Consider the following 141,971-nt stretch of genomic DNA (forward strand, 5'->3'; position numbering starts at 1 on the left):
AATTTATTTTCTAATAAAAATTTCAAAAAGCTTACTAGTTGAAAAGTTTAAAAAGTAAAATAAAAATAATTTAAGAGTACATTTGATAGTAATATGAGAATTGTTTTTAGTCATTTTTTAATACTTGAAAAATAAAATTTTTTAAAAGTTAAAAGGACTAAAATCATTTTTTAAAATTATTGATAAACGTGCTCTTAAATAAATCCATGCTAGTCATCAAATATTTATTATTTTTTTGAAAATAATTCAATGATTCCTTTTAAAAATAAAATAACCTAAATTATAAACAGTACGAATTTTTTGAGGACAAAGAAGATGATATAATTTTTATATGATGATGATATATGTATAAGAAATTTATAGTTATTTTTTTTATGTGAATGTATCAATAGTTGGGGGATCAACATATTTATGAGTGTAAGTTGCCCTGATTGCCCCTCATATTTTTGTGCTTTAAAAATCCCCCAAAATATCCTCAATATTTCCAAAGAATGGCATATATATATATTTGTCTTTTTTTTCTTTGACATAATTTAACTCTGGATGATACAAATTTTTTTGGTGTCCACCATTGTCTTCCATGTCTGAAGTGAAATCTATTGTGACAGATGCAAAGAGGACCTGCAAAACAAAAGAAAAAAGGCTCCGATGCCTAAGTCAGCAAAAGAATAACAAATGCCAAGGCTAGGTTTGGTTCCAAAAAAATATTTAGAAATGAAAAAATGGTTTATGTTTTATTATATTATGAAAAATAATATAATTAAAATTGGTTTTAAATATATTTTTTATTATTTAATCTTTTTGTAAAGTAGAATAAAAAAATATTGATTTTAATTTTTTTTATTTTTTTATTTTTTTGGAATCAAACATAACCTCACATAATTGTAGGAACACAAAATTATTAATGAGTAACTAATTGTAAGTAAGAAATACTTCTTAAATTTGTCAAAATCTTATGATATATCCATATAATTAATTGTTATATCTAAAAATCATTACAATTCAAATTCAAGTTGATAAATCTCAATTTCATCACTATAATCCCTTGAAAAAAATATAAATTTAGTAAAGTTCACTAAGAATTCAAAATCTATAAATCTATGTATCCAAATAATTATATAAATTAATAAGACCATCTTCAAATTCAATCAAAAATCTATCTCCAAATATTAATAGAAATCCAAATAATCATATAAACTATGACCATCCATCTTAATTTCTTCAAATTCAACTTGTGTAAATGCTAAATTTATAAAATCTCCAATCAATATTGTCCAAATTCGCTAAAATAAAAATCTTAAGTTTCTAAAAAAAAAAATTCATAATTGACCACAAATTCTGAATGTCTCCAAATAATTAATTAAATAAATCCTCAAAATAAAATGCTATCAATATCTACAAAAAGCATCTTCATATTTCCAAAAAATTAATTGTGTCTTCAAATACTCCCTTTAAGTCCAAGTTTTCACCCAAATAAATCTCAATTTTATCCTTTTCTTGTTGTAACACCAAGCAAATAAATTTTGTTGTCTCCCAATAATTCATATGCATATCCCAATTTCTCCATGAGGGAATTCAAAATCTATTTTCAACTATTAATAGAAATCCAAGTAATTATATAAACTACCATCCTAAATTTCTTCCTATTCATGCAAAATCATAAATAAGTCCAACCTAATCAAATCCTAACTTTATAAAAATACTAAAAGTCTCCCAATATATATCTTAAAATTCTCTTCAAATTTATGAAAATCTTACCCTAATCTGTCTCCAAATATCAACACAAATTCCAAATAATTATATAAACTAAGACTAAGACCATCCATTCCAAATTATTCCTAATTTCTTCCAAAATCACAAATAAATCCCAAATTTATAAAATACTAAGTTATCAATGTCTCCATCAAAATCTTCATATGTTGATGAATATCTTCCAATAATTTTATATTTAAGAATTATATTGCCTACTCCAAAACCGTCCAAATAAAAATTTCTCTCAATTCTCCCAAAAAACATAGGCATTTACAAAATAACTACCAAAATCCAAATTTACAATTATATAATTAAATGACCAAAATTTAATATCTATGTCTAGAACTCAAAATAGAAATCCTTGTTTTCTATCCTCAATAAACTCATAAAATAACATTAAATCCTAAAACTTTCACAATTGCAAGTAATTGGAACATTCAACACAATCAACCCCAAATTGCAAATAATATTATAATAAAAAAAAATTGACGTTACAATAGAAATTTAAGAAACCAAAATTAATTGAAAAAAAGGAAAAAAAAAAGACAAAGAAAAAGAAAAATTCGGACATATGCATGAAAAATTTGGAAAAGAAATAAGGAAAAACCTTTGTTTTTTCAAACTTAAAAGATAGATATTGTTTAAACATTTTTAAAGTAATTAAAAAAAAAAAAACAAACGGATAAAGAATAATAAAAAATTTTACACATGCATGAGAATTTCTGAACGAATATGAGTTGAAATGAGTGTTTTTTTTCTTCTACTTTAAAGGTATTATTTAAGCATGTACAAAGTTGTTTTTGTTTGCCCAATTTTATAATTTTTATTTTAAAGTAGAGAATAAAATCAATCTTTTGAGAAGGATTCATCTCATTGACATTCACTCATGGATTTGATTCTTTCAACATTCATCGAAATTCAAATAACCCAAAAATAAATTAAAACTTAAAGCTCAAAGTGTGAAATATTTAATAGCCTAATGTCTAAGACTAAGAAAGACCAAGCCTTATTTCCCAAGTAATAAACCGAATAATAATACAAATAAATACCACTAGATTTGATAGTAAGTATTAGCACAAGTTCTGTAAAGCCACATGACTATAGATATTGCCATGATCATCTAAAATTCACCAGATTTGATTCTTAGAAATGTGAATCCAAGACTTGTGTGTGGGGCTTTAATTATTTTCTGCTCCCTCTCAATTTTTCATTAATGCTCATTTCTTGCTCCCTTTTTTTTTTTTTCTTTTTTTTTCTTTATTGAGAAATGATGGCTTACACGCTTGGTTGATTCATTGCCCCCCAAGGTAGCCCTTTTCATCCTCGGGAGTGTTTCCTTCTCTTTGAGGAAAAGTGACGGCTTACACACCCAAATGATTCATTGCCACTCGAGGTAGCCCTTTTCACTTTTCGGAAACTTAATTTTTGTATGAGAGGGGAACATATTTTATATTAGTCTCCATGCACACTCATCATATGCTCACATTTTCCTTGAATCTAGACCCGATCATTGAAAATAATAACGAACAATTACCATAGTTATTTGTCTACACATTACAAGTGTCATATTACAAAAAGATGAGCAGTGTTTATGTGCATATTATTTCAACTTTATTGTGAGGAAATAAAACTTGGTCTCTCTTAAAACCTGAACATTTGACTTAATCTTTTACAATAATTCAAGCTAATTAAGTATTTAATCAATTTTTGAGGAATTTGAATTTAAATGAAAAACAAAAGTTTCATACCATGTGTAATTCTAAATTAAAAAATAACATCACTGAAAAAATTGGGATATTAAATATAACTTTGAAACATGCTTTATATAAATTTTTTAAAAAATTGTTTTATTATGGTATTAAAAAGAACAATAAAATGAAAAAAAAAAAAGTAACTGAAAAACAAAAAAAAATGCAACTCTAAGACATGCTTGGCATGTCTTTTTTTTTTTTTTTTTTTTAATATTCTATTAACAAAAAAAAAAAAAACATAAAAGACTCCAACAATACAAAATAATAATAATAATAATAAAACTAGCCTTTTATTTCCTTTTTTTGTAAAAATTATTTTATTTTATGAAAAGGTGGATGTAAACACAAAAGACCAAAACACAGCAGCAGACTCAAACAAAAAGAAGAGATATCAGCAAATATATATAGCAATTATTATGGTAGAATAAAAGCAAAAATAGCAGTTACATCAGCCATTTTACCACCCTTGTGTCGCTTTCCGGCTTGCCATGCAGCTTTCGAATAAGGAGTAAATCGATATTTATCGATCGATCTCTCAATTGCGTTTTTGGCAATTTCCGTTGCTATCATGTCGGGAGATGGAGCTGGGTCTTTTCGTATCTCCTTTATCACAAGATCTTTGATCTCATGAGTAAAAAGATTATTAAACAATCCTGCACTTCCTGCTATTATTATGTCTCCAGGTTCTAATTCCGTGAGTTTGATTTCCTAAAAGGATTGCAAATTGTTAGTTTGTAAAAATAAAATTTAAAAAAAAAACTCACATAAAAATTAAATTAACAAACCTCTGGAGAATCATTAGCATTCCCTAATTGATAAGGAGTTTTATAAGTGTGCTGTTGTACAGGAGATTCATATAAAATTTCCTCATTTCTCAGGAGAATGAAGCCATTATCTCCAATGTTTACAGCATGCAAGCACTGACCAAAGAAAAAAAAATGTGTCATGATTAGTGAATAAGTAAAAAAAAGAAAAAAATTAACAAATAATTAAGAGAATTTAACTACTTCACATACCCATTCATTCAATGTTATAATACATGCTGTAGATGATCCTGAAACCTTGGTCTCCAAATAGGCATGATTGAGAAGATCTATGGGATTGATAAATCCCTTGATCTTATTAGCTATGTGGGAACAATTGTCGGCTAGATCCCTCACAAATTGACAAGATCCATGTGCAATCACAAATGTTTGTCCAATTTTAACATGGACATCCTTTTTCGTCTTGGGATTCTTCCCATCTTTAGAGGATATGAATTTTGATCCCGATATCATCCTCATGCTGAAAAAAAAAAAAAAATCATTAGACATGATTATGTAAAACAAATAACAAAAAAGAAAAAGAAAAACTAAAAATAACAAGATGAACACAAAAGAACAAAAAGAAGAATATCCAACAAAATGAAAAAAAGGAAGAACCAGAAATCATTAGCTAAATATTAGTTTTTTTATATTTTCTATTTTTTCTACAAACAATCTATATTTAAATTGTTTCCATATTTCTTACGATATTTGAAAAGTTTTTTTTTTTTTTTAATTCACAATTTAAAATTTTTTTTCCAAATTAATTTTATTATGTGAAGATAATTTCTTTAATATTTTCATTTATATTTTTTAGAAAATAATTTTCCACATGATTTCCTTAGCATTTTCCGGGAACAAACATATATAGCCGATATATATAATTTTTCGATCGACGGAAAATTTCGGTGCCGATATTTCAGTATTTATCGGTATTTTTACCGATTTTTCTGGAAATTTCCCGATATTTCCTATCAGTCCAGCCCGCGCACAGGATACAAAATCTGCCCAATTTTTTTTTTTTTTTTTTAAACAAAAGATGTTATTTGGTAATCTGATCATGATTTGCAGGCAAAGGTTGTGTTTTTCAGCCTGCCTTCGTGAAATTCAAATCCAGTGGCATAAAAGCAAAGAGACCCCTAGAACAGATCCAGAAAACACAGGGAGCAAAAAAAAGCAATTTTTTTGGTTTTCCTTGGGGGTTTTGCATGGATTTTCTCGGAAATCAAACAAGGATGAATTTTCCCGGAAATCAAATGGGGGATGGATTTTCTTGGGAATCAAATGGGGGATGCAAAAAAATAAAAAATAACATGATTGGATTAGTACCTGCGAGGATTGAGAGTGGCAGGGGAAAATAGAGCCTTTTTAGGGATGCCTCGAGTGAGAGAAGTGGGTGAACGGCCTTTTGAGTTTTAGATTCTGGTGGTGTTTGCGTTTTTATTTAATTCTAAATAGTACCTTAATTTAAATTTAAATATTAGGTTGCTTATTTTTTATAATATTTTATTTTTATTAAATATTAAAAAGTAAAAAAGTAACCATCGGTTAGTTTTATTTTTTATTTTTTTGTATAGTTGATATCTTTTATGTTTTTTTTCCTTTTTTTGTTAATAGAATATAAATATAATTTTAAAAATTAAAATATAAATATTAATAATAATAATAAAGTTCTAATATTTTATAAATTAAAATTAATTTGATAAAATAAATAATAAATTATATATTAAGATCGATATATTCTTCCATATAAATATTTTTCATCATAACAATATCTATGTCAATTACATTTATAAAATAATTTTAAATTATAAATTTTTATTTATTTTATAAGTTTTTAGATTTTTTTTAAATATTTTTATAAAATTTAAATAATTTATACTTTATCGATATTTTGATAAAAATATCCATAGATATTTCTCTGATATTTCCAATATTTTCATATTTACGGGTATTTCAAATTTTGCTTTAATAAAGGTAGGTTAATATTAAAAAATAATGAAAACTATGCAAGAGATAATAGTAAAAAATATTAATATTAAAGAGGATATTTATAAATTCATCTAATTATTTTCTATTTAAAACTCTATTAAGATATATAAATCATAGTATAATCAAAATTACCATTTTATTTAAATCTTTTTATTTGACACGTCTCTAAAAAAAAGTTATAAATCAATTAAACACTTACCTAAAATTTTCTAAAAAGAATAAATTTTATATAAGGAATAAATCTATTTGTTAGAAAACTATTAAAAATGTTTATCTAAAATCTCATCCAAAGTAACAAAATTTGAAACCAATCTCAAGGGATATAAATAAAATTAACGATATATTTAATAAATAAGAAAAACAATATCTATATGAGGCATATTTAATATCATAAAAAAATGGAGGCAGATTTTGGACTGCTCACGGTAAAGATTGATCCGAATTAAAACTTGGGTCATTCAAAATATTCTTGGTTTTTAAAGCTACCACATTTATAACATTTTGTAGACCCCCCCGGTTGGTTGAGGACCCCAAGGCAAAGTGGATTTTTTATTTTTTTATGAGAGTGGGTGAGATGGGAAAGAATTGAGGCGGGAGTTGTTGGTGGCAGAAGGGTGGCAGAGAACAGAGGGCGGGAAGAAAAAAGAAAAGAAAAAGATGAGCTACAAGGGGGGGTCCGGAGCTTGAGCGGAAGGGGGGTTTTGGGAAGAAGTGACAAGAAAGGGATTTTGGGGGGAGAGGAGAGAGGGGCGTCTCAAGCTGAGTTGAGGAGAAGCTGCTACTGGAGAGAGGTATGTCCAGGTACGATTACTAAGGCTCCATGTTTTCCTATTTTCATATTGTTTCCTTTTGGTTTCTGCATATTATTTTGTTGGCTGAATCTGAATATCAGAAACCATCATGTTATTGTTGAGCTGAGATTGTTTTTATGCCTCCACTGTTTGGGTTATGCTCTGGTTTCTTTGTCTCTGTTTTATACCAGATTTGCAGCATTTAGATGTATTATTTACATTCCTATTTTGGACCCCATTTTGAGGTTTCTGTACATTGGCTCTCAAGTTCACTGGTAACTCATGAAGTAAAGATTCACTTATTGACCCAATGATTTATGTTTATGTCTTGTTTCTATGGTTGTTATTTTTGCTGTGATTTTCCTATGTTCTTGTTGACTGTCCATGGAGTGCATGAAGTGGTGTGCTTCCACCTAGGGCTGCTCTGATTTGTTGGATAACATACCATTAATTCGAGGAGCTATGAAAGAAAAGAAATTTGGATCAGTTACAAAATGCTTTGAAAAGGCTAGTTACAATTGGGTTGAAGTTCCAGGGCATGTAAGTTGCTCCATGTCTAGGAATTATTATATGGCAGGAGGACTTTTGGTGGGCCATCTTGGGGCATACATGCCCATTTTCCTTTTTTTAAGCCTTTATGCTCACACGTTTCCACCAATCTTTTTTTTAATAAAAAAAATCAACTTTCAAAATTCTTGATTTTCAATCACTTCAATCTTCAAATTAATTTTTCAAAAATTCAATCTTCAAATGACACTTCAAAATTCATTTTTTTTAACGTTTAATTCCAATTTTCGAATTCTCATATTCCCATTAATTTATTTGATTATTAGTATTTCATTTATTTATTTCAAAGCTCCATTCTAAATCAAATTTATTAAAATTTCTGATTACCGAATTAAATTCCAAAAATTCCAATATTCACATTAATTTATTTAATTATTATTATTATTCTATTTATTTATTCTAAAATTCCATTTTAAACAATTCATTAAAATTTCCGACTTCCGAATAAAATTTCTATTTCTGAAAATTCCAATATTCACGTTAATTTATTTAATTATTATTTTTATTTTATTTATTTATTCCAAAATTCCATTTTAAACTGTTCATTTAAAACTTTCAATTTCCGAATAAAATTTCTATTTCTTAAAATTCCAATATTCACATTAATTTGTTTAATTATTATTATTATTTTATTTATTTATTCCAAAGTTCCATTTTAAAACAATTTATTGAAATTTCCGACTTTTCGATTTTAATTTCTAATTCCAATATTTCCATTAATCTATTTAATTATTTTTATTCTATTTATTTATTCTAAAATTCCATTTTAAACAATTCATTAAAATTTTTGATTACCGAATTAAATTCCAAAAATTCCAATATTTCCATTAATCTATTTAATTATTTTATTTTATTTATTTATTCTAAAAATTCCATTTTAAACAATTCATTAAAACTTTCGATTTCCGAATTAAATTTCTATTTCTAAAAATTCCAATATTTCCATTAATCTATTTAATTATTATTATTTTAGTTATTTTGAAATTCCATTTTAAACAATTCTTCGAAATTCTAATTTCTTTTAGATTTAATTTCCAAAATTTCAATTATTAAATTTAATTCCTAATACTTCAATTTTCAAACGAATTTCAGAAATCCGGTCTCCACTCGAACAATTTTAATTCCATTCCGGTTTTCAAATAATCTTTTGTTCCTCTTGACTTTATATAAGCATGAATGTCATTTTCATAATTTCAGAATAATGGAATTTGTGAGATTAATTCGTGCAAGATCAATCGGGCTTTGGTGGGGGCCCCACATAAGTGAATTTATAATTGATTGATTTAATTGCCATGAATGATAGATTTTATTATGCCCTGTGATATATCTCGTGATTGTTATTGTGCACTAACCTCACTTCTTGATAGCGCTTTATGGATCACTGCCCAGGTACGCATCTACATCCGCCCGGGTCATTTTCTGTATGCATGTTTAAATTCTCACATGTGCATGATCACTCTGAGTATTCATTGATTTCCTCATCAATTGCCATGATTGCTTCATTTTATTAGTAGAGACCCGACTTTAGGGACTTAAAAGGGTGCTACGGTCTGTACCGTACCTTCCTGATAAGTAACCTGACCCCCGAACCCGATCCGGTTTCTCGTAGACCGCCTTTTCCAAAATAAGGAGTCACACTTAGGGTTTTTCTTTCTTATTTTGTTTACCCTTTTAAAAATAAAACAAAAATAAGTGGCGACTCCAAGTCATTTTTTTTAATCAAATAAATTCATTTTTCAAAAATAAAAATCGAGCTCGCCATCGAGTGGGAAACGCATGAGCCGAAATGCGGGGTCCACACATTTGTAAATATATATATACATGAGTATTTCTGTGATTGTTATAAATGAATCCAAAGAACAAAGAAAATTTTCCCTTTTTTAAAACTATATATATACATATATTTGTGTGCAACTCACTTTTTTTCTTTTTTTTTTACTTTTTTTTCTTGTTATTATTATTATTATTATTATTTTTTTTTTTTGTCGAACACACCCACACCCACAAATTACTCCACATGCTCTTCTCTCTGTCATGATGAGCAGTTAAAACTTGTGTTTCTGTTGAAATTTTTATGTGTGGACTTACATAATTAATTTGATAATATCATAAATCAGTGTTAATTTATTTTTTGCATTATGGTCCGGACTGGACACATATTGTTGCTTGATTTTTTATGGGCTCACCCTAATTCACTTGACTTGCTCATTAAGTCAAGTCGTCCAACTAAAGTGTGTAATGTGCAATATATATATATAATATATGTATTTATTTGTGTATATATATATATATATAGAGAAGTGTGTGCCTTTTTTTGTAGTAACTACTCTCTTTCTTCTTTTTGAAGAGCACTCCCGGCAACACACGCACACACTCCACTTTGGACTGAATTTTGGGAGATAAGGGAAGAGCTCATTGATCGTTCATCCTCGGAGCATCACGCACCCGGAAAGCAAATCATTGGACATCAAAGGGAGCAGAAATGGCTTCCCAAAGCACGAACCAAGGTATGAAGAACACTCCCGGCAACACACGCACACACTCCACTTTGGACTGAATTTTGGGAGACAAGGGAAGAGCTCATTGATTGTTCATCCTCGGAGTATCACGCACTCGGAAAGCAGATCATTGGACATCAAAGGGAGCAGAAATGGCTTCCCAAAGCACGAACCAAGGTAACGGACTGAATTTTGCTATTAAATGCATGCTTAATTATCAACATGTGATCCTATGCTATTTAAATTCTCATCAGTTTCTACTTGGTAAATTTTACAATCTTCATTTCAGTTTAGTGAATCTCTTATTTGGATGGAAGAAATCATGCACTCAATTTAGTCAATACCTCATGATATCAAACCATATCTCTTATTCTATCCAAATTTGCAAAGCATATCATTGTATCTACTAAAAACAATTATGTCTTTAAATTAAAAAAAAAATGAAGGTAAATTATGTTACTCTCAAGAGATGATTTCTCTTATGCATAAATTTTTGTTATAGTTCAAAATCTGACTTAAGCATAATAACTATAGTATTGGATAAATACCTGTCAAAAAATTGTCTTGAACACCAGAAAGCAAAGCAATCAGAAAGTACTTGATCAAGAGACTTAACCAACAAGACTATTATTTATAGGCAACTTTATTGGTAAAAGATAAAAATTTCAAACTGCATGGATAATTATCTCCATTTTGTTTTTAATCAATATAATTTAATAACAAAATTTGAATTTAATGAAATCTTATCTACTTATTTATCCTCTTTTTTATTTAACCGAATGATGAATTTTAAAAACATTTAAGATAATTTAGCTTATCTTCCTTATGAAATTTTAAGATATTAAAAAAAATTATCATATCTCCCTCATGAAATTTTTACATACACAAAAAAGAAAATAAATTATTCGTAATATATTTGATCTTCTGACACTGTTATTACTATTTTTATGGTTATTATTATTTAATTAATTAAACTCTACAATATTAATTCATTATATAAATTAGAATTTATAAGCTCTAATAGTATTATTACTTTAATGTGTGCAATTGATTTTAATTTTTATAAAACAAAAAATATAAATAATTTCATAAAGTAGAAGTAAATTAATAAGGGCTCACCAACCCCCTATTCATGTTCCAACAAAATTTTGATCTGATATATATATATATATATAATTAAAAAAAAATTATTTAAAATACCTTCCAATAAATTTTTAATTCCTTTGTGGTATCAAGAAGAATGATGTGAAATAGTTTTTTGATAATAAAAATATCCTTCAATCAATTTTTAATGACTTATCTCACATCAAATACTTTTGAAATTCTAAGAGTGTATTCTTAAGTTCCCCATCGATAATTCCCTTCTCTGAAAATAAATCTATTCCCTGAATTATGAGGATTAAATGAAATGAACAATACGTTTTCTATATGACAATTTTGGACTGCTCAATCCAACAACTCTAGCTATTAAGTGTTTCGACGTAAAAGAAGTTAAATTTCATTTAAAGGCCCAAAGTTTCAGGCCCAATTCAGTTTTGCCATAGTAACCGCTTGAGGAGTGATAAGGCCCAATGCTGGAAACCCAAACTGCAATGCGCCGCAAATGGGCTGAAATCTTCTAAACCAAACCCAGCTCTTACATGATACACCCATTTTGTTTATTCACCAATTGGAAATATATTAACTTAGGCTATGTTTTGGTACATCAGAATGAAGAATGGGAATAAAACTTTTATTTTCATTCCTATTTCTCCTCAAATAGGAATGAATTTGATGGTTTCAATTCTTGTGTTTGGATACATATAAGAATCTAGGTTTAGAACCATTATTTGTCTTTTATAATATTCTTGGTTATTTTACGATTGCCATAACTATCACATTTATAACATTTGTAAGTAGAACACATGAATCGAAAGAAGAAAATTTTCCCCATATATATATATATATATTTGTTTGCACACTTTTCTAAGGGCAATAAATCACCTGGGCTGGTGATCACAGCCAGCTCAACTCTTTTTATATATATATATAAATTATTATTATTATTTTTTGGAGTCCATAGATTGAAGTAGTATCGAATCTACAGATGGAGATATAGGATCTAGAGATGGGAGTGGAAGTAGGTGGAAGTTGGGGGGAGGGGGGACATGACCCTTAAAGCTCTGAGAGAGGCTTCCTCTGCTAGAGAAATAAAAGTGGGGGGTGGCGGACACTGTCCTACACTATCAAGTCACTCCACATGTTCTTCTCTCTCTTAATGAGCGGTTAAAACTTAAAACTTGTGCTTCTACTTGTAAAATTTCCGATCTTCATTTCAGTTTAGTGAATCACCTGTTTGGGTAAATTTAGTCAATGTCTCCTTATTCAATCCAAATTTGTAAAGCATATGTTATATTTTAAAACCATTTAAACGGGATATTATTTAAAAATATTTGAAGATAATTTAGCAAAAATATGGTAAACAATTGGGATTGTTTGGATGAAAAAATGAATCCACAGATTCCAGAAAATGTAGAAGAGGTTAGATCTAAACAGAAACCCACCTCACCACCCAAGAAGCTTCCATTCTAAAACGTAGGCACAAGAGTATTTGCTTCCGCAAGCAACATGTGTTTGGCTTCATGGAAAATTCCGTTCTCCTCACAGAAATCAATGCGTCCCGTTTGGACCCATCTTTCTGTGTACATCGTCTCACTTGATTCTACATTTCTACTCCTCAGTCCCTTTTGTCTTAATTGCTTCACTTCTTCACTTATTCACGCTCCACTCTCTGTTTAGGCGCGTGAAATTATTCAATTATTTCTACATTTAAAAGTTAAAAGTGTAATGGATTTTTAGATATTATAAGAATTTATTATAAACAGAAAAAGAAAAAAAAAAAAAACCCAAAGTGCATAACGGTTTGTTTAATAATTATTTAGAGAAATAATTTTTTTATATTTATGATTTAAAAATATAAAACCGTTTTCTAACCTTAAAACACAATCAACAAGTCTTCATATGAGAATAAGTTCTATAAATTTTTTTTAGGTGATTTATATAAAATGTTTTGATAAATAATTGAAAATATAAAAGTATGTTTGGTCGTATAATTTAAAAATATTTTTTTATTTTTAAAAATATAAAATTATTTTTAAAAAAATTATAACATTGTTAATCATTATTCTTTTAAAATAATTTTTAAAAATAAAATAAAATAAAATAGAGAACAATTATTAAAAAACAAATATGAGTTCTTTTTACTCATTTTTAAAAACAAAAGAAAAATATGACTTCATTTAGTCATATTTTTAAATTAAAAAAATAAAAAAAAATAATTTTTAGAAAACATGACTGGTCTCCTTAAATTTTTCCAATGGCTTCTATGAAATATTTTGAGAAATAATAAAAAATAAAAAAGTATCATAGACTAAAAAGTTATTAAACATATTTATCTAAACTTTTTTTTTTATCAAAAATCTCTCTTAAAAATAAATTTTATAAATGAAAAAAATATTTGTTAATAAATTATTAAATACACACACATACTTCAAATCCTTTTACTTCAAAATTTTCTAAAAATATAAATGGAATAAATTTGTTTGTTAGAAAAAGTGAAATCCACAGGGAAAGTAAAAAAAAAATTACTTCAATTTACTGTGGAGGCCATGACGGGATAATGAAAACAAAGCTTTCAACATCAATGGGCCCAATGCACAGGTGTATATCTGTGAGGGCTTCATTTTGGGCCATTGGGTCACTCTCCTATCACATCTCACCGTGTCGGCACGGCCCATTTCACTTAATCACGTGGACCATATCTAAAATTTTACCCTCGTTATTGAAAATTCCCCTTGATGTTTCAATCAATTGAATTTCTCATTAAATATGATTAATACCCAACAACAATAAATTTTTCGTTTTTCAACTAGTAGTTCATAAAACTATTTAAATTCTATATTCAGTTAAAATTTTGTTTTGAAGAATGGAGACATTTTTAACTAGATCTATAATTATTTTTATATAAATTTAGTTTTTTTTACATCTTAAAGAGACAAAATATATGGAAACCAAATGCACGGAAAAGTAGGTTAATTCTATGTTTGGTTCTTCAAAATTTTAAGAAAAAAATTGCCGGAGAAGGAAAAAAAATAAAGAAAATAAAATAAAAATTAAGTTAAAAGTAACAAATTATTTTTATATATTCAAACATATTTTAATTATTTTTTTATTTTTTACATAAATATTAAAAAATTTAGAATATATAAATTCTAAGTGATTTTAATTATATTTCATCTCTTTTAATATTTTATATTATTAGTAAAAACTAAGAAAATTATTTTTCGTAATATTTTTTTCTTTATTAGTGCTTTTGGAGCATTAAACAAAACAAAAACTTAAGTTACCATCCATGTATGAAAATTTTACATAAATTTTCCTATAATTGGTTTTGGTTTTTTTGGTATTTTTCTTGATAAAGCAAATAAGAAAAATTTATTTTATTTATCCTTTCTATAATTTTATTTTCTTCTATTTATACATTTTTTTTCCATCAAATGATTTATTTTTTATTTTTATTTTTTTTTTGAAAAAATGACTTGGAATTTTTTTAGGATTATTAATTATTGATGGGTTGAAAGGAAAAGGGTATTAGAGCAGTGGACTTGAAGGAGAGTGGAGTGGAGGGAGCAAAAGAGACAAGGCAGACAGAGGTGAGAGATATAGAAAGAGGGAGATGAGTGTCTCAGCCAAGGCCAAGAGCAGTAGCGAAGGCTGGGGTATGGGTTTTCTTCTGGTCTTCTTCCCTGAAGACGACCCCATTATCAACAAGAAGAAGAATCTCTTCTCTTCTTCTTCTTCCTCTTCTTCTTCCTCCTTGAAATCCACCACGAGAATCCACAGCTCCAACATCTTCACCAGGGCGCAATCCACCATCTCCATCTGCGCCTTGATCGTCTTCATCACCCTCCTCCTCTTCACCCTCTCCACATTCGAGCCCACCACCATTGCAGCCTCCTCACCCCATTCTATTGCCTCCCGGAGATGGCTATCAGAGAAATCTACGGCCAGCAAGCTCAGTGCCACACCCAAGACCTCCAAACCCACCCGCAATTCCTTGTTCTCCACTACCTGGTTTCGAAAAGAGTGGAGGAGCAATTCGCAGAAATCATCCTCTTTTGCGTTACAAGGAATGGGCTGTTTGTACAGAAGAGGCACTAGAGCGATGAATGATCTTGTTGTCGGTCATGTGACCGAGGATGTTACTCAGGACCAGTTTCGTATGTTCTTGAGGGCATTGTATCGATCCTCCATCTCTGCCAGAACAGATGTTGTTTTAATCTTTTCTTCATCGTCGGCGTCGTCGGACCTTGGGCCTGTAGTTCAGGAAGAGACCGAGTCGTTCTCGAGACTAGTTCGTCGCTACGGCGAGCTGAATAGCACGAGTGAGGAGTCCGGAGTGACGAGTTTCGATGTGACCCAGTTCTTGAAATTTGGAAAGAAGGAGAAGGAGAGGAGAGAGCCGTTATGGGGTCGAAGAATTCGAAGCAATTACAGCGACCCAAATAGTGAGGAAGGGGAGGAAGCAGAGCCGACTCGGTTGAGGTACGGATCGATGGTGGGGTTCGAGGCCGCCGAGCTTGACCCGGAGAACTCGCTCGCCGGTTTCTTAGACCACGTTCCGATGAGTCTCCGCCGATGGGCTTGTTACCCAATGATACTCGGCCGAGTCAGGCGAAATTTCAAGCACATGATGCTTGTCGACGTGAAGAGTTTTGTGCTTCTCGGTGACCCACTCGTCCGAGTAAGAAGCAAAAGCACAGAATCAGTGTTTCTGTGGACAAACCCAGAGACTCTTACACCCAAGGGGCGCAAGAACTCGGACAAAACTCAGAACCGTCAGAAGCTGGTTAACTCGGAGATTATAATGGGTGGAACTCGAGGCGTTAGACGATTATCAAACGCAATGTTGATCGAAATAGTACGAGCAGCGATGCAACGCAAGGGTAAGAGTCCATTCAGTGAGTCAGTCCTCTTGAACCAGCTCGTCAGCAATGGGGTTCTCTCCAAGGGCGTAGATTTGACCATATCAAACGAGTCGGTTCCTGACTCGAACTCACTCGCCGGTGTGAACTCAAACTCAACTTCCTCCTCGTCTTTATCAAAGTATAGCGTGGTTCAACGTGGCAATAGTAATCGTGATCTTAATCAAATTATCATGAAGGACATATGTTCATCTACACTAGATTCTTCTGTTTATAGTGACTGTTAGCAGAAAAATAAAAAAATAAAAAGGAAAAAAGTAAAAGTGAGATGTATAATTTATTTTTTTTTGTTTACCACAATTTTATGTGCTTAGAGAAAATTTTTGTATGATAATATCAGGTCAGGTCTATAATTTATATTGCCAAGAAACTCTTCTTATGGAGTATTCCTTCACATATGCCATCTGGTGCTTCCTTTTTGTTCTTTATAATAAAATAATGACCCGTTTGTAAAGTAGAGATTTTGGAGCGTGAACGGCCAAAGCAAAGGCTGTGGTCCTGATTGGGTGCCGAGAAAGTGAACGAAAATGAAAGAGAAGATTTCAGAAAGAAAAAATAAAAAACTAAAAAGGGGATCATGGAGGGAATGTGAGGCAACTACGCGCAGGGCGTCACGGCCGCATTGATTAAACCCATGTGCCGTGGCTCTGGGCTTTCCCCGGGTTTGGTTGTGTGAAATTAAAAGTGTGTAAGAAAGCAAAAAACGTGTTAATTACCAGCATCTGCTTTCACTTTTTTGCCAGCTCCAGACAACAACCAACCAGACCCCCCTTCATTTTTCTACCCAACCAAACAATTCACCCCGTGGTTCAAAAAGAAAATTAGTTTTGTAAGCCAAAAGGCCTGAGCTGTATTTATTTTGGGTTTATGAGGTTGGATAAAGTGCAGTGCAGGTTTTTTGTGACTCCCAATACTGATCTTTTATTCATTTATTTTCGATTTTCCCCTCATTTCAGAGGCTGACAGATCCATTAAAGAGTAGAGGCTCCTAGTTGACTTGTATTTCTGGGTCATTTGTGGAAGGATGTTCTGGTGAGCTTAGACCATTTTGTTAGGTGATGTACATAAAAAGGCAACTGAAAATGTTTTTGAAAATAAGTTTAAAAAATTGAGAACACTTCATAATTTCAGTCACTCTTAAAAATATATATTTTTTAAACTCAAAATTAAAGAGTGGTTTTCTCTTTATTCTCTACCAGCGTACATTATTCTTTTGTACAATATAAAAGTTAAATTATTCTCTATTTTTTAATTAATGCTTGAAACATTTTTAAGAAAGCAATTAATAATACTTTAAATCTATTGTAAAAAATAATAGATTCTTAAAAACCCATTTTTATAAAAAAAAAAATAAATAAATTGCTAAATATGCTTTCCAAGTTTAAAAGACCATTTTCTATTATAAAAAAAGAAAAATTTTGTTTTTAAAACTTTGAGGGTGTTTAGTAATATTTTCTAAAATTGTTCTCGGGGAATAAATTTTTATAATAATTTTTAAAAACAACTCTAATGATATTTTCTAAAATAAAAGTATTGTTTGAAAATTTGAAAATGTTTTCAACTTGTTTTTTATGTTTTTTAAAAAATTGATATATAATGTTTTATTTTCACTTATTTTTAAATAAAAATTTAAAAAATAAGTGAAAATAATTAAAATATATTCTAAAAAAAATATGCAATTTTTTGTTTTCTTGTTATTAAACATATTTTCCTATTTTTATTGTTATTAAAAAAACTGTTTTTTAGATAATCAACAAACAAGACCTTACATTTTTCCACCTTATGATTTTATTATTGAATCCATGAAATGTTACACCAATTTTAAATCATCTTGTAACCGATATGGGTTTCAAACAAGTTCATTTTTTTTTATTTAATATGAAATACAATTTATCTCATAATAACTAATAATAGAAGTGAGATTCAGTACCTAGCTTCATAAACTTCTGTCACCTAGTGAAAAAAGTAGAAACCCCAGCTGAATGATGTCCCATATATATAGACACAGAAAAAACAATTATATGTTGTACAAAGTATTATTAATAGTAACAAAATAAAATACATATTTAAGATGACAAAAAAATGTGCCAAAAAAAAAAAAAGGAACTTAGGATGCTGATGATTGAGAAGAAAGCATAGTAGAAGGCTAAAAGCCAAGTCCACCGACACCTATAATGGGTGCCACCGTGCCACAAGTAAATCTACAGAAGAAGTCATAAGAGAGAGCATTTTGTGATATTAGGTGGAGGGTGGCGGTGGCCCCTCCTAAGAGAGTGATGGTTGTAGATGCCCATCATACAAGTGGAAGTCTCTCCAGCTAGGAGATGGGCGTTCCGTAATCCAGATATAGGAGATAGGGTTCGAAAGGCTTTTTCAGTAGGCTGTTTTGTGGAAAGACTTGAAGCGGAAATTCCAAATTTGATGTGTGTGAAACCGAAAGTGAACGGTTGTGGGATGTTGTGGCCTTGGGGAGGGGGGGGGCGCTCCCACTTCCCTTTTTTGACACACACTCTGGGAGACTTTGTTTGTGGTAATGCTGTGGGAATCATCCCCTCTTAAGTTTCAGCTATGGCCTCAACTCAACTCAACCCCGTGCAACACAATTTCCTTTAGTGAAATATTTGAACACCCCACGTTAGGTTTCAAAAAATTATAATACAACGTTGACCCAACAAAAGAGAAAAATAAAGTTGTGGGTTAGGTGGTAAGAGTCTCCCCTCGTGAAAAATCTTGTTTGGAAATCGCTTTTAAAAAATAAATAAATAAATAAAATAAAATAAAATTCATTATAATGTTTCATTTAAAAGTTATCAATATTTATCAAATTTATTCATATTTAATGTAATACTATTGGATTGATTGACAAAATCATTGTTAAGAAAAAAATGATTATTTTCATATAAAATGAAAATTAGATTAATGTAATAGGAGAACTTAGCTCACTTTAGTATTAGTTTTGGTAATATAAGAGTACAGTATTTTTAAGAATTTTTTTTAATATATAAAATTTTGTTTGTAAAAGTCTAGGATGGTTTCCAAAAATTATATTTAAAAATATTCTATAAATAAATCCTAAAAACTGTTTTAGACTTTAGTATTGATCTTGGTGCGTCCTACAGTTAAAAAAAAAACCCTTTCACGTTACAAAAGGCATTTTAGGCTTTGATTGTTGTGTTTGACCCAACTTTTTAATGTGTCAAAAACTCTTTCTTTGACTTGTTAAAACCTAAAAGAGCTTCGCTTTCTACTTAATTAGTTATAATTAAAGACTAAAGTGGAAGATGTTTAAATAAAAACGTTTTCTTTCTAGAAATTAAAAAGAAAAACTTTATTAAAAGAAGGGTTTTTTTTTTTTTTCCACTTAGGTGCCATTTTGTAAAATCGAAACTTAAGGCTTAAGAATTTAAAAAGAGTTGATAATATCATGATAAAATACAAAGGTCTGTTTAACTACCTTTCCCGAACTAGCTTAGAAAAAACATTTATTAAATTTTTTTAAAAAAAAAAGAAGAAGAATATTTTACGGATCTTTTCAATTATTTTTTATAAGGTTTTCAAAATTTATTAAGAAAAAATTATTTTCAAATATAATTTTAATTTCAAAAAACATATCTTTTTTTGAAAAGTCACCAAATAAACTCGAATCTTGAATCTAGAAGAAGCTAACTTGGACCAAGATTTAGCTGTACAAAATAAACATGCGCCATAGTGTCGGTGGAAGTCTTAAGCATAGATGAATGGCCCCAACTAGGCTGAAATCTACTATCTAAATATATGTGGAGGGTCTATAGATGTACAGTACCTTGAGAATATATAATTGGGGCCACCATAAGATATCACACACAAATTTCTGAGACCCACATGCATAATATTGACTACTGTTGTCCTCTATATAATAATCGCTTTCTGTACGTGCTTCTCTGCTTTCTAAAGCGCCACCTACCCTTTCAACCTTACTTCTTTTTCCTTTTTTTTTTTTTTTTTTTTTTTCTCTTTTTTCTAATTTGATTCCTTCAATGAGTAATTTCATTTCCCATACGTCAAATTAGGGTTTGTGCCACATGTCCGGTAGAGTTTCATTGTTTTATATTTTGGGTCTTATTGTCTTGTATATTAATCATACTTCAATAGTCCAAAACACATGTCTATTACATTATTGAATTCGTATCATACCATTTTCGTTTAAATTATTATTTAGTCTATATTTGGTTATGGTATAAAAAGGAAAATAGAGAGACAAAAAACATATTTAAAATAAATAAACTGTTTTATATGTTATTTTAAATTCATTTTACTTATTTTTTTATTTTATATAAATATTAAATAATTTTAAAATATAATATTTAATTTTTTCTCTATTATCTATGTTGAAACCAAATATGAAAAAATTATTTTTTTTAATTTTTTTTTCTTAGTACTTTTTTAGAAACCAAACATACTCTTAATTTTGAACATATTATGTAATATAAAATGATTGAATGTATTTAAGACCCCTTTTACATAATTATTTGATTTTGATTTTAAGCAGAGGCTGAAGTCGAATTTGAAATGATTATATCAATGTTATATAAAGTTCTATCAAATATAAAATAACTTGATGTATAAGCTAAAATAAGACTTATGCGAGAATTAACATTCTCTTGTCTTTTATATTATTTTTAGAATATGATATTTTAATAAAATTATTTAAATAAGTATAGGTTTCCAATCAATAAATAAATAAACATAGGTTTTATTGTTAGATTTTATATTTGAAAAATAAAATTTTACAATATTTAATAATTTTCATATCTAAAAAATAAAAATAAAATAATAATATGCTATTTTATATTGACAAAGCAAGAGTTTTATATTTTTTTCCAAAATACAAATAAACTACATTAAAAAAATTTGAGATCTACGTTTAAAGAGCTCCCTTCAAACATTGATTTTAATATTCTAGCTCTTCTAAATATAGTAAGGTTAATAATATAAGTAATTTAAATAAAACCTTTCAAATTCTACAATTTTTTAAAAATATGATTTTTATTTTTCTAATCAATCAAGGGGCTTTTAAAGTTTTTAAACTTTTAGACATACAACTTGAATGAATACCTTCAAACATAGATTATAATTAGATAGCTTGTATCATTATAATTGCCAAGATATAATAATGGAATTTTTGTTTGATGATGAGATGGTGACACGTGATTGATTGATTAAATGGGCGGCACCTTTAGTGAAGAAAAGCCAAAAATTAAAGGATTAAAAAAAAAAAGGTGAAAAATTCTTCCGAATTCCATTTTCATTTGATCACAAACTTTGAAAGATGCCCACAAGGAACAGCAAGGCTTGTTTTTCTTTAATTTTATTAAAGTTGCCCACTTTGTCCTTTATTTTGTTTGGCTTTGTTGTATGATTGGGACGCCCTATCAACTCTTCACGAAAAAATAGGTTTTTTTTTTTTTTTTTTTTTTTTTAATGAAAAAAGACAGACAGCTTATCAAATTGCTGTGTCGTGTTGGTAGGAAGATAAATGAGGTGAGGTCGCCATCCATTCAGTTTTTTTCCGGGAAACTACATCAAGTTTATTACGAGTTAACTTCATTTGGCTTTAAAATAAATTTATTTATTTTAAGTTATATTCTTTTTCTGCTTTCTATCTTGTTGTCTAAGATATATAACAAATTTATCATCCTACCTATTTTTTCAACACCTGATGCTGTGTTTGGCAGTTTCTTTTCTTCTTAACTAGAAATTGAAATTGAAGTAAAAATTAATTTTAAAATTGCAGAGGAGGTCACGGGGATTCCTTAAACTAGGTCGATTCCCAACGGTTTTTATATGGCTCGGAGCCTAGAAATAGAAGGCTCAGCGGCACGATGTCGCCTCACGGTCACGGGTGGGTTATGTGGACTGATTTTTTCACAGGAGAGGAAATCGCTCTACATTATATATAGCGATTTGACACGATAACAGGGACTTGTGACGGTGAAATGTTGACTTCCACGCACAATGACCGCTTAATAAACAGATAGCAATGCAAATAAAAAAAGTAAATATCATTATCGTATCCTATTGCCTTCCGATCTTTGAGTCCGAGCCTATCTGAAGAATAAATTATTTAAGACAGGGATGGACCCAATAAATGGTCCTGCGGATGTGAAATTGCTTGAAGGGATTCAAAGCTTGTTTGCAACGTCTTTTAAGTCATGTTTGTTCCGAAAAATGCAGGGAAAAAATATACAAAAAAAAAAAAAAGTAAAAGAAAAAAATAGATTAAAAATAAATAAATTATTTTTATTTAATATTTTAAATTCATTTTATTAATTTTAAATCATCGATATAAAGATTAAATAATTTAAACATATATAAAATTTCAATTAATTTTAATTATAATTTATTTATTTTTATATTTTTCATAACATAACTAAACATAAATTTTTTTTATTTCCTTAATATTTTTCGGGAAAACACAACCTTAAAGTTATTTAATTTTTAATTATTTTTTAAAAAAAATTATAAAGTCAAATATCTAAAATAATTTCTTTTAATTTATTATCTATATAAATTATAACATAAATTTTTGTATATATTTTTCATATATTTAATTGTTTCTCACTCTACCTCAAAAAAATTAATAAATGAAAAACTGATGACTCAAATTATAACATTGTTGAAAATAGTTCTTAATCATTTTCAAAATATATTCTATTTGAGAACTTAAATATAAAAATAATTTTTTCCTATTTATTTCTATAAAGATATCATGTACTCCTTTATAATACAAAAGTTTTCAAGACATTTTTTATATTTTCAATTGATTCTCAAGATGCCTTACTCCTTAGCAAAAAGCATCTTAAATTTATTTTTAAAAACTGTTTTGAATCCAAAAATTCATCAAAACATAATTTTTTTTAAATACAAAAATTTTTAAAAATAATTATTAATTCTTAAATAGTCTATCAATCACTTCAAACTTGTATTAAAAATTTATCTTTATAGTACAAGTTCAACTTAGGTTGACGGTTAACCCTATTTGATAAATAACCAACTTGAGTTCAATCTAATTCAACTTCTAATATGAAATATTCAACTTAGACCCAATTCATTTATATCAAAATTTAAATAATAAATACCACAAAATTTCAAAATAATAAGAAAAACATAAAAATAAATTCATATATGTTTTATAAGAAAATGAAAAGATATATGATATAATATAATTATAGTTTGATATTTTTTATTAAAAAACTAAAAAAAAATTATTATATAGGATAATATATATTATAAATATTATAAAAATATTAAATTCAATTCGGAGGGTTAAGCTATCTTGTTCAAACCTTAGGTAATTGGGAAAATTATGTTTTGGGGGTAAATGGACCCCCAAATTAACAAAAGGTCCATGTAACTCTTCAAATTGAGCCCAAGACCCAATGAAAGTATGGAAATTGAGTTGAAGGATATCATCCTTCAGTATTTCCAAAAATGCTCTTTGTTGATTTTGAGAAAAAAAATAAATATTTTTGAAAAATACTTTTATTTAATTTAATATTTTAAAAAATACTTTTATGTAATTTAATATTTTTTAAAATAAATTTATTTAATTTAATATTTTTAAAAATAAATTTATTTAATTTAATATTTTTTAAAATATTTAATTTAATATTTTTTTAAATACTTTAATTTAATTTAATATTTTTGAAAAAAAAATTATTTAATTTAATATTTTTAAAACTACTTTTATTTAATTTAGTATTTTTGAAAAAAAAAATTATTGAAAAAAAATTATTTAACTTAATTTTATAAAATATTTTATATGTGTTCTTAAAGGGTATATTTGTCCGTTACTATTTCATATCCTTCAACTCAATTTGAAAAGTTATATAGACCTTTTGTTAATTTAGGGACCCATATACCCCCAAAAGATAATTCTCCCTAGGTAATTTAAGTTTGGGTTGATAAATTAGGTTGGTTGGATTCATATTAGATTGGGTCAAACCGTCCAAATTACACCCCTACTCCAAGGTAATTTTTTAAAAACTGTTTCCAATAAAAAAAAATGTTAACAAACAACCATTTTCCTGAAGAGTTATTAAAGAGGGACTAAATTATCTATAATGTTTAAAATTGCACCCTTCCACCATGAACTAGAACTAAGTTTTGGCTGCAGACCCCAGTCCCCAGTCCTAGTTTAATAATAAGTATAGCCAACCCAAAAAGTTTCAGAAATTAAAAATAATAAAAAGGAATAAACCCAATAATGATTTGGAGTGGTAGGTGCTTCCAGTGTGGCCCTGGCCCATCACCTTAACTGAGGTGGTTTTCTTTTTGCATACAAAAAGGGGCCAAGCGCCAAAAGGGATTAGCCCTAAAGATGTGTCACTTTAATCGAATTGATGTTTCCCTTCTTATCACTAAAAACCTATGCTTTCGACTCTTATCACTTTAATTACCAAAATGCATACATTTTAAATTTAAAGGTTTGTCCAAGTAGAAGAGCATTGACTCCAACTCCAAGTGGTTGACCGGTGGTAAGAGCAATCCAGACAATAAAGGTGATTCAAAGATTGCAACCATGACTATTGAAATTTCTAAGTTGGGGCTTCATACGAAACCCTAGAAAATGGAGGTTGAATTCTGAATTAATTTCGAAGTCTTTGGTCAACGAATGAAATGAGCATTAGTCCTAAATCAGAGCTAAGTGAGTCCAACCAGTATGAGAAGGCAGTTCGAAGTTCGAGTCGGCGGAATCGAAGATTAACCTGCGGAGAAACCCTAGTCACCGGTCCGAAGATTCTGGTAATTACGCAAATCAGTAAAGCTTTTTCCAGGTTGATTAAATAAATTCAAGCGCGTGGATCAACATTATTAGAAGCACATGGATGGAGAGAGAAAAAGCAAGAGGGCAACTGACGAGTTCGATCGGAAGCACAATCGTCGGCGAAATTGAAGCTCTGATAACTCCAAGATGATGATCCGAGTTGAAAACCTGAGGCCCCGTCTTATTACTCTATTTTGTTATATTCTTTTTCGGATTTGCCGTGACTTCTTTTCTGCAACAAAGTCACATTTCATTTTCTAAAAGTTTGACCCTTCCGCATAAAAAAATAGATTTTAAGTGTAGTTGTTTGATTTTTCCTTTTTCTAAATAAAAATTTATATAAAAACTTAAATTTTAAATTTATTTGTTAGTGATGTATTATGCATTTATACAAAAAATTAATAATAATAATAAATATTTTTCATAATTTAATTATTTCTTTAAAAATTTAAGAAAAACACATTAAAACATTTTAACCTTATTATATATATATATATATATATATATATATACAAAATATTTTCAAAACAATTCTAAAAAATTTGTCCACTTCAGAAATTGTCAAAACAAGTATTTTAAGTTTCCAAAAATAAAAATCTGTTTTGAAGGTACTTCATAACAAGCTCCTCCGATTTTTCAACCATACAAATGAATTTTCAGATTTTTAAATTTATTTATTAAATTTTGTCAAACACCTGATTTTTTTTTCAAAAACACTTTTTACACTAAAAATGCTTCTTAAAATCATTATCAAATTTACTCTTAATAACAACTTAATAGTAAAATAAAAATATATTTAAAAATATGCAAAGTATTTCAGCATCTCCTTACATCCCCTCGATGCTATATAAAATTTGCCATTTTTTCTTTAACCAATAACAATATTTTTTTGTAAAACAATATCAATCCTCATTGTAAAACCCATACAATTTATGCAAATGAAACTGAAGCATTTGTTGACAAACAACAAAGAAGTCTGCATTCCTTATAATTGGAATTGAGTACAAATGCAAATACATATACACAATAATCCTTCTTTGACCCCCACAAAAATTAAAATTAACAGAGAGAAGGGAAAAAAAAATAATCATTGAAGGAGTCCAATAATAACCACAAAATGAAATACATACCACAGAATAAAAGAATTTGATCTGCTTGCTGTCTTTTTTAAAACTAGAGATCTGTCATCAAGAAGAGGCAGCAGCAGTTAAAAAGAGGAGCATAAAAAAAATTCACTCTTCAGGCGGGCATCATCACATAATCAAATACCAGAACTAACAACAGCTACTTTCATCGATACGGGCAAATCGAAAAATGCTTGAAGATATAGCAAGCCAGGCATGGTGTTCCAATAAAGCACTTTTTTTTTTTATAACAGAGAAGATCAAGAGAAATGAGGCATATTTTTTTTTTTTTCTTTTTTGAAAGTTAGAAGGGTGCAGGCGAAGAAGCAAGGAAATCACTTTTCTGGTTTTCTAGAAAAGATCGACTTTCTTCTTTGTCATGTCTTGCTTCCATTTGGGCAATTTATAGAATGCGTCTTTGGTCATCCCCAGTACGGTCTGGAACTCCTCATCTGACAGATAGGCCTGCGAATGCAAAGGGAATTTTTTTTGAAATTGCAAATAAAAACATGAGGAATTTAAAACGAAATAGTCATATTTAAAGTTGAACCAACCTCTCTTCTTTTAAAATCAATGCCAGTTACAGGATTTTCAGATTTAGCCTTGAGTTGATCATAACTGAATGTACTTTGACCAGCTTCAGTGCCAATGTCGTCCTGCTGCTCTTCCCGCTTTGGTGCTGAATCCTCTCCATTGCTTTCTGGTACAGCTGCAGCTCCCTCATTCTCGTTGGCATCTGATACTCCTTGAGAATCCTCAGTTTCAGAAACAGCCATTTCACTCTTTATTGCAGCTGCATGTGTTAAAATATGTATTTTCATTCTGTAATTCAGATCCCAGTGTACAAATACGAGAACCCAAGAGAAAAAGAAAATCAGGGTTGTATCGTACAACTTCCAGGGCATGTTGAAATCACTAGGAAGAATCATAGGAGTTGGAGAGAAGGGGAGATTATGACAAATAATTGAAAATAATTGTGTTTCACTGAACAGATAGTGCCATTTCAAACACATAAGCAGGACTATTGATGGTTCCCTTACCAGAAGGGCTACTCTCCGGGGGAGGAGGACTTCTACTGGATCGAGAAGGAGAGGCATCGGGTGACCGCTTCTTAGTTTCAGCAGTAAGAACGGATGAGAGAGCAGCTACTGCAGCTGCTCTCTGTGATGATCCCTGACCTCTGCCAGATGGCCTTGGTGCAGTAGTCCTGTTTCCAGAGGAAGGCTTAAATGCAGAGGTTAAAGCAGCCATAGCTGAAGCTCGTTGAGTTGGGCCCCCTTGATTCGATCCATTAGACCTATCTTGGGTCTGCAATAATATCGTAGAAAACCACAAAGCCACCTTATGAGTCAAGAATTTAATTTGGTAAATGAGTGACACAGAACTCTAGCATTTCACAGCCTTCACCCTCCATTACTTCCTTACCATAAGCATTGAGAAGGATATGGATTGCTTCTATAATAGCTACACATTATTGAGCTAGCATGTATTGGATGATCAACACCTTAGTGCAAAATAATATTTCAAAACAACAAAGGCTTATCACTAAGGTTGAGGTTTCAATTTGCAATGTAAATTTCATTAGAACCCTGGCAACATGAGAAGATGTTTATCCATGTGCTAAGCAATCTGTATTGGACCATCCACAGAAGAAATGAGAACTTAAAGCACAAAGAAGAAAAGAAAGAAGACAAAAATATTATTAACATTAAGACTTATAACTAATACACTGAGCACATTTCTTACACAGAACTTAGTAAAATATATTTTAGAGGAGAAAATCAAGCATTTACCTCTGCAGCATGGCCTGCACCAAAGAGTAAGAAGACCTTCTTCTGAAATGAATTTCCTTGAACCTGCATTCGAAATGAAAACATGCTAAGTAACAAGATAGGAGCAACAGAATGCAAATAATGAGCAAGGAGGGAAACAAGTCAATTTTTTTTTATTGACAGAAAGTGGGAAAAAGGTCGAGAGAGAAGAAATAAAAAGAAAAAGAAAAATCAAAGTTTACAAACGTTTGAGAATATTGTTAAGTGATCAAGAAATGAAAATTCAAAAGCATTTAAACATGGTATAAAATCATAGTAATTCATTTGAGCATTAACAAGTTCAATTTAATCATGAAAATGGATGCAGCTCTTCTCTAAAATCACATAACCTAGGCCCAGCTCTCTGGCCCCTCTATCAAAGCATATACTTGTTCATTAAGCTGGTGTTTATCACCAACCTGAAAGTAGAGGCCATTGTTTCTCAGAAGCACTCTAAGGAAAATTTAAATGAACATAATCATCACAGATAGATTTTGACCTTTTTTTTTACAAGTACAGATAGTTTTTGACCTCCTACTGAGATGATTCAATCAACTCTACCATGGCCCTATACAGTGACTACAGCTAAGAAAGAAAATTTCATCAAACATTCCACACATAGAATCTAAAGGAAATTCATCTAGCATAGAAATGTTGACTACAAATCAAGGAGCAGCACATACAGTAGCTTTTGTGGAATCCCAAGAAAAGTATATAGTGAAGAAGCATGGTTCATTTCCTTCTGTAACCCTGTATAATGGTACATTTAGAGCCAACCCCTCCAGAGATGCAGCAACCTCAATGTATTTCTGCAAAGAGCTTCCATAATGAATAAGATACATTATTGAAGAGTAATATTGAAAGGGCGTAAGCTGCTTAAGCAAGTACCTGACCGATTTCAAAAGCACTCTGCTTTTCTTTGGGATCTACAGTCTGACCAACCCAAACAAAAACTTCAGCGTGTGTATCAAGTATCAAGATATCCTCAGTCAACAGATCATCTTGATTAAAGTTGTAGATTTCCTCAACCTGAGATGAAATATCAAACAAACGAATTAAAAAAAATAAAATTACCTTCAACCTGAGTGGATGCTTTATTTAAAACTAGAATCTGAAGTCTAGAACACACCTCAAACTTCCCTGAGGAATCCACATGGCAATATTCATCAGCCGGAAGGAAGAAAAAAAAATGGAGTTAGAAGAGATTAACAGCTTTATCAACAAGTTTTAAAAGCTCATCTAACCATTGAGGCAATTATATCGAGGTAGAAGAAAATAAAAATGATGCAGCCCTTATGAATAAGTAATGTGACCTTTGTTGAATGAGAATGTGAATAAGTGGGGATCTCTAACAATCTCCTGGGACACTTTTTTGCTTGTGTAATTCTGTTTTCCTCCAAGCGCAAACCAAAAGGCCGAGCTCTCAGTTCCTTCTTTAGCATGTTTCAGAGTTACTCCTGGCTGAATTATAAACAAGTGGATCTCAATTAATAAACCAAAATATATACAATCTTGATCATCAAACAATCTATTACAGAAAGATGCCCAAGGGCATGTTATCTTTTCTCCTTTAAGCCCAGTCATGGAACTTTGGCACTTCAACATTGTGGAAAAAAGCCAAATATATTAGTTTTATGACCGACTTTTTCTCAACTTAACAATATTTTGGAAAATTCTTGTTCATAATTCCCTGTTTAAACAAGAAACTAGGATCTAACTTAATACTTCACAAATGATGGATCTGCTACATACTTTACCCAAACCTCCCATACATGTTTTGTTAGGTTTCAAGAATCCCAAGGTCTAAATTTTGTTGAGAATAAACTTGTTCATTCCTCTCATTAAACCTCAATCTAGAAATAAAGAAATATGGAAGACTGAAGATTCTAAGTACTGTATGAATAAAGCTTTTTTCCAAGAAACAAAACCTTTAACGTCCTTGGTATTAGACCATTAAAGGGTGGAAAGAATAACTAAAGCAAAGTTTTTTGAGCTTGCATAACACTTGCACGAATTTATATCACTTGAAAAGCCGGTAAGGTTAAATCCCATAATTCCTAAAACAATCATCAGATATTATAGATGTTTTGGCTTAAAATTTCCCAGAATTGGTTCTGCTTTATTAATCAAAATGAAAATTCCAAACTTGAAAAGAAGAATGTTCCATAAAGAGCATACCTTCAAAAAATCTGCAACCTTTGCAGCTAACTGCTGCTGCTCAAAGGTACTCTGATTTCCATGCCAAGTGAAAATTGAAGAACCAGATTGCAGAAGGAAACACTCATTCGAGTTTAACGAGGTTGCTGCCTGAGGAAAAAATACATGTATGTAAGGAAGGGCATTCCAAGAACAAACACTTAAAAAGTCCAATCCGGTGGCTGGACAAAACAACACCACAGATTTCATACTTAGAGACAGTTGCAAAATCTTTGACCACTGAGCCCACAAGAAAAACATACAGAAGGTGATTATTTTAGAAAATGCTTTTGTTGGAACTCTGATGAGAAAATCTATTGGAGAACATCCCAACTTGGAGGTGGATCCAAGAATGAGATCCTGTTTGAAATCCTCATTCACTGAAATATTGACAAATACAATAAAGTAGCATGCATTCTTAAACTGAAAGAAAACAATAAAAGATGTATAAAATTTTCATTTCAACTCTTATTTCTATTTCTAATTTAAAAAAAGGGGAAATTTTTCATTTTGCAATTCCAGACTGGCCAGAGAAGATAAAATGAGGCTTACAGATACCTCAAAATTGTAGACAAGGAAAATGTTGCCTTCTTGAAACAAAAGACTGAATGGTGTGTTAAGTATAACGATAGGAAAAAGGATTTAAGACAACTAACATACAGAATATAAAATGCTATTCTGATTCTGTATGGCCACAAATGGTACATACCGCATCAACTTGCACTACTTTGTTGTTATGCACAGAAGTTCCAGATATCCGAAGGAGAGCAATACAATCGGCAGAGTAGGTTTCATCGTTCAGACCTTTATCTGCTATGGATTTTTTGTAACCGGAGCTCATTCCACCCTAATAAATGAGGGGCAAAGCATTAAAGCAAAGCAATAAATTGTGCTTATCCAATTTCAAACCACACATATTAGAACAGAGGTAATAATCAATACTAATATATAGGGTAAGCTCTTACACAAACTCAAGAAAGAGTACCTTTAAGACCACCATAGGCTGAAAGATGGCAACAAACTGTGGTGGCTCTTTTCCTTGAAATATACGACCCTGTAGGAAGCACCTATCATGAGCCACAGTCTAAGCCATCTTTTAAACTTAATGTGAGATTAAAAAAAATACCTGAACAGGCCTTCCCTTTAGTGAGTTGAACATGGTATTAGCCAGCCGTGCAGCCATATTTTGGTCTTCCTGAAGTATAACATAACCAAGTTATCAATACTATCACATTGAAGGAACTCTCTGTGGGAGTGCAACATGCATCACATGCTACATTTTTTAATATATTTTATAGATTCCTTTTTTTCTTAATAGTTAGCAGGTGATGATAGTATTCAAGCTCCTAGAAAGACTTGGACTAAGTTTGTATTAAGATCTCCAGTACACTGTGTTTGGTTATTCCAACCACTTATTTATTTATTTTATTTTTTGATAGGCAAAACCACTTTTTTAGTTTAAGAGAAAGGAGAAAAACAGTGACTTCGTGAAATTAAAAAAATTCCAAACCCTCCTAGAACTTCAGCAAGATAAATACCAGTTACTTGCAACTAAATCTCATGGGAGGCGAGAAGCATGATTTAAGGTTCACATAAGGGCATACCTGCATCTCAAGTAGATTGAACAGTTGAACCAAAAGGGTTGAGGATAGAAGGTGAAATAAGTTTCTTAAACTATTTGGATCGTTCTAATTTATGGAAAGCATCAGGAGAAACATGAAGGATGGGAGTTAAAATTTGAATACGCCCCAGATATGGCAGATTGGCAAGAAAAGTTCTGTGCATCCAACTGCAAATAGTGTATCTATAAATAAACAAAGACACATTTTTCACATGTCAAATTTGGTAAGCTATAAAATAGATAGCACTAGAGACCTAGCACAAGAAGCAAGGGATTAGAATGGAATGAGAAGGTTCTCCTTTGGATTCCAAGTAAACTAAAATGACCTACAAAAATTGTTATTAGAATAAATTTAAAACACAATTCAGGAAGGAAGATGTATCCTTCCCTTTCATTTTCACCCTTGGTAGGGAAAAAGGCCATTCAGTTACCTTTTTTTTTTGGTGATAAGCAAGCCAATGTTTAGGTCACAATGGGCTTAAAGGAAAAGAAGAAACAAAAGTTTATACCCAGTTCCTAGACGCTACATAGATCAAAAGAATGCCTCCAGTGGAGATAGCACTGAAACTGTTGGACCCCCTCCATAACAGTGAAATCTAGATTCTACATTTAAATTGAAAATTAAAAATAAAACTAAAAAATAAAGAAGGAAAGGAAAAGGACTAGCCTTTGTTCCACATTTATTTTTTAACCTCAGAACTTGGTATTTGAACTAAAAATTATTGCGAGTCAGATGTTAAAGACACATATGTTGAGTGTTTCTACACATAATGCCACTATCTTTTGTTTTCAATTATTTCAAACCCAGCATGAATTAATGTAAATTACCTCAATGCTCTCATTTCCAATCCAACAGCACAAGAAGTATTCTTCTTTTTTGTCACCTGAGTGGTAGGTATAAAGAACAATGTAGCAATCTCCACTATAAAATTTACCAATATCTTCTTTCAGCACTGGAGTCTTGGCACTGCCATTGATACGCCAAACCTGGAAAATTATCAATGTTCAATAATCTGAAACATGTTGATGTAAGCAGCATATATAAAGCAAATAATTCCCAGAAATCACCATCAAAGCAATGTCTGGCAGACCTCAATTTTTCCACCTGCTTCAAGCAAAGGTGGGACTTCCTCATTTACAGGAGAACCTTTTGACATGCCTTTGACGCCAACACCTTGTTGCTTCAGTAAAGCTACAATTACCCACAGATTGACAATTAATAATGTTACCCAAAAAACTCCAGTTAAACTAAGTATGAAAGTGGTCATTACCTGCTACTTTTCCTCTTCCCTCCTCAGCACCACCTGCTGCTGATCCTGATGGCCAAGAATCAAAGTTGGACTTGAATGAATGTGTCTCATACCCTTGAATAACCCGGGTTATACGAGTTGCCTTTGGTCTATTTTGGCTAGAAACAAATTCCTGAGGAAGAAAATTGGAGATGAGAGTTCGTTGTTATAAAAAGAACATGGATAAATGGATGATAAGCTTCTACCTCAGCAGCTTGGCTGGCAGCTTTTCTATCCTCGACCTGTGTTACACGGCCAACCCAAACAAATACCTCAGCACCACAGTCCAGCAAATAGCATTTGTTGTTCTCCAACATAGCTTTGGAAAGTTCACCTTCAATAGCATTCACCTGACCATCCGTAATGCTACAAAAACAGTAATTAACTTAGCATGTAGATGACAATGAACCAATCATGACACTATCAGGCTGGTTAACACATTCTGCTATGCTGACTCCAAAATAAGAAAAATTATGGGATGAACATGCATAAAATATTAATTTATGGATGCAAATATTAACTAAAAAAAATTAACATGCCAATTCTATATGGAAGAATGTATAACTCAAATTACAATTAATACTAGCATAACCACTTTTATGAAGGATTATTGTTCAAGTCCTTGGTTTGATGCTTAACCATGAACAGGCATCATAATAAATACAAATTGAGTTTTTATTTCACATTATATTCCTCTATGTTAAGGATCATGTAGTTTCATTCAAATCATATTTCTCTAAAGTAAGACTATAATATTCTTAAAGCTACCTGCTCCACAGCTTCAACAAGTGGATGCCTGTCACTTTGTATAATAGATACAACAGGGTCAAGAGAGAAAGAGACAGGTGCTTTATGTAAGAGATCCAGAAATAAGTTTAAACAGACCTCACAAGTTATTTTAGGGTGAGGAGTACAAGAACAGCTGATTGATGGTAGACAGGCAATATAAAAATACATATCAAAACCAGCTCTAATCTTATATAGAAGTCACCTAAATCCTCAAAACTTCAACTCCTGAACCACAAAACACCAACAATAAACAAATTTGGACAGACTACAGAGACTCATTCAACCATATACGGTCAAACAATTTGGACTAGACCCTTTCTTTGTTCCTCTCACTCCTAAAGCTTTTCAACCACACATGTAAAATCTATTAAATTCTTTCACATAAGAGGGTAACCAGTTAGATATTGTAGTAGTCTTCTCCTATTCTTTTGGGATATTCCTCCCAATAAACAACACCCACAGGGTATTTTACATTGTTTCTATAAAGCCTTTCTAGGTTGATTACTTTTATTATCCCAATTTCTCCTTTGGTACACACTACAATATCACAGTGTCCATATACTAGAAAGCTACAATTTCTCTGATGACAATGCAAATTTATGACACCATGTTCATCAACATTACCATGAGCAACTGGCAAATTTTTCTACATGTAATCAGCAACATCAATGTACTTGTTTTCTTTTTCTTTTAACTTTTTTTTTTCATTTTCTTTTTCTTTTTTTGGCATTGTCAGAAATCACCAAGGAAAGAGTTGCTTAAGGCATTATATTTGATAATGTCAAACTAAAAAGAAACAGGGCTCATAACCCTAAAATAACTTCTATATTAAAAGCTGAATACCCATAAAGGATAAATAGAAACCATAAAGGATAAACATACCTATAAAGTTTACCAGGGGTAGTTTCTGGAATAACATCATCTTCAGTGGCAACCTTTTTGCCAATGGGAGCAAAACCACCAAACAGGACCCAGAATTCACCTGAGTCAGACTCAGCAACCAGCTTTCCATCATCTGGCATTGCAAACATCATTTACGTTAATGAATGAAGAGTAGCAATTACAAATGTTAAGAATGAAAATGCAAATGAGCTCTGTTCAGAGATTGAATACATAAGTACTAAAAGAGAAGCTAACATCAGCAAGTTATTAATGCATGTGCTCTTACCAACAATTGCAACATCACACTTTCCCTCATGATACTTATCCTTGAAAAACTGAATTACTTCCAAAGCCTTGGCTCTTTCCTGGATATTGGAATTTGCACCGTTGAACTGATAAATTTTATTTTCTGTGTCCAGGATAAACACATCATCGTGATTTAGTGAAGACCGAGCAAAGGGGACCTGCACAACCAAAATGCAGAATCAAAATGCAGGTGACCAGCTGCAGCACAGTGAACGTGATTAGATCATGAAATACATGTTGGGAGAATATACTACCTGCTTCAATCTGACAACCCGTTTCCCTTTGCAAACATATAACCGTGTCTCAAACACTTCTTCTTCTGGTTTCTTAAATCCAGATGCAATACCCCCTTCTAGAGGTATGATACATGGTTTAAAGTATGACAAAAATTTGTCAGACTCGTAGCCTTGAAGTTCTCTGTGTTGTACTGCACGCCCTCCAAGAACAGTATCAAGCTCAACAGTTTTTATAGCTGCTGTTCCAGATTCATCCTATGATAAGACCAGAAGTTGCAATTTCAAGCATAAACGTTATTTTACTACAAGTGTAATTTCTGAATAAGAACAAAAGGAAGTAGTAATACCTGACTTGTATCTTTTCCAATCCAAAAGTGGATATCATACAGATAAGCTCCTCCCTTCCCAGGAGATGTCTGCAGAAATATGTGATGGCTTAGCATGTAGAGAAATTAAGTTGCAAGAATCTATTATTTTATTCCAGAAATGTTTTATTAAAAAAAAAAAAAAAAAACCATTGACATTCAACAAAAGGTAGACCCTCTCACTCTCATGTTTTATCTTTCCTTCACATATTTTATCTGTTTTTGTTCCCATGATTTTCTTTTCCCTTAATTTTCCCTCAGGAGAAAATGCATTCCAACTGATGCAATTTCTTTTAGATAGATAGAGTAGAACCCTAGACCTTCCCCCAGCCCACCACGCCCCTTTACCAAGCCAGTGCATTGAAAATATATACCCTTTTTATAACAAGAAAATGTATATAAAAATATTAACTTTATCAAACTGTCACATGTAATTGTATTTCTAAAACCCACCAGTTTGCTATGACATCCACTAATAATAAGTATCTAATCACCTTTAAAATATTTCAAAGAGAAACATACATCAATCATAACAGTTTAAGCCCTATAATTTTCACACCAGGGTATAAGACATCAACCGCAGGAAGTTTAAATTGAAATTTGAACATTCATGTGGGGGAATGAGCCGAGATAGTAGAACTCAAGCAAAAGAGAAAGTTGAAGACTACATGCACCTGCAGGACAATGTAAGAGTCCCCCGTGTAGAATTTACCATAATCGGACTTTGGCAAAGGAACTGGCTGAAAGTTCTCAATTCTCCATATTTCGGTCCCACTACAAGATGTTAAGTTCACAATTCCAGAAGCAAAAATAGCAATTAAGACAATAGCAGCTTGTTCAATATCTAGAACAATAACAGGAACACATGCATGCAGGAGCAGGGACACATAATTTCACAACTGGATGCAAAACTGTATTCCATCACTGCATTGGAAGAAAGATATAACTTCAATTAATTCAGTTATTGTGTTAACTGTGTATAGTAAGGATACACTCTCTGACCAACTCCCTGAAATGCAGGATCTAGAACTTTCCCAGAGCTAGACATCGTCCGAACCCTTCTTTATAAGTGTTTCTTTGAACAGGGACAAACCCCAACTTCTGGTGTCTATAAATTTCAAAGTGGGCACTGCAAGAGAGAAAAAGGAAGGTGTACAATAAATATAAAGAAAACACAAATATAACAGGTACAAAAAAAAATAAGAATCCTGTCTTTATGCATTGTAGCTGCAACTAAGCAAAAAATCTACAACAAATGTTGGTCATAGAATGAAGCAAAACTGAAAGCTTACAACCATAATAATAGGCAATCAATGTTCTTATTTTCCCTTCGCATTAAATAGAAATAAGCTACAAATAGGCACAAAATAACAAGTATAAACCAAAATATAAGGCTCTAAAAACAACTGGGTAAGAGTGGCATGTTTGTCTTGGTTTCATGGAGGGCAGCCACTCATAGAGAACACAAAGTTGTAGCAGCTTTACTGACCCTGAGATATATCTTATATCTGCAAGGCTAGCGCAGATAATATGTTTCTTTACATAATAGTGCAAGTGAGATAAAATAAACACTAACCAATGCCAGGTTCATTAGCCAACCCAACAAAGCTTTCACATCAAAAAACCCTCTGCCAGGCTGGATATTTAGAAACAAATGACCATAATCATCCAAATGTGTGCCCACACAAGTTTAGAGCCTGCCATTTTGTTTCATATCCCAAGTGCTAGCTTGCCTCAGGTAGATATCTTGTCTCCCAAATTTCTTCTATCCCATCTACATGTCTTTTGCCTTGAACCTATTGCATTCCAGAAACCTAGATCTCCATGCTGGACACTCTTCTGACAAAAGTAATAATCAGTTCTTGGCTTTACTTCCCTTGATATACAGGTGGACCTTGCCACAGTAACATCTACCCTTTCTTCCCTCAACTTTCGTCATCAGCCTTCCATTAGGTGATATATGAGATTATAAATGATGAGATTCCAACATTGATTCATATACTCACAATATTAGGCCCAAATAAACTTCCATACTCCCTATATATATTACTGGGAACTATGTTAATTAGCAACAATAATTAATTTTGAAACACTGCTTATGTTTCCACTAGGAAAAAAAAAAAATCCACACGAGTGCATTAGACACTAGTTAGCAGACCAGTTCTTAATTGGCAGTTGCTCCACTTCCATAACATCTCCAGAACTAATCTCATCAAAAGAGACACCCGCCAAGCATTCCATTTTTCCAATTATTATTTTACATCACTTTGTCAAATCAAAATTCTACTTCAGATTCAAAATCTTCAGGCACTGATCTTAAGAAATAATGATCTTGAATGTGCCTCTCACATCAGATATAGCCAGATCAGCAATGAAGAAGATTTTCATAAACCCTTATCCCCTATATGGTTGAAAAAGAACTGATGAAACAAAAAAGGAAAGAAAAACATCCAGTTCATCATTTTTAACCGTTTGGGTCCCTAAAAAATTAAATCCACGACTTAGATTAGCCAAACAATCTATAAACCTTAATTGAATTCATAAAAAATATGAATCAATTTTTTTGTATCTTTTCTTTTCAACAACTTCTCAACAGTGAAAAAGAACACTAACAACATATTTACTAATTAAACAGATTTCTTGATACCGAAAACACGCCTTAACATCAAGATTATCTCACTCTTACATTCAATCACAGATGACGGATCAAATCACTTCCATTACAAACATAAAACTCCAGAGACAGCACACAAATTAAATCAGAACTCATACACAAAAATTAGAGAGATCAAGCAACCGAAACGCCCCATCATACGTCAAAATTCAAATCAATCCTTAGATCAAAGCTGAAATTACCAAAAACAACCAAAACCCATCAAAATTAAACCAAGATCAAGTGAACCTGATCACGAAATAATCCTCGAACCAGAAAACAGGAAGAAAGACACCAGAACAACAGATCAAATTACGAATTCAGAAACGAGAGATCCACGAATTAAACAACGGACGACCGAAATAGAGTGACCGATAATCATCGGATGAGAATGAACCTACCTGATCTGCTTGTGATGATGGTGGTGTGAGGTTAGAGAGAGAGCGAGAGATGATGAAAAACAGGCATGGAGATGAATATAGGTTGCAGAGCTGTCAATATAGAGAGAAGAGAGAGAAGAAAGACTCGAAAAAAAAAAGTGAATAATTGCTGTGTTGTTTCTCGCTCTAGCTTTTTAGGCTTTTGAGATTTCAGATTTCAGGGACTGGAGAGAGAAAATCGTGTATAATGAAAAGAAAATGGGGGAGAGAAATGGATTTGGGGAGACGTGGGCAAAACGACGTTAAATAAGGGCGAACGTTGAGATTTGGATTTTTTCTTTATCTTTTTCGGAAAGCTACAAAATTAATTGTATTGCCTATACAAAATCCCCTCGGAGTCTGTTTGTTTCGCCAGAAAGTGTGTGTAAACCATCTAGCAAAACATGACTGGAGTCTGATAAAGCCTCGTTTGGAATACTTCATTTTTTATTGTTTCAACTCAAAATTAAATTAAAATTAAATCACTATTTTAATACAATTATAATTTAATAAACGTGCAACCAAAAAACATATACTTTAGAGAAAAAGAAAACCTATTTTTAGATATGTTTTTATTTCTAAAATATCCCAACATTTGGGGTCAAATGAAGGATATGATTTTATTTTTTAAAAACAAAACATACTTCTAACATAAGTTATCAAAGGATGAAAACTTGCTAAGAAATGCTTTCAAAAATGGTCCTTAATTATTTTTTTAAATAAAATTTTATTTATAAATTCAATAATAATTTTTTAAACTTATTTTTTTATGAAATTACTATATCATATAAAAATTATTTATATTTTCAATTGTTTTTCAAAATATTTAAAAAAGTCTTAAAATGTATCACATATATTCTAAAATATACATTTTTAATAATAAATTTTTTTAAAAATCAATCAAAACATTATCAAATTTAATTTTTTTTTAAATTAGAAAACTGATGTTTAATATTCAAAAATTATTTATCAAAATTAATTTTTTTGAACCCTAAAAATTTAAGTAAAGTCAGAGTGTTAGTTAAGTAAACGTTTTATAACAAGAGGACTAGTTATAAACCCTTTATACCATCGCATGGGGTTAGTGAGGGAAAAACCCTAATTGATAGAAAAAAAAAACTCACAACCCCTTAAAATTATCTTGCACTTAAAAGAAGTAGAAAAATGAATAAAAATATTTTTTTAAGCTATAAATCAATTTGAAAAAAATTACCAACAAATACTCTAAAATTGTCATTGAGGTTAAAAAGAGAGTTCTAACCTCTTAAAACCAATCCAAATAGACCAATACCACAACCAACCATTTTTTGGTCCAAACAAACAAAGCCTTGTAAAAATCGAACTAATTGAAAGTTGGTTGATTAATACATCACAACGGCTTAAGATTGTGGTGGGTGAGTGAGGTCCTGCCATGAGCCCGCCCATATGGCTAAAATATTGACAGGGTTTTCAAAATAATTTTCAAAAAATAATTTTTAAACAAATTTTATAAATAAAATTTTATTTGATAATTTAAATATGAAAATCATTTTTATCAGTTTATTCTCTTACCGTAAATTTTCAAAGTATTTTTTTATTTTTAATTGGTTTTTAAAAACTAATTCCTATTTTAAACAAATAATTACTTTTTAAATGGAGGATGAGCATTATTTTGTCACTAATTATAATTTATTTGAAATAAATAAAATTAATCAATAATTTTCCAAAATTTGATAATATCCCATTTGAAATAACTTTTTTGGCTTTGGCCTGATTTGAAAGTGAACAAAATCATATTTCAAAATAACAATTTAGACATATTATTAATAATTAATTAAATATGAAACACTTCTTTTATAAGCTAAAAATGATTACAATAAAAGATAATGCTATCCTAACTTGAAAATAAATTCAACTTTAAAATAAAATGATATCAACATTATTGACAAAGTTTTTGAAAATATTTATAAAAAAACATATTTTAAAATAACTTTTTAATAATAAAATTTTGATGAAAAAAACAAATATTAAAAGAAAAGGCACAATTTTCTCATTTTATTCTCCATTAATATGCATTGTAACATAAATTTTCTAAAGTATTTTTTTTTTCCTTTCATTTTTTTAATAATAATAATAAAATTAAAAAAGCAATCAAAAACAACTAAAACTTAATCTAAAAAACAATTTCTATATTAATTTTTTTTAAGGGTGTGCTAAATTTTGAAAATTTTTAAGGAAAAATGCATGAAAAAAAAATTTTAAACGGAAAAGTTAAAAAATAAATTCAAAGTCTTTAAATTAATTTTATATGTTATTTTAAATTCATTTCATTTATTTTAAATATTTTCTATAAATATTAAATAAATTTAAAATATATAAATTTTAATTAATTATAACTATATTGCACTTATTTAATATTATAATAATTCAAAAATTCACAATTTTTTTTTTATTTCTTCTATTTTATTTTTTTTTACTTTTTTTATTTTCTTGATATTTTTTATAAATCAAACATACCTTAAGTTGAATAAGGGAAAACTATTTTACAAAATGTTGGGCATAAAATTTATTGCGAGGAAAAAACTTTGGATTATGATAAAATATGGTATTATAAATTATATAAATCAACAAAAATAAAGGAGTAAGGGTGGGTCCAACATCCATAAGGACCTGGTTGGCTAGGAACATGAATGCCACACATGAAAGGTCAATGAAGTTTTTTATGGTGGGGCAATGGGCCCTTCATTCCATGTCGTTTTTTAATTTCTTTACATACAATGCAACATTGTCTTTGAGCACATTCTTTGACCATCCACACTACTTTTCAGTTTTCATATGAATAAAAAATAAATTAATTAAATTAAAAATATATAGAAATGTACACGTTGGCATGCCATAAAAATATGGATACCATAATTTTGATTGTAGTCGTGGAATGCCAGGTCTGTCCCAAATTCGGAAATTAAAGAGTTGTGTTGACAGTCCAGCTCACATTAGGGCCGCCACATAGAATTATTTGCCTACTTTAACAATATTTAATATGTACTGTTTAGTATTATGAAAAGATTGTGTACTAAGAAGGCATGAGAATATTTTTATTGAAAACTAAACCTTAGGGCATGTTTGGCAACATCATTGAAAACAGTTTTTGTTAAATTTTAAGAATAAAATTTTGTTTGAAAGAGAAATCATAAACCAACTTCTATTTAAGATTTTTTTTTTTTTTTTTTTATCTATATTATACCAGTTTAGCTTTTTTGGTTTTAGCTTCGATCAATAAAAAAAAAAACTTAAAAGAAAAATAAATTGAACCAAACAGAATCCAAACAAAATGTACCAACTTAGAATGGCTATTAAGTTAATACATTTTTACGTACTAACTACTAACTTGCATAAAATGTAAAAGTTTTCAAAATATTATCCATATTTTCGATCATTATTTATTTGACAAAAATTGTAAAATTGTTTTTAAAAAACAAATTTTATATAAAAAATTATATTCTATATAATATTTAATGTTAAATACGTTTTATTCTATTTTACATGTTTTACACTTTATCTTCTCCTATTCAAATCCCGATATTTTACTCCCAAAACTTATTGAATACTAACACTATATCCTTCAATTATGAACATTTACTTTTAATACATATTTACTTTTACAAAGATCCAAATGGAGACAGAAGCATTTATCTAAAATAAAGGGCATGGGTGACGACTTTAATGCGATGGATTCAAAGTGGTACAAAATTGGATGGAGTCTTAAATTTTTTTCTCCAAATTCCTAAATGAATTTGTCCTATCTCGAAAAAAATAATTATGGGTGATTTAATTGAGTCTTAAATTTTTTTTTTATCGTACTAAAAAATCACATTAAAGGGTAACAGTAATAAAAAAATATCTACCTTATCCTATTTTATCATACTGAAAAATCACCTTAAAAAGTACTGGTAATGAAAAATATACACCTAATCATATAATTCTTATTTGAAAATTCTATGTTATTGATTCAGGAGATGTTTGATAAAATTTAATGTTTATCACTTAATGACTTAAATTAATTTTAAATTAAATCATACTTAAATTGTTGATTTTAAATTTATTATTTATTATTTATTTTAAATATTAAGACTGTGTGATAAAATTAACTTAAAACTTATTATAAATTATTAAATTGACATATTTATCCTCATAAATTATAATTATGATAAAAAAAACAGTGAAAGTCATAAAACAGCAAAGGAAATCGTATTAGTAATTAGGTCAAATTAAATAAAAATGTAAAATGAATATGTTGAATTAAAAATAAGTTAATTATTTTTACTTATTAATTAAAATTATTTTTACCTTTAAGTTACTTTACTAAATATACTCAATTTATTTAATAATTTAAATTTAGTTATTAAGCTAGTTTATCGAACATGGACTTAGTATCATTCTAAACCTTTGATCGAAATATTAAAATATATGATAAATACAAAATTTTAAATAATGGTATAAATATATGAGATCGGAGCATAAATAAATTATATCTAAATATAAAGAAAAATGATTATATTGCAAATTAATAGATCGGACGTGAAATAAACTCATGATAATACATTTCTTGATGTAGAAAAATACCATTGAACATCGTAATTTCTATTTTGCGTGTTATAATAATTGTTTGTTTTTTGATATTTATGTTCCAATTCTATTTATTCCCAAATCAAGTCTCCGGTTTAGCATTTTGATTTAGTAGTCGAGGGTTTAAATTAAAAGTTACATATGGCATCAAATGCATGCCCTAAAATTTTCCTTAATCATATTACATGTCATTTTCAATGGTTTGTCACTAATGTAGCAAATTAAATTGATTGAATCTATGTACAAAATGAGCCCAATATTTTTGTAGGGATGGAGACACCGAAGAAAATAAACATATAAAGACAAACAGAAGAAAGGGTGGCTTTTCCTTTTAACCATTTTTTCATGCAGTTTGGCAGCTTTTAAGGCTCAAGGGCGCTAGGTGAACGTATCATGCGGAATGTGGTATATCAGCATTTTGCTCTGCTCCGATCGTGTCTGTGGCCCACTTCCATATCTCCCCCCATGTGTGATTCTTATGTAGAACAATAGATTTTGGTTACCAGCCACTTGTACTAGGCCCCACTAAAAAGGATATTTACATATAAAATAAAATAATAATAAAAACACTAAAATCAAGGGTACTGGAGACAGCTATTAAGAAAACATTTTTTAAAAGTAATTTTACAAATCATATATATGCATTTATCTATAATACAATGTTCTAAATTAAAATACTGCATGAAAAAACACCTGAAAATTACCTTGAAAATTTTACAACATTTAAAAATACATTTATTCAAAATAGTTTTCAGTTGTTTTCTAAAACAAAATTTTATTTGAAAACTCTAATATGAAAAATAGTTTTATCAATTTATTTTTCATAAAGATATTTTATCTATATATATAAAATTAAAATTTTATATATTTTAAAATTATTCAATGTTTACATAAAAAAATAAAAAAGGTAAAATGAGTCCTAAGGTCAAAATGATTTATTATTATTATTATTATTATTATTATTATATTTTATTTTAGGAACCGGTCTTAGTTTTAGAATATATATGCTTTAGGAAAAGTGATAAAGAAAATAAAAAATATATTTAAGAAAATGATTTTGTTTTTAAATAGTGTGAAAAAGGTCAGAGAAATATTTCAATAATATAATTTATTTACTATTTTTTTAAATAATAATTTAATATGTGTTTAGATATGTTTTATATTTTAAAAAACAAAACTAGTAATAATTCTTTAAAACAAATTTGCATTAAAAAAATGATGGTTTTAGAAGTTAATTAAAAAAAATTTAAGGTATTAACAAAATTTGTACAATCTAAATTTAAAAAATTTGAAAGTAAATTTAAATGAAATTAATCAAGGTGATATTTATTTATTTATTATTAAATGTGAAAAATCAAATAATTTATTCATATCTACTAACATAGTAAAATGAATTTATATTCAATTTAATTATTTTAATTAATATCACGTATTATTTTTATCTGAATATAAAAAATTAAATATTTAACTAAAAAACAAATATTCCCTTAATCCATAAGTTTTCAACTCGGGTTTTTATACTTAATTTTTAACTGTAATCTTTACGTAAAAAACCAAACTATGAAAAGTTTTGAAGCTTTCCCCGGGGAAGCACGCATACGTGACTTCCTAAGTTTTGATTTAAAAAAGTGAGAAACATTTAATTAAAAAAATGTCATTTATCGGAGCCACTTTGTATTAAGTGTAAGTTTAGTGGTCGCATCAACGTGATTTTATCATACTTCCAGCTGTGCACGTGTCATCCATCAACAGGCCCAAAAAAAATCAGACAAAGGACGCTTTGGGCGGTCGCAAAAATAGAGACGCAATAATACACCAGACCGAAAACGACCTCGACCACATCCCTTTTTCATTTTTTATTATTTATTTTTCTAAATTCCCCACACATAAATTTTGATTTTGTAGATTAGACGAGGTTTTGACCAATGAAATAATACTTAGGCAATAATTAATAATTTATAAATTAATTCCGTATTGATGACTAAAAAAATTTAAAGTTCGTCTGAAAAGCTAGAGGTCCCCATTGACCGGAACCGGCCAATAAAAAGATACAAATATTTTCTACTTTTTGAATTGCAGGCTTTACAAAATCATTTATATATACTTTTTTTTACTATTTGGAAATTGAATGTCAAGTACCAACAACTAGGCTCGATTGAACTTAAAGATTGGTTGTTGGTGTTCAGAGATGCCCAACGGTCACACCCACCTTCATAAATATACTCCCTCGGGTGATAATTAATATCAGCCGTCGATTGAGTTGACCATCTTTCCGTCGGGATTTAAGTTGGGTAAATCCAGTATTTGTATTATGGTTGTTTATATGGGCCAGAGGTCTCTTGGCCCAATATTCACGGCTAGAATATCGCAGAGTGGGCCCCTTATGAAGGCCCGTTCGACTTTTTGGGCTAGTTTGGCTGGCTTCGTCATGCTTTTATTATGGATCTTGCTTCTTGATTTTAAGGTGCGATTTCAAGATGCTTTTTTATTTTCCATTTTTTCCTTCAAAATAAAAATTTGAGACTGCCAATCTGATCGCTGCATGTCTATTTCTAATCTTAAATATTTTATTTAATTAGAAATTTGAAAATTGTTATAATTAATTTATCTTTAATAAAAATATTTTTGAAATATAGTTATCAAACCTAAGAATGGTTTTTACTTATACTCCTATTTGTTAAAGGCAAAAATTAAATGTCATCCAAACATGACTTAAAATTGGCTACTATAAGCTAATGTTATTTCTGGGTTGCGTTTGGTGACATTGTTGGATTGGGTTTTACTAATTTCATATTTTTACCAACACTCGTCTCAACCTATTTTTAGAGTCATCTTTAAGCTTTCTCTTAGCTTTTATACCACTTATTGGTGACATCTCAATTCTTAGGTTTTATGCATTTGATTGAATTAGATTTTGACTATCTCATTCTTGTATTATTGTTAGTAAAGCCAGAATTTTCTTTTCCTTTTTTTTTTTTCAATTATTGAGTTACGCTTACATTTGGACACACCTCTAATTTTTTATTTTTTAAAATAAAAAGTAATAACAATTTTTATGTAAGAAGTAAAAACTTTTTATACAATAAATATATATATATATATACTTAGTCGATATCTTTAAAAATCAATTTTTGAAAATTTTAAAATTATAGTCAATGAAAATTTGGTAATGACTTAATTTTAAAGTTTTTTAAAATTATTAGTGTTTTGATATAACTCTTTAAGAATTATTGTATTTTATTTAAAATTTACCTTTTTTATTTTTTAAATAAAAAATTTATACACAAATGAAAATTAAATTATTTATTTTATTTAAAGGCAGTGATTGCTTCTCACCCATTATTTTTCCCTCTTTGAGTATGCAGCTCATGAATCAAATATGACGAACAACAATCTACAAATCACTCAAAATTGATACTCACAACCAATAAAAATTGATGTGTTTTTTTCTTTCATTTACATGATTGTAAATATAAAAAATGGTTTATCTACATTATTGAATATTACTTTTGCGTTATTGGTAAAAAATAAAGACATTATTGATAAAGTGATCCCAACAATCTTTTCCTCGTGCTTTGGTTCTGGTTCTATTTGTTTATATACTTGTTTGACGGCTTAAATCTTATCATATATATTCAACGGTTTAGATCCTTTGTCCCGTGAATATTGTTATAGTACCTCACCATTTTCCTGTGGAAAAAGGTTCGGATGGGGCAAAGAGAGGGCAGGGACAAGTCGAGGCGAGTTGGTCATTCACAAATCATAACAAAAAAGGGGTTGTCTGATTCCTGGGAAAAAGGCAAGGGAAAGCAACAAAAGGGCCCAAATCAAAGGCCTCGTAGCATCATCTGGGGCCCAGCATCACTTATATTTTTCACTCGATTAACAATATGGGATTGCCTTTCTGCCCTTATCGCTAGGCAACTTACAATCTCCTCGTGCAAACGATACCCATGTGCTATCTCGTGGGCAGTATTAGAAAAAAAAAAAGGAGAAAAATGGTAAGAACAAATCGAAATAAAAAAGTATAAAACTAAAGCGATATTTGCTTTATTAACATAATGTTAAATATAAAATATCAAAATATTTGATTTTTTGTTAAATACTAAAAATAACAATTTTAAAACAATTAAAACATAATCTTAATTGACCTCACCTTATTAATACTTAATACTTAATAGGAATAAATTTAAAAAAAAAACTTAATACTTTATAGTTTATACCATTAAGATGTTTCTTAGAGTTAAGTTGAATTAAATTCTATTTAAATTTAAGTAAAAAAAACCAAACACCACCCACAAAAAAATTTGTGAACTCCTTGGGTATGTTTTTAAATAGTACATTATAATCTAAAGCTTAAAAATATAAAGTAGAAATCCTGTCCAAAATTAAATTTCAAAAAGTATATTAAAATGATTTATTTTAAATTTTCTCTTTATTTTATTTCTTTTACTTACTTAAAAACTTTCGGTTATGTTTGGTTATTGAAAAATTTGAGGGAAAATATAAAGGAAAAAAATAGAAAGAGAAAGTGAAAAGAAAAAAAAACGGTAGAAAAATAAAAAATAAAATTAAAGATGATAAATTATTTTTATTTATTACTTTAAACTTATTTTTTTATTTTAACTAAATATAAAGATTAAATAATTTAAAAAATATAAATTTTTAATTAATTATAATCATATTTGATTTTCCTTATAATATTTTATAAGACAATTAAACTGATAAAATTATTTTTTTTAACATTTTTTTTATTTCCTTTGGAGCAAACATAACAGCCAAATAGAATTCAGATTTGTAAATCTCTAAAAAAGGAAAAAAAACACACACACACAATCCAATATATATATAAAAAAAAACATATTCAGAATTCACTAAAATATTTCGTCATTCTTGTTCTTTTTTAGGTTGACCCTTTTTCAACAACTTGGGCCTAGGCTTCATGGGCTTTAGATGAGAAGCCTGGAATTTAACCATTTCTCGCAACACATTGAGTAACCTACTCTCGATCTCAGGCCCATTGGGTTCAAGAAACCTCAAAGCCCGAGCCGCGGCCTCCATCGTACTGACGCAGCCACGAAAGGGTTCTTTCCGGAGAATCAACTCCGAATCGAACATGCTTCCGCCGGTTTCTCCAAAATCGCAATCTAAACAGGCCCTTATTGCAAAGGTGGACAAATACTCTGCGCTCGCGTCCACCATTTCTTTAGCGTGCTTCCAGGTGGCGTCGAAAAGGATTAGCACGGTACCGGGCTTTGGGTTTAACTGGGAAATGTGGGTGGAAGTGGGGCCAGGGAAGAGGTAGATGGCGCGAGGTAATTGGTCGGTGGAGGAGGAGGAGTGGAGGGAGTCGAGCATAGCGGAAGAGCCGTGGCGGAGGCGGCGGCCGACGATTGTGTGGGTGTTGAGGAGGCATTTGGTGAGGATTGGGACAGTGGAGAGCTTGTGGCGGTGCTCGTGGGGGTGGTGGAGGATCACGATTTGGGTGGCGGTGGAGATGGGTTCAGAAGGGAGTGAGCCACATAGGCAAACGTTCTCGGGTCGGCTACAGTTGTCGCATATTCGCCTCCGAGATTCTGACCCACCGTCGACGCCGGAGGAAGAGGCGGCGTCGGCGTCGGACAGATCGAGGCGGTTAAGTTCACCTTCTAGGTCCATGCGGAGAGGAAGGGGGTTGTTGATGGTTTTTACAGGTTTGGATTGTGTGAGGTTTTTTTAGCGCACGGCAAATATTAAGGGAAGCGAGATTGTTGAGAAAGTGGAAAATACTAGGGATAAAATAATCATTAAAACGGTGCGTTTTATGGAATAGGAAACAAACGCGCGCCTTAGAGATAGAGCTTGAAACGACGTCGTTGTAAGTGTTTTCTTATTCGCCACGGCCAATGCCATTTGTGATTTGCCCCATATAGAACCCCAGGTTTCTTTAGTAAGGAACCAAGAAACAGAGGAAAAAACATCAGAATGACGACTTCCAATTTGGACATTTCTCAGTTCGATCACACTCCTTTTTACTGGTACTTGCTTTCTAGACCCGTATATATTTCCTTTTTTTTTTTTGGATATTTGAACTCTGATTGGTTGCCCATAAAATGCAGGAAACTAAAAGAAAATTTATAATCGATGAACAGTTTTCCTTTTTCCCTATGATTTCCCAGCTCACGGTCCCCTATACATAATTCAATCAGATAAGAATTTTCCTTCCACCAGAGTTATAAACTGGAAACCCGGGTAGATTTTTCCGTAGATTTCTCTGCCCACGATTCCATTCTGGATTTTTTTCCTTGGGTCTCTGTGAATTGATTGATATTGGGGTTCCTTGTTTATTGCGGACTTCTGTATTTTGTATTTGTACTTTCTTTCTTAGACCCAGTTCTGTTCTTCTTTTCTTGATTATGTACTTCTTGTTGTTGTTTTTTTTTTTTTTTTTTTTTTTTGTTGCCCTTGTTTTTTCTATCAACTGAAAAAAAAAAAAAAAATTGTAGTGAGGAGAATGTATACATGCTTTGCAAAAAACTTGGCATGATTGGGATGGCGGATGCAGAGGGGTCTGATCTTTTTGCTGTTTTTATTTCCAATGAGAAGAAACAGGCATGTATCTTATGATTCCAGTTTCAGTAACGAAATTTTTGTGTACAATTAAGTATATAGACCGTTAACTTCTAAAGATCAATGGGTTATGTTTTAATGACACAAAATACCATTTGTGATTATTTAAGTGACATCTTTGAATGGCATAATTCAGGTTCCATTGTGGCATCAGAAGGCTAGCAAGAGAGCAGATGGAATCATTCTCTGGGATTATCATGTGATATGCATTCAGGTGAGGAATTAATTGTTTTAATGCAAATATATATTGGAAGCCAACCGGAGAGTGCTAGGAGGGCTGACAGGACACGATCTTGTAAATTAACGCTTACCTAAAGGGGTGTATAGTGGCTCCTAGGACATGGGTAAAGACTGAGGCCAGCCATGAAAAGACAAATTTGAGCTGAATTCAGCAATGTAGAGAACAAACTTTCTTATAAATTAATTAGTTAATGGAATTGCTGAATATGTCATCATCTAAAATTATATAGAATTACAAATAAAGCCCGTTCGTTAAAAATAACCACAATGTAAATATGAATCAAGCTTCATCTTACTTAGAGTCTTAGAGGGTGTTTAGTAAATCAACTTAATGACTTAATGACTTAATGACTTAATTTAAGCCATTAAGTGAATTAAATATGTTTGGTAAATAACTTAATATTACAACTTAAAGTTAGAAGTAACTTTAAGTATTAAGTCAAAATAGTTAACTTATATTTAATCTTAACTATCTTTTATCTCATTTACCCATGTTTAGTGACAATATATTTTACAACTATGACTCTAAATTCAAAACTCATCTTTTATAGTAAATATTTTTATAATTATCTTATGTATCTACGATACTTAAAATATGAATGTTTAACAAATAAATTTGTTGCCTAAAATTAGTGAAAAACACCAGGGTTTCTAGGCTCATGGACACCTTAGTTATTTCATTATTTGTTTCCTCGCCTGCTTTCTTATGATATCTTGGTATCACAATGAATTTTCAGAAAAAGAAAGAAGGCAGCTCTCCTCCTCAAGTATGGGATTTAGATTCAAGTCTTCCTTTTCCTTCTCATCTAGATCATTATATGTCCGATTCCTTTCGGCCGTCATTTCAGCTTTTTTTCGATTATCAGAGGTAATGTAAGACTTGGCATTAGTGTGATGGCAGTTGGTTGTGTTAGTTTTCTATTTGAGATTGATCATCTATTTGATAGTGAGTATCTACATACACTCCCTCAGGGTCTAGGTCAGGCTCAGGTTGGTCAATAAGGCAACCAGAACCACCTTGTTGTTTCCTTAAGCTTAACTTTTCTAATCTGGCAGGGATTGACAATCCAATAGAGCAGAATTGCCATATCTGCTTGACAGGTTTTAAAAAGGCACTCCTATGGGGGTTAGGAATCTAATGGTGGAAGGGATTCGCCTGAACAGGATTCTTGGAGTTGGATCTCATGGGGGTAGTAGAGGCCATTGGAGGCATAGGCATCCAATGAACAAGATTCTTGACTTCCCTTTTCTTTTTCCCCCTGTTATCCAATTGTTTAGTTACCATAGCACTGTTGGGTGAACTGAAATACAAGAATTGAATCATGTGGAATTGATTGCAAGAACCTGGTTTTGTGATGAACAGGTTTTTCCGGATTGTGCATGCTCCATTATTCCTCCACTCCTTTGCATCTGATAGAAGACACATGAAAAACTCGGATGGAAACTGGATTCCTCCCCCTCCTGCACAAGATCCCATAGTTGCTGATGGTAAGAATACTTATTAGAACTTTGTGCCCATAAATTCTAAACACTTAATCTGCTTTCTTCTACTTTGGAAAACAAATGTCATGTGAACCAAGTTTTTTATGTTGAATTTCTGTAGAATACAAAGCACACTTTTCCTTTTGGATATGGATGTGCATCATCCTTCTTTGTGGTGTCTAGGTTCTGCAGTTCTGCTGGGCAGTTTGTGATTCTTGATCTCTTACTTGTTACATTCATTGCCCTCTGCATCTTTTATTAAAATTTTCTTCTACAAATGCCAAGGATCATGGATTTGGTTCCATTAAGGTCTCTCTGGATTGTAATAACAGTATGTAGAAGTTTTTCAGTTATGCCTTGAACTGATATATTCTTTGACCTACCTTTATGGGCAAGATGATAAGATATTGATGGAGGCACCTAGTAGGATGGGGGACAGGAAAGTGAAAGGTGGTCTTATTCAGGCTTGCAGGTGGGTTTTGGGATGGGAATGCAAGCACATATCATCTCTTTTTGTGGAAGATGATACTCTTTTATGTTGTGGGCAGCCTTGGATCAGTTAAGATACCTCTGATACATCTTGATGTACTTTGATGTGGTTTCAAGTCTGAAGGCAAAAGTGAGTTAATTCCGGTGGATCTAGTGTGATGGGGCGCCATTGTCTTATATTATTTGGGAATGCCACTGAAGCTTTCTTGTAACTCCCTTGTGGTGTAGGATCCAATGGTGGAAAGATTTGAAAGAAGATTTCCTACTTGGAACCAGAGGGGTTAGCCTAAATCCCATCGGAAATACCCTACGGAGCCTTAGGTTGTATGCTATTTCTACCTTTATTGTCCCAATTTCAGCAAGAGATGGGAAAAGAAGTATAAAAATATCCAAAGGGGGGCAAAAGTTTAATTTTGATTAGGTGGGAGATGGTAAGGATTATAAGTTTGGGAAGGCTGAACCATCTGCTGTACATGGTCGTTTGAAAATGGCTTAGGACACATATCATGAATGCTATTTTCTACCCATGCATTTCCATTTCAATAATGGCAATGCCAAAGGAATACGTTCATTTGGGTTACCTAATTGTGCAACCTTCTTTGGTGGTATTCTGATGATATTCTTCTATTTATGTATAAATTCGTACTTATGAGTGATTTGATTTCCAGAATTATGTATGTTCCTCTGGATCCTTGCTCATCCTAGTTCTTTTTATGCATAATATGTGTCCTAAGCCATTTTCAATAATAGGCTTTGTCTCTTACAAAGAAATTGAACGTATCCATGGTGTATTTCTTATACTATTTCTCCTATCTTTTTTTTCCCCTTTTGCTTTAGCATTTGTGGCATTTTAACTAATTAACTTGTTTTTATTGGTTAGTGATTGTGGTGATTGCTTCTTGTTATTAGTAGATTAAGTGGTTTACACCTTCTGTTTAGATATCCCTTACAACTAGATTTAATTTTTTTTTTATTTGGCTTAATTTTAAAATTTAATTCATCTAAGCCACAAAAATCTTATTTTAAGTCTTTTATTTAGATAAAAATGTCAATTTTGTATTATCTAAAATGAAGATTTTGATAAATTGATTTTTTAAAATTTATATCACCAACAAGTAGCTGAATATTGATTTTATAGAACTTTATTTATCTAAACAAAAAAAATATTTAATTATTTATCTGCTAAATTTTATTTTTATCTAAAGTGTACATAACTGATGAATTTTAATATTAAAGAAAAAGGGAGAGGGGTGCTAGATTGAACAATCTTTTCTTAACCCATGGAAACTCTTGTGTATTTGTTTTGCTCTTCAGTCTCTTTTGATAAGAGTGTCTGTATAGCATTGATTGGCTTCAATAGCAGTTAATCAGGGCCTGTGTATTGTTCCATTCAGTACAAGAGTCTGATTCAATCCAATTGCATTTGGGTAAAAATTAATTAATGATTTGTCTACAGACGGAAGCTTGTACAACCTGGATGAGTACATTAGGATGAATGCCGCTGATGCAGTCACAGAGGTTAAAGATGATACTATCAGTGCTGTTTTTACCCAGAAGTATGGGGTACTGGTAAGAGAAAGTCAGTTGGAGGAATTCTTTTCCCTGCTTTCTGGATGATTGGTGGTTGTTTTATGATGTTATTTAATATAAAAAATTGTTGCATTTGGCTCTGGAATTGCATGAACAATTTCATTTTATACATGAATGTTTCTTCCTTGAGATTGTTTTTCTAGTGAATGTTCTTTGGCTCAAAATGGAAACAGGGAGAATTTTTAGGCCTTGTTGAGCACTTGAAGCATCTATTTTAGGTGCCGCCCGGAAACAGGGGAATGTTTTTTAACATAATTTTCTATTCTCTAAAACAGAAAAGCACGGTTTAACAACCAGTAGATTTTAAAAACATTTTGAAGTTCTCAAACAACCTTTTGTTTTTCAAAACATCAAATAGTAGATTTTAAAGAACCGTCCTTTCCTAGAACGGTTTTTGAAAAGCCTCAGCTGCTTGACCTGTGTTTCTTCCGCAAATATGGACTTTATGAGTATCTTAGTGATGTTTTAAAAATAATTCTTCTTAAAAAAAATTGTTTTTAATTATTTTCAAGAATAAAAGTCTTGTTTAATTAATTTTAGGAACAAAAGTCTTGCAGAGAACTCAGATATCAATAACTGTCTCATTTGTTTATTCTTCATGGAGCTATTATATATTCTCGAAAAATGCAAAAGTTTTTTCTCCAACTATCTCATATAAACATACGAAAACACTTCAAATTTGTTTTAAAAAATAATCCATTTTCAGAACAAAATCTCCAACAAATATTTTGTCAACAAAGAACAGTTTCCAAACAGGAAAATATTCTCCCTGAGAGCATAACCTGACCCTAACAGGCCGCATTGAGCTGCGAAACTAAAGGCCGTATTATCAGGAGATTTGTCTTCAAATCTTTTTGCCTTCTTTTCTGTTTGCAATTACATAACCCTTACCTTGGTCTGGTTAGATTAAAGAACAAAAGAACTTGCCCTTGAAAATAAACTGGGCATCTTCAGAAGAACTCAAGCATATGGCTTCAGACCCAGTGGACTGTACATCACTTATGTCAGTAGGGTATGAATTCCAAAATCTTAGGATACATGGGTGACAATCCACGGCATCCACTTTCTTGGCTGTTTGCACCTCTTATTCATCACAATTATTTCTCAGAAAACAAAGCTGAGAAGTGGGTGAAAAAATTCACAGGAAAGTCGTCTTACAGCAACTCTCCTGATCGGGTCAAATATAAGAGCATGTTCCATGTCCTGATGGCCATGCCTTGCAGTACCCATGGTTCATCCAGGTGCCACATTTTCCATTTCCTGCGCCTTCCACGCACACAGTAAATAGGACTTGATTCGATGGTGAAGATATTCATCCAAATCATATCCTGCAGAGTTCATTCTGTTTAAAAGGTCAAGGGCATGCTTCATTTTATCCTGCAAAATAAGAGACCTGAGCAATTGGTTGCAAATCCGAGGCATCAACATAAAACCTTTCTCCAAAGTGTAGAGGAATATGTCCACTGCCATCTCCAGATTCCCATCTTTACAGAGACCATTAATCAACATCACACAACTTGGGGGATTGACATCCATCTGCCACTCCTTCAGAACGAGAAATATCTTTAAAGCTTCCTCTGATCTTCTAGCTTGACACAGTCCAATGAGCCAGATGGTATAAGGTGCTATTTCAAAATTATTCAGCTTGAAGTTCATTTCAAGTAAACATCGAACCGCTTTTTCCAATTCTCCCTTCTCAAAATGTTCCTCTGCTAGTTTAAGTGTTTCATCTTCCTGACTAGGGAGGCTCCTCAGATACTTCAACCAGAGACTAAAAGCTACTGAAAGCTTCCCCTTGCGGCACGACCAAGTCATAAGAGATTTGTAAACTGCTGAGCTAGGAGTACATCCATTCTTCACCATTTGATCTAAGACCCTAAAGGCATCTTCTTCTCTGTCAACTCTATGAAGCCCATCTATGAGTGTACCATATGTGACAGAATCAGGGGAATGCCCCTTGAGTTGGAGCTCCCTAAAGAGCTTGAAAGCACCATTAATGTTCTTTGCCTTGCAAAAGCCGTTGATGAGAACGTTGTAAGTCGTGATATCTGGTACAACCCCACTGTCAGCAAGCTGCATGAGAAGCTTGTAGGCCTTGAGAATCAATCCCGACTCACACAATCGCTCCACCATTGTCTGAAGACTTGCAGTATCCATAACCCGATCAGCCCCTTGAGAGAGACGAAGAAACAACGAAGGATTTTTTCCAATCTCCATCTTGTAAAACAAATGGCGAGCTTCCTCAAGCTCCCCAGCCTTACAAAGTCCATCAATAAGAGCATTGAAGGTCATTATAGAAGGAGAGCACCCAAGATTCTCCATCTGGTTAAATATTTGTCGCGCCTCATCTAACAGCCCATTCCTGCACATACCACAAATGAGAATGGTGTAAGTGCAGGAGGTGGGAAAGCAGTCGTTCTTTGAAATTTCAAGTTGAAGGGACCGAGCCTTATCCAAAAGACCCACATCACAAAACCCTTTAATCAAAGCATTGTAACAATAAGTATCTGGGGACAAACCCCTCTGTGTCATATCATTCAACATATTCAGTGCATAATCAACCATGCCTACTTCACAAAATCCCCGAATCAAAATTGTATACAAAACAACATCAGGCTCAATACCAGCCTTGAACATTTTCCTACACCACCCCTGCACTTCATCATATCTCTTCGCCCTAAACAAACCATCAATCAGACTACTATATCCCTTTATCCCAAGAACATACCCCTCCTTCTCAAACAACTGCAAGAGTGCAAAAGCCTCATCAATTTGACCCAGTTTACAGAATCCGTCAAGCAAAGCATTACAAGTAATCGAGTCAGGACAGCACCCACTCGCTTTCATTGTATTCAGCAATCTATGGACATCATCAGTTCTTTTCGCTTGACACAAACCAGACAAAATTATTGTATATATCATTGTGTTAGGTGGTATACCTTTTTGGGTCATTTCATCGAACATTTTCAGCGCATCATCAGTCTTCCCATTTTTACACAAACCATTAAGCAAAATGACAAATGTAGCTCGATTTGGATTATAATTCAACTTCAACATCTGATTATAAACCGCTAATGCTAACAAAAACACCTCTTTTTGTACCATAACATGTAAGATGGAGTTGTAAGTGAACACATCAGGTTTGCAGCCAAAATCTTTCATCTTACCAAAAGATTCTACGGCCTTTTCAGCCATACCCGACTTTGCATAAGCCGCAATTAGCACGGAAAATGTGGGGGGAGGTATCTGAATGTTAGAATTCTTGAGCTCCTCGAGAATTTTCCAGTAGGTATCAAACCCATCATCCTTGGCAAGCATATCTATGACCAAATTATGCGATACCCAGCTGCGAAAACTCCGTCTTCTCGTTGTCCATATGAAGAACCGAAAACCCAATTCAGGTCTTCGCTGTTCTCGCATAACATCATTCACGATTTCAGAAGAGAGAAATGGGGCTAGCTTTTCTAAGGCGTCTTCCATGGGGTTTACGGTCTCCATAACAGTGAGGACCTCATTGGAAATAGCGGCGCCTTGGGCGGTGGTGAAGAGGTTGGCATGCAGACAGCGAAACCGACTTTGCTTCGGAATGAAATGCAAGACGGATCGACGAATTTGAGGTGAGAGGTTCATGGTAAGTGTAAAATTGCAGAAACTCTCATCTTCGGATCGAGGCTAGGGTTTTAGAAGGGTTTTTGGATTTCGAGCGCAGACGGATGTTTAGAGCAGAGAGACTCGAAGGCGACAACGGGAGATCTAGGGCGTGTTTGGTTTGGTTTTAGAAAGCTGTTTGTGTTTTCCAGACGAAGGGAAACTGTTTTCCGTGTTCTGGAAATGAACATTCGTTTACAAAGGTTGGGCATTCTTGGACTTCTACCTGTCTAGGCCCAGTTCAAAAATTGAGTTAGAGAAATTGGGCCTGAGGCCCTAAAAGTTCTTGTTCAGGACCAGATGAGAGGTTGGGCCACGCGTGTTAATTTGTTGGGACACGTTATTGAAAACAGTTTGATAATGCTGAGAATTTGTTTTGAAAAGATGATTTTCGTAACAATTTTTTTTTTTTTCAATTGTTTTTTAATTTATTTTTGTAAGCAACAATTGAATCTCAAAAATTATTATTAAAAAGTATTGATTGAAAACGGTTTTCTAAAATATTATCAAACAAACTTCTTATTGACAAATAAAAAATAAAAAATAATTATTTTCTTAATATACAAATATAATTTCCCACTAATGAATTTTTCCTGATAGAAGTGGAGAAAACAATAAAAATAAAAATATATCTTTAAACCAAAGTAAATTCTTATTTAACAGAGCAGAAACGATCAATTATGATTATTGGCTGTAATTATTAGGAGTTAAGAAAATATAAAATTATTTATTTTTCAAAAAATGTTGGAATATTCCCTCGGCTTCGAACCTTCGTATAAGGATTACCCGGCTTCCTCCACCAAGGAATAATTTTAGCACTACTCTCAAACAACAAGCACCAATAACAAGGGCCTAATTTAACAGAATTTTGGGCCCATTCCCTAATGGGCCCACCAAACTAGTTTCATTATCAGACACTCATTACCAGTCCAGAAATTCAGGCTGGTCCTGGCCAACAAGGAACCTTCCTTATCACACCCTAATCCACGCGCGCGTCTGTAGGCCCACCACCGCCCCTCAAAGTTTCAACCAAAGTGAAATTACCAATGAGGGCATTCTTTATTGTAGAGAGACTTATTCATGAGAACAAGACACTATTCTTTAATAATATTTAGGTGCCAGAGGCTCATAGGAAAGCGACGACTCAATGAACTATCCCGAGAATACGACGATAAAATGACAATGATAAAATAATATTAATTTCTCGTTTCTTACCGTCTCGGAGGTGTCAAACTGTGCCTAACATTGGATAACAAATGCCACGTTTAATTAAATAATTTTATCGGAAAAGACACAGCCTTGGAAAAGGGTAAACTTGGGATTTCGGGATGTAACTGTCTGGTTAAGACGGTTGTCTCAATTAATTAAATGAATTATTAATTAATCTTACCGAAATGGTCGAGCCACATTTTGGACCGTCGGATGAGAGTGATCTTAAGACTTCGGTCAACTTTGTTGAATTGTGTTTTGAAATATGCAAAGGACTCAAGAAATTAGGTCACTGGACTTCAGAAGTCGCAGTTTTCGAAAATTTGAGATGCTACGGTCACTTTATATATATATAATTTATTGGACAATAAAAAATGATTGTTGATAATAATTTTTAAAAACAATTCTTAATCCTGATTTAAAAAATTTATTTGAGAATTCAAATATTTTTTTATAAAGTTATTTTGTACTTTTATAAAATAAAATTATTTCCAAATATTCGGAGGTTTAATTGTTTAAGAAAACTGAAAAAACCATATTTTGAAAATGAAAAAAAAAATCAATAAAATATCTGTGAAACATATTTTGTAAATTATAAAACCATTTTGTCTGTTATAACAGTGACCAAGTGGAGCTTTATCCATTATCTATAAAGTAAGATGGTGGAACCCAAAACTATGATATTACAAATAATTTAATCAATTTATTACCTTCTAAAGGTAACGAATTTCTATCTAACCCCGTAATATAAAATTTATAGTGGCAATGCTTATTATGGTATTTTATAACGTTTCCCCGCCGACCTTAATCGACCATAAAAACGACGTGAATACGAAGCTGCTATTATCTTACCTTCAAAAAAATAAAAATTTAAAAATAAAAAAGCTTACGAGCCTCGTGGGAATAATGACAAAATTGGATTTATTTTAATCACAACCAGCCTGATACGACCATATGAATAATAATTTTTATAATAAAGTAATATAGTCCTTTTATAATTTCTAATGTATGCAGACCTCATACTCTCTTCAGTGGATATGTTTGATTAATGTGCATACCTGATGTATCATCTCACCGTCTTGGTTTTAAACATACGAGATGTACAAAAATAATTCTTTAAATATTTTATAAAAAATATTAGAATGTTTTTAATTATTTAAATACAAAATTAGGGCCACAAGATGCATTTATGTTTGATTTTAAGGTTATGCGTTTGTCTTTCCTTGAAAGGAATTTAAGTGTCTACTTAGAAAGTTTTTTTTTTTTTAATAGTCTTTTATCTTAAAAATAAATTTTCATCAAAATGTTGTTTCTTACTATTTGTTTTTGAAAAATTATTATTTTTTAAGTTAAATTTGAGTGTTTTTCACATGCACTTTGTAAAATGTTTTGAAAAATAATGGAAAATATTGGTAATATTTTATAAATCATTTTATTATATATAAGTGCATGGTACTTTTGATGAAAATAAATCAAATTTTTTATTTTTTTTAATTAAAAACAAATTTTTAAAAAATAACTTTAACTGTGTTTAAAAATCATTTTTAAAAAATATATTTTTTTGACAAATAATATTAGTAGGAGCCTCAGCTTTTTTTTTTTTTTTTAATTATTGTTTGAAAATAACTTTTTAACACTTTGAATGTAAAGTGTCAACAAAGGGATAGCAAAGACATATAAAATGAAAAATTAAACAATACTACTGAATGGTTGGTTGGTTACTTTCAAGGCATGTTTGCTGCTTTTTATGGAAAGTACAGTAAAATAAAAATAAAATAAAAGGTAGGTGAATCCCCACATTCTTCAGCCTTAATTAAAAAGAAAACATGCCAAGTGGCTGGTCCATTTCTTTTAAAATTGACTATCATTGAGCAGGGTCTAACCATTCTTACATAGGGCATACCCACAATTCATCACAACTTTAGACCAATTTTCAGTTGATGCATGTTGGTTTTTTTTTTTTTTAGCTAATGTGGGAGTATTAAGATGTTTTTTTTTTTTTTCCCTTTTTATTTATTTTTTTATTCTCACTTATTCTTTTTATTTTTTTAATTCAATATATCTTCAAGCTTCGAAAAATCATTATTTTGAATAATTGATCATTTGATATGATTTTTTTGATTGAATGGAAGTGTACACATTCGATTAGGTATGATTATTCTATAGATTGAAAAAATATTTTTGTCTCATTTAAAACGCGTATTTTAGACATTTGATATAAACCCGTGATTTTCTTGTTTAAAAAATACTTAATTATCATAGCATTATAATTTTTTCAATGAACAAAAAAAAAAAACTATAATTAAAAAATATTCCATTATATAAATAGAAAAAAGTTAAGTTTATATTGAATATGTCTTTGTTTCTTCTGCAAATAACACCAACTGCATTTTTCAAATTAATATGTGTTGAATAATGGGACAATTGATATGATTTTTTGATTGATTGAAGAGTGGGGATATTTCATGTGGTATAATTATTTGCTCGTAAGAAATAATATTTTAATCATCAAGACATTTGAAGCGTGTTATAGATACTTTATATCACTTTGATCGAAATATTTTGTATGGTACAATATTTGATTATTTGTCAAGATATTTTCAACTACCGTGCATTTAAAGCATGTTACATTCAATATTGAATATAACATATTTAAAATTAATTAACTATTTTTAATTATTAAATTTGTTCAAATTTATTCAACAAATTATTTAGCGTCTCATCAACATTGAATTGTAACTTTTCATTATCAAATTGAAGTTTATATATGACATCATGTAATTGATAATATGCTTTTTATGTTTTAATTGAGATAAATAAAAAAATAAAAAAAATTATTTTTTTACTTTTAATTTTAAAAAAATTGAAGGGTTAAATTTGGATATGCCGTTTTTCTATTTTTATTTAGAGAATTTTCATATATTTGAGAAAAGTTTTCTAATTCTACTACTTAGCTTTAAACGGGTTGAATATATGACATCATTTAATTGATGATATGCTTTTTATGTTTTAATTGAGATAAATAAAAAAAATAAAAAAAATTATTTTTTTACTTTTAATTTTAAAAAAATTGAAGGGTTAAATTTGGATATGCCGTTTTTCTATTTTTATTTAGAGAATTTTCATATCTTTGAGGAAAGTTTTCTAATTCTACTATTTAGCTTTAAACGGGTTGGATATATGACATCATTTAATTGATGATATGTTTTTTATGTTTTAATTGAGATAAATAAAAAAAAAAAAATTATTTTTTTACTTTTAATTTTAAAAAAGTTGAAGGGTTAAATTTGGATATGCCGTTTTTCTATTTTTATTTAGAGAATTTTCATATCTTTGAGGAAAGTTTTCTAATTCTACTACTTAGCTTTAAACGGGTTGGACAATGACACGTCACCCATTATCTTTGACCGTTATGCCGCACTAAACAGATCACCCACCTTAAACCTTCTCACGAGATACTTTTTCACGATACTTCCAACGAAGTTCTGCTCTTGTGCAGTCATATGCCCCACACCAAATATCTTACCAACTTTTAAATATTCTCACGAGATATTACGTGTCGGGTACAATCAACAAGAAACTGTTGTGATTTACGGGATATTAGTTTCTATTTATATTTATTGTAGTTTTTCACTTTCCGTAGATTTGAATAAATAAATCAATATAAAATATTATATAATGATACATAATTGATAATTGTACTTAAATTTATTTTGCTTTGTGAGAGAGGGGCTTGAACTCACAGGCCAAATGTCTTGACTCAAGCGAAAGGTGATTCCTCACCCTTTGCCACCTTCACGCCTTCCGTTTTTTCTTACGCGCGCAACGAAACACAGACTCTCTCTCTCTCTAGAGCGCTCTCTCTCTAGGGTTTGTGAGGAGCTAGAGAAGATGGGAAGGCAACGAGCGCAGTTGAGAGCCATGCTTCGCAAGAATTGGCTTCTGAAAATTCGTCACCCGTTTGTTACTTGTGCCGAGGTCGGTGGCTTATCTTTCGGTTCCATTTGGTTGCCGGGAAATTGCCGGAAAAGGAATCTTGTTTTTGACTTCTTGTTTATTTTCCAGTTAATACCCGGGAACCGAACGGGACTTACTTTTTCTTTGATTTTGTCGTTTTTAAGTTTATGGACGATCCGTCTGTGATCTTCGTTACCTTTCTTTAAAGACCGATGAGAGAAAGTAAGAACAGAAGTGAAATCTTGGACTCTTAAAGAGAAGCCAGGGCTGAGAGGATTTGGTTTTCTCAGTCAAAATAGGACTTGAATTTGCAATGAACGGGATATTGATTTGTTTTACTTTTCTTGAAAAAAGAGATTTGAATTATCGGTGCTACTCTTTATTGTTCACTGAGAAAATATAAGAAAAGAAATGAAATCTTTGAATTTCATTTTTCTTAGTTGTGACGGCGTTGTGATTTCTGTCATATTTCTTTAAAGCCGGTTAGGTCGGTGAGAAATTATAAGAAACAAAGTGAAACGTTTAAACACAGCTTCTTCACCAAGAACATATAAAAATTGAAGAGAAATCTTTAATATTTTTTTAGTGTATCGATGATCAGTTTGTGATCTATGTATCTTTCCTTAAATTCTGTTTGGTCGGTGAGAAAATATACGACTCTTCAAATTTAAATCGAGGTTAAGAAAAATCTGCTTTACTAGTTAGAATGTGAATTTGAATTTAATTGAGCTGAACTTTAAATTATTTTTTTCCCTTTTTTTGAAAAAGAATTTTTAATATTCGTTTTTTTTTTTTTGTAATTAAAGTGGTTGGATAAAATTTAGCAATTAATGCCGAGTATTTGTTTAAATTTTGGGGTGGTTGGTAAAGGAAAATCGATTATTGGATGTTCAGTTCTCTTCAATTGAAATTTGCTGGGAAATGAGATACAATAGTTGCAAAAATTGAGATTGTTTCTTTGTTTGTTTATTTTCTTATTTGTTTTATTATTTGGCAGATTTTGCTTCCTACTGTTGTAATGCTGATGTTAATAGCTGTGAGGACACAAGTTGATACAAAAGTCCACTCGGCACAACCGTATGTTTTCTTCAACATTGGCTATCTTTTCTTGTTACATTTCTTTTAGTTTCTGATTTCTGATACCATCCATTTGGTTGCCAAGGGAACTGACAAAAAAGAAATAAGAAAAGTAAATAAAAGATGAAGATTTTTAATCTTATGTTGTTTCTTCTTTTTGCCTTCCAGAATATAAAAAAACTCACATCAGTGAGCCTGTAGTTGCTCAGATTGGTTGAATTTTGTCCTGGGTCCAAAGAATAAAAAATCTATTGCTTCAAAGTGGCAAGGGGTTGGGTGGGGACGTGGGAGGTTCCAGATTGAAGTATATGAGGGTGTGAAAAAGATGAAAAAAGTTACCTATTAAAAAATTTACATACTTCAATTATTTTTTAATTATTATTATTATTTTTTTACTTTACTATGTTTTCTTAACAACCAAACAAATCAGAGATTGCGAATAAAGGAACAGGAAAGGAAATTGCAAAAAGGCTTTATTGTTTTTGTGGATCAATTTTATTTTTTCTTTATAGATTTACTGTTTTGTGAATCTGTATGGTTGTTAATTTTTGTGCTCACGTGGGAAGTGACAATACTATGGCTTTATGAACCTGGTCTAGATACGTTCGGAAAGGGATGTTTGTGGAAGTGGGCAAAGGTGATGTATCCCCTAGTTTTGGACAAGTATTGGAGTTATTGTTGGCCAAGGGTGAGTATTTGGCTTTTGCACCGGATACAAAGGAGACAAGGATGATGATTAACTTAATGTCGATAAAATTTCCTCTACTAAAGGTACTATTGTTTATAAGTTTTTTTTTTCTTTCTCTTTGATGGGCTAGTTTTTCTTCCCTTCTCCTTGATGAGTTAGTTAGGGATTCTTTTCGAACCCTTTCTTGGAGCCGTATAAATGCCTATCATTCCCTTATTGTTTTCCTTGACAAGTATTTTCAGAAGTTAAGTGATTTTTTATTTTGTTTACAGTTAGTCACTAGAGTTTACAAAGATGAACTAGAGCTGGACACCTACATAAGGTCTGATCTTTATGGTACCTGCAATCAAGTCAAGTAAGTTATATGGTATCTGTGCTAGTGGTACTGATATGTTAAATTGTTGAAAATGAAGTCCTGTTATTACGTTCCTAAATGTTGATTTGGAAGGATGACGTAATACAATGCACATAACAGTTCTAAATTGGATCCTTCATTCTAACGGCTTTTTAATACTTGTGCTCTGTTATCTTTATATTGGTATTATTCTATGGTACCTAATGATTTTTTACAGTTATTCAATCTTTTATGCGCTTGCCATTTTATCCATCTTGCCACTGTATATACATTTGCACGCAGCAGAAGTGAGTTCCTTGAATTTTTATACCAAAATGTCCTAAACACATGTCTTGTTCCTTGCACATTATCATAAAACCGTCCAATACATTAATAACAAGGACGAAGAGAATACAAGAATTAAGAAAACAATGTAAGTACTTGATACAGTTGATCTCTTAATCGTGCTTGTAAAAAAACAGTTGGATCTTTTTATTATACAATAACTCTTGAGAGATGAGCAAAATAACCATATGCTGTTCAAGGTCCTCTTCTCCAACATCCCAACCAACCCCTCCCTCCTACAGAAAATGGTTTAAAATCTTCCATTATAAAAACTGTCAGCTGACCCTGTTACTCACGTCCAACCTGAAGATGTTGTAACTCATGTGGTGTGAGGGCTGAATGTCTGAGCAACTAAATGCTAGTAAGACTTATATTCAAGTCAGTAGCAATGCTAATTTAAGATTTAATTGATGACTTGCAATAGATATCTTGCATGAATTTAATTTTATGACACTTGTCTAGTGATATAGCTGCTTCTCTTCAGTTGCAAGCCTGGGTCGGCCAAGCAGTTTGCCTGTGGGTTTGCCAAGAAGGGTTCTAGGAACCTGGAGTTGTTGCAGGAGATTACTATCCTCTTGAATTGTTGTTTATGGCGTTGAATTTTTCAGGGCTTATTTTTGCAATTACCACTCAGTTGTCATAAATTTCATTTTAACGCCTCATGTGAAGGGTTTTCCATCCTTCCACCATATTGCCTTCCTGGTTTATAATGCCTGCTTACAAGAGTTATGCATGCGTTTCGTTTCATTGGCCATCAGAATTTATTAATTCTTGTTTGAAGTTCGGTTTCTGTCTCCAGTTCTTTGCAAAAGATATTTTTGCTTCTTTGCTGTGGCACTGATGGTCCTAAATGATTTATTTCCAATTTGTTTAGGAATTGTTCAAATCCCAAGATCAAAGGAGCAGTAGTATTTCATGATCAAGGTCCACTAGTGTTTGATTACAGTATACGCCTCAACCACTCTTGGGCTTTCTCAGGATTTCCTGATGTTAAAACTATCATGGATACAAATGGTCCTTATCTCAATGACTTGGAACTGGGTGTGGATGCTGTCCCTACTCTGCAATACAGCTTCAGTGGATTTTTGACTGTATGACTTTAACCCATTGATCAATCTTTTTAGTTTTTAGTTGATAAAAATTAAAAGTTCCTTGTTAAATGTGGTTCATTGTTCACTGTTATGTTTCTCCAATTAAAGATGTGTTTGGAAGATGATCTGTACTTCTGTATTTCACTGCAGCTGCAGCAGGTCTTGGATTCTTTCATAATATTTGCGGCCCAGCAAAATGAAGCTAACATGGTCAATGAAAACATTGAACTGCCTTCAAATACTTCCCTGATCAAGCAGTCATGGATGCAATTCATCCCTTCAAACATCAAAATAGTCCCCTTTCCGACTCGTGAATACACTGATGATGAGTTCCAGTCCATTATCAAGAGTGTCATGGGACTACTGTATGCATCTTTTGACTTTTCCTGTCCTGGAATTCCTTTTTGATTCCTTATTATTTTTATCTGAAAGTGATAGTTTTAGCCCTTTTTTCTAGCATAATTTTTTATTTATGTGGAATTGGATGAGCAGGTATCTATTGGGATTTCTCTATCCAATCTCACGACTGATCAGCTATTCTGTGTTCGAGAAGGTTTGATAATGAGTATGATACATAACAATGAGCATTAAATCTGGAAAAAAGAGTTCATATATGCATTTTCTACTGTTTCTTTTGTTCTTTCCCATGGTTATACAGTTAAAAACAGAGTATTTAATTGTCTGGCTTCAAATTTTTAGCTGAATGCTCTTGATTTTTATATTTCAGGAGCAGAAGATAAAAGAAAGTCTGTACATGATGGGTCTGAAAGATGAGATATTCCATCTCTCTTGGTTTATCACGTATGCCTTACAAGTAAGATTTATACATGTTTTCATATTGAGTCACTAGTTTTGTATGCCCTTCAATTTGTATATTGTATATGTGTGTATTTTTATGAATCTAGAAATGCCATGGTGTTAGTAGTTTAATTTGTTTTGCAGTTTGCCGTTACGTCTGGGATTATTACGGCTTGCACAATGGATACACTTTTCCAGTATAGTGATAAATCATTGGTGTTCATCTACTTCTTTTTATTTGGACTTAGTGCCATCATGCTGTCATTTTTGATCTCTACATTCTTCACACGAGCAAAGACAGCTGTGGCAGTTGGCACCCTTTCTTTTCTTGGAGCCTTCTTTCCTTATTACACTGTCAATGACCAGGCTGTCCCTATGTCAGTATTCTTGCTATCTCAATTTTATTCTGGTTTATAGTGCAGAATCTATATTGTTTTAATGTCATATAGAAGTCATTAGAACATTTTCTACATTCAGGATATTAAAGTTCATTGCATCTTTGCTTTCACCTACGGCCTTTGCACTTGGGTCAATTAACTTTGCTGACTATGAGCGTGCCTATGTTGGGCTTCGTTGGAGCAATGTATGGCGGGTATGTTTTGTATTTGGGCTTAGTTGTTTGTCAACTAATTTATCTTTGGGTTTCTAAAATTTCAAGACTATGATTTCTCTAGGCATCATCTGGAGTAAATTTTTTGGCCTGTCTCCTGATGATGTTGCTCGACGCATTGTTGTACTGTGCCATTGGTCTTTACCTGGATAAGGCATGTCTTCTAACACTTTCCTTCTCTTTGGATGTTGTTCAATTATATTAATGTAGTTGCTAGTTCATTTTGCTGTTGTTTTCTTTTCGATGAAGAACTTCTTTGAAATGGCTGTGCCTTTCAAGGGATAGTTTTTGTGTAGTTGTTTTATCATTATACAATATCTGGTTTGTGATGTAATGTTTAGAAGTTTGTTCATATGATCAGGTTCTTCCTAGGGAGAATGGAGTCCGTTCGCCATGGAACTTTCCATTCCTGAAGTGTTCATGGAGAAAGAGAAGTTCCATCAAACATGAAGATTGCAGTTTCGACTTTAAAAATGACAGGAGAAAAGTTAATTTTTGTAGTAATGATATTTCTGGACCTGCTGTGGAAGCAATAAGCTTGGATATGAAGCAACAAGAACTTGATGGCAGGTAGATGTAGTGAAAAAAGTGCATTGATCTCTACACATTTTAGTCATTTTTTCCTTACATCCTTTATTTGGTTTTGCAGATGCATCCAGATTAGAAATCTCCATAAGGTTTATGCTACTAAAAAGGGAAATTGTTGTGCTGTTAACTCATTACGACTCACCTTATATGAAAATCAGATTCTTGCTCTTCTGGGTGAGCATGTTCAATTCTAGATCCTTCCCTGCTCTTCTGCCTTTTTTCTTTCAGTATTTTAGATTGGCGTTTCTGATTCTTTTGATTTTAAATATCAGCATAATTCTGTATACATTTATTTTTCAATGTATTTAATTAACAAGTGCTTCTTGTTTATGATTATGATTGTATTTATACAAATCTATGCTATGCAAATATGATCAAGTCAGTTATGTCTCTGAAATGACTTAGCTTCTTTGATATTTTGGCATCATGTTTTCGATCAAGGATTAATCATTGCTGAAGAGAAACCAATTCTCTTACTTGAATTAAAGGGCTAACAAATTGTGTATATTTATGCCCTAAAATCTTTAGCAAGAATGTGAAAAGTTGGTGTTGTGCAAAAATTTGATATTTTGTACTTTTCGCTTTTGAGGGCTGTGCTGCAACTGTAACAGAATTTATCCTTTGTGGAATACTTCTCCAGATCTTCATTGTCCCATATTAGTATTTGCTTGCTTCAACAACATGAAGTAACAAAATTATTTTGCATCATTTCTTTGTGTTAGAAAACTTGTGTTAGGTAGGGTGTTGAAGATTTTTGCAGCTCATTTTGTGTATCTGATTCAATGGGAACTCCTCTTCACACTCTTGTTCTCTCATATGGCCATATGGGACTTACACTCATCTTAAAATTTTATGTCTTCTCTTTATTGCACATGAATCAAACTTAACATGTGTTAAGCAAAATTTCCAGTCTATAAAAAAGAATCACATGTAGAGGTTATGTCTAAAATATTTTTAGGGGGATGTGCTTCTTGTTCTCTTCTTCTCCCTCTCTCTCTCACATATTTTTGAATTATTATTTTGAAGGACACAATGGGGCTGGTAAAAGCACTACAATCTCCATGCTTGTTGGCCTTCTGCCTCCTACTTCTGGGGATGCTTTGGTGTTTGGGAAGAATATCATAACAGAAATGGTAGTATCTCTGTTTTCCATAGGCTATATCTTTTCATATATTTTTCTTTACGGTTTCTATATCATGTTATGCATATAATCTTTTCTCAAATGATGGACAAAATCCATTTGCTGAGAAAATATGGTTTACAATTTCTCTCAGTTTTACAAACCACCCAAAAGTCAATGGTTTGATACATAACTTCAATCATGTCTCTAGGGATCAAATATATGACCTCTATATTTGGTGTTCGAGTGCTTTGCCCTTGAACCTCTTTGCGTTAGGAGGCTAGGTTATGTGCTAGTAGGTCCTAAATACCACCTAATATAATTACTTGCTCTTTTGGGGCTTATCTGAGTCCAACAATAGCAATGTTCCCCATTTAATTTTTTTTTTGATAGGAATGTTCCCCATTTAAATATTTTATTCCGTTTGAATCTGTTCTGTAGGATGAAATACGGAAGCAATTGGGCGTGTGCCCTCAAAATGATATTCTCTTTCCAGAGTTAACTGTAAGTAAGAAGAATGTTTTTATTTTTTATTTTTCCTTTTTATTTTCTGTCTAATGTTTTATCTAACATTATACCTTTAATTTTCAAATATTACTTCTCCATGCTTACATTGATTGTAAATGAAGGAGAACTTCTGCTCTATCATCTAGATGAAACTCATTCAGATAATTAGGTGCTGATTTGTCATAGGTTTTGGGCTGTTTATATTGTGCATTTTTTTATACTATTTATTTGGCTTTAAAAAAAAAACAGACAATGAGTTGCCTATTACAGGGTTCTACCCTTATACTACTTAAAATTCCTTTTCTTTGTTTCCAATGTCGCTTGTCTTCATCAGCAGTGAGAATGGGTTACAATTTTTTTTAACATCCTTTTTTATCCAGATTCATTTTCTTGTTTGACAGTACTTGTTATCCATTATCACGTATAAAAATTTGCTTGTTATCCAGATTCATTTTCTTAGAAGTTTAAAAAGCATATAAACAACCCAAATGAAGAAAATTATATAAATACCCTTATGTTAATCAACTTAAGATCTTCTTGTTCCTTTTCCTTCCTTTAATGAGTAAACCTTGAAAGCTCATCCCCATTAGGATGATTTCTTTTAAATTTTAGTTGTCTTTGAAGGATCCCTACATGAAAAGGGTCATTTCACACATCAAGCTCTCCAGTACCGAACATGGAAATGATGCTCTAAACAGCAACAAATGTTGCAATCAATTTAAAACTAAATGCTTGGAACATGTACTGAATGATAAACAAAGCAATATAAGCAAACTTCAAAATAAATAAGACAAGTATCGACATATGACTAAACCAAATACAAAATGTCCAATGGTTTAGTAATCTGATTATCTCCATAACCTTTTCAGAAAGTGCTAAGAGAAATTAGCTTCAGAGGTTGCATAGCTAGATAAAAAACCAATGTCCTACTCCTTGCTTGAGTGAACAGAGTTTGAAATACGGAGAAAAACAGGGTGAGTTCGAAATTCCAGCAAGGGGTCATAATGTAGTGGTGTGAGGAATAGAGTGTTTACAGTAGAATTTCAGGTAAAAGAAATATCACTTAAATCAAATACAAATACAAACTTTAGAATTTGTATGTTTTCTTTCAGATAGCTCCTGAAACAGATCATATTCAAATCATATCTAAATATATATGATGTAAGCTGTGAAACAGGTGGTGATTCATTCTGCAGTTATAATTATGAAGTAACTAAACTTGTAGATTAACCCAAAACATATCTGCCAACAATTGCCACAGTTGATGTCCAACATATATATCAATACCATTTTGTTGTTTTCTAGCTTTAGATTTGTTTGAAATTTTGCTGAGCGAATTTGGTTTTATTTTTATCTGATATTTTCTTTTTTTCTTTCCTCTTTGCTTTTGGGAACTAAATTCTTTTTAGTGATTGGGATGTCTCTTATTATATGATGTTCTTACTTAGTTTCGCTTGGTTAATTTCTTTATCTAGGTAAAGGAGCATTTGGAAATATTTGCCATTTTGAAAGGTGTAACGGAGAACTTTTTGGAGAGCGCTGTAACTGAGATGGTAGATGAAGTGAGTTCCGGCCTTTGCTTGCTATTTGGGTCTTTCATGCATATGCTAATTAAAACTTCTCCATTTGTACTTTTTTTTTTAACTGAAAAAAATCCAGATATGCCTCTTAAGGGGGGGAAAAAAGAAAAAAAGAAAAAGAAAAGAGAAAAACTAAAAAATGTATGTGTAGATTTTGTAGCCACATATTACAATGGTTGTGTTGTTCCTGGTGTAGCTTTTCTAATTATCTGGTGCATTCTATTTCCTAACACTAAATGATGACCTAAAAATCTCTGGAATTCTGTTCATCCTTGTTGGAATGAACTATATTGGTTCTAATACCTAGTGCCAAATATTTGAAGTTGATTGCAATGCAACATTTGTGGAGAAGTTTCATTACTTTACTTTCAATTTGAAGCAGTCATATCCTGAAATTGGCTTGGAGGGTTTATTTGTAAGAAAAACATCCAGTTGTTGAGTATGCAACATCTAGGAAAGTGGATCAACTTGCAAAGTTTCTTCTGAAAAATCAAAGACATCCTCCAAATGACTTATTTCTTACATGTTTATGTGCAAGGAGAAAGCTCACAGTACATGACTTGATTAACTGGACCTGATTTTAAGGCACGTTTACTAAAAGTGAATGGAAATTTGCCTCTCATGTACTCTGTCTATCCTGCTTAACCTAAAATTTTTAGGCATGTTTACTAAAAGGGAATGGAAATTAAGATTTGTATCCCATTCTCAGTTATGGGGTACCCAGTAATAAGTTTACTACTTTGATGCCCATTTTACCATGTGGAGAAGTCAGTGTTCATGATAATGGATATCATACATAAACTTTGTAAACTTTGGACTGAACTTCTTAGTTCATTTTTTCCTTGACATGCAATCTAAGATGCATACTTGTTATTTTGAACTTTTATAGAAGTTACATGCCTGTCCTTATTTTCATAAGGAATATGGATAAAAAAACCACCCCTTTGTTAGGGAATGAGAATCTGACCCAAATATACCATCGTAAAATTGGAATGGGAATTATTAGATTCTATTGTATTATTAGGTTTCTTAGAAATGATTCCTGCTATAGTTTCATTAAATCATTATATTATCGGCAAAATAGTGCACACTATAGGACATTTTCCTTAATGTGTTTAATAAACTAATCCATAATGAATGAGAAAAGAAAGGGGTTTAGAATTCAATCATAAACCTTAATGCAAACATATTGTGATTGGAAATTCACTTAATCCTTACCCTGGATGTTTTCATGCTTGGGACTGCTACCTTGCACATTGTCATTAATTATTGTGATAGATCTATCGATACTTTGTCATCTAAAATCTAATATATTATATCACTTGGTTCCTTATCATAATCTTGTCCTTAATTTTAAGTACATTCAAGTTCCCTCTCCCCCCCTTTTTTTTTCATCTCTTCTAGTTACTATTAAAGTTGGTGGACTATTTTGTTTTGACCAGGTGGGTTTGGCAGATAAAGTTAATACTGTTGTGGGGGCTCTTTCTGGGGGCATGAAAAGAAAATTGTCCCTTGGGATCGCGCTGATAGGAAATAGCAAGGTGGAAAAAAGTCTCAGGGGATACTGCCATTATTTTTATGTTTTGCCCATTCTGAAATTGTTTCACATTTCTGTTTTACAGGTTATAGTGCTTGATGAACCTACTAGTGGAATGGACCCATATTCAATGCGCTTGACGTGGCAGTTAATCAAAAGAATTAAAAAGGGCAGGATAATATTACTGACCACACACTCCATGGATGAAGCTGATGTACTAGGTGACCGGATAGCAATCATGGCTAATGGGTCTTTGAAATGCTGTGGAAGGTTTCTTCTATTTAACTCTCAGTTTTTATTTTGCCTTATAAACAAACAGCAACAGTCTTATTATTCTTAGTTACTCTTTACATATTATGGTACTGACAAGCATGGTTTAGTATACCATTCAATTCTCCTTACACATGCAATGACATTTTATTGGTGGATGTTATACTTCTATTTTCTCTTTCTAATGTTCTGGTAGAATGTTACTGGTTATTAAAATTACAATTATTTTGCAATTTCTTGTGTTGACAGTACCAAATATCTTATTCCACTGTTTCAATTCAACTACAAAGAACTCTTCTTTGTCAATGCCCATTTTCAACCACATGTTTACTTCCATTTAATGTAATCAAGACTCTTCACTTTTTTTAAGATAACCAGAAGTGAATGCTTGAGAAAACTCCATAATTGTCTTCCTTATAAGTGTTATTGATGTCCATGTCCTCTACTGACAAGCGGACATGGACTAGCAAGGGCAAAGGGTAAGTGACTCTGTTAATCTCGATAGTGAAGGGTTGTATGCTGCTCAATCAGGTTGATGTCAAGTGATCAACAGAGAATTTAGGAAAATCTAATATGCCCATGAAAGAGAGGGACCATGGTCCAAGTATGCCTTTTAAAAGAAAGTGATTTTGGCTTATCAATTTTCCTTCTGCGGTATTTATTAATCTTAAATCACTTTTCTACTAAGCTAGTTTCTTGAGTGAAGCTTCTGTGACTAGAGATACTTGTTTATCTCTTACTAAATTTTCTTTTTTCTCCCCAATAGAGGGGTGACTGATAAACATCAGGACAAGATTTCTTTCAATTCTTTGTATCTTCTTTTAAGAACAGATTCATACACACACATACATGAAGCTTTTACAAGTAAAATTTCATTCCGTAGGAAGATCACTGTAAACCTTCTTTTCCATTAATCCTATTTTCTTTTTATGATACTCTTTCTTTTATTAAAATTTAAAGGCTAATTTTTGAATGTTTGAAGAAGTATACTACTTCAATCATATTCTTTGACATAATTAAATATTATCTTTTATTTTTTTTAGACTAGTTATTAAACTTCTTCGCATCATTTATTTGGAATATTCATTTTTCAACAGTTCCCTTTTCTTGAAGCACCAATATGGGGTTGGTTATACTCTTACTTTAGTAAAGGTTTGCTCACATTCTTTTTCACTTTATTCATGATCTTCTTGATTGGCCTTCTTTTCTTTCTTACAAGTGCTGACATGCTTGTGAATGGACCTATTGTTCTCTTTTCTTTTCCAGTCTGCACCCAGTGCTTCCATAGCTGCTGATATTGTTTATCGCCATGTACCATCAGCAACATGTGTGAGTGAGGTATTTTCTTAACCTTAGATTTTCTATGAAATTTGTGTATTTAATTAAGAGTTTCTCTTTTTCAGTGTTTATTTGTTGTGGGGTCTGATATAAACATGCATAATTTGTTACTGCAGCCTCTGTAATAAAGTTTATGGGACTCTTTAAATGAATTAGCTAGTTATGCCTGATGATTTAAGATTTAGTAGAATTTGTACTTCTTAGTCTTCATTAATATTTATGATGTGCCATATGGAATTACATATTCTTCAAATGTGATACAAGTGACCATCCAAGAAATATCCATATATGTACATGTGATTTTGCCAAATCTGATGTTACTTATTTTACTTCAACTTTTGTCTGGGTTTTAATCTGCCTTTTCAGGTTGGAACAGAGATCTCCTTCAAGCTTCCTCTATCATCTTCATCTTCCTTTGAAAGTATGTTCAGGGAAATTGAAAGCTGTATGAATTCTGTTCATAACTCAGATAGAAGTGGTAATGAGGACAAATACAATCTTGGCATCGAGAGCTATGGTATCTCTGTCACGACGCTGGAGGAGGTGTTCCTGAGAGTTGCAGGATGTGACTTTGATGAAACTGAGTGCAGCAAGCAGGAAAAACTTCATGTTTTACCTGATTCCGTGGTTTCTCAAGCATCTCCTAATCATGCTCCAAAACAAATTTTCCATTCTAAACCTTTGGGAAAATATAAAATTATTGGGGTTGTGTCTACCATAGTGGAGAGGGCTTGTAGTTTAATCTTTGCTGCAGTATTAAGTTTCATAAATTTCTTCAGTGTGCAGTGCTGCAGCTGTTGTTTCATTTCAAAGTCAATATTTTGGGAACATTTCAAAGCATTGCTCATAAAGAGGGCAATAATTGCCCGTAGAGACCGAAAAACAATTGTTTTCCAGCTTCTCATTCCTGCTGTATTCTTGTTGTTTGGTCTTCTTTTGCTCAAGCTTAAGCCACACCCTGACCAGCAGTCCGTGACCTTCACAACTTCACATTTTAATCCTCTGCTACGAGGCGGTGGTGGTGGGGGTCCAATTCCATTTGATCTATCCTGGCCTATTGCAAAAGAGGTTAGTTGGTGTTTGTTGATTCCGTGGGTGGTGGGGGCGGATGGGGTTATAAGCATATTCATGACTAATAGAAGTTATATTGACATCAAGCATATTCAATATTTTCTTCCTCCTAAAATGCTATCAGTGATGCAGGTTGCACGGTATGTTGAAGGGGGGTGGATTCAAAGGTTTAAACCAACTACTTATAGATTTCCTGACCCAGATAAGGCATTAGCTGATGCCATTGAAGCTGCAGGACCAACTTTGGGGCCTACCCTACTTTCAATGAGTGAATTTTTGATGTCTAGCTTTAATGAATCCTACCAGTCAAGGTGTGTTAACCCAAACTTTTTGCATCCTATGCTGGTGATATGAAAAAAAAACATTTAGAGTATTTATGTTAATGTGATCTAGTTGTCAAGCAAAGCATAGCACTATGATTTGTATGAAATGAAATTTCATGGTTCAAGTCAGTCCTTCAGGATGGGTTGATCTGCTATTGATCATATGGAAATTTCTTACAGTAGTTCAGCAGCTATGTATATTCATATTCCATGATTAATGCACAGAAGTTGAGGTGGGATGTCATTTTATCGCTGTCTTTGTGATGCAAGAAACTTATCCCGTAATATATGAATCCAATAGAACAAATTAGGAATGTCTTTATGTTGGCCTTGATTAAAAGACATTTTCATTACATTTATAAGAAGTAACAAGGGGGTAGTGGTGTGCAGGGCGGGCAAGGGAGAAAGTCTGAGTATGTATTTTACTTATATTATTGCAATTTAGGGGCACTTTGATATTCGTTTAACATACGTTTAACTGCAGGTATGGGGCAGTTGTGATGGATGATCAGAATAAAGATGGGAGTCTAGGATACACTGTGCTTCACAATGGTTCTTGTCAGCATGCTGCACCAACCTTCATTAATTTAATGAATGCTGCAATTCTTAGGTTTGCTACTCTCAACAAAAATATGACGATTCAAACACGCAATCACCCTCTGCCTATGACAAAAAGCCAGCACTTGCAGCGCCATGTATGCTTCTCTACTTTACCATTAACATGTATCCTTTGATATCATCTAACCAAAAGTCTTAGTATAAGGTGATGGTTGAGCAATATGATCCCGTCTTCTTTCACCATGAGTATATATCATTCAATAACATGTAACACAAGGGTATTGCTAAAGAGGAAGGTTGAACTAGAATCCTCTTTTTTTTGGTAAATTATGTTAGTGATAATTTAGTTTTATTAGAGAAAAGAGGTGAGACAAAGACATCTTAATTTCATACACTTGTGCAGTGGGAAGAATATTAAAGAAAATATAACCAACCCTCCTAAATGCTAGAAGAACAAAACCTATTATAGCATTTGCGATTAATTTGTGGCCTTGTTTAAGAGGGGAGATGTGATACTTTTCTCTCTTCTTGGGTAGGCAAGACAATAGGAAATGAAAAAAGGGCAAGATTCCAAAGCATAAAGGGGATCTTCAATAGCAAGTGCTGATGTCATCAATCACTTGGATGATGTCGTTTAGAAAACTAACCAGAAATCCTAGAAATCAGTGGTTTTAGACATCAATGAAAGAGAGAGAAGGCACTGCCTGAGGCTTTTATTTAGCTTCTAATGCCTCTTGGCTATCCAACCAAAAGTAAGGGAAGGGTGTGTATCACTTAAGGGAATTTCTCAGCACTAATTACTTAAAATCCTCAATTTTCTCCTTGTCACCTATGTAGGACCATTAGAATCTTTGATAAAGAAGTTGGAAAACTCTCAATTTTGTTTTTGCTTTTTGTTTTTAATATTCTTATATCATGTTTGACCTGCTAGTTTTTTTTTTTTTTTTTAATGTTTTGTATTATTTTCCACTCTATTAGAATCAGTAGCAAGAGGCATAAGATTTGCTAAGAAATGGATCTTTGACGATAGCCTCCAAATATCTGTCAATGTTGAATAAAATACTTGCTCTACCTATGGACATTCTATGATAGCAGTTTCATGTATTGGTTCGGGATCATCCCCAAGGCATTTTATTTTTTTATTTTTTGAATTTTAAAATTTTTTTATATGCAAATAGAAAATATTAGGAGCAAAGAGTTCCAAATACCCTTCTTAAAAAACCATGGGAAAGCATGATGGTAGGATCGCTAGATGAGTCATAAAAGCAGGATCTGAAAGACAACCTGAATACTAAAACAAGAATCAAGAAAAATTTTGTGTTTTAGGCAGGCTGATTCAAGCTTTTCAACTGTAGGACGAATTGAGAAAACCTATGTTGCATGGGTTGGGGCATGAGTGTTGGATGCGGGTATGTGTTTAGGTATTTGATCCTCCACAACACTAAATTTAGGATATGGGGACTCGGCTAAAAGGAATCCGAAAAATGGGCCTAGGTATTAGGATGTGACATGATAAAAAAAAAAATCAATTAAAAATAAATTGAAAATAAAGATTTTTTTTTAATAAAAAAAGCTCTCATCTTTTCCCCGAAATCCTTTTTTTTTTATTTTTTATTTTTTTTTATTTTTATTTTTTTACTTTTATCCCTAAATATTCTTACAAAAATTCACTTTTCACCTAACTCTTCTTTTTCTTTAATACAATTATTATTAAGGAAGTTGAAAGAATAGAAGGGATATCAATGAAAAAATCAAACAGCCACACCCAAGTAAAATAGGAGTGTCTGAGGAGGATCCCACAACCATGTCATCACTGGTACATTGGATGAAATTAAAGGATCTGGGTATCCTAGGATAAATCCACCAGGTGTCTTATGAATTGGTACAATATGACATTATAATTCCTTGTATTTAAACTTTGTGATTTCCCACAAATGATGTACCAAAAGCCAATCAATCTTCACATTCTGTCTAGTTGTGCCTTTTGTTTTCCATGTAGTCCATTTAGATACTGAATGATCCATGCATTTTTACCTTGGGTTATGTTTTGAATTTTGTAGGATCTGGATGCCTTCTCTGCTGCTGTTATTGTTAATATTGCCCTCTCTTTTGTTCCTGCCTCATTTGCTGTTTCTATTGTAAAGGTAACCAAGTTAAACACTTTTAATAAATTTTTGATATTAGAACTCTGCCTCATGGAGCCCCTGTGGTATTGTTCTTAATTTGCATTAACTAATTCTAGTTAAAGTTGTAGTTGGTGGTAGAAATCTATCTTTGTGTATTAGGCCGCTTTCTTAAAAAATATATAAAAAAAAATATATAAATTCTTTCATTGCTTTTTCTGCCATGATTAGGCATGATTTGGTTCCCTTACCTTTTTGAACTCTTCTTTTCTCCCCTAGACGATTCTCATATTTCATCACCCTCCCCCACTCCGCCCCCAGTTTTTTTTTTTTTTTTTTTTTCTTTCTTTCTTTTTATTTTCTTTTCTCTCTCTTTGAATATGTACAACAAACTGCTAATATGTTTCTGTATAGAATCCAAATTGGTGGCTTAAATTTCTCCCTTTCTATTTAGAATCTTTGGACCTTTTGTCACTCCAAGGATATTCTTATGTGCTAAAGAAACATCTTATTTATAATTTCCCTTATTTTTCTGTTTAGTTTGATTATAGAATTTACCTAAAAGAAATTTATGGCAACTTTTCTATAGTTTGTGATATTGTAAGTATTCTCTGTTGATTTTATGTAGGAACGTGAAGTAAAAGCTAAGCACCAACAGCTAATCAGTGGAGTATGTTTGTACCAGAAATTATTTACTAAATTTTGTTCTACTTGTGTTCTTTTATTTCTATTATTTCTGATGAACAATCCCTTCTCAGGTATCTGTACTTTCGTATTGGGCTTCTACATATTTATGGGACTTCGTCAGCTTCTTATTGCCTTCATCTTTTGCAATAACACTATTTTACATTTTTGGTATGCATTTATACTTTCATTTTTGGCTATGTTTTTTCTTTATTTATGGTGACAAATAAAGGATTTAAACATCCATATGGTTTATACTCAGTTTTACATGAGTGAATGAGGAGGTTTACCACAAATTCAACATATTCATATGTTGAATGCCATTAGGTTATAGTGTAGATATTTTTAAGAGGAAAATAATATGATTTTGTAAACAAGTGTCATAGAGAAAGTGCATCATAGTACATAAGACATATACAAGGAGTGTCAAGAGGTGCATCCAATTAGAAAGAACACAAAAAACAATTGCCTATCTTAGCAAGAACCCAACTAATCAACAAAACCACTTAAAGACATATAACCTATATCCATGTATCATAGTTAAAAACTTGTGATACATGTTACGGTACAACAATACGATACATTTTTTATGAAAATTGATATGTATCGCAATTCATATCTTATTTTAAAGTGTATCTTACGATACATATATGATACACAATATGATACATGATATTAGGATACGACACAATATGATACATGATATTAGGATACGGCGATACATACATCTTCAACTATTTTCTTTAATTTTTTACAAAAATCAAATTATTAGTTTTTTGTTAAAAGAATTTATTATATTAATTGTTTAAAATATGCAAAAAAATAAAAAATTGATCATAAAAATAAGAAATAGGTAAAATAATATTATATGAAAAGTTGCATGCCTGTTGTCATATGCTATATTAGAAGTTGAGTAAGTTTATTTTTATAATGAATATTAGAAAATTTTCATTTGAATGGTTTGAATGTTGACAATGAAAATGATGGTGATTAATGAATAAATTTTTACTTAATATATTACTTTAAAAAAAATTTTTTTTTTGTGGAAAAGGAATGATGACAAACCTGAAAAGCTAGAACTTTGAAGATGACACATAAAGGCATACATTTGTGTGTGTGTGTATCAATTAAAAGCACAATAAATGCATATGCATAATTAGAATTTGTAACTAAAAATTGAAGAAGTTTTGTGGATGATGTGATGAATCTATATGTTGAAGTTATGTTTTGATAATTTGAACTTATCAAAACTTTAAGATTCAACATTTTCATATGATAGATGTGGTTTAACTCATTACATCCTACTATCTTCCATAAAATTGGTTGTATATTACTCTACACTTCATGCTTTAAATAGATATTCACTCATATATATCTTCTTTCAATTTTTTTTTCACTATTTAAAAAAATATACACGATACAGAAAAATAGAAAAATGGTACACTATACGTTTTACGAGTTAACAACTATGCAATGTACATCTTCATCCACATCCAAATTATCTATTTACCTATCAAAAAAAAAATGTATATTTTTACCCACATAAACAAATTATAAGAAAAGAACTTTTCAAGGGTTGATTCGATTGCTCCTCATTGTCAAAAGACCTTCAATTCTTTTTATCCGATATAGTCGAAAAGATGCACAATGGGGCCACTCTTGAAATCTTATTGCTTTTTTTACCCATAAAGAATCCATGCCACCCTAAGTGAGTCTCTTTAACCATGATAGCTTGAACCAAATGAATGCCAAAGAGCGAAAAGCAATTGCCAATGGACCCTTGTCTTAGTGCAGTAAAGGAGGATGCGGTCCATGGTTTTTTCCTCAACATTACCAAAAAACATCTATTGACCAAATACTACACTTTCCTCCCAAGTTGATCTAGGTTAACACCTTTCCCATTTGCAAAAAGAAACTTTAGAAGGCATCCATGAATTCCAAAAGAAATCGATTCCTCTGGTTCAAAGGCTGTGTATAAAATATTTATTGACATATTTGAAATGTGTAATCATATCTGATTAGAAAATATTTGGTATATTTAATTATGTATTTTCAACATTTTTTCTGTAATCAACATTATGTATTTTCAACATTTTTTCTATAATCAACATATTTACAATATTTTTATCCATCAAACTGTGGAGGTACTGTCAGAATCCTTAGAAGTCATTTCTTCTATTTTTTTTATTTGGTTTACTGTGGAGAATGCACCTGTATTTCTTTTTTTGTCTTCTATAGGCTTCAAAGAGATATATGGGCACTTGTATATCTTCTAGTTTCAAGAGGTTCTCATCTTTTGTTGTGAAAAACTTATCAATTGTTTTAAGCTAATTTCTGAAATATTTTGTGTTCTAAGCTTATCATTCAGTTTCTTCAAGATCAATCAGTATGGTTTAGCTTTTCTCCTTTTTGTTCCCTTTCTCCTGATCTGATAATTTGTGTGCCTTCAAGATCAGATATTCAATGGTAACTGGAGGTCAATATTTGAATGCCTATAATGAATATCTAGGCTGTACTATCTTTGTAAACAGCGTGATGCACAGCACATATATTTAGTGGCAGAAAAAAGAAAATTGACACCTAGCTTCCAATTGATTTCAAAATTATGACTCCTTAAGGCAGCTCGCTCAAGCTGTGTGTGAAAGCATTATAAAAACAGTGTCATTCTCAAATTTTACTATAGATTTTGAAATGTGTGAAAGATCATTTTATTTCAAATTTTAAACATATATTGTAGTTTATTTTGGATTTGGTATTCCCTGGGTGGATAAGAATTCTTCATAGATATTATAATGTATGTGAACCAGAGACATCATATGAATTCACTCTTTGCATATGCAATATATTTGTTTGCACATATTGCATGGACATTGGTAAGATAAGTTGGAGGCTCTGTAAGCATTTTTCATGTTGATCTGGCTTCCATGTTGTATGACATAAGAACTAGTGTCTGTTAAACATTCAGACATGAATTTAATGAGAATGAATTTGAAAATGGCATGTTAGAAGTTAATTTTTTGCCAATATTCTCTTATATTGGTAAATATTAGTTCCGTCCTACCAGGGTAGGGTATTAATGTGTCAATGTTCCATATTCTACTTCAAATTCCAAAACTTTCAAATAGGGATGTATCTGTATCATCAATAGTTGCATAATAAAGTGGACACAGATGTCAAATGATTGGTAAACTACCAAGGCGGATGCCATGTCCTGGTAGACATTTTTTTTCCTATCAGAAACAAAAAGATGTATTTATTAAGATGAAAGAAACAAAATGTCCCAGTAGACATTTTATGGTAGTTAAGATGAAAAGTACAAATGTTTTAAAGACTTGCTTGTACTTTTGTCACCTGAACAACGCATACGCATTGACATGCAATTTTCTTGTACAGTGTATTAGTTAATTATTATTATTGTTATTACCCTTATTATTTTGATAGGCAAACAAAAACTTAAGATTAAAGAGTCTGATTATGAGTTAAACTTTAAAGTTTAATGAGGCTTCATTAAATTTTATATTTCCTTGATATCCCAAAGCATTAGATATATTATCCTTTATTTTAATGGTTGATATAACCATATTTTGAGATCTCACCTTTCATAGCTACATGTCACTAAGAACTAGAATTGATCCTTGAATTCTGTGGAAGTATGCTAACTGAATTACTATTCCACTCATATCATGACTTAATCGTTTGGTCATGCCATAGTTAATGCTTATTGCCTTTTATTCTCCTTTGGTTCGATTACACTTATCACAAAGTCAACTTGGCTATAGGTATGGATCAGTTTATTGGAAAGGGTCGTTTCTTTCCTACCGTCCTCATGTTTTTGGAGTATGGATTAGCAATTGCATCATCAACATACTGTCTTACATTTTCTTTTTCGGACCACACAATGGCACAGGTAGTGCTACCCTTTTTCTCTCATTTTGTAGTTTTAACTTATGAGGCACCAAGCATAAACTTATTATAAATGCTAATGTTTCTACTGTACTTGCAGAATGTGGTTCTCTTACTCCACTTTTTCACTGGACTTGTTCTTATGGTCATCTCATTCATTATGGGGCTCATACAGACAACTGAAAGTACAAATTCTGTTCTCAAGGTTGGAGTACTTTACATTCTGTCCTTCAAAAAAAAGAAAATAATTTCTACATTGTAAATGTGTGTCATTTCAGTTTCCATTTAAAAGAAAATATCTCACTTATGGCTAGATAATATCAATCATGATGAACTTGAGCTCATACTACCCTTCAAGTTCTTACCATTATTAACTTGATTTCTATCAAAAATTGAAAAAAAAAAAATCAACTAGATTTCTGAGTACTCTTTGAAAAAGCACCAAAATTACATATGGTTTGAAGTTTATATGGTGCTCCAATAACTTCTCATCTTAAAAAGCTCTTTATAGTCATCTGCTCTCAAAAGCCATCAAAAGCCATCCATATGTCTTTAACTAGTCTACTATTCCAACTGTCTTCCGATGTTTTCCATTTTCTCCTTGTTCCTTAACTCAAATCAACAGTATGCAATTGCAAAATGGTTTTTGACTTTTGTCCCTAACGTCTCTCTTCCATCTTCACCAATCCACATAAGTTTCTCTTTTCTCTACATCTGCAAACCACCTTCTCCTGATTCAACCTCTCTTTCCTGTTTGCATCAGTCCTTTAAATTTCCCCTGAACTTGAATTTTCATTATTCCATGTGCAGGAAACCATCCTTATTCCATGTTCAAGAAAACCTCCTTATTCCTTTTCTTCAAGTAGTTTCATCTGGAAATTATTAAATTTTCCACCATCCACCATCTCTCTAGAACCTTTCTCCTTCAACGGTGTGTTTTTTTTCCTTCTCAAAATTTTAAATCTGAAGGACTTCCTCCCCTCAACTCTCCTCTATCATCAAGAATTGTGGAATTGATCTGAAACTGGTCTAGCAAGATGGGTCTGGACTATATCGGAAAATGCTCTTCCCATTATGGAGAAATGAATAAAATAAAAAGATTTTTAACATGGATAGAACCTACTTATTCCAAGTAAAGAACCCTCCTTTCCAGGGAAATATCCATTACTCTTTTGGAATCAACAGACTCAGTGGTCGTCGTTATACGTCGTCCTAAACTTTCATTTGGGAACCCCACCACATTGAAATCACCCTTTTCCCAATGAACATTATGCTGATGATTCTATGACCACATTGAACCGTTTCCATCTTGGAACTTTAACTTCAGCTTGTCTAATTGTCAGATTGATCATTTCTCATGGTCTCTTTTCAATATATTTATTACCCCCTTATTTCCTGATGAGAGATGTTGAGCTTTTGTTCATTCTAGCCATTTATCTGTAAGTCCTTTGGTTGTGTCCTGGTGACTAGCAATATGGTTTCCACCTCCACCCATATTAATCCAGAAATCTAGAGTTCCCCTTAGAGTCGGCCTTATGAATGGTTAGCGGTGCAGTAAATAAATATTAATGACTTGCTATAAATCAGGAGACTTTGTAAAAGTCATTGACCCTAACAGTATCCTTGGGTTTTTTTAAAAGACATTTTCAAACACAATATTGATAACATTTTCAGGCTCTTTTAGAGAGAGCCTAGGAGGTCAGGGTTGTGTTATTATTCCTTGGGTTGCATAGATCAAGTGGAATGCTAGGATTATTGAGGTCCAAAGGAGGACTATAGATGTTTTATGGGATTCTGTATGCTGCCTTACTTTGCTATGGTAATTGGTTGGTAAATAGTTTCTAGGTATTGCCATTAGTGTAGCATGATCACAATGGTTTACAGAGGAATGGTACTGGAGTGGACCCCTGCCTTTAGTACATATTAAAGTTAACTTTACTGACTATTCTTTGGGTAAACAGAATTGGACAAGTGGTAGGAGGTAGGTTGGTTAGAGCATTTCCCAGGCCAACTGGCTTTGGATTGACCATTGAAGCAGAGATCCTTGCTTTCTCAGAATGCCATTTGGGGATCCTTGTAGGGAATCAATAACTTTCAGGTGGAGGGGGGCTTTTCTTGGGATTTTATTGAATCTTTTAGCATTTATTCTCTTTGTGAGATCATCAGGTTTGTGTTAGGTTTCAGTGTGAGGGTGTTTCTCAGCCTCCATGGGGTGTGTAGCTTTTATTATCATTACTTATAGTCAATTCTTTTCTATTGATACAGATTTTCTTGTTTCCTCAAAAAATGCACCAAACATGCTTTCTTTAGTTTAGGTTTTCTTTTCGGGAATACAATTGAATGATAATGAACCTTCTAAGAATGAAAATTTCTTGAGTTAGCTTTAAAATTGGCTTTTATCTGCTTGATTCTTTTGGACTGGTATGTGCACTTCTGATGCCTTATTTTCTCCTTCTGATAATTTTGCTCTTGCTGAAGTATGTGCACTATTCAGTCAATTGTGCTTATATTTTCTTCACATTAATTAGAGCAATGAACTTGTTACTAGGTATAAGTCAGCTAATTTGTCTCGTCATACATTTCTTGTTGCTTATACAAGAATTTATATGTTGACAACAAACTCATTTTCTGACATTTGTAATACATCTTTCAGAACTTCTTCAGACTATCACCAGGGTTTTGCTTTGCTGATGGTCTTGCTTCACTGGCTCTTCTGCGGCAAGGGATGAAAGGTGGATCTAGTGATGGTGTCCTGGACTGGAATGTTACTGGTGCCTCTATTTGTTATTTGGGTGTTGAGGTTTTTTCTGATCCCAGACCTCCTCTATGTAACTTGTCTGCTTACATCTTCTTGGTGCTTTAAATTATATGTCAAAACAAGTAATGATGTTAATGTTACCAAAACGAATTTGATATATGATTTGCTGCTTTGCTGCATTGGGAGAATTTTAGGACTCTCTATAGTTCATACTGATGAACTGCATCCAACTACTTCTCAAAGTAGTTGTTTGTTTAATCGATTTCTCCACCAACCAGTTTCCTTTATTACAATTGTGCCTGTAAATAGCTGATTCTCTATCTTCTTCATAGAAACTGAAAATTGTATAATCACATTTAAATATCTGCATTGACTGCATAGCCACTCTGTTGGACTGAAAAGGTGCATATGCTGCATTGACTGCTTAGTCATTTGCCATGGACATTTTTTTTTAAAAAAAAAGAAGAAAAAAGAAAAAATTAGGAACAACCAATTGTCCATCAAAAGATTGCATGGACTGTAACACATCGAAAAATACATAAAGCTTCACCATCCCAAGATGCCTCAAAATTTTTGTTGACAAACATGAATATTTCCCAGATGTATTATCCAGTTTTAAGCAATTTATGTTTCGTTTTCATCATCTCTGTGATGGCAAAGATGCTCAAAATTCATGTTGACAAACATGAATATTTCCTTAATGAATCCAGTTTTAAGCAATTTATGCTTCGTTTTCATCATCTCAGTGATAGAATAGTCATTTTGCTAATTTATTTGATCCATTTTCTTGGATCATTTAGAAAAGAGTGGATATTCAACTACAATAAGCAGTATCTTTTAGAATTGGAACAATAGAATTCTATTTTCTTTATCAGGCTTGACCATGCCCATGTTTGTCCCCTTATGGTGCAGCAGTTCATGAAACAATAGGATTCTTATATGCTTATTTGCTTGATTACATAAGACAAGCTTCTTAATCCTTTTCTAACAGATTCTGATTGCATTAGATTGGTGTGCTGTAAATTTAAAGATGCAACATCATCACACTGCAGACATTTGATATTATAAAGCTCTATCACTGGATACCCTAAACCAATTTTTGATATTATGTTGTTGATCATTCTTTGGGTGTCTTCGAATTTGAATTAATTTAATGAAGTAGAGAATGACCATGTCTGATCTGGTTGAATTTCTTATCTACAACAGAGCATAGGTTTCTTTCTCTTGACGCTTGGGCTTGAATTGCTGCCTCCTCGCAAATTCTCTCTATTCACAATCTTGGAGCCTTGGAGGGCTATTAAAAATAGCTGGCATGGAACTTCTAGTTATTTAGAACCCCTTCTAGAATCAACATCAGAAACTGCTTCTCTTGACCTTGATGAAGACATAGATGTACAAACAGAAAGAAATAGAGTACTTTCTGGTTCTGCTGATAATGCAATTATCTACTTGCGGAATCTTCGAAAGGTACTTGTACAATTGGTTTGCATAAATCTAACTTGTCAAATTTAGTTCTTAGTGCCTATTGTACAACAATCTGTCATCATGTCATATCAATAACTGTCACCAATTTCAGGTGTATCCCGGAGGAAAGCATCTTAGTCCAAAAATTGCAGTTCATTCATTGACTTTCTCAGTTCATGAAGGAGAGTGCTTTGGGTTTCTAGGAACAAATGGAGCAGGGAAGACTACAACGCTGTCAATGCTAACTGGTATATAACAATTAGGCATCAAGATCTTAATATTGCATGTCTAAAAATTTTAGATGCATAATTTTTTTTTTTTTTTTATATAGCATAGTCAATTAATCATTTGAAAGCACATAATTGTGCCAGTGAAAAGTCACTTCTCTTTTCCTGTGGAGCCAATTTATTTATGTTAACCCCAAAATGTTGGATCTTCAAAATATCCTAACCAGCAAAGTAGAAGTTGAACAATTTTAACAGCATAGCCATTATCCATGTAATGCCATAATCTGAATATTTATTAGCTTAGTACTTCTGCATCTCCTATCAAACTTCCATTTACTAAGTTATTAAATGGGATTCAAGAAAGTTGATTATTTTCTTCTACTTTGGATTTTATATTTTTGTGCAGGGGAAGAATGTCCGACTGATGGAACTGCATTTATCTTTGGCAAAGATGTATGTTCAAATCCCAAGGCTGCCCGTCGGCATGTAAGTCCTGATCTTGGTTATATTCTTGTTATGGTCGAATGTAGACGGTTTGTTGAAGATATACTGATAATAGCTGGGTAACTGCTTTATTGTTTCTTTTACATGCAGATTGGGTACTGCCCACAATTTGATGCTCTGCTAGAATATCTCACCGTGCAAGAGCATCTTGAGCTTTATGCAAGAATAAAAGGAGTTCCAGGTTACAGGATGCAGGATGTATGTACACATGAAATTTATCTACTAATGCTTATATGTCCATTCCAACAGACTCAAAGTGTCTTGAGATTTAGGTTCTTAGTCAGGAGAGCCCCTTTTCTAATTATGTGGGTGTGGATTTTAATTATTAACTATATAAGTAATTGCATTTAAATTGCTTCCTTTCCTTGGAAGGAAGATCTCCAACAAGTGGATGACAGGGCTTTTAATTTGAACTACATAAGTAATTGCATTTAGAAATTGTAGTAAGAATTAAATGACGGATCTCTAATGCTTGAACCGTACTGGACAGGTTGTTATGGAAAAGTTAGTGGAATTTGATTTGCTGAGGCATGCTAATAAACCATCATTTTCCCTTAGCGGTGGAAACAAGCGCAAATTGTCTGTTGCAATTGCGATGATTGGAGACCCTCCTATAGTCATCCTAGATGAGCCTTCCACAGGTATTTACACTGATCATTTTTCTTTTACATACTAAAGCTTCTTATTTTAGTCCACAACTTGTGAGAATGCAATGCACATGATCAAGCTAATAGAAGTATGTTTTGTGCACTATGATACCCAGCATCCTGAATCATGCAATAGAATGTCTACCCAAACAAATACCAGATATAAAAAGAAGTATCACTGGGAACTCCTTAACACGTGTCCCATTGTTTCAAAAGATAATTAACTTTTGTCGAGACTGTGACCTAGGCCAGGACTTTGAGCTGATATCCTTGTTGGGTGGAGAGAAGTTGATCCAGGTCAGCTCTGTTTCTGTTGGTCTAGACTGACCCAGGCCTGGACTGCGAGCTGATATCCTTGTTAAACTGTACCTGTTTCAAATCCAAACATGCAGCAAGTTTTTTGCTCATTTTTGCTAACTTTTGTTTCCATCATAAGTACCAATATAATGGCTGACATTGCAACTGGACATTGTTATTATCTCTCTTTGCTGCTACCAATATCTCCATCGTTTTTACCACCCTCAGCACAATTTCAACCACCTTATCGCTGTTGGGGGCTTTAAAGTTGTGGAGAGTTTCCATTAAAAGCATGGGCCCTTTTTGTACTGGATCTAGCATTTATATCTTGTACTTGAATCAATTTCTTTTAGTAAACATATCATGTTGCATAAATTGAAAATGCCTCCCCTCTTACTCCAGCCCTTTTCCTTTCTGAAAAAACTAGTGTGTTATCCTTTTGAGCATCTTTTGTCTGCTACCTATATTTGCACCTTCTGTTTGTCAGTTGTTACTAATCATAATACATTTTAGGTATGGATCCTATTGCTAAACGATTTATGTGGGAGGTCATATCACGTCTCTCAACCAGACGAGGAAAAACAGCAGTAATTCTAACAACCCACAGCATGGCTGAAGCTCAAGCACTATGCACCCGCATTGGAATAATGGTAACTATTCAAAGCAGTAGCTTTGATGCTCACAAGCTTGATTATCAGTTGCAAATGCTAATGGAACTATTGTTTTCCCCCTTTCTGTATATATGAAGGTTGGAGGTCGGCTAAGGTGCATTGGAAGTTCCCAACATTTGAAAACGCGATTTGGAAACCATCTTGAGCTAGAGGTATTTCATGAATCTTATCAATATAATCTTATATATATTTCATGCATCTTCAAATATTTGACTCCGTTCACTGTCCTTAGGTGAAACCTACTGAAGTTAGCTATGTAGACTTGGAAAACCTGTGTCGATTTATTCAAGAAAGGCTCTTTCACATTCCTCATCCGAGGAGCATACTCTCTGACCTTGAAGTTTGCATTGGGGGTGTTGACTCCATAACATCAGAAAATGCATCAGTGGCAGAGATCAGCTTGTCACCTGAAATGATAGTCATGATTGGACGCTGGCTAGGCAATGAAGAAAGAATAAGTACACTTATATCTTCAACGCCTGTTTCTGATGGGGTTTTTGGTGAACAATTATCAGAGCAGTTGTTTAGAGATGGTATGTTGTTCCTCGCACATTTTCCATATGTGTTCTGGTGTCTATGCGGGTATACAGTCTCTGGGATACTGCTTTGATATCTCAATTTTAGCAAATGGACATTCCTAATAAATCTTTTATTTTCTTATTGCAATAATTTTTTTATCAGGGCCCTTGACAGTTTTATAAGATGATACCAATCATATCATTCTTTATTCTGACCTTAACACCGATACATTGGGCATAATTTTGGTGTCTTTGTAGATATATTTTTTCTTTATTTCTATTTCAATTTTTCTCAAAGCATTATTGATTCACTGTCGGAGTTTGTGTAGGTGGTATCTCATTGCCCATATTTTCCGAATGGTGGCTAGCTAAAGAAAAATTCTCAGCAATTGATTCGTTTATCCTATCTTCATTTCCTGGTGCAACATTTCATGGGTGCAATGGGTTGAGTGTTAAATATCAGGTAAATATCAGGTTGAGTGTTAAATCTTTCTGCATTTCCATACTTTTCATATATTTTATATGATCTCTGATCTCTGATCTGAAATAATTCTACCATGAAATCAAAGTTATTTCCAAGAAGATGGGGAATAGTTTGAAAACGTGGAGAACACTTTAGGATTCTAAGTAGAATTTTGTTTTTGGAGACTGAAAACTAATTTAAAGAATTGTTCTAAAGGATTCTAAGTAGGATTCAGTTTATTTGCCTTCGTTTTCTCTGCTATCGGGAACTAGTATCTGTCAATTCCTTACATCGAGTAAGTCATCAATCCAAACCTTAAATCCAGATAGTAACCGATTAAAAAAATTGCTGCAGTTGCCATATGGGTACATCTCGCTTGCTGATGTTTTCGGGCACCTAGAACGAAACAGGTGAAATACATTATTACTCATCTTAATCTCGTCTCTCTCATCGTGTTGACCCGCAACTTGAATTCTTATTTATTTATTTTCTGTCTTTCAATCCAGATATCAATTGGGTATAGCCGAATACAGTCTCAGCCAATCTACACTGGAATCCATTTTTAATCATTTTGCAGCAAACTCATGAGGTATAATAACTTCTATAGCACACATAAATTTTGTTCATTATATGTCGAGGGAGCAATGCTTCTCCCATCAGTTCTATACAAGATACTGAGTCTACATGGAAAGACTACAAAATCAATTGTAGATTACAGAAAACCAATACATTGTATATGATTATTTATATACCTGTATATAAAGCTTTAGCATACTGACAATGTAATTTGTTACCTTGCTTTAAAAAATAAAAATCAAAATCAAAATGACAAAAAGGATGGGTTTTGGCCCTACGAGCATCTTTATGATCGTCTGATTATTTGATTTCTATTTTTCTTTTTGGGTGTCAACAAAAATATAGTGGAATCACCGAAAGCAACTAGTTCATTATTGCTTTCTCAGACGATTGCACGCAATTTATTTTATAATTATCCATTTATTTAAGCACAAATGAATTTTGCTCTTTTTGGAGACAAAATGAGAAAAGGAAAAAGAAAATGGAAAAAAATAAAATAGAAGCTTAGTATTTTTATTAATTGTCGAAAACTTTTTTTTTTAAAAAAAAAAGGTTAAGATTTTTCATCTTTTTTCTTAATAATTTTTGGTCTCCTTTTTAAAATTCAGATGGAGTGGGAAGAAGAAGATGGGAGAAAAGGGAAAACTCAAACGTAGCAGACTACAGTTGATGGGGGTTGATGATGACTTTGCCAAATATTTGAACCTTGAAGAGGGCCAATTGCCTTCTACACACATCCAAAATGGAGATTAGGGTACTTAATTATAAATTACGATTAAACATTAAAGATGAAAAGGAAATTGATTTGTATACATCACAAAAGGCACACAACAATCGTCAATGAGAAAATAGGGCGACACTCCCACCAAAACCAAAGCGCATGATCGTATCCGGTGGGTGCAGGGAACAACTTTGTTGACTTTTATATTTTTATTTATTTCCAAATGTGTGAATTGATGGGTGGTTTTGATAGCACAAAAAAGACAAATAATTTGTATTCTTCTTCCTCCTTATGTAAAGTCGATGATTTCTTCTACAGATGTTGTTGAAGTTGACATACCTCAATTTTCTTCTTTAATATCTCTTTTATTTTTTGTTTTTTGGGTCATTGTTTTCAAACTTAGTGTACGTGCATGGTGGACAGTGGGCTACAATGGTGTAGTAAGTCATTCCACTTTACGTTGGACCAAACTAAAGATGCGTTTCATTTTTTCTTTGACTTTGACCATACTTTAAGGCACTTAATTTCGACAGAATAAAAAAAAGCATGCTTTAATGTCTTCTTAGCGGGTGAAGAAAACAATCCATTTAAGATATTTAGAAAATGCGGGGAGGTTGAGAGGTACATGTAAATTATCTTAAAGCACATGTTTAAAGAAGAAAAAAAAACATGATTTTTTTTTTTTTTAATTTCTAAGTAATAGTTAAAAATATAGAAAATGTTTTGAGAATTTTTATATTATGCTTAAACAATATCATAAAAGATTAAACTGAAAAGAGTGCAAGGTGATCTTTGGACATAACGGTGAGGAGGGGGAAGTAAAGCAAAAGAGAAAAGGTGTAAAAATTATGAATGATTTGGGTTAGTGGGAAAACTTTTCCAGTCAACAGAGGACTAATTGTTCTTATCTTGTCCTGGACCGCTATTATTTTCTCATCACAGACGCCATTATTGATTTTGGACTGGGATTTTTCTTGGTCACGAGTGGGAAAATTTTCATACATTCATCTTAATTGGAGTAATTTCACATGACAAACCAAGTGAAATGAGGTAGGAAGTACAAAACCATACTGTGATGGGTGTTGAGAAGTCATTCTAGATGAAGTTACAAGCTGATGGAAGGCATCTTTCCACGAAAATGACTTCCAACCAGTTTGACTCTTCTCCCTCTACGCTGGCATTTATGAGACTTGGTATTCATGGTTCCAACCTCCAACCATTTGTGAGCGTCATATGCTGCGGTAGAAATATTTGTGTAGGGTTCACAAAGGGGAAACATGTTCAAGGCAGTTTTTAGAATGGGAATGAGAATACAAAAAAATTGGGAAGAGAGTGTAGTGACCCATTTCTCACGTATAGATATTATATGTTCTAGACCCAAAGGAACCCGTAATTTTAAAAGTTGTTTATAAAATGAAGGAACCTATAGATATATAATTTTATGAACTTTTCCCTTATTTGATATAAGATATTAAGGTTAAGAAAAACCTATATATTTAAGTATTAAAAACTTTTTCTCTTGTTTAATATGAAATATTACACTCATCTTTATACAAATACAACGTCTTCCTTATATCACATAGAATTATAAGACAATGTCAAATAGGCAACTCTCACTATATAGATGTTTGAGCTCAAAGGACCTTCACAGTTTCAAAACGAGTTTATAAAATTATAAGAAGTTTATACATGTAAAATATCAAAAACTTTTTTCCTTATTTTATGTGAGATATTACACTGGCGAGGTTGGATTATTATAAAAGTTAGTAATAAACAAATGTTAAGAAACAATGTATAAGGTAGATACTGAGGGTGGCAATTGACTTCAATCCCATCCTATTCAACCTTAGTTGTTTAAACCTATTCCCATTTTTTTTCCCAAGAAAAAAAAATCAAGATATCAATGAAATGGGGGTAGACTCACTTCCACTTGAGCCTATTTAAAACCCTTTTTATAAATTTTTCAATTTTAAATTGTAACAGTATTAAAAGTAAATATATTTATAAATAAATAAATATTATAATTTTTATAAATTATCTTCATAATAATAATTTTTTATTTTACATGTGTAAAAAAATGAAAAAATAAATTAAAATAATTTTTATTTAATTCAATTAATGTGGCGGTACAAACTCACCTTGAACACAAAGCCTTTAAAATAAAGAAATAAAAAATTTTCATACTTATTCATAATTTGTTTTCTAATTATTTACACCTAAAATAAAAAGAGATCAGTAAAAAAAAGAGATGAAAAATATCATTTTTCATCATATACATTTCTTGTTTTCTTATTTTAAAAATAGAAAATAATGATATATCTCTTAAATAAAATATGAAATTTTTAGATACTCATCATAAAAATATAATAAATTTAAAAATTAAAATATTAATAAAAATGTTTGCTTTCCCAAATTTTAAAAATTTTGAAAAAGTTATTATCATATTTTATTTTTTACTACCACCAACACCCTAATTAACTGTACATAAACTGATATGACTTTTGTAATATCAATAGAATAGAGGAGAGAAAGAGAGTGGACACATCATCTTCCTCTTCAATCCTAGTCTTCTAGTATTCTCTCTCACTTCTCTCTTGTGAAAAATGATTTGGACATGGACAACCCTTTTTGGGATTTTACCTTTCTAACAAATATTCTATGATACCACAAAGGCAAAGGTATCTCATGGATAGTAGCTATTTGAAGTGATCATTGATATATACAAGTAAGAAAAAATTAATTTCTAAAATTATAGAAACAAACAAGCTTATGCCCATTTTTATCAACTTTCAGAAGTGAGCATAAACAATGTACAAACAACTTTCTCTTTCCAGGTTTTTCTCACATTTCCTTTGAAAAATTATTTGCATATATGGGCAACCCTATACGATAATTTCCCAAAGAAGCAAAAGCATTTCAAAGATAATAGCTATTTTAAGTGAGTTTGATATATACAAGCATGCACTCTTATATCTTAAAAATGCAAAAAAGAACAAGAAAATCTAAAATTATAAAAACAAACAGGCTTATGCCCATTTTTATAACCTTTGATAAAAAGAGAGTACAAACAATATTGTACAAAATCATAACTAGCTTTATTAATTAAGACTTAGCCATTTATATATATATCTTAAGACTTAAGAGCCACTTTTCTTTAAGTAGCTACAAAGGAAGCCCTAGTATTTTCTATATATATGTGTATGGCTAGTTATTTGCATGATTGGGATAGTAAAATGCTAGCAGTTTCACTAATCTCAGCTCTCTTTCTCTTCCTCTCCCTATCTCCTTGAACCTCCAACCTCACCCCAAACAGCTTTGGCCTCTCATCATCTTCTTCTTCCTTCTCTGGCCCCGCATGCATTGCCACCAAATCGAGAAGCTCCTTACACTTGTTCTTCATGCTTGTCAGCTCTGAGCACAGCACCCCATTTTCCTTCTTCAGCCGCTTGTTTTCATCCACCAGGCTACTGTATCCTGATGAAGATGAAGTTGACGATGATCTTTGATCTTCTTCCAGCTCTTGTACTCCATTTTGATCAGCTGGTCCACCCACAGCTTGCTGTTGTTGCTGCTGCTGCTTGGTCCATGCCTTTCGTCTCCGGATCTCGCAGAGCAGCTCTCTTTCCCCTCTTCGGAACATTTCGTTGCAGAACTCCCACCGGCTCGTTGCCACCTTGCGAAACCCCTGCGCATATATTCATGAATATTGTAGATTTTTGAGGAAAAATGATGAAGTTTCTATTAAGAATTAATTAGAATTATCAATAAAAAAATTTCTGGGATTAAACTGCAAGAAATGGAAATTTGGGGTAGGTTGGAAAATAGGAAATTAGGCAAGAGATGTTGACCTAAGATCTGAGTCAACTCAGCCTGATATAGGATGGATAACAGATGACTCAACAGCTGTTTTTTTTTTTGCCCCTTTGTTTCGAAGGAAAATAATGAAGGGCGTGGAGTGAATAATTGCATACATAAGTATTAAGCTGCCGGACAAAGCTGGAGAAGTTGCTGTGTTTGAAGAGGGTGGGAAGCAAATCTCTGGCGAACTCCGCTGGCTGCCACACCACAAACGCCGTCCCGTCGCTGTTCCAGGAGATGACACCGTCGGTGGCCGGATCTTCTACCAGCATATAGGTCTTGAGTAGGAAAGGTGGTGGCGTTGATTTTCTCACATATTCCAACAACCCCTTTTCACAGTGATCACCCTCCATCATATCCGACCACCACAATAACAACACGTACAACAAAATCTCGACTTCTATCAAAATCTAAATCTACCTCTATCAAATCTATTCTGTAAATCAAGAAACTGCGGAGAGGAGAAAGGACAGTAGAAAGAAATTTATGAGATTAAACCGAAGGAGGAGCAGTTGAAGAGAAGAGAAGAAGGGCAGTTAAGAACTCCCAACCCCAGCAATAGAATCCCAACACGACTCCACAGTTCATGAGAAATGCAAGGGCTTTTCCCACTCTGTCTCGCCTTCTGATCAGAAGAAACAAATGGTTGAAACGTATGTTCTCCGTTTATTGCTTCTTTATAAATACTCACAGCCCCACGCCTCCTTCTTAGTCCTTCCCACTATATAATTTTAAATATATATTTGGTAGGCTGAGCTGGTCAAATTACCAATTACTCTTAATCTCTCCCATCACCCACCCTTACAATTTCCTCGATTAATTCAATGGGAAGGCCAATTATGGAAAATTTATTTACGCTTTTACTACATAAATCAGTTGATTAATTTTTTTAATAAATAATATCATTCTTAAACTATACCCAAATGTCAAATACATTTTTTTATTATAAATATAGTCTTTTTATATGATATATTTGGGTATGTTTAATTTATATGGTTATTTATTATTTATAAAAAAATTAATAAAATAATTTATTTAATTAAAATTTATAGAATGGGTATAGATGAATCCTGATTCAGCTATGTGGAACTATCAAAGAAAAAATTTAAGGTAAAAAGTAGATAGAAAATGGCAGTGTAACCACTCCCAAGGCGTGAGACTTTCCTTGCTTTTGAAAGTAATCTCCTTGGCTTATTGGGTGCCCATCGGCTATAGCTCTGACTAAAATAATTATAATTAATTAAATATGACCAAACCTACAAGCAAAGTACAATTTCTCCCCTACATGGCTCACAAAATAATAGTACTTTTTCTCAAATAATATTAATAAGCAAAAAATAAATAAAAATCAATATGTTTTGCTAATGGTTTTGGTCAAGCCACGAGGGATGAATGAAATAATAATGGGAATAATATTATTTTTAAGGTTTTTTTTTTGGAAAAATAAATAAATAAATAATAGTAGTATAATGGATTTAGGTGTGCAGATACATTCTACACATTCTCCATAACGTGTAAATTCCTCTAACCAAAATTTTCTCACGGTGTTGATTTTGATTTCTTGCCTTTCATCATCGATTCATCATCGCCTCCGGCTTTTAGTGTTGGCTGTTTCCTTGTGGAGAAGTGACTTTTTGACTTTTTTTTTCGTTTTTTCCATATCTAAATTCTTCCATGAACAGCCTGTACCATCCCTCCCAAGAAAGCGCGTGTATCACACGCTCCACTCTTATCCCCGGATGGGAAGAAAGAAAAAAGCAGAGAGTGGGGGTGGGGGGGGGGAAAGAAACAGGTGTAAACTCGTTTAATTTATTTTACCTTTTTACATAGAAAAAAATTAAATAATTTAAAATTATCTAAATTGTATTTTAAGTTATTTTAACAATTATTATTTTATGATAGAATAAATATAAGAGATTTAATTTTTTTTATTTCTTTGTTTTTATTTAAATTTTTTTTTTTCAAATACTATTAAGAAATTTCAAATGTTTCATATGAGCTTTTTAAGTATTATAAGAAACTATTGAAAATGTATCAAATATTTTAAAAAGTTTTATATTATACATAAATGGAAAATAATGAGTTGAGAAAAATGTTTTTTAATTTAAAATTTTAAAATAAAATTTATGTTTTAAAAAATAATTGAGAATTGAGAATTGTTTGGACAATTATTTTTGAAAATATTGTGATAAATTTTCATTGTTATATTTTTATTTTCTTTCAAAGTTTAGTAAATATTTGAAAATTTCCACGGACGTGAGGACATGTGATTCAATTGTATTTTTGACAGTGCATTATATAATTTTAATTTTTTTAATTACCTATCAAATCACTTCAAATTTTAGATTCTTAAAGTGATTTAAAAAAAAAACGTGTTAAATAGTGGGAAAGCCAATTCCCCCACCCCCAAAACCCACGTGCCACCGCGGGAACGAAGAGTGGGAGAGACGCGCATGGGCGGGGGAGTGGTGGAAGAAATAGAAGGGGAAATTCAGGGTACGTGGACGCATTGGAAGATTCTGAGTGTGGTTGGGCGGCTGAGCTTTCTTGACTTCATTTTGTATTGTAAAATTTTGTTCCAACTTCTAAATTCTAATTCATTGCTGTTATTTTCGTTTCTGGGCCTCATCTGAATACGGCTTCACCAACCACGCTTTGCTTTCCCATTTCGATATACCTTCATTTCTGGACGGAGGTGTGAAAACTGCCGCTAAATCTCATTCCTTATTCACTCCGTAGCCCATTGGATTTATGGGGCACAGCATTTTTTTTAATCATTATATCTATCACGCCAATTCTATTTTACTTCTTATTTTGTAAATAAAAAAATGTTTTTAAAATTTTAATTTCAAAAAATACCCACAAATTAAGCCTTTATTTGGTGTATATTTGGTTTTTGGAAGATGCGACAGAAAATACAAGAGGAATAAAAAAAGAAAAAAATTAAATAATTTAAAAATATATAAATGCTTATTTAATTTAAATTTATTTAATTTCCTTTGATATTTTTTTAATAGAATCCTACATGTAAAAAATTTTCTTTAATATATATATTTTTTCTTTTTTAGTATATTTTAGGAATCAAACCTAAGTTATAGTTTATCCAAATAGGGGTGGTGAGTGTTATTTTAGGAAAAGTCTGGACCACCTTAAATTTTTTATATCAAAATAATATAATTATGAAAGGATACCAACCATGAATTCGCCTAATTGACCATGTGATGTAAACTTGGAAATATAATAGACCGTCTATTCCGAAACCGTGGGCTGGAGAGGCCCGGAGATCATTTCACCTCTGGGCAAGCCTAACCTGGTTTCATCCGGTCCTGCCTGGGCCAGCTGTAGCCTCGGCTTAACTTTTGATTCCCGGCCCAAGTATAAAACGTCTGACCCTGCCCGTTTCACAGCCCATTACCGGCTATGGTTTTTAATTATAAAAAAAAAAAAAAAGTGTCTACCTGGAACGTGCCAAACGTTTCCAAAACAAATTCTTAAAATCAGAAGTTGAGAATAGTTTTATAAGAAATGTTTTTCATAACAGAAGTCTCATAAACTTAAAACATTATCAATCCATTTTCTGTTTTTAAATTACAATAATTTTTATCTATAATATTTTAATAAAAATAATATATTTTTATAAAAACACCATATTTTCAAAATAACTCTTATGTTTGATTCCAAAAATTTTAAGAAAAAATACAAAGAAAATAAAATAGAGGGAAAATATAAATAAAAACAATAAAAAAGAAAAAGTATAAGTAAATAAAAAAGAGAAGAAATTAAAAATTAATAAATTATTTTTATTTACTGCTTTAAATTCATTTTTTTAATTTATCCATATAAATATTAAATAATTTTTAAAAATTTAATTGAAATAATCAAACATAAAAAAATTGTTTTCATAAATATACGTATAATTTTTTTAAAGACATAAAACAATTTATAAGAATGGTTTCAAAGTATAACCTAGATAATTTAGAAAACACATTTGGAACATTTTTGGCAAAAAATATTTTGATAGTTTATTCCAAAAATAAAATATTTAAAAATAAATTTAAGATGCTTTCAATTTTTTCTTCTTATAAAATATTTTGAGTACAGATTGAAATAAAGAATACTTTAAAAGATTTTATATTATATTTTACTTAATTTTATAATACTTTCATTGAAATTCAACCCAAAAAAATAAATTATTTTTAATAGAAAGCCATGTCCTAATTTAGCATCTAATAGTTGGCTTTATTTTTTATTTTTTTTTAAGTAGTTTCACTTTTATATCATGTCTAATTATAAAATAAACATTTTATTAAGATATTCTATTAACGGTTTGAAAGTAATTTTAATAAGTGTTTTTGAAAAATAATTATATGTTTGAAGAAATTTATAAAATATTTATAAGAATCCGAAAAATCATTTAGTAAAAAAATCACTTATATTTTATTTAGAAATATTTAATAGTTGACATTTAATAATTAATTACTTTAAAAATATTTTTAGAAAAACATTTTCATAAAATAAAAACATTTTCATTAAAAATATTTTCAATAAAAATACTCTCTAATCAATATATATATATATAATTTATCTACATATTTATATTTATTTTATGTGTTTTTTCTATCACTGAATTTAGAGACTAAATTGCGTAACAAAATACAAGATGATGATTTTTGTAATTTGGGATCTTTTTAGTTTTTATTTTTTTTTATTTTTTAACTATAAGAACGGTTGTCGTTACGAAACATGCGCCACGCTTTCCACGAGAATGTGGAGGCTACCACACTAGATATCCACCGCGTTTCAGACAGTGCGTAACCGGTCAACTACCAGTCCAAGACCGCCCATGACAACCGTCCATCAACAAACACCAATCAATCAGCGGTGAAGATTTGGTGAACACCGAAATCATCGAGACCTACGCTTACAAACTCCGTACCCATCGAGGTTACTGTCTGATAAAAATAAATATGTTTGGCTACCCTCTGCTTGATTTAAAATCTTCTTACTCGCTCTACTTGCCCCACACGTGGCACATGTGGTAATTTACATGACTCCACATTCCACAGCACTAAATCACCCATTTTGGCCAAAGTTGTTAAGGGATCCCGCAAATAATTAAAAATTCTAGTGATTAATAAAAATAATACTAAAATATTTAAGTTGATTAATCGACTTAAAAAAATTAAATTTATTCTAAAAATAATTTATTTTTGGAATAAATTCTAAAAGTTAATTTTTTCTTTTGTACCGTGAATTTTGCTTGATGTTGTAATATTTTGCATTCAGTTAGATAAGTATCTTCATTTTTTAAAAATCTATAACAAAATAAATTATTTGATATTTTGGATATAATGTAGAGTAGATTTTTATACGGGAAAAAAATATTCACGAGAGTTTTTATTTATTTATTTTTATGGCGTATATGTGATTTGTAAGTAAGGGGCGAGTGTGATGGTGTGTGGTGACAGCGAGTAGAGATAAAGCACCGAATTGGAAATTAGGAACGCTAGCAGCTGCATTGTATGGTCTGAAACTAATGGCTGCGAAGATAGGACTCGGACTCGGCAGCGTCACTCAGCGGGCGGCCATGGCTGCAGTCACTCCTTCACCTTCACCTTCACCTCTCTCCAATGCTCTTCCTCCTCCTCACAGTGTCATCTTCCTGAAGAGTTGGTCCGCTCGCCGTCGCTCCCTCCGACTCGACTCGTCTCGGAAGTCGCCTTTCTCTCTCAGAGTCAAAGCCTCCACTTCCTCCGACTCCGAAGCTTCTTCAGGTCACAATCTTCCCTCAATCTCTCTGCGTATATGTGTTAGGGATTTTTGTGAGAAGTAGTTTGGTGTTCTGTTTGGTTACTGAGAAAACTAAGGAGCAGGAGATATTTAGAGTGAAATCCTGATTTTTTTTTTCTGGTATCTCGGATATATGAGAAAACTCGCATCCACTAAGCGAAAGACTGTTGTATGCTCAATTGAATGAATTTATCGTTTTCCTAGGTTCCCTAACAATGGAGAATTTGAGTTTCAAAGTTTCTGGTTCCTTTTGTTTTATCCTTACACTTGCTCCAATCAACGGCATTTGGAAATTGAAATAAGCGAATTGAATGACTTATTCATTATTTAGTTTTGAATCTTTTGATATGATCGTGCAATGATAAGTTTGAAGAGAAATCACTGCGAGTAAGTAGAACCACTTCTAGAATCCATTTGGGAACAATATTAACACGTTTGATTTTGAGGTGACAAAGCTTTGTTGAATGCACTCATCCCTATACTTCACAAGCCTTGATTTCATTTTAACATTGAATAATAGAATCCATCTTTGCATTTGAATAAATATCCAATTAGGAGACACAATGTGTGTAAAAAAAGGTGAAATGCTTGGCTCTTAATGCAATTGTATATGACAATAAATAGTTTATGAGCAGTATGAATTTTATTGTTTTGTCAAAGGTGGACAATAGGGAGAGAAAATGAATCTTTTTTTTTTTTTCTTTTTTATGGTTCTTCATTTTGTATTAGGGGAAAAAACAGATAAAACAATATATTTGTTTGCTTAGTTAATATCATGGATTTTAAATAAGATATTAGTTGTTTCCGGGAATGTGAGAGTGAAATCATTTCATAATGTGGATATATAGATTAATTGCTTATAGGACATTTGATCACAGTTGGAAATGGAATTAGTATTTTGATTTTATAGCTTCTGAAAATTTGCAGGCTCGATGCATAAAGGGGTATTAGGTTTTTCATTGCAATCATAAAATGGATGGTTATTTTACCTAGTAGATCTGTGGTCAGTGAATCCTTTAAATACTTAAGATCTCATGGTTAGGACCAGGCAACCTGGGACAATGAGCTTTGTGTTAGTGGTTCTCTTATTTTAGGGTTCTATGGATTACTTAACATAGACCTGAATTTGGGAGGCCATCTCTTGGTGGAAATCGCTCAACTCAACTTAGCATAGTCCACTCCTGTTATTTGGGGTTGGTCACATGAATCATATGTTGCCAAATATCTATGTTGGGGCCCATATATTCTGTTAAATGCTGATGTACCATTTGTTTATCTACTTGGTCATTTCACACTGCTCGTGAATATGGTTACAACTCGCCACTTGCACAAAACACTATGCCTTAAGATTATAAAAAACATTAAGGGTTCACTTCGTGGGTTAAACCAAAAGTTCTGCTCTGGCTGCCAATGCAAGGGCATCAGCAGATAAAGATCTTTTTTTCATGACTTGACTCCTAACTGTTTAAACACTTACCAACAACAGCATAGACAGAAGTGTATTTAATTGGCTGAATGAAAGAAAATATTGAGACATCGATCAAGTTGAGTGCATCAAGGGTAAAGATCACATAGCTTTAATAAAGCAAAAAATGGAACTAGACAAAGGTGGAAGACCAGTTCAAAATGACTGGATCAGAATCATGTAGGATGATTACAGTGAATGAATTTTATTTATGGTAATGTTACCAAAAGAAGGATCTAACAGCTATATCAGAAGAATAAACACCTTGGCATATGGAATGAAAATTGTGTTTTATTAGTTTATTCTTCTAGAAAAAAAGGATGCTTTCTTCTTATTGTCATTTGTGGTACCTATGAAATTTGGATCTTGAAGATGGATATAATTGGTTTTTTTTTTTCTCATTCTTGCAGCTAAAGGCGTCGAGAATGTGGTAATCATAGGTTCAGGTCCAGCTGGATATACAGCAGCAATTTATGCAGCTCGTGCCAATTTGAAGCCCGTAGTATTTGAAGGGTATCAAGTAGGCGGTGTTCCTGGGGGACAGTTGATGACTACGACTGAAGTGGAGAACTTCCCAGGGTTTCCAGATGGAATAACTGGTCCAGATTTGATGGATCGGTAAAATGAAAAACAATATAGGGATAAACTTGCTTTAGCTTTATTTTATTCTAGCATATCTATGTGTCTGGGAAGCTGCAATTTTAGATAAATTGTGGGCTGGAAATTGACCTTGTTTTATTAATTAGGATGCGGCGGCAAGCTGAGCGTTGGGGAGCAGAATTATTCCAAGAAGATGTGGAATTTCTGGATGTGAAAACAACTCCCTTTACAGTGCAAAGTAGCGAACGTAAGGTGATATATCATATAAGGAATTTGTCTGTATTACTAGTGAAGCAGTAGCCTAGATAGTAGTTAGATAGGAACTTTGTCTGAAAGATAGTATAGATAATACTAATAGATGCCAGATTTTAAGGACTTAATTTTGTTAATGATCATACATTCTTATCCTAAGAAGAAACAATATTTGAGGAGTTAGAAAAAATGAGGGCCATGCTGTATTTCCTTGGCATTGGTTCCATTTTAGAGATAATATTTTTTCTTACCTTGAAATCTTAGATATGCCACATCCACGTTCATCATGTGTCCCTATCTGCTATGGCCACATGTCCCTTTAGGTGTGCGCATACTACTTACCTCATTTCATACATCTTTTCACTTTTAAGTCCTCATTCATTGATCCTAAACCCAAAAAGATAAGTAAGAAAACTAGTTGGTGTTTAATTGTGTGAAGTATATCTGCTTATCCTTACCCTTACCATTATATTTCAGGTAAAATGTTATAGTGTCATTTTTGCTACTGGAGCTACTGCAAAAAGGTTGAAGTTACCTCGTGAAGATGAATTTTGGAGTAGGGGAATTAGTGCTTGTGCAATCTGTGATGGTGCATCACCACTGTTTAAAGGTCAAGTTCTTGCTGTGGTTGGAGGAGGTGATACAGCTACAGAGGAAGCATTATACCTCACTAAATATGCTCGTCATGTTCATTTACTTGTACGTAGGAATGAACTGAGGGCATCCAAAGCAATGCAGGATAGGTGAGTTATTCTTTGATTGCTTTCTAAGCTTTTATAGTAGATCTATTATAACATCTTACAATTGGTGTGAATGGATTATATGTGTATAATGCGTGCAAAATTGGATATAATTGTTGCTTTTTTTCATTTTTTTTCCTTTCAGTATTTCCTCTCAGATGTTTTTTTTTTTCCTTATCAAGTGGAATTTATTCTTGTTTGTGTTTTCATTTGTTTTTGTTTATCTTTTTTTCTTCTTTGGTTTTTGCTTTTGTTTGTTTTCCCTGTGAAATAAATGATGATAACAGATCTGAGGTTCATTAGGATTATCTTTATTTAATCATTCTTCTACCTTGTAAAATTGCTCATGGGCCTTTCTTAGTTGAAGTAATTTGCAGTGCTTTTGATTTGCTATATGTCTTTTCCCACTATTATCAATTGTCTTCTTTATAACTGGCCTGTGGGGAATCTCTTCCTTAAGTTTCTTTCACTATGACTTACTAGTTACTTGAAAGTGCTTAGACATTTTATTGTGAGAAAATGTTGTTTGTAAAATGAGTTAGTAAATCAACTATACTAGGTCAGATAGGAGACACATTCCTATCCAATAATGTATTCAAGTAAGAAAATGAAACATGTTTAGGTGGTGTGCACTTCACATAACCATTTTTAAGTTTTTTTTTAAAAAAATTCTTTTATTTTTAGTTTATTGGCATCTTACATGAATCTCACCTCAAATTGGCAGAGAGTAATGCCCTCGTTTTGGTTAGGCACCTAAGGCACAATCAAAGTAAAAGAGGAAAGAAAGGAAGAAGAAAAAGACCAAGAAGAACAAAGTCGTCCTCTCTACGGAAGCCTAAGGGTTTGTTTGACATCGTTTTTGAAAACAATTCTCAATTGTTTTTAGGAACAAAATTCTATTTGGGAAGTCATATATGACAAATAGTTTTCTTAGCTTATTCTTCATGAAGGTATTGTACACTTCTGCACAATGCAAAAGTTTCCAAAGTATTCCCTATCTCTTCAATTGTTTCTAGGAACATTCTACAAATAAAAGCACCTGAAAACACTTCAAATTTGTTTTAGAAAACAACCCATTTTCAGATCAAATTCTAAAAAAACTGTTTTTTGTCAAAAGTTTGCCAAACGTGTTTTCTAGGTTAGAAAACTGTTTTTTTTTGTTCTAAAGAACAAATAACTATTTTCAAAAACATTTACCAAACAGGTCTTAACTCATCAACAAAAACAACCCTTCAAACCACACAAATAAGATGTAGAAGCACAAATTTCATCAGAAATATTGCATAGCTTCTCTTTCAGAGATTTGTTCATTCCTCCCCCTCCGAATGCACCCTATTAACACTAAAGAAGACAACCCCTCCATGCCTTCATCTAGCCAGCTTGATTTAGTGAAGTTTGCATTCCAATGAATGTATAGTCTCCTATGACTGCAAATGTTTTATGCCTTAGGTTGACCCTCTATCTTGACAATGCTTATTTATTTATTTATTTATTTTTGATCAGAAACGAAGAGAAATATATTAATAGAAGGAAAGATACAGGAGAAAGAAAAGAAAAAAGAATCAAAAGAAACCACTAGAAGGATGAGAGGTCCTTCCTACACAATCTGAACAACAGAAAAACACCCAACATTAGCTAAAAACAAAGAGAAACCCCCACAAACTCAAACTTTTGACAATGCTTATTTGCATATCCTATTTTAATCCATTACACTAACTGCTTAGCTATGGCTAAGAATGTGCTTGATATTGGTTTTTTTTTTCCCCTGATTGGCTGTCTCGATGGCAATTCTGTATAGAATTGGCAAATCTACCCCCCCCCCCCCCCCCCCCCCACTTTCTTAGGTAAACTAGATTACCAATCAACAATTTTTATTTAAGTTTTCAACTCCTTGAATGTTTGTTTAACAGGTTGATTATGGCGAATGTTTCAGAGTTCACAACAATCCGAATATCACCTTGCACTTCAATACAGAGGCTGTGGACATTGTTAGTAATAACAGAGGCCAGATGTCTGGCATTTTACTTAGAAAAGTTGATACTGGGGAGGAATCTGTGCTTGAGGCAAAAGGCTTGTTTTATGGTATAGGTCATACACCGAATAGCCAGTTGTTGGAAGGCCAGGTTGAACTTGACAGCTCAGGCTATGTCATAGTTGAGGAGGGTTCTGCAAGAACTTCTGTTGAAGGTGTATTTGCAGCTGGAGATGTACAGGTAATCCTGTTAAAGCTTTATTCATTTTGTCCTCCTTGAGTTTTTTATTTTTCTAAAAGATGTTATGGTTCATTACATACCCCTTAACCTCATTGATGATTATAAACCCATTATGCATGCAACTCAAGTGGTGGCCACCTCTTAGTGGTTCAGAAATTACAAGTTAGATCCACAATGACAAGATCAATTTTAAAAAATCCTCATAGTTCTTTATTAAAAGAAAAAGGGAAAGGAAAAAGAAAAAAAAGAACTTGTAGTGGGAAGTAATTTGGAAGTTGGAAATCAGTGTGGAAAATGTTGTGAACTAAGTGGGAAAAATTTAATATGAATTTGGGTGGAAATGTACTGTGCATGTGAAAGAATGAAACAAAACTATGTGTCATTTTGAAATTATCTAGTGTGGTTTGGGAATTTCACATGTAACTGATGAACCAAAATATTCTCAATTAGCTTGTGAAATTCTTGAATTTAAAATAGTGCTTCAAGTTGAATTTAGAGCAGTGCTTCTTTGTTCTCTTCATCCTCTCAAATAGTTTTCTAACAGACGCATGGCATGGGTTAAAAATTACTTAACCTGCCACTAGGTGTGTTGGAGAAGCAAATGGGCCAAGCATTTCAACAAATGAAGCATTTTTTTTTTGGAATGTCACGTCTCAGTATGCTCTACCAAAAGTCTGACATTTTTTAATAAATTTTAGAATTTTTTTTCAAAACAATTTATTAATTTATGCATTACTTCAACTGGCTGATGGGTATTTGTCTTAGGCAAGTCAATTTCCTGTTGACAGTGGTGGTTTTCTGGGCACATGCCATTAGAATGGTGCACTATGTTATATATTGAAATTGAGATATACATGGAAGCATTTGTTATGCTGGGTTTGGGAGACCATGAACCTCAATCATGGCTAGCAGCAGCTTTTCCTTGTTTTTTACTCTGCTAAAGTTCTTTAAATGTATAGGTTTCCTGGAGTGGATAGCCTCCAATTAAAGGGAGGTGATTCTTTTGTTTTTGTTGTTGTTTTTTGAGGCCTTAGCTGCCTTGTATACTCCCTGTATACCTTGTGGCTTTGTGCCTTTTGAATGAATATCCTTTACTTATCAAAAAAAAAGTTCTTTAAATGTATAGATTGCATATTTTCATAAGCAAATGACCCAAGCATACTCTCTGTGACATTCAGTAGGAAGGTAGTTATCTTTCTGCATAAGTTCAAACTCATCTTCTAATCTGAATTTGTCTTCTGTTTGAGAAAATTTGTGATTATCATAGATTAGCTTGTATTTCAGTTTCTTGTTCTCTGAACAGGACCATGAATGGAGGCAAGCCGTAACAGCAGCTGGATCAGGTTGCGTAGCTGCTTTATCTGTTGAGAGGTATCTTGTGGGGAATAATCTCCTGATTGAATTTCACCAGGTACTCCACTTCTAATAGAGTCAAACTCCTATTATTACATCTTGACTATTGAGATAAATGATCATGCAGTGTCAAGTGGGCACCCCATACCTTGGGATTTCTCATTGCTGAAGGGTGCTGTCTGGTTGTTAAGAAGAGAACATTTTCAACTAAACAGAAAAATCTAACAGCACATTGCATGGTTTATGAATATTTGTTAATCTAATGTCTCTGTTTTAATTTTGTTCAGGCATATAATATTTGCAAGTTACTGGTAATTGGGATTGGTTTGCTGTATTTTGGGAAAGAATGACTAAAAAAATTAATTTTGAGTAGAATTTAGGAAGGTATTAAAGATTTCTTGACTGATTTTTGAGGGGAATACTAGGGAATATGTTTTTATGTAATTGATATAGAAACATTTATATACTCTTAAATCAGGGCCAGATATCTGAGTATTTTTTTGTTTGAAATTATTTATTTATTTTTCAATTTTTGAAATCCTCATTTTATATCTCATGCTGAAGAATGGTAATCCCATTATCTTCCCCTCTCGTCCAAGGGCCATGCCAGGCTGGGGTTGAACCCCTGATCCGAGGGCTAGAGTATGAGACCGGGCCTAACTCCAGTCCTGAAGAATATTTGGGCTTGGGCCCAAGATTATGAATAAAAAAAAGAGGACAGGGGAATGTGTGAGAGAGTATTTGAGTATCATGGTTCTAGGCAGACTGAAACTAGGAGCCTTTGGGCAGTTTTTCCACCCCCACCTTTATCTGTCTCTTAACTAGGCTTGACTACTCTCAAGTGAATTATCTTCATTATTCTCCACAAACAACAATTATCTTATTATACTAATCCATTTCATGAAGTGTAGCTTCTTCCATTCCTTTATTTAAATCGGCTTGAGTTTTTTGTGAAAGTGGCCGTGCTAGTAGTTAGCTTCCCATTTATGTTTCTTAACATCTTCCTCAAATCTTCTGTTATCATAGCTTACAGGAATATATGACAGTTGATCATTTTGTTGTTGTGTGACATTGGGAATGACTTATTATTTCCATACACATTCTCTTTAAGGTACTAGTCAAGTTAATCGATAAGCACTGCACATGATAGAGCTATATAATTTGGCATTATTTGCATCTTGTATTTTACTTGTGTGTATGCAAATAATGCAAAAGGAATTCTTTCCCAGATCATCTCCTTTGACATTTTATAGATAGAAGACTCTCTTGTAACTAGTTACTGCTTATAGAAAGGTTTTTTCTCTAAATCTCTAGAGCAAGGTTTTAGAGTTGTACTTGGCTTAAATTCAGTTGCTCCAATAACAAAATCAATTTATTTAAGTTTGAAACCCATAGATTACATTCAATTATTGGAGGTTGTAAAAGTAATTTTTGGTCAAGCCTATATCATTCAGAAGTGGGAAATGAACTTGTGTAATATTTGATCATATCATATTAATGTCTATATCCTAGTCCTCTAAGAATCTTGTTTATTTACTACTAAAAAAATTCTATCTTATTTGTTCATTTCTAACAGCCCCAAAGAGAGGAGGTTAAGAAGGAACTCACAGATAGGGATGTCCGAGAAGGTTTTGACATTACCCTTACAAAACACAGGGGCCAGGTATTGTTCTCTGCATAAGATGCACAAATCCTATTTTTGGTTGTCATTATATTTTTAGTTCTTACTTTGATCTTTTCCTTTGTGTTCCCTCAGTATGCTCTACGAAAATTGTACCATGAAAGTCCGAGACTTATATGTGTGCTATATACTGCACCAACATGTGGTCCATGTAGGACCTTGAAGCCAATTCTTAGCAAGGTACCTTAGTAATAACTCTTTATGATATTGCATAATATCTAAATATGAGTGCAACTGTAAATTGGAATATGCATGGTTACTATAATCTTGTAAACAGGATTTGGATGTGATTCTCTGTTTTTTAACTGAGACTGAATTTTGCCTATTTATTTGCAAATCTCATCACGTGTATTTGATCTTTTCAATAAAATGTAGGAAATTTACAACTAGCTACAGACACAAACACGAGATACATCTTGAGATAGCTACATGGTGTTGAACATGAAAAACCCTAGGTAGCAGTGTACTTGTATTTTCTTGTTTCATATGTAAGACATAATGTAGGTGAACTAAACAAGAAACAAGTCCAGTACACAACATTCCTGAAAAATTCTACATTGTTTCTGAGAGGCTGACGATTCACAGCCTCGTGATTGTCTCAAGATAATATATGCTCATAGGTAGCAGTGTTCTTAGGCAAAAATTCATTTAAGGCTCTTGCTTCATAGTTTCTTTGCTTCCAAAGCTGGATGCTTGAGCTAGTTCCTCACCCAGAATTCAATAGAATAAATTGAATGTGCTCTTAGGCAAGCATCTGACATGTTAACAAAAATCTAGTTCCTCACCCAACATTCGAGATAAAAAATTGAGCATGCTGTTTCTTCTCTATTGACTTTAAATCTCTCTAATATTGCGTAATTCAATAGAATAAATTGAATGTGCTCTTAGGCAAGCATCTGACATGTTAACAAAAAGCTAGTTCCTCACCCAAAATTTGAGAGAAAAAATTGAGCATTCTCTTTCTTCTCTATTGACTTTAAATCTCTTTTATATTACGTATTTCTAACTTGAGGGAAAATGTAGTTGGTTTTTATCACCTCTTTTGCTATGACAGTCTTTGATACTTGCTAATCATCAGACTATTTGGAAGACACATGGCACTTGGTTGTGACATCTTCATAGGTGCCCTAGTTGTGAATCCTATCTGTTTTACCCAGCAGTCTCATTCTCTATGTGCCCATTGCACTGTAGTTTGTATCAGTATCAGATCCATTACAATAGAGTTGTGCTCAAATTTGTGCAAAACATTCTCTTATGGCAGGTGATAGATGAATTTGATCAGAATGTACATTTTGTTGAAATTGACATTGAGGAAGATCCCGAAATAGCAGAGGCAGCTGGAATTATGGGTACACCATGTGTACAGTTCTTCAAGAACAAGGAAATGATCAAGTGAGTTATGTTTTCTCTTTTCATAATCTGTTTTACTGTTCTTTTGCTGAACTCTTACGATTATCTAGTCATGCTTTGATGGTGTCCATTTACCCCTCTTAACACCCTGAAATTATGCAATATGTCTTATTTTCTTCATGACATTCCTGCTCCATAACTTTAATGGAAACTATGCTGGAAAACTTTCTTTAGTTTGATAAAGGTAGACCGGGAAATAGGCATCTGATGTCATCTATCCACAAATGGCTTGCATAAATTTGGCATATGCATAAAGTTTTGCAGTTATTGGTTGCCACCCATTGTATTCTGCTGGATGTGCAGGACTGTATCAGGGGTCAAAATGAAGAATGAGTACAGAGAATTCATTGAATCGAACAAATGAGAGTAATTCAAATGTTGGTTTTCGCCAATGCCTTCATTTTGTGATTCAATTTTGTTTGTTCCCCATTGGCCTGTTGAATAATGCCCTTCTAGTTTTACAGGGACCTCCCACATCCTGAATAACGCATGCAGAGTTGTGAATGTATTGTTACGGATTTTGAAACTTCAGTCCTGTAATTTGCTTTATTTATTTCAATAATGATGCTCTTTCTCAGCCATCCATATGCCACTCTGGAATAAGTTTCTTCTGTCTTTTTCTTAATTCGCCTATAGTATTGGGATCGGAAATAGGAAAGAGGCGCGAGTTACATTGGAGGATTGAGGAGGGTCTTGATGCGCATTTGATCATCTTCTCTTTACTCATCGTAATTTGTTATCAGGTAAAGTTTGGTTAAAAATTATCCTGCCTGTGGCCTTATGGGGAAGGATATATAGGGCTCTTAGCACATATACATTTCCGGAGAAGCTCTGCCTAGGGCCTGGGTCATGGATATGGGCCCCAATCCAGTTTACAGAGCCAAATCAGCCTGAGCGCTACAAACTTGTAGCCCCCAATGGGCCTCATGCCCGATCTGGGCTTAGGTCAAATGGATGGGGCAGATAAGAACTAAGCTTACCTTTCAGGCCTGAACCCGGCCCGCATACAAAAATTTACGCTTCTGTGAAGCCGGCTGCTCCGCTTTATTTCTCATAAAAATATATCAGTATCAAGTCTAAGATCCGTTACTCAAGAAATTAAGAGCCATTGACGATAATTTTAAAAACAGTATTTTAAAACAGTTTTAAAAAAATAGTTTATAATTTTTCTCAGGAAACAAAATTTTGTTTAAAAACTAAAATACGAAAAAAAAATAATTTTCTTAATTTACTTTTTAGAAACCTATTATTTATTTATATATAATGTAAAATTTTGTAAAACATCTTCAATCTTTTCAGAATAATTTAAAAAAACAAAAGACAATTTGTATGAAAAAATTATCAATCTTATATTAAATTGAAAAACTATTGTTTATTCGGAAGAACATCAAACCGTGCATCTTATTTTGCAGTTACGGCTTGCTTTTTCTTCCTTCTGATCAGATTTTGTATGCTGGGAAGGATATCTCATCCCAATCTTGGTCATTGCTAATTAATAGAAATGAAATGTCTTGGTCATGAAACTGCAAACCACAGAGGCGTAGAAAGGCCTATTAAATCCTTGTGGGAACGACGGATGATGACTCTTCCATGCTTAATAACCTCTGACTCTTCTGGTAAAATAGGCAGAGAGAAACCAAAAGAAAAATTCAGACGAATTTGGGTAACCACGAAGCAAAATGTTAATAGGCTCGAGGCAACAATATGTTTGCATTCAAGAGAAAATGATAGAAAGCGTAGACTTATTGGCTCTGGAATTTACCTTGAATGAGCCAACCATGGCAATTTTGTACACAAGGTACATGACAATAGACACAATTCTATAACACAATGAAGAGACAGATTCAGTATGCCAAAGAAGGATCTATAGTACATGTGTAAAGGGAATATTAAAATAAATAACTTATCAAAACGAAAAAAGAGAAAAGGAATAGAGGATCTGCAAAAGGGTTTCAGGATACAGGGTTTGGGCTATCAGGAACATCATCGAGGATGAAAGGACCAAGTTTACCTGTTCTAAACAGAGTAAGCAATTTCTTAGACACCATTGTTCGGGCCTCAGATGCCTTATGAGGTATCTTCATTGCCTTCTGCAGTTTTTCAAACTGCTGTTCTATTAGACTCTCCAAGTCATTCTCCTCTTCCAAATTACCGTTGAATTCTGAAAGAGTCACGTGAAGTGCACATTGCACTTCTGTCACAAGATCCTGCAAGGAAACAATGAATAAAATATCAAAGATTTAGAAATGTGCAGAAAAATGGAATGAGCTTTTGAAATAAATTGGATGTTCATCCAAAGTTTCCAAACCAATGATAGCAATAATCTCAAACCATGGACTAACTCCTATAGAGATCATCTGCGACACTGATTTAATGCTATGCTTAATCCAAATTTACTCTTTTAGTCATTTGCAACAATATGCCATTACAACCTACTCTAAGAGGGTGTTTAGCAAAACATAAGTTGTTCATTGATAATTTATTACAACTGTTAAATTAAAATTTATTACTTGATTTTTACTTTATGTATTAAGATTTTTTTGTAAAATTAACTAAGGTTTTTTTTCTATACTATCAAATTGATATATCTACTCTTATTAATTTTGACTAATATTAACTTATTAATTTTAACTAATATTTACCTTCATTAATCTTAAGTCATATATTTGTTTGTTAAACATATATATTAAAATAATAAAATAACTATAAAACATTTACAGTGAACAATGAGTCATTGATGTGGAGTCAAGGACACAAACATGTAATTGGTCATGTGCAAATAGGGCAAAAGAGATTTAAAATTAAGAATAAGTTAATTATTTTGACTTAGTACTTAAAATGATTTCAACTTTAAGATGTAGCATTGAGTTAATTTAACAAACATTCTTAATTTACTTGATGACTTAAACTAAGTTATTAGGTCATTATGTTGATTTATTAAACACCCTCTAAGTTATATAATGCAAAGATCGGTGCCTTGAGATAAAATTGCAGTAGAAGATGGCTCAAAGTGATCTTGAAAACATGATAATCAATTACCTCAATGTACTTCACATCAGACCTATTTGGCAGCTTTCTCTTATTTGGCAAAAGATCTTTAAGATTATAATCATGTTTGTCTTCATATTCATTTCGGAGCTCTTCTATTCTTCTATTATTCAAGTGCCTCCAGTGAAGGGGAGTGCTTCGAGTATTTAAAACTGCCAGTAAGTACTGAGCAATACGCTCCTCACCTACCACTGAATCTTTCACAGATCCTGCACATGGACTTAAAAATGCTCAATAAATTTTGTATTAGATGTGATAACATACAGTAACCGGTGAACACAATCTTAATGTAACAGTGACCATTTCTCAGAAAGCAGACAATTAAAAACACAGGCAATACAATAATTGAGTTCAGAAGAAACTACAAATAAATTAACATCAGATGACGATGCACCTGCTAGAGCTAGCTTTAGCCCTGTCTCTATGTCTGGGATGCTTGGAACCAATACACCTGGGGTGTCCAGAACATATATACTAGGTTGATGGGCAATCTGCGTATTAATAATTCAAATTTAGCATATAATAATTGAAACTAAGCAGCTTTTGACATGTGGCAAAGGAAGAGATCAAAACGTTAGGATAGCCATCCAGAGAAAAAAATAGAAACAAAGAAAGAAGAAATAAATTCAAGGATTTCCATCAAGAAAGTGCCAGCAGGAGAAAGAAAGTGTATTAGAAACATAGTTTTAAAAGGCACAACCACTCTCTAGCTATAGCACTTTGCTTGCCAAGACATGCGCCTTGTTGAAAAGGCGCGCCTTGTCTACTTTAATTTTCATTTTTAAACACTTCTATTCTTGAAATTTTTAGTTGTATATTGAAATTTATATAATTTCATTACTTTTTTTGTTGAATGTTTTTTTTAAATGTTTGAAATCTTAAATTTTTTATTGACCAGATTGGATTTTAGATCATATTTTATAAAATTGATACGCATACTAGGTCAAGTTTCACTTCACAATGTTGCATACCTTGTGTTGCACCTAAGCTATAGGATACTTTTGCACCTTAGGTGTGCCTTGTGCCTTTTAAAACTTTGATTAGAAAGCAGACTAAAAATAGAAAGAGTGACACTCGATAAGATGGTCTACAAAAGTGAAGTAAAAGATTCATTAAGATGTAAGTTAAAATTTGTATACGACTCCTTAATAGGATTATGCATCTGGTTTGGCTGTTACGAAGAGTTAATACCAAAGATGCAATCCCAGGCCTGTTTCTCCTTGCATTCACATGCTAACTTCTTACTTTTATTTTTTATTTTTTTATTTATTGATTCCAAAGTCATTATTTTCTATTTAGGGATAAAAGTTAGAAGTTAGCATCTATCAAAAAATAAAAAATGTTAGAAGTTAGCATGTGAATGTAAGGAGAAAGAGGCTTGGGATTGCATCTTTAGTACTGACCAAAGATGCAATCTGGAGCCTGTTTGTTTCTTCATGCATTCACATGCTAAATAGAAAATAATGACTTTAGAATCAATCCTCACCAAGCAAGTTGGCATATCCCCCAAGTAGAGATGGCAATGAGACAATTCAGGATGGGTCATCCTTATCCTGATCCCATCCCATTTATATAAACCTATTCCCATTCCCACCCTCTTTATTATTATTTTTAAATTAATTTTAATTTTTTTAAAATCTTAATTACATTAAAAACAAATATATTTTATAAATAAATAAATAAATATTATATAACTTTTTTTAGAAGTAGTTTTTCATTTTATGTGTTAAAAAAAAGAAAATCAAATAAATTAAATTAAACTATTTTTTAATTTAATTAATTATATAATCAAGGCGAGGCAAGGCGGGACAAGGTAATACTTGAATATACCGAGTTTTAAAAAAATCCCAAATCCGCCCCTAACCCATTTATTTTCATCCCAAAAGGGCAGGGTAGGGTAGGGAGGGACTAAAAAAGACCCGCCCCATTATCATCCCTACCCCCAAAAAACCATTTCAACTTCATCTACAGAATACTTTAACAATAACATGAGAAACTTCAAACTTGTTAATTATAAGTTTCAGAATATAAAAAACTTCAAATCCAATGTCAAAAAAACTCTTTTCATCAATGGGTGACACCTTTTTTTTCCTTCTTTTTTTGGTGAAAGAAAACAAGAATATGAAAAAATAATACTTGACCTTAAATCCTGCAATATCTTGAGTAACACCAGGCAATGGTCCCACTGTAGCTCTTTTCATCTTCTCCTGCACTATGAAAAATGCCATAATCATCAATGCTTAAGGCATATTTCCTCAAGACCAAGATACCTAAACTTATTTGGTTCCACCTATTGATGATTCGACACAATAATAATGGTATGGAACCTAATAAAAACTTACCAGGGAAGCGAGATGTTGCAATTTGATGGATGGAATTAATTAAAGCCGACTTGCCAACATTGGGAACACCAACTACCATGACAAGAAGAGTTGGCTCCCTTGAGATCACCTCCCTCAATTTCAACTCAACAAGTTCAAGAAGCTTTGGTGCATGAACCATGAATCAGAAACAGGATGGGACAAGAGCAGAAATACAACATGCATATAAATTTAAATAAAACCACTGAATAACCTTTACATTTTATGATGAAAAGTATTGAACAAGTTTCAAACATATGTCAGAGAAAAAATTGTCCCATATATGACCAAAGGCATTAAAATTTCCAAGGGACAGGAATAGAATTTATTAATGTTGCCAGAAGTCCAAACCATATGATCATATCTGTTGTTAAAAGGCAATGAACTGGAAGGAGCTCTTGAGGTGAAATAAATATTGTTGATGCCATTCAAAACTAGCAAGAAATTCCTGTATAACAACACCTATATGTTGAAAGAAGGGCTTCACCTTTCCATGATTTTAGCTTGATCCCCTCTCTTGGATTCCCAGATTGCATGGTAACCCTTGCCAAGGGAATTGCTCTAACCACAGAGGATTTTGTAGAGGAACATATGATGCCTATGTTTGCATGTGATTGTTGGGATAGAGTTTTGTATTACAGTTGGGCTTTTGTAGTCTTTATTATAAGAGTTTGTTTCTTTGTCTTGAGGAGTTGTCTTTCTCCTTAAGGTCTATTGTCTTACAATATATAATTCTTCATTTACCAGCAGAATTTGAAAACAAAAGATAATCAACAGGCCTCATTTTTGCTACCGCATGGTAAAACCATTGAGCAACCACAAGGTTTCAACAATTTTATTTTATTTTTGATAGGTCACAAGGTTTCAACTATGATTTCATAATCCTATGTTATATTTTAACCCAAGTTCTTCAAATCAGATAAACCTAAAAATCAACTGATAAAACACTTGTGACAGTGGCAATACATTCAACATTCTAGTATTTTATCTGATCATAGGTTCTTTTGTATTCGATATGCTCAACATGTATGCTTTGTGCTTAAGATGAGATGCTACTCTAAGTGTCATTTTCTTGGGAGGTTGAGAGTTAATTAAAAACCCCAGTGCCTGGATATACATGGTAGTGTTGCAAGAAGAACATGAGTTATAAATTATTTATCTTAATTGTGTATAGTTTTTTTATTTCTAAGAAGCAAAAACAACAGTATGCATAAGACTTAAAAATCTTGTCTTCTCTTTTCTTCTATCCTCTTGGAAATGAAACAGGGGGCATAATTCACACACAATGTTAAACCATATACAGGCATACAGACTAACCTTCTTAACAGAGCTTCTGCTGTGTGCATTTATTGAGATACAATCTTGCTTACGGGAATCAAAATAGTGAGTCCATTTCTACAAGATTAAACAAACAAACAAACAATAAATTATTTGAAAAATCAGCACTAATTAGACAGTGCAACGCTATTCATAGGCTAACATATCAGAAGTGTTGAAATTTCAAGTTAAAGCTCTGTTTTGTTGATCAGCAAATGTAGAAAGAAAACTACAATTTTCCATATCAGATCTTCCATTATTCAATGAAAGCTTTAATCCACACAGCCTGATATATCTATTTGACTTGAAGTGAGTTGCTGATTTTCCGAGAACCAAAACAAAACAAAATATAAACAGTTCTTGTTTCACAACTGCATTTTTGAAAGAAAAATGTTAAATCACGTCAACAACCGTCCAGCTCCTCCAACACATTCAGTGCTGTGTAATCTTATATAAAATCAAGGCCATTTATCTACTATTTCTGCTCAGAGAACTACCAGGGGAAGCTGTTACTTGTTAGCCTTCAATACCGTTACAGATCACGATCAAAAAAGAAGAAATTCAATCATCCAAATATGCAGATCACGATCACGCTTTAATTTTCAAAAAATGACAAATATATTAAGAAACCATATCTATTTTTGCAACCAATCCAGAAGTATTTCTATTTTCCCTGTCCAAATTACCATATTCTTTCTCAGTACTCTAAGCCACAAAACAGAAGGATGCATTACGAGGAAATCGGTAAAAGAAGAAGAAGAAGGCACATACATGCATTATATTGGGATTGGCCAAATCTTTCTTGTTGAGAGCAATGACACGCCTTTTCCCTGAAAGTGAGGGTTGAAGATCTTCATTTGCGGAAGATAACGGTAACTACATGTTCAAAAGAAAAACAAATTCAGAAATCAAATTCAGAAGAATACACATGTATGGATGCTTATAGAGAGAAAGCGACGAACACGAGCATCGCGAACTTCGACGACGAGGTCGGAGACCTTGAGACGGTGGCGAATGGCTCGAGTAGCAGCGGCCATGTGACCCGGAAACCAGTTGATAGCTCCACCTCCCTTGTTGAACCCCATTTCTCCCAATCCCTTCTTCACCATGCTTCTCACTCCTCCCATGTCTCCCAAACCCTAAGAAATCCCAACGGACTTGTACGGACACTGGTTCTGGTTTGAAAAAAGAAGCCCTAGACGATGGCGGTAAAAGGGCGGGTGATTTTAGCCTTTAGGTAGGTGACATGGAGAGGCCCATTTTGTGGGCCACTTGGCTTGCCCAATTTTAAGTTTCGAGTTAAAGATTGCGCTGAGGCCCAAACTGTCGTCGCTTTGGGCCCAACCCACAAAATTATAGACTAGCCCATGTTCTTCTTCAACTCACTATATCCCTAACCATTGAAAGCGAGGCCCAAATAGAAGAAAAAAAAAAGTGAAAAGAAATAAAAAAATATATTTAAAATTAATAAATTATTTTTACATTCTAACTTAAATTAATTTCACCTGAATTATGATTAAAAAATTTAAAGACATAATTTTTTTAGTAATTTTATTTATGTTTGACCTTTTTTTTCCATATATTTCATAGTAAAACTAAATATGAGAAAATAATTTTTTTTTAACATTTTTTTCCTTTTTCAGTATTTTTTAGGAATCAAATAAATTATTCCAATTCTTCATTAAATGGTTTTAAAATATAAATTTTTTATTAATTTTAATTATATTTAACTATATTTTACATCTTGGCATGATAAAACTACATAGAAGAAAAACATTTTAATTTTCTTAATTTTTTTTTCTCTTTTTTTAGTAGTTTCCAAACCAAACATAACCTTATTATCGACCATAAAATTTTCAAACCCAAAACCTCTAAATTACCCTTTCCTTTTATAAAATTTATATGTACATGTATGACAAATGGAGACTACGTCAATTGAGAAAAGAAAACCAGTCTTGTTCCAAAACACACTTTTGGGATTCATAATGTATTGATTAATTATCAAAGAGAACAAAAGAAAAGAAAAATAATATGGGAATTGACGAGATCGATCGATCGGGAAATATAATGTGTTGAGTGAAAAGATTCTAACCTCAATTTGGTATGGAGATGATATAGAAAAAGGATGGGAAGAGCATGCCACTGAGCAAGACAGATGTATTAGAACTTAAACAATAACATGTGACTTCTGCTTAATTGCTGCGCGGGGTTCTTGGGTGCTTGTCATTATTCTTAGTGAAGGAAGTAGGAGAGCTGAGACCATGCACGTTGCTTTCCGCTCTTCTTTGCCGCTTCAATTTTAAATCACGTGCATGCTGGACTTCGTTGTTCAATCCGGACACACCGACACGTACAATCTTCTTCTTTCTAGGAGGTATATGGGCTCCGGGTATTCATTCTTAAGAAAATTGGGCTCTTAAGAGAGAATACAAGACAAAGCCCTATGAAAACTCTCTTTATTTCGTCCAGCAGCGAAAATTTCGCTAACAAAATCATTGAGGTTAATCGCAATGGCTTGATTTAAAACTGAAGCAGAACCTGAAGGCCTGTATGACAATAATTTCCTCAATATTTTTTTACTGAACTATTATAGTTATTTTTACGTATAACACAAAATTTTCAAAAATACTCTTCATGTTTTGAATTGCTAGCTAAAAATAAATAAATAAATAAAAATAAGCTCAAATTTTTTTGTTGTAAGTAAAATTTTTAAAAAGTTTTTGAAACTTATTTTCTAAATTTTTTAAAAAATATACTTTGTAGTTATGATAAGCACGCTGGGGCTTCCAGAGAAAAAATATGAATAATTTTTTCAGTCGTAGTAGGAAGATATGTACTTGTTACACAAATCCGAGTACTTTGATGAAGAATTTACTCGGCACGGTTCATTTTTATATATATTTCCTCGGGACATGGTGGCATGCTATTACACGGTTGTCCACACTTGGAGGTATGCATAGAGGCAAGTACAGGTTGATTTTTATATAGTACAAAAAGTAACCCTACATACTATATTTCGAAAATATATCACGCTATGATGCTTTGCAGCCCTTCCCGATTTGAATACCTTTCAAACAAACCTACTATGATACTATCTCTATCTATCTTTTATATTTTCCGTTCCATACCTAGGGACCTTCTTAATTTCAAAACATTTATATATAATACGACTTAAAATAATAAGTCTCACAAAATAAAAAATGATAGGAGATCATTATAATACGAGATTACCATGTCAAAGAAGTAAACCATAGATAAGAATAACTTATTCTCAAAATAAATTATCAAAAAACATATATATAGATATTAATCAAAAGTTTTATCAATTATATTTTCTAGGCAGAATAGAAGTCAAGAAACAAAAGACAATCGCCATATCAGAGATGTGAGTGGAATCAAATCGAGAGTAACTCATCTCAGAGGAGAGGAGTAGGCATTTCACATCTAGATACTTGACTAAAATTTAATATATGTCTCTAAGTAGATCACTGCTGATGGCGAGGAGATTATTTTTGTCAAACTCAACGGAGACATGTCATTAAAGCCATCTGTTTCTATTTTGTGTGTATTTTACAATAAACGGCAACAGTGGATAGAAATAAAATTAAAAGGAAGAATGACAAAAGACATCCTCCTAATCATTCTAAATAAATAATCCTTCCCATGAATCATTAAATATCTTTGAATTTGGGATGAAATCACGAATATGCCATTTTGGTGGGATGGTTGATAATTAATTAGTGACGTTGCCAACATATAATGATCATCAGCGCATGCGCATAAACATGTATAAAATATCTTCCCTGCCATCAAAATTAAATTAAAGAGTCCATATATTAATCTTTTTTTTTAATTATTATTGGGTGAAATGAGGAAAGAAGAAAAAATTTGAAAATAGTTGGTCATACAATTTAAAAAAAAAAAAAAAAAAATATTACAACATACCAATCACAGGAACTTTCATGTCCAACTTGAAAATAATCTTACAACCAGTGAGTTTTTTTTTTTTTTTTTCTTTTTCTTTTTCTTTTTCTTTTTCATATTCTAAGCAGAAAGATACTGAGTTCAGGGCCACCGGTGCCGTCGGGGTTCATCATGTAAAAGGCTTCCGAGTCACGACTCCCCACAACTCGTTCAAACCGAGCTCTCATGTATAGCATCTCACCCTCTACGCCGACTATGCTTTTCCGGTTATCATCAGTAGGAATGACTCCAGCGCCGGCGGAAACGCTCTGCACCGTGCTCAGCACGTGCCTATCGAACTCCCCACACTCTCGCGACATGGCGTACCCGCACTTTCGGCCGTTACAGTACATGGTCCACATGGGCTCCTGGAAGAGCTTAACCGGCCGTCCACGCGCCGCCACCTTCTCGCACTCCAGCGCGATTCGGACTAGCCCCGACGACATCTCCTTCACCAGAGTAGACGTCGAAGTGGCGAGCTCCAGTAAAAGAACCGGTTCGGAGCGTGGGTCGTCTTGCACGGCGAAGCTAACGTGGCCCCGACGGTGGCCGAAGAGCGTTCCGGTGACTTTCCGGCCTAGAGACGGCGTAATCGATAGGTGGTTTGGGATGCTAAGCCATCGACATGTGGGGATTATCGTCGGAAACGAAATGACTCCAAGCAGTGACCGCAGAAGAGCCGAAATGCTATTTCGCGTTCTAGCCAGCCGCGGAAACGCCGGCGACGAGTCCCTGGGAACCAGCAGTTTATCGGAGATATCCCCAGACTCCGATGAAGATCTGGTGTAGGTTGATGGTAGAATCTTTCTTGTGCTTCTGCAGCTGCTACTGCTTCTATGAAGAGTGAGTTGCTCTTGCTTCATGATGATGATGATGATGATGATGATGAAGATGAAGAAGAATAAGAGGAAGAAGAAGAAGAAGAAGCTGTGAAAATGTTATGGGTATGAAGACTAAGAATTGAGAAGAGTCACCAAGAGGGAAAGATGTGGGATAAAAGAGGCCGACAAGGTGATGATAGTGTTTGGAGGTGGCCAATATAAAGGGAGGCTATGGAGGTTTGTGGCGATGATGATTCATTTCATAGACCATATATTTGTGTTGGAGGCTTTTGATGGTGATGCGGAGCACCATCATGCTTCATGTTGCTTTCACACATCCTCACTCATCTCCACGGCTGAGTTTGTAGGCCCATGCTGGCTTACGATACAAGGCTGTTCCACATTATGATTCTGATCCATGGATTGATATTTATTTGATTAAAGTGCATGGGATCAGTGGGTTACGTGGAGGGGATCAGAGTGATGATCTGTAATTGATTGCAGGTTAGTATTCTTGGTCACTATTTTATTTTAGTGATCTCCTGTTGACCGTTGGATCAGAATCACTGAGTGCTCTAAGTGGTTGAAAGTTGAAACACAATAGAGACGCAAATATTAGGTTATTGAAATGATTGCTCCACGCTCTTTCAAGGCTGTCCTCCACACGCGCCAAAAGGCCCCTGGAAAACAAACTGAAAGCTGTCCTTGCTCTTTACTCCTAGTCCTTACCTAGTTCCATTCCCAAGAGACCCCGTAGACTCTTGACAAATACCGAGTCACTGACGCATTTTCGTGCCATTATTTTCTTTTCGAGGACATTTTCTCGGAAAATTTTAACCAAAATTTCCACCCTTCTGAAAAATGAAGCAGTGGTGTTGGGAGAAAGAAATCTACGATGGCTTCCAAATTATATTTAGATTTAATAAGGTTTCTGAAAAGTACTATAATGGATGAAATATAGGAAGAAAAAATTTGTTATATTCCATTATTCCGTATAAACATATAAAAATAATTTAATAATTTTAAATTAATTTCTTTTACTTTTTTTTTTATACCTTCCTTTAAATTTTTTGAAATCAAACATAAGATACATGAAAAAAAAAATTTATTAAATCATTAAATAAGGATAAAAATATATGAAATTAAAACACAAAATCATGTATGATATAATTAGTGGTGTTTTCCTAATCCGATGTTAAAAATACAAGCGTTTGAGGATTATATTAAAAAATATTTATCTTTAAATATAAATTTTAAAAATATTGTTCACTTCATATCAAATAAATTTTTAAAAATGATGAACTAAAATAAAAAAAAATCAAAATTAAGTCTAATAAGTCTAAAATTTTCATATAATTAAATAAAAAAAAAACAAGTCTTATGGATATTATTTCTAAAGAAGACTTTTAGTCAAAATTTACGCTTCTTAAAAATGAGTAAAGCCCATGGTATTCTTTTTACTTTTATAAAAAGTATACTTCATACCAATTTGAATAAATTTATTCTTATTATAATAATAATTAAAACAAGGAAAAAACGAAAAAATAAAAATAAAAGTTCGTGTTAGAAGAGGCGCGTGAGATGAAAAATTGAAAATCCATGGAGTGGAGGTAAACACTTGAGGTGACGAGCATGATGATAAAGGTCAATGGTGTATTATGTGCATGGGAGGCCACTTTGTCCCCATCCTTTTGGAAAAAGGAAACTGCCCTTAACTTTACTTAATTATAATTAACCCCTAAATCTTTTTTTAATTATAATGACTTTTGGCCGGTTCCAAACTCAGCATGCTTAAGGCCATGGGGCCAATCAGATTGGTAGCTTAACATTTCGCTATCGTCCACATGGACAGCCTCCATACCACTACCCTGCTCTTTCTATTATGATTTATGGTTTTTCGTATTTATATATCATCTTTTGTTTACATCAGCATCTCAAATTTGTTAGATTAATTAAAATTTACATAATTTGTGGGCTATTCATGGCATAGGACCCACTTTTGATGTATGCTTTATGAAGGACTCGTGGGCATGATGGAATATGTGGTAACATATCATTATGTGTATTTATTATGCCTACATTTTTATAAGATATAAGATAAGAGAATTAAAAGCATGAAAAAATAATTCCTTGTTACGACCGTTCTAAAAATGTTCTTAAAAGTATTTTGTTTATTAAAAAATATGTTTAATCAAAATTTTAAGAATTTATTTTAAAAATAAATTTTAGGTGTTTTTCTTTTATTATTTTTAAGTGTTTTAAACAACATTTGAACTTATGAGCCTAATACCTTCATAGAAAATAAATCTAAACTAATCAAAATTATTTTTTATATTTGAGTTTTCAAATAAAATTTTGTTTTAAAAACATATTATTTTCTAAAATAAGCTTGAAGTGTTATCATATTTGAATTCTATAATAGGACTTTTAATCCTAAAAAAATAATTTTTAAAATACTATTGCAAAAAAGCGAAGTATCTTTATTACTTTTGGTGAAAAAAAAATTAACTTTACTCCAGTTAACTTTATTGATGGGGATGGAAAGGGGTTTGAAAAGGATATAAAACTAAACATACTTTTCTTAGTTACTTAATATAATAATATGGGATACAGTAATTAACAAATTTCCATATCCATTTGATATAAAAGTTGGAATAAAAAATTTCACACGCCCAAAAATACAAGAATGTACACCTGCCCTTCTTTTATTTATACTTTCAATGGAAATTAACAGAAACTAAATATATACTAATTGGAAAAAGAACAAGGAAAAAACGCCATGCCTACATTACATATATCCTAAAAGCTGAAAATTAACGGCTAAAAAGTGCTGAAACTAGAGAGCGTTTTTCCAATATTTCGGCTTCGCCTTCGACTTCGACGAGAATTTTCCAAGAAAACATCACTCTGAGGCCACTTGACTTTCTGAATCGATGAAAATAGGTTCAATTTTGGGACCCTTTCTCTTCAGATAAGCATCTGAAGGCAACCTGTAGATAAATAAATTAACAGAGAGAAAAAAAAAAAAGGATGTGAAAACAAATTAATGGGACTATTTGAAGAATGGGTTTTGTTTGGTTACCAAGAAAGCGCAGGGAAAAGAAAAGGATGATGCAGAAGTGGTGCAACTTAATTACCCCAAATGCAAGGAAGTGTCGGAGCCTCCTCTTTCATCTACAGTACTGCAACTGCAAGGTGTTTTTGAACTGATCTGGAGAGACTGCCTCCTTTCAGGAGGATGGTACTCAATGAAAGATGGCGGCTGCGGCCTCGAGCTTCGCCTGAGCTCCTCAACCTAAAGTTTAGTATACATAAAAATTCGGAGACGAAAAGAAAAATAAAGTCATTATATGACTTTTTTTTTTTTTGCTTTTGGTTGGATCAATTTTAGGGGTTTACCTGCTTTCTCAAGGTCTCATTCTCCATCATAGCTCTTTGTTCCTGAGAGGGAGGGAAATGTCATTTATAGAACATTAAAAGCTTTGAATAAAAAAAAAAAGAGAGAGAGAAAAACAGTAACATATTTGAGGGAGAACTTAAAAACAATTTTCAGTTTTTAAAAAATAAAAAACAATTTTTAAAATTAATTTTACATGTTTGCCAATTCTTTTTAAGTTATAGTTTTTAAAAACAATATTAAAATAATAATAATAATAATAATTCCGAGCTTGTTGCCTTAAATTTTCTTGGTCGAGGCTTAAGGAATTTTAGTATCCTCTTCATTCTCTGATGGTCACAATTCCATCATAAGCGAAAGTCAAAACAATGAGATTTGTAAAATATTTTCTGTGTCTAGTCAAAGGAAGTTTTAATATTCTGCAATCTGTCTAATACAAAAAATGAATTTTGAAAATCAGCTGTACCATGGTTGCCAAATACAATTATTTGAATTAAAAAATAATTAGAAATATATGTATGTTTGGTTTCTAAAAAATACTAAGAAAATGAAATATTAAAGTAAAATGATTTTTATATTTGGTTTTAACAAGAAAATTAAATATAATTAAAATTAATTTAAATTTAATGTATATCTAAATTATTTTATTTTTATACAATAACAATATAAATAAAATTTATATCTAATATAAATTTTATTTTATTATGTTGTTTTTAAAAATTATTTTTTAAAATATATTACCAAACACTCTTATTTAAAAAAAAAAAAAAAAACTTTTTTTATTCTCAATTTTAAAAACAAGTGTTGGCCTAGATAAATTACATGCATCCTGGACTTCTTGAGCTGCTCCAACAGTACCTGCTCCTGAAACAGTAATTAAAACTTTGGATTAATTTAAGGCCCATGGTAATAACTATTAAGAAAAGGGATGAATACTTGATAAGAACTTACCTTTTTGTCTTTAACAGATAGTATCCCTTCGCTTAATAAATGCTCTAGGTGCTGCAACTCTTTGAAGCTCAACCCATCCAGTTCCTTCCCCATCATTCGCCTGAAAATATAAGGGAAAAAAAAAAGGTTAAAAAAAAGTTTATAATTTTTAAAATTTCCTCTCAATAATTTTAAAATCTAGGAAAGAGACAGGAAATGAAGAAAAAAAAAAAACTCACAGGTAACCCTTCTGTAGTTTTGCAACTTCTTCTTTGAGAGAATCGACCTCAGGCTGGGACTCCTGTTCAAGTGTAAAAACAACCAGTATAGTAAACTTTACATACATGAAAATGATATTTTTGTATAAAATTTCAAGAACCCTAGAGATTACTTGAGGAACCATGGAATATCGGACCTCTGCGGACCGATGAAGTGAAGGAAGTTCCGAGTCCAGCCCCCTCCCATATCTAGTCAGAGTGTGCTCCATACTGGATCAAAGAAGATTAGCTGTTAGAATCGGATTTTATTTACCAACCGGGCTCTTGGTGACTTTGGGCAAGTCACTTGGGGGTTTGGACCCAAGAGCCCACACTTGGGCATCATTTTTGTGTGTGGGCCTCTGTGGCCCATTAGGTCAGTCCAATCTAGCCTAGCCCATGCTGAACAACCTGGGGGTCACCTGTTCTCATCGTTAAGGTATTGATCATTCATAAGTCTTAAACTTTATAATATTGAAAATTTTTTAAACAAATTTTTTGTTCATTCTTCATTGAAGAGTCCATTTTCTTCAAAAATTCAACCTTTTATCAATTTAGAAATTCCCATTTTACATTACCACCTCCAAACATGCTTCTAATTTTTAGAATTTCCTGGGGAAAAATAAATAAATAAAAGCAATCCAGTATCTCCCTACCAGAAAATCCCAGTACTTCAATTATATTTTCAAAAGCAGTTTTCCAAAAATAATAATAATAACAATAATAATAATAATTTTCTCACTAAAAAAGAAAAAGAAAAGAAAATAATTAATTCAAGAAGATACCTTGAACTAGAGAACTCATAAAGCTTTCCTGTGCTGGAGAAGATGATGACACCAACTTCAGCATCACATAAAACTGACAATTCTTTGGCCTTTTTAAGCAAACCTGCACGACGCTTTGAGAAGGTGACTTGACGGCTGTTGATATTTTCAATCTTCTTGATTTCAATCTTGCCTCTCCCCATTTTTCTGTCTGTGTTTTTCCCGAGAAAAAAAGGGCTGGAAAAATGAGGTTAAAGAGAAAGAGCGAAGCCTGGATTTATAGGGATTTTTTCCTTGTCGGGTGGGGAGGAGAGATTTCGTGGTACTAATGAAGGAAATTGGGACTAACTTTAGAAAGAAAAAAAAAATAGAGAGTAAAGGGGCGGTTTCCTATATGTGGCAAAAAGCCCATAAATGGTAAAGCCAATGTCCTTAATTGTGATTTTTTGCCACATTTAGAACATTTATACAAGGCATTGCCAATATCTTTAATTGTGGGTTGTTTTTTATTTGCCACATTTAGTACATTTATTTAAGGCATAAATAAAATATATTCTTATAGAAAACTGGGTGGTAAAAAAAATTCCTTTTTTAAAAATTTAGATTACTATAAAAGAAATAGTGTAAGGAAGATAATGCTGAATAAGAATGATCTCCCTAGTCCCTAGATGGGAATTTTTATTATGCTGATAAATTATTTATAGTAATTTCCTGAAAAAAGGATGGTGGTGTTGAAGAATTGAAAGTTGCTCCTTTATATATATATATATATATATATATTTTTTTTTTGGAGTTTTTTTTTTTCCCTCCGGGAATGGATAGGGATCAGATTCCATTTTAAGAACTTTTATTGATTCTTGGAGATTACAAGAATCTCAGAATATCTACTTCAATTGATATAGAAACCCATTCACACTGGTCCCCACAAAACTTAGAAAGAAATAGGAATGAAAGGATTCATTTGAAAATTTGGTTAATCTTTCATTTTTGTACGCTTCAATTTCAATCAAATGGTAGAATCATGATTTTTGTTTCTTATGCAAAGCACATGCCATTTTAGTAGAAGCCCATCCAAATATGCTCCTTTCCATTTTGATAAATGCAAAAATATTTAAATCTTCATTCTTTATTTGTTTTTGTTACTTGTTTAATAATTACGATCTTGTAAATTTATTTGGGATTACTTTTTAGAATCAAAAATGGTTTTTAAATTTAAAAAATATATTTGGTAGTTTTTCTTTCTTTTCTAAAACCCTTTATTGGGAAAAACATGTTGTTTTATAAAATAAAACATGTTGTTTTATAAAATAAATTTGAGGTGTTTTTAGGATTTTTTTTTAAAGTATTTTAATAAAGGATTGAAAATATGATTAATACTTAAAATAAATCATTCTACATTCACTGGAAATTGGTTTTTTAGTTATAAATGTGATTTTATTCCTAAAAGTGAGAATTGTTCTTAGAAAGTGTTCTAAAAAATTATTGTACAAAAATTGTTTTTAGAACCCTTACCATACTCAAATTTTCCTTTTTCTTTTTATTAAACATGAGATATAAATTTTAAAAAATAATTGGTTAATTTTTTTAATAAATTGTGATCATTAGCTTGACTACAAAAATATGGTTCTTTAAAACAAAAATCTAACACAATGTTTATATATATATAGAGAGAGATGACCACCTATAAAATTTCCTTAAAAAAGAAATTTGGGGCAATGCAACACTTAAAATAGCAAAAAAAATATGAAAATTAAGAAGGTGATATGACGTACAATGTGATATATACTTTAAAGGAAAGTGCAATAACAAGTATTTGAATTAGGAAAATAAATATCCACAATTATATATTGGATCATTAATAGTGTATTTTATACATAGGAAGAAAAGAAAATTATTTAATTTTTATATAGAAAAAGAAAAATAAGTTAAATATATTTTAAAATGTATATAACAATAATTTAATCCATTTTAAATATTTTCATTTTTTTTTCTACTATTTTTGTTCACATTGCATATTGGTAAAATATGAAAAAATAGAGTGTAATCAAAACTTGAAATATCGAGCAAAAAGGATTGCTCGAACTTCCTCAACAATGACAATTGATAAGAAATATGGACTAACCAGTCTTGTACTCAACTTACTATTACCTTATGTTAGGAATTTGAGGCTAATCCAACCTATGGTAATCACCCTAGAGGGGGGGTGAATAGGGTGATAGTCTTTTTTCGTAAATTTAAACAAGTGAATGCAAGAGACAATTATATGTAAGTATATAATAATCAATATATAGACAATTGCATATAAATTAAAGAATAGGGAAGAGATAATGCAAACACAAGAGTTTATAGTAGTTCGACGCAACCCGGCCTACATCCACTCTCCTCTAGTTTCAATCCTGAGCTTGAGGTTCTACTAATCCAAGGCTTCCAAACCAAGCCTTCAAGCAATACAATTGGATTATGGTTTCAATTCATCATCTTAGACTTTTGGCTCCAAGCACCCTTCACACTTCTCAAGAGATATCCCACTCTTGAACAACCCCTCAAGTGATACCCTACACTTGAGAAACTTCCTCTCAAAGATTTACAAATGAATGATCTCTAAAAAATCCTAGCACAAAAACTTTAAGCTCAAATGATACAAGAAAAATTAGGATTGAATGGTGCACTAAAGATATGCAAGTTTTGAAATAATAGTGCACTAAAAAATAATCTTCCAAGGCTCAAATATAATCAAGAAAGATTTGGGAAGGTTAAGCTCATGAAACAATGAAGATTGGAGCCTTTTTATAGAAGAAAAAAACCAAACTAGTCGTTGGGGGTTCGACCGGTCGAGCTAGGGGTCGATCGGTTGACTAGCCGTTAGCATTTTAATGCTTGGCAAGTGACTGTTGGGCCTCAATCAGACCTCAACCGGACCTCGACTGAACTTCAACCGGTTGAGGTTCAACCTTGACCGGGAAGAGAAGGCCACTGGGAGAGAGAGAAACTTTTTGATCTCCCTCAACCGGTCCTCGACCGGACGAGCACAACCAGTCGACCGGTTGAACCGGTTGAACCGGTTGAGCCATTTTTTGGCTCAACACCTAACATTTTTCAACTTAAAACTTTTTAACACAAGTTTGAAAATCATTTAACACAAGGTTTTAGTTGAAAACATGAAATTATCAAAATTTTAAGATATTTAAAACAATATTACTCTTGAATGATTTTGGTGCATAAATAAAGAATGAAATGCATGAAAATCCTAGTGCACCAACAACCTTACAAAGAGATCTTATGAAGCTTGGGTCTTGAAAAACTCTTCTCTTTGAGATGGTCTTCTTCTTCATGATTTCTCATTGACATAATTTGTCTTTGTGATTGCCACATTGGAAATCGTCTTGCCTAATCACACTTGAAATATGATCATTAGTTCTAAACCTTATTTTGAACCTTGTTTTGTTATCATCAAAATTAAGATTAACCAAACCTTGGTTTCACACCTTACTTCTTAGAAAGTTAAAATTATTTTTTAAATAGTTTAATGGGCCACTTAATTTTGAAAGAGTTGCCATTAATCTTATGAGAGTTTGTTTTTTCAATGTAAGGCTTTTTGATATGGAAAATCTTAAACACACATTGTAAAAAATGTTATATACTATATTATTTATCACTTATAATTAAATTTATTAGAAAATTAAAGATGGAAACTTTATTATCAATAGGAGTAGACTTTTTTTAATTTTATACAACAAGAATATGTTATATTTGATTCTTGGAAAGTTAAAAAAAAAAAGAAGTAGTGAACATGATTATAAGAAAAGAAAAAGCTAAAAAAAATTATAAATCTATTTTTCTTCTTCGGAAGTTTATGGAAAAGTTGAGGAAAGAAAAATTAAATTAGTAGAAAAAACACTTCTAAACTTTCACCATTTAATGAGAACAAGGAGGGAATTTTTTTTTGCGTTTTTTTTCTTTTCTCCTTAGTATTATTTTAAGAAAATTATTTTCCTTAATAATATTGATTTTCCTTTCTTAGTATTTTCCTAAGAATAAAATATAGCCTTGAAATTATAAAATAAAAAACTTCTCATATTTTGATACCATAAAATAATGTTAACCTCTATTTGATTCTTAGAAATTTGAGGGGAAAAAAAGAGAAAAAGAAAATAAAGAGGAAAAATAGAATTGAAATAAAAAAATAAATTTAAAGTTAATTAATTAATTTTACATACTTTTTAAAACCCATTTAACTTATTTATCATTTTCTATATAAAGATTAAATATTTTTCAAAATACATAAATCAATGGATACAAAGAAATAATCAAAGAATGTAAGCAAGTTTTACATGATAACAAATAAATAAATAAATAAGATGAAATTAGGAATATACCTTAACAGCAAACAAGAGTCTTTTCATGAAAAACATGGTTAGCCCAATAATAGCAAGTACAAAATATTGAGCAAGACAAAAATTAGTCAAATATTGAACAAATATAACAATCAGAATCAACAATTGAATGGTGAATGGTGAATGTCTCGTATGTTGAGTCCCACCAATGCTTGATTTATTTTTGCATAAATTAATTCTCTAAAATTCCATTATTTTTGGAATTATAGAATGAATTCATATTTATTAAAATCGAGAAAATTGAGCATTTATTGAAAATCAAGGAAAACGAAACAAAAGAAATGCTTGCCAAGAAGAAATTTGACAGCCAATTTATTAAAGCAAGAGTTTTAGTGACCTAAAATTTCTAAGGTAGAAGTAAAAGTTATGAAATTAAAATTATTGGAAAATCAATTTTTGAAAGCATGCACGAACTTTGGATGAATCACATGTGCTTTAATTTAAGATGATGTACATAAGGGTGGCCCGGGGTGCAACTTTCAGTTTTGCCAAACCCAACATCCCCACTAACTAATCCGTCCATTTGAGTTTCTCTCTCTGTTAAGTATTTCTCAACATCAGTGGAAGTCTGTTTTTGATCCGGTGTTGGCTCATAGGAAAACCGAGCTTCAAATTCAACCATGTAAGAACTCTTTCGGGTAGCAGATGTAAATACAGCTCCATCAAATCAACAACCACTTTCTGAGTGTCAACCTGACCTTTTATCCTTCTCATTTCCCATATACTAACATCTCTTAACTAGCTCAATGGGCGGAGCCTTTTAGATCCAGCTTCCACTTGCTGACCATTGTCATTTGACAAGTCACCGACCTGCTGACCCTCATCTATCATAGCCCACTGCATTAGGCTGCTTCTCTACTGGCCTTCAGAGATTGATGGTGCAGAACATTAGTTGGAAACTAGGCATGCAGAGCATCTTGGGAAAGGGAACAGTACGCGCGAAGGATCATGCACACTCGGGAAGAACTCATTCACGGGCCTTCCATTAATATTCTGAGATCGATGAGGTTGCATGCCATGCAGCGTGGCAACCTTCTGTTGGGATTCATTTTTCTTTGAATTCTGGAACCGATCCCACATGTTCTCAATCCACGCACACGTCGAGATTCGTATGCAAATATGGCTTCCGAGGAACAGTGCTTCGGAGTAAAAGAATCCAGCAGAGAGATACAGTTGCTAACTTTCATGTAAACCACAAGAGTACGGAGACTTCTAGCAGCAAATTCCAAGGGAAGGTTTTTAATATTTCTAATACTTAAAATTTTTTATTATTTATATGTTAAAAATATTATAAATACTTTCTAAAATATATTTTAAGTGTTAAAAAAAATAGAAACACTTTCTAAAATTACTGTCAAACGTATTCTAAATGTGCGTTTGACAATTATTTTAGAAAGTATTTCTAATATTTTTAATATTTAAAAAATAAAAATTTTTAAGTATTAAAAATTATATAAATATTTTATAGAATCACTATCAAATATACTTTAATTCAATTTTAAATCAGAGTGATTAAACTGTATGGTGAAGCTAGATGAATAAATATTGGAATGACCCAAAATAATATAAGATATAAAATAAGACTCGGATCACAACTTATAAAATAACAACAAAAAAGGATAGTGTGTAATTGATATTTTGTAGTGCCTTTTCATTATTATACCGAAAATGTACCTTTTAATACCATAGTGAAACTATATTTGAACTTAAAGAAGGTGCAGCAATGAGTAGTTTAATTAGAATAATAAAAATTAATAATTACTATTACAACGTAAGTAAAAAGTATTTATAACATTTATGATTAATTTTTCAACCTTCTAAGTTTTAGTCAAACTTTGGGAAATAGCCGGTAATAATGCAGCCTATTCCTAAACTTTTGGAAAATATATTCAGAATACAAGGAAAAATGTAAACATGATTCCACCCCACGCTCATGTCAAAGCGCGTGCTTAAATTGGCCAAATATATCCTCACTCCACAGTCCACACTGATCGAACCGTGTGTTCCCACGCGCCACGTGCACATCAAAAAGAACAAAGTCCAAAGCCCAAGGCCCAAAAGCCCATGTTTCGGACAATCTCTTTTTTCAGATAAATATAATGAGGTATTGCCACGTAGTAAAACGGACGGATGAGATCAGCCAGCACTGACCCCAAAGCATGTGCGACCCTACCAGTTTGAATTCAAATGAAGGGAGTAACGGTAAGTTTCCGAACCTGAGGTTAGTGCCGAACCTAAACCCATTCAAATGCTGCAGTACCATACGACTGAAAAGAACATCAAAACTATCAGAGTAGTAGAGATCGATACCCTGTGTCTCTGAACCTTTCTCTTGGTTCCTTTTTAGGTTTAGGGTTTTTCTCTTTCTAGAACTTTCTCTCTCTAAGACTGGGGGTTCTCATGGAGGGTTCTGCAACTACACATGATATGAATTTGGCTTCAAGAAAAGCCGAAGAAGCAGGTTTATTTCTCCTTCTATCCTTCATTGCTCTCAGTTTGGCTAATGAGAAAAATGAAGAACAAAAAAAAATCAAGAATCGTAATATTCGCAGTCTTTTTTGGTTATTTGGAGTTCAACTTAAGAAAACGCAATACGTTAAGGATTTTAAAGTTTTCGTCTCGTTTCCTCAAATTTTCCCGGTAACCAAAGATGGAAAAGAATTGAAACAAAAGTTGCGGGCTACAATCGGAGGATTTTAATTAGATGTTGCAAGATTCTCAGTTTTCTTTTCTTTTCATATTATATCATATTTCCGCACTCACGAATGTCATGTGCTTGTATTTCTCAAGAATCTGGGAATAATATTTTCTTTTGGGCGTTTTTGTTCTTATTTTGTAGCTTGGAGGCGATTCCAAGCTGCTGGATGGCTCGAGACCCTAGTCGGACCAATTGGGGTATCGACTCATCCGTCAGAACGAGAGTTCGTTTCTTGCTTGAGAAATGGTTTAATTTTATGCAATGCCATTAACAAGATCCATCCAGGATCAGTGCCCAAGGTATTATGACACTCTTGTCTCAGATAATATATTTGACGAATTTATGATCTGTTTGGTTCCTGAGAAAAATGTAGGAAATAAAGAGAAAAACGATAATTTATTTTCCTTATGTTTTCTCAAGTTAGGGTTTCCAGTATCTCTAACTTGATTTGATTTCGGAAAACATTTAAAGATCGTGGAGAATCATTCATCTTCACAATCACTCACCTGGGAATCTCAGCCTTTGCCTGCCTATCAATACTTTGAGAACGTCCGGAACTTTCTGGTGGCTGTTGAAGAATTGAAGCTTCCTGCTTTTGAAGCTTCTGATCTTGAGAGGGTAAATAAGTTTGTGTTTGTATATATTTTATCAAGTAAACTGGGTTTTGATTCTTGTTTTTATTATTTAGGATACTTTGGAGGCTGGCTCTGCAGCTAAGGTTGTTGATTGCATTTTAGCCCTTAAATCATACCACGAGTGGAAGCAGATGGGTGGAGGAAATGGTTATTATAAGCATGTGAGATCCCCTATGGTTGTGCATTCAGCAAATAGGGTAAATTCAAGAGCTTCTGCGGCAAATCCATCAGACTCCTGTAGGCGTTTGGATATGTCTGTTACACCTCCTTTGGACGGTGAAGCTCGGAAACTTGAAGGTTTTTTCCTCATTTAGCTGAGAATATCTGTGATCAATGCATGCTAGTAGAAGCAAGAGTACAAGAAGAAATTCATCAAATATTTCCTAAATTTATCATATACGGAAATTGTGAAATTATAATGATTCATGATGTTAAGAGAAGTCAAACCTTGCATAAGGTTATTTCTTTCTCATTCATGTTAAATTGTACCCAATAGGATTATTTCTTTCTCATACATGTTAAGTTATACCCAATGAAATTCTTTGACAACTTATGGAAAAATATAGCTTATTCTTGTTCTATTGTAGATAAAATTGACAAGCTTAATCTCTCTTTCTCGATGGATGAAATAAATGAACTTCAAATTAAACGAGGAAAATGTGAACTAGCATATGGGTAGCCAACCATGATAGTAAAGATGTAACTCCCTTAACTGCATGTTGGGGCTGAAACCTTGTCCTATGGGGTCCTGCTCCTTGGGGGAATGCCTGGAAAAAAAAGGGAACATCATGGCTCCATGGGCTCAGAGCTAACAGATTAAGCATGGTCATACTTTAAAAACTAATGTGTATAGTAATTGTTTTAAGTGAACGAAGGGAGCAACACGTTTATATGACTTACCTCACATACAGCATCTTTAGTTGTATATGGCAACTCTCTTTGCTGGGTTGTCTCAAATGATGTTCACTTTTTCTGATAAGAGTTATTTTTGTTTCTGTGATACATTGGTGCCTGTAGATTTGATTGTCTCAGTATTTGCTGAATGCATGGTTGATGTGAAGGAAAACATTGATGATAACCTTCTTGATTCCTTTCGGAGTGGAAATCGGGTAATAAATCACTTCAATGATATATATAAAGTTCACTTTGATTCCATATATAAATGTTAACTAAAAGGCTAGATTTCAAGTAACTTTGCATTTCGTCCCTGGGCTACAGGATCCAATCAAGTTATTAAGCAGAGTAATGATGGGCTCTTTAAAGGAGCAACTTGAAAACAAGTTCCCTGAGGTGAGTTGGTTTTGAGTTATAAAAGATTTGCACATCCATTACCAGTTGCATATTCCAAATAATATGTTGCTCAAACATTCCCCTAGCACAAAGGGGAGGCTTTTGGTGAATTAGTCAGTTCTTTTTCCTCTTATTTTCTTTATCTTTTAAATGAATTTTTAAGGGAAGGTCAAATATGGTCCAAGTGGTGTCCGATGTTGTCATAGAAGTATCATTTTTAAACTAAAAAAACAAGAGTATTTAGGAAACATGGCCTTATGCAAACATCTTCCTCGTAGATGGTAAATAATCAAAGAAATTTCTATTATGAGCACAGCTCAACTTCACCTAGTTATTATTTCTCTTCAATGAGAAACTTTTCTTTCTTCCTTGCATTTTTTTTCCAAAAGAAGAAAAAAAAAATAAAATTGATTGATCTACTAAGGGGCACTCCCTATTCTTTATAAACATCTTCAAAAATTCATTTTGACCACACTTCTATTCTGCACATTTGTACTTCTTGGTCTTGAATCACAAAATCTCCATGTTCTTAAGGTGCACACTTACTCGTGTGTTTGTGCTTCTGTCAAACCTCGTCAATAAGCTGCTTAGTTAAGCTTTGTAACTCCAAACTTTTGTGACTTATAATGCTTAGCACACATAGTCCCTAAATTAGGCAAACCTAGATGATAGGTAATATGGTTAGAAACAAGTCACTTTGTTCAAATATCATATATGATATGTAACATCATATATTATGTCAACATAGTATTTGTTAAATTAATAGCTCTAAGCACTATTCTTGTTTATGAAAATCATACTGTCGGAAATAACTACAAGCACAAGAGGGAGAAAGAAAGAAAAAATGGTTTTTGGAAATGAGCAAAAGTCTTAAATAATGTCTGATTGTTATCCACAGAAAAAGTGATGTTTAGCATTTCCACCAGAACAACTTACCATTCTTTTCTAAGATTTGGAGGAAGTGAAGGCAGAATTCTTTTTTTGTTTTTTTCTCTTTTGAGAATCTATTATGCTTGGTTATTAATAATAAACTAGCTCAACAAATTATTTTCCATAAACTATTGGGGTCTCTCCTCTGATATCAATAATAAATATATTACTTGATATATTTATTTTTCCCCAAAATTTTTCTTAAAAAAACATTGGTTCACCTGTTCTGTTCTGTTCTTCTGCTGGTGTTTTTTCCCACTTAAAGTTGTGATGAATTATAAGATCAATATATTGAATTTTTCTTATCCAAAAACAGTTGAAACCAATTTTTAAAGATCTTCTGCAAGAAGGAAGTGACTCAAATGTCCATTCGAAATCTACACCTCTTGAAAATTCATCTACAGTTGTAAATTCTAAGGTATGTCTTGCTCAAATCTTATTTTAGAATGTGGTTTCCTTTGATGGATATATAGTTTTCTTTGTAATAAAGTGAATGTGATGAAATTAACTCTAATAAGTAACCTGCACTTACTACAATAATTTTCTCAGAAGTTTCTGTTTAGATTGAATTTACATTCTCTTGAACTTAAAAAACCTTTGAAGCTTGGTTCATCATAAAACTAAATGGCTTAAATTCATTGTTGGGCTCTTATTTAATGTTTCTACCTTAGAAGTAATAATTAGAATACATATATATTTAGAATACTTAAGAAATGAAACTCTGTTTTAGAAAATTCATCAACATTGATGAACCAACAATGAAATCAAATTAATAAACTTAAGTCCTGGGACTAGGAACCATAAAATCTGTTTAATTGTTTTATTTTATTTTGTTCAGGGTCCTATATCCTTAAATTTTTTCAGAGGAACCTTGAAATTGGGAAGAATAGGAATGCCACCACCTTATACAACCGAAGGCAATAGACTACAAAAAGCTGAAAAAAATTACTCTCTCTCTCTCTGGTTGAATAAACTAAATGGTTTGACGGATATTTTATGTTTGCATGTGCCTGTTCAAAATTTAGATCTGAAAAAATTTCACCCCTAATATACATATAAATTTTTGAAGACAGGTTGCTATTCTATGATTCCATGCATCATACTTGATTTTTCTTTACAGCATTGCAGAGCTTGCTTGAAAAAGAATAGCTGCAACCACTTGCTCATATTTCAAATGCAAGAAAAAGAACTTTCGGTAATTATTTATTTTTATTTTGTGTATGAGTTACTAGTTAGTTGCATTTATCACTGTATAATAGTGTTGACATGGCCTATATAAGCTGAACTGAAACTAGAAATTAGTTAATTTTGATGAATATCACAGATATGGTATCTGTATCTCTCTTTGCGGATTGGTGTATATTAGGCATTGAGCATACTGTTGAAATTTATTTTGACTTGTACTAGGCACTGATTCTCTCACCTCTTTTTATTCCTTTGCTTAAATTATGCAATTTATTTTATTTTATTTTATTTCCACCCACTACTTGTGTTAACTTAAGAGAAAGAAAAGCTAGCATATATAGATATATAGTTCATAAGCCAGACAGAAGACATGTCATTAAGTAAAAATATTGTGCAACAATCACGTCCTAGAAGAAAGTGAGAAAGAAGAACCTCAATTATATTTGTCCATTACTCTTTTTCTTTTCTGATTGTACTCCTATTAGATCTTGTTCTGCTTATACTCCCTTTTTTTGGTCTGTATTATAATATGTGCTATATGAGAATAAGACTCTTCTGAATTTAATTGGTAAGATTGTTCATCTTGCAGGATCTCAAGGCCTTGTTGTCAAGAACAAAGAGGGAATTCAAAGGGTTAGAGTCTCAATTGCAGAATGATTTGAAACAACTGGGTATGTTTTGTGAAATACAAGAATTATCAAAATTGTGCTGCAAACTCCACCTAACTCTGTTTGAACATGTTTTGGAAGCTTTGAATTTGATGTTGGATTCTTGCCAAGATCCAATGAGAGAAAATCTTTATTTGTTTTTATTTTTACCTTGTTGTCTTCTTATCAACCCCTTCCCAGTCAATGTTGGCCATGATATCAGGAAAATCTAATTATACTCCAAAGATTTCTGTCTGTACTACTATTTCTCATAGCTAGTATGTCTCCAAAACTATTGAATTTGGTTCTAGATGTTTCATTCCATACGAGTTCAAGTTTAGGATGATTGGTAGTTTAACATGATATAAAAGCATAGGTTCCTAAAAAATCCTGGTTCTGAACCTTTTAGTTAATTAATTCAACATGTGTTGTGTAAGTGTTTAGCCAGCTTGATGATTATTTTTGGCCCATTCCCTACAAGCTTAATTTTAATTTGTGAAATAACTAAGAATTTGAGATGAATAAATTTTTTACCATTAATTATTTTTTTTTCAAGGCCATTGGAAGTTTAGGGAATGGTGATATGGATTTCAACATCTAGAACCACACTTTGACAAGTGGCACTTTCCAAGAGTTCAAACCATGATTTGACAACAGAAATGATTTTTATCAGAAAGTGTGCCCAAAGAAATGTTTTCCTAGATGGATGCACATCCCCATAAACTCTCATAAAAGCTCTCTTGAATTGTTATGTTCTTTTGCATGGATTCAGGTTTTTAACTTTTTGCATGGAACGCTTATTGTGTTCGTCTTTAATGTTTATCGTGCTTGTGTCATGCATTGGCTCAGGAAATATAGTTCAAGAGATGTCTGCTGCAGCTGTTGGGTATCAGAGGGTAGTGAAAGAGAACAGGAATCTGTACAACATGGTTCAGGATTTGAAAGGTCAATTTGCTTATGGAGCATAAAAATTCTGTCTTGATCCTTGCAAATTCTATTTCTTTGGAGCCTAAGTTCTATTTTAAAGCATTAAAACTAGGTGCATATATCTTGCCTGAATTAGAAAAATTATCTCCAGGAAATATTCGAGTTTACTGCAGAATTAGGCCTGCCTTCAGTGTTGGAGCAAGAAGTACTATAGACTTCATTGGAGAGGATGGTTCGCTAGTGATAGTTGACCCATTGAAACGCCAAAGAGATGGAAGGAAGGTTTTTCAATTTGACCGAGTGTTCGATCCAACTGCTACCCAAGGTAATCTCTGATTAGATTATGCTATGATGCAATTTTTGTACATAATTCTGGTTGCATATTGCCATGACTTCTTCTTCTTCTTTTAATTATTTTCAGATGCTGTATTTAAGGACACCCAACCTTTAATTAGGTCTGTGATGGATGGATACAATGTGTGCATCTTCGCCTATGGTCAAACTGGATCCGGCAAAACATATACTATGGTAATATCTATAGCTTCAGTTGATCAATTTCCAATAGTTTTTCGCATTTGCCATTTTGCTTTGGATTTGATATATGATTTTGGTGATGTTTTACATTTTAAGGTCAGAAGTGTCAGATGGATTTCTTTTTTCCTTTTAGTGTCCATTATATTTTGAAGTTATTTGAAGAGGTTTGTTTACTGTACGTGGATTTTTCTCATCTGCTATTTTTATTTCTGGTGACAGTGTGGTCCATCAGGTGGATCAACTAAGGACATGGGGATCAATTATCTAGCTCTTAATGATCTCTTCCAGATGTCTAATAAAAGAAAGGACATTATAACTTATGACATTTATGTTCAAATGGTTGAAATATACAATGAACAAGTACGTGATCTTCTTGCAGAAGATTCGTCAACAACAAAATATCCTTTCTTGATGGCTGTTCTTTCTTCTACTTCTGATCATCAGTTAATACCATTGCCTATTCCAATATTTCCTGCTATGTTTTACTAGTGTTTGTGAAATTTGATATCCTTGACCACTTGACAAATTAGAGATTCGAAGCTGTACTAGCGAAAATGGCTTGAGTCTTCCTGATGCTACAGTGCATTCTGTAAAGTCCACAGCTGATGTTCTTAACCT

General features: G+C 32.3%; 13 protein-coding genes across 28 annotated transcripts in view; 5 read left to right on the top strand and 8 right to left on the bottom strand.

Moving 5' to 3' along the window:
* Positions 1-3,792: 3,792 nt before the first annotated feature.
* On the bottom strand, positions 3,793-5,706 carry LOC117921169 (probable protein phosphatase 2C 55). The gene is made up of 4 exons (XM_034838979.1): positions 5,636-5,706; positions 4,520-4,787; positions 4,289-4,423; positions 3,793-4,211 (listed from the first exon to the last, which is right to left on the bottom strand). The coding sequence occupies exons 2-4, from the start codon at positions 4,784-4,786 to the stop codon at positions 3,918-3,920; spliced, it is 696 nt and encodes a 231-aa protein (XP_034694870.1). The 5' UTR covers position 4,787; positions 5,636-5,706; the 3' UTR covers positions 3,793-3,917.
* A 9,099-nt stretch (positions 5,707-14,805) lies between these two features.
* Positions 14,806-16,573, top strand: LOC117919554. Its single transcript, XM_034836715.1, has one exon. It carries the CDS (start codon positions 14,869-14,871, stop codon positions 16,402-16,404), a length of 1,536 nt encoding a protein of 511 aa, XP_034692606.1. The 5' UTR covers positions 14,806-14,868; the 3' UTR covers positions 16,405-16,573.
* A 9,351-nt stretch (positions 16,574-25,924) lies between these two features.
* On the bottom strand, positions 25,925-38,922 carry LOC117920160 (villin-2). Of its 3 annotated transcripts, none has more exons than XM_034837534.1 (23): positions 38,657-38,920; positions 36,595-36,731; positions 36,277-36,376; positions 35,585-35,653; positions 35,256-35,492; positions 34,982-35,159; positions 34,696-34,828; positions 33,231-33,390; positions 33,007-33,157; positions 32,827-32,927; positions 32,564-32,722; positions 31,241-31,309; positions 31,100-31,168; positions 30,824-30,961; positions 30,097-30,225; positions 29,232-29,379; positions 29,048-29,058; positions 28,807-28,947; positions 28,602-28,727; positions 27,901-27,963; positions 27,148-27,415; positions 26,662-26,900; positions 25,925-26,572 (listed from the first exon to the last, which is right to left on the bottom strand). In XM_034837534.1, the coding sequence occupies exons 2-23, from the start codon at positions 36,648-36,650 to the stop codon at positions 26,459-26,461; spliced, it is 2,859 nt and encodes a 952-aa protein (XP_034693425.1). In that variant the 5' UTR covers positions 36,651-36,731; positions 38,657-38,920; the 3' UTR covers positions 25,925-26,458. The 3 variants fall into 3 exon arrangements, with proteins under 3 accessions (XP_034693425.1, XP_034693426.1, XP_034693427.1); XM_034837535.1 differs by lacking the exon at positions 38,657-38,920 and adding an exon at positions 38,375-38,463; XM_034837536.1 differs by lacking the exons at positions 25,925-26,572; positions 26,662-26,900 and adding an exon at positions 26,910-26,929 and having other exon boundaries at positions 38,657-38,922.
* A 9,172-nt stretch (positions 38,923-48,094) lies between these two features.
* Positions 48,095-49,027, bottom strand: LOC117919701 (DTW domain-containing protein 2). The gene has a single exon (XM_034836935.1). It carries the CDS (start codon positions 48,935-48,937, stop codon positions 48,167-48,169), a length of 771 nt encoding a protein of 256 aa, XP_034692826.1. The 5' UTR covers positions 48,938-49,027; the 3' UTR covers positions 48,095-48,166.
* Positions 48,894-53,818, top strand: LOC117919702 (protein N-terminal glutamine amidohydrolase). Of its 2 annotated transcripts, XM_034836937.1 has the most exons (7): positions 48,894-49,296; positions 49,378-49,510; positions 49,765-49,870; positions 50,025-50,102; positions 50,866-50,996; positions 51,492-51,616; positions 53,556-53,818. In XM_034836937.1, exons 3-7 carry the CDS (start codon positions 49,781-49,783, stop codon positions 53,714-53,716), a joined length of 585 nt encoding a protein of 194 aa, XP_034692828.1. In that variant the 5' UTR covers positions 48,894-49,296; positions 49,378-49,510; positions 49,765-49,780; the 3' UTR covers positions 53,717-53,818. The 2 variants fall into 2 exon arrangements, with proteins under 2 accessions (XP_034692828.1, XP_034692827.1); XM_034836936.1 differs by lacking the exon at positions 49,378-49,510.
* Positions 53,819-54,344: 526 nt separating this feature from the next.
* On the bottom strand, positions 54,345-57,518 carry LOC117919611 (pentatricopeptide repeat-containing protein At1g79540). Its single transcript, XM_034836811.1, has one exon. It carries the CDS (start codon positions 57,317-57,319, stop codon positions 54,923-54,925), a length of 2,397 nt encoding a protein of 798 aa, XP_034692702.1. The 5' UTR covers positions 57,320-57,518; the 3' UTR covers positions 54,345-54,922.
* A 4,761-nt stretch (positions 57,519-62,279) lies between these two features.
* On the top strand, positions 62,280-92,230 carry LOC117919698 (ABC transporter A family member 1). Of its 4 annotated transcripts, XM_034836930.1 has the most exons (41): positions 62,280-62,524; positions 63,501-63,580; positions 64,180-64,351; positions 64,541-64,623; positions 65,822-66,038; positions 66,189-66,403; positions 66,531-66,591; positions 66,766-66,852; positions 66,981-67,213; positions 67,314-67,428; positions 67,511-67,600; positions 67,808-68,016; positions 68,096-68,208; positions 69,061-69,167; positions 69,596-69,658; positions 71,137-71,223; positions 72,684-72,782; positions 72,864-73,048; positions 74,146-74,200; positions 74,315-74,386; positions 74,753-75,454; positions 75,590-75,768; positions 76,265-76,475; positions 78,399-78,482; positions 79,090-79,131; positions 79,220-79,316; positions 82,925-83,052; positions 83,149-83,253; positions 85,702-85,848; positions 87,013-87,273; positions 87,383-87,518; positions 87,904-87,983; positions 88,092-88,199; positions 88,492-88,642; positions 89,459-89,595; positions 89,694-89,768; positions 89,849-90,149; positions 90,464-90,597; positions 90,952-91,007; positions 91,104-91,186; positions 91,782-92,230. In XM_034836930.1, exons 1-40 carry the CDS (start codon positions 62,438-62,440, stop codon positions 91,183-91,185), a joined length of 5,646 nt encoding a protein of 1,881 aa, XP_034692821.1. In that variant the 5' UTR covers positions 62,280-62,437; the 3' UTR covers position 91,186; positions 91,782-92,230. The 4 variants fall into 4 exon arrangements, with proteins under 4 accessions (XP_034692821.1, XP_034692820.1, XP_034692822.1 ...); XM_034836929.1 differs by lacking the exon at positions 91,782-92,230 and having other exon boundaries at positions 91,104-91,453; XM_034836931.1 differs by lacking the exon at positions 91,782-92,230 and having other exon boundaries at positions 67,314-67,419; positions 91,104-91,453.
* Positions 92,231-94,905: 2,675 nt separating this feature from the next.
* Positions 94,906-96,403, bottom strand: LOC117919859 (heat stress transcription factor B-3). The gene is made up of 2 exons (XM_034837135.1): positions 95,866-96,403; positions 94,906-95,579 (listed from the first exon to the last, which is right to left on the bottom strand). The coding sequence occupies exons 1-2, from the start codon at positions 96,106-96,108 to the stop codon at positions 95,103-95,105; spliced, it is 720 nt and encodes a 239-aa protein (XP_034693026.1). The 5' UTR covers positions 96,109-96,403; the 3' UTR covers positions 94,906-95,102.
* Positions 96,404-101,260: 4,857 nt separating this feature from the next.
* On the top strand, positions 101,261-111,841 carry LOC117920797 (thioredoxin reductase NTRC). Of its 3 annotated transcripts, none has more exons than XM_034838434.1 (11): positions 101,261-101,526; positions 103,418-103,625; positions 103,754-103,859; positions 104,337-104,602; positions 106,533-106,812; positions 108,116-108,223; positions 109,742-109,828; positions 109,922-110,026; positions 111,108-111,238; positions 111,560-111,633; positions 111,713-111,841. In XM_034838434.1, the coding sequence occupies exons 1-10, from the start codon at positions 101,289-101,291 to the stop codon at positions 111,618-111,620; spliced, it is 1,590 nt and encodes a 529-aa protein (XP_034694325.1). In that variant the 5' UTR covers positions 101,261-101,288; the 3' UTR covers positions 111,621-111,633; positions 111,713-111,841. The 3 variants fall into 3 exon arrangements, with proteins under 3 accessions (XP_034694325.1, XP_034694326.1, XP_034694324.1); XM_034838435.1 differs by having other exon boundaries at positions 111,721-111,841; XM_034838433.1 differs by having other exon boundaries at positions 111,560-111,841.
* Positions 111,842-112,938: 1,097 nt separating this feature from the next.
* On the bottom strand, positions 112,939-119,176 carry LOC117919831 (short integuments 2, mitochondrial). Of its 4 annotated transcripts, none has more exons than XM_034837094.1 (8): positions 118,980-119,176; positions 118,753-118,857; positions 117,982-118,059; positions 116,647-116,788; positions 116,446-116,516; positions 114,699-114,795; positions 114,296-114,513; positions 112,939-113,463 (listed from the first exon to the last, which is right to left on the bottom strand). In XM_034837094.1, exons 1-8 carry the CDS (start codon positions 119,106-119,108, stop codon positions 113,209-113,211), a joined length of 1,095 nt encoding a protein of 364 aa, XP_034692985.1. In that variant the 5' UTR covers positions 119,109-119,176; the 3' UTR covers positions 112,939-113,208. The 4 variants fall into 4 exon arrangements, with proteins under 4 accessions (XP_034692985.1, XP_034692984.1, XP_034692987.1 ...); XM_034837093.1 differs by having other exon boundaries at positions 118,944-119,176; XM_034837096.1 differs by having other exon boundaries at positions 118,753-118,811; positions 118,908-118,992.
* Positions 119,177-121,904: 2,728 nt separating this feature from the next.
* Positions 121,905-122,976, bottom strand: LOC117920899 (protein MIZU-KUSSEI 1). The gene has a single exon (XM_034838588.1). The coding sequence runs from the start codon at positions 122,805-122,807 to the stop codon at positions 122,019-122,021; it is 789 nt and encodes a 262-aa protein (XP_034694479.1). The 5' UTR covers positions 122,808-122,976; the 3' UTR covers positions 121,905-122,018.
* Positions 122,977-125,444: 2,468 nt separating this feature from the next.
* On the bottom strand, positions 125,445-128,441 carry LOC117921117 (MADS-box transcription factor 23-like). Of its 3 annotated transcripts, none has more exons than XM_034838912.1 (8): positions 128,135-128,441; positions 127,508-127,580; positions 127,332-127,393; positions 127,114-127,213; positions 126,985-127,026; positions 126,165-126,206; positions 125,903-126,060; positions 125,445-125,755 (listed from the first exon to the last, which is right to left on the bottom strand). In XM_034838912.1, exons 1-8 carry the CDS (start codon positions 128,314-128,316, stop codon positions 125,668-125,670), a joined length of 747 nt encoding a protein of 248 aa, XP_034694803.1. In that variant the 5' UTR covers positions 128,317-128,441; the 3' UTR covers positions 125,445-125,667. The 3 variants fall into 3 exon arrangements, 2 of the variants coding, with proteins under 2 accessions (XP_034694803.1, XP_034694802.1); XM_034838911.1 differs by having other exon boundaries at positions 127,484-127,580; XR_004652289.1 differs by having other exon boundaries at positions 125,669-125,755; positions 125,848-126,060; positions 127,484-127,580.
* Positions 128,442-134,791: 6,350 nt separating this feature from the next.
* Positions 134,792-141,971, top strand: part of LOC117919653 (kinesin-like protein KIN-14L) — a 10,342-nt gene continuing 3,162 nt past the window's right edge. For 2 of the 3 annotated variants that reach the window (XM_034836861.1, XM_034836862.1), the window contains exons 1-14: positions 134,792-134,968; positions 135,347-135,504; positions 135,677-135,823; positions 135,894-136,137; positions 136,858-136,949; positions 137,059-137,130; positions 138,377-138,478; positions 139,181-139,255; positions 139,835-139,916; positions 140,742-140,837; positions 140,971-141,144; positions 141,241-141,347; positions 141,573-141,751; positions 141,879-141,971. The exon at positions 141,879-141,971 is cut by the window's right edge and continues 72 nt beyond it. In XM_034836861.1, coding sequence (XP_034692752.1) covers positions 134,908-134,968; positions 135,347-135,504; positions 135,677-135,823; positions 135,894-136,137; positions 136,858-136,949; positions 137,059-137,130; positions 138,377-138,478; positions 139,181-139,255; positions 139,835-139,916; positions 140,742-140,837; positions 140,971-141,144; positions 141,241-141,347; positions 141,573-141,751; positions 141,879-141,971 — 1,682 coding nt within the window. In that variant the 5' untranslated portion in view covers positions 134,792-134,907. The remainder of the gene's footprint in view (positions 134,969-135,346; positions 135,505-135,676; positions 135,824-135,893; positions 136,138-136,857; positions 136,950-137,058; positions 137,131-138,376; positions 138,479-139,180; positions 139,256-139,834; positions 139,917-140,741; positions 140,838-140,970; positions 141,145-141,240; positions 141,348-141,572; positions 141,752-141,878) is intronic. The other variant, XM_034836863.1, reaches the window with a different exon arrangement.

Source organism: Vitis riparia, chromosome 8, assembly GCF_004353265.1.
Source record: "Vitis riparia cultivar Riparia Gloire de Montpellier isolate 1030 chromosome 8, EGFV_Vit.rip_1.0, whole genome shotgun sequence".
Classification (NCBI taxonomy): domain Eukaryota; kingdom Viridiplantae; phylum Streptophyta; class Magnoliopsida; order Vitales; family Vitaceae; genus Vitis; species Vitis riparia.

What these genes read in the sequence shown, in the direction of transcription:
- LOC117921169 (XM_034838979.1), bottom strand. Translation starts at nt 4,786, where the DNA reads ATGAGGATGATATCGGGATCAAAATTCATATCCTCTAAAGATGGGAAG. An exon ending in TTATAACATTGAATGAATGG is followed by an intron (nt 4,424 to 4,519) that starts GTATGTGAAGTA and finishes TTCTTTGGTCAG; the next exon opens with TGCTTGCATGCTGTAAACAT. An exon ending in ATGCTAATGATTCTCCAGAG is followed by an intron (nt 4,212 to 4,288) that starts GTTTGTTAATTT and finishes CAATCCTTTTAG; the next exon opens with GAAATCAAACTCACGGAATT.
- LOC117919554 (XM_034836715.1), top strand. Translation starts at nt 14,869, where the DNA reads ATGAGTGTCTCAGCCAAGGCCAAGAGCAGTAGCGAAGGCTGGGGTATG.
- LOC117920160 (XM_034837534.1), bottom strand. Translation starts at nt 36,650, where the DNA reads ATGTCTAGCTCTGGGAAAGTTCTAGATCCTGCATTTCAGGGAGTTGGT. An exon ending in ACTCTTACATTGTCCTGCAG is followed by an intron (nt 35,654 to 36,276) that starts GTGCATGTAGTC and finishes ATATTTCTGCAG; the next exon opens with ACATCTCCTGGGAAGGGAGG. An exon ending in TTGATTTTAAAAGAAGAGAG is followed by an intron (nt 26,573 to 26,661) that starts GTTGGTTCAACT and finishes TTGCATTCGCAG; the next exon opens with GCCTATCTGTCAGATGAGGA.
- LOC117919701 (XM_034836935.1), bottom strand. Translation starts at nt 48,937, where the DNA reads ATGGACCTAGAAGGTGAACTTAACCGCCTCGATCTGTCCGACGCCGAC.
- LOC117919702 (XM_034836936.1), top strand. Translation starts at nt 49,244, where the DNA reads ATGACGACTTCCAATTTGGACATTTCTCAGTTCGATCACACTCCTTTT. An exon ending in GATCACACTCCTTTTTACTG is followed by an intron (nt 49,297 to 49,764) that starts GTACTTGCTTTC and finishes AAAAAATTGTAG; the next exon opens with TGAGGAGAATGTATACATGC. An exon ending in ATCATGTGATATGCATTCAG is followed by an intron (nt 50,103 to 50,865) that starts GTGAGGAATTAA and finishes ATGAATTTTCAG; the next exon opens with AAAAAGAAAGAAGGCAGCTC.
- LOC117919611 (XM_034836811.1), bottom strand. Translation starts at nt 57,319, where the DNA reads ATGAACCTCTCACCTCAAATTCGTCGATCCGTCTTGCATTTCATTCCG.
- LOC117919698 (XM_034836930.1), top strand. Translation starts at nt 62,438, where the DNA reads ATGGGAAGGCAACGAGCGCAGTTGAGAGCCATGCTTCGCAAGAATTGG. An exon ending in GTACAAATTCTGTTCTCAAG is followed by an intron (nt 83,254 to 85,701) that starts GTTGGAGTACTT and finishes TACATCTTTCAG; the next exon opens with AACTTCTTCAGACTATCACC. An exon ending in CCTAGATGAGCCTTCCACAG is followed by an intron (nt 88,643 to 89,458) that starts GTATTTACACTG and finishes AATACATTTTAG; the next exon opens with GTATGGATCCTATTGCTAAA.
- LOC117919859 (XM_034837135.1), bottom strand. Translation starts at nt 96,108, where the DNA reads ATGATGGAGGGTGATCACTGTGAAAAGGGGTTGTTGGAATATGTGAGA. An exon ending in TCCGGCAGCTTAATACTTAT is followed by an intron (nt 95,580 to 95,865) that starts GTATGCAATTAT and finishes ATATATGCGCAG; the next exon opens with GGGTTTCGCAAGGTGGCAAC.
- LOC117920797 (XM_034838433.1), top strand. Translation starts at nt 101,289, where the DNA reads ATGGCTGCGAAGATAGGACTCGGACTCGGCAGCGTCACTCAGCGGGCG. An exon ending in TTGCAGCTGGAGATGTACAG is followed by an intron (nt 106,813 to 108,115) that starts GTAATCCTGTTA and finishes TTCTCTGAACAG; the next exon opens with GACCATGAATGGAGGCAAGC. An exon ending in AAGAACAAGGAAATGATCAA is followed by an intron (nt 111,239 to 111,559) that starts GTGAGTTATGTT and finishes CTGGATGTGCAG; the next exon opens with GACTGTATCAGGGGTCAAAA.
- LOC117919831 (XM_034837093.1), bottom strand. Translation starts at nt 119,108, where the DNA reads ATGGGAGGAGTGAGAAGCATGGTGAAGAAGGGATTGGGAGAAATGGGG. An exon ending in TGCAACATCTCGCTTCCCTG is followed by an intron (nt 116,517 to 116,646) that starts GTAAGTTTTTAT and finishes CATTTTTCATAG; the next exon opens with TGCAGGAGAAGATGAAAAGA. An exon ending in GCTAAAGCTAGCTCTAGCAG is followed by an intron (nt 114,514 to 114,698) that starts GTGCATCGTCAT and finishes GTCCATGTGCAG; the next exon opens with GATCTGTGAAAGATTCAGTG.
- LOC117920899 (XM_034838588.1), bottom strand. Translation starts at nt 122,807, where the DNA reads ATGAAGCAAGAGCAACTCACTCTTCATAGAAGCAGTAGCAGCTGCAGA.
- LOC117921117 (XM_034838911.1), bottom strand. Translation starts at nt 128,316, where the DNA reads ATGGGGAGAGGCAAGATTGAAATCAAGAAGATTGAAAATATCAACAGC. An exon ending in GATATTCCATGGTTCCTCAA is followed by an intron (nt 127,394 to 127,483) that starts GTAATCTCTAGG and finishes ACACTTGAACAG; the next exon opens with GAGTCCCAGCCTGAGGTCGA. An exon ending in GACACTTCCTTGCATTTGGG is followed by an intron (nt 125,756 to 125,902) that starts GTAATTAAGTTG and finishes ATTTATCTACAG; the next exon opens with GTTGCCTTCAGATGCTTATC.